The sequence below is a fragment of the Scyliorhinus torazame genome, chromosome 14 (genome assembly GCF_047496885.1).
Source record: "Scyliorhinus torazame isolate Kashiwa2021f chromosome 14, sScyTor2.1, whole genome shotgun sequence".
Classification (NCBI taxonomy): domain Eukaryota; kingdom Metazoa; phylum Chordata; class Chondrichthyes; order Carcharhiniformes; family Scyliorhinidae; genus Scyliorhinus; species Scyliorhinus torazame.
In genome coordinates, this window is record NC_092720.1 from 198,832,638 (window position 1) to 198,976,816 (window position 144,179).

The 144,179-nt window shown below is 49.2% G+C and overlaps 1 protein-coding gene across 3 annotated transcripts; it reads left to right on the forward strand.

The window, feature by feature from the left end:
* The first annotated feature begins 9,839 nt into the window (after nucleotides 1-9,839).
* On the forward strand, nucleotides 9,840-117,909 carry LOC140390332 (uncharacterized). Of its 3 annotated transcripts, none has more exons than XM_072475402.1 (12): nucleotides 9,840-10,068; nucleotides 30,351-30,573; nucleotides 41,941-42,243; nucleotides 69,766-70,029; nucleotides 75,039-75,302; nucleotides 76,200-76,307; nucleotides 76,490-76,573; nucleotides 86,295-86,417; nucleotides 98,671-98,769; nucleotides 101,196-101,297; nucleotides 110,377-110,456; nucleotides 116,910-117,909. In XM_072475402.1, the coding sequence occupies exons 2-12, from the start codon at nucleotides 30,480-30,482 to the stop codon at nucleotides 117,003-117,005; spliced, it is 1,617 nt and encodes a 538-aa protein (XP_072331503.1). In that variant the 5' UTR covers nucleotides 9,840-10,068; nucleotides 30,351-30,479; the 3' UTR covers nucleotides 117,006-117,909. The 3 variants fall into 3 exon arrangements, with proteins under 3 accessions (XP_072331503.1, XP_072331504.1, XP_072331505.1); XM_072475403.1 differs by having other exon boundaries at nucleotides 75,114-75,302; XM_072475404.1 differs by lacking the exon at nucleotides 75,039-75,302 and having other exon boundaries at nucleotides 9,842-10,068.
* Nucleotides 117,910-144,179: the final 26,270 nt, after the last annotated feature.

The following is a 144,179-nucleotide window of genomic DNA, read 5'->3' on the forward strand; positions in this document are numbered from 1 at the left end:
CCAATTAGAATATGAGTTCCGTGATTAGTGGCCCAATCAGGGAACCCCTTTTTCTGTATATAACAGGGAGTTATACAGAGAGATCTTCTACACTCCTGATGTAGACTGCAAGCTGAACGCACCTGTTTTTTTTGTCTGTTGGTTTTATAAATAAAAGGAATTCTGGTGAAGGGACTTCTGCCTCCATGAACTTATTACAGATTCGGAATTTGGGTTTTCCTCCATTTTGAGTTGTTCCACCATTTTGTGTCAGCCAAAACTGTTAATTCAGCTGAATTCTATCTTGGACAACACATGCAAACCAGTCCTAACTGAGACTCGCCCTCCCCTTATCTGTTATGCTCACTCTCAGGAATTAGTCATGTTTCCGGACAGTCACTAACTTCTGCCTCAGCAACATTTGCTCTGTTGGTCAGGGAAAATAACTCAGTGGCTATGGACAGGAAGGCTCCACCAACAATAACAGAGCTTGTAATGAATTGGGCACTCTAAGTTTCTTTCTTTTTTAATAATCTTTATTTTCACAAGTAGGCTTACATAAACACTGCAATGAAGTTACTGTGAAAAGTCCCTAGTTGCCACATTCCAGCACCTGTTCGGGTACACAGAGGGAGAATTCAGAATGTCCAATTCACCTAACAAGCACTTCTTTCGGGACTTGTGGGAAGAAACCGGAGCACCCGGAGGAAACCCACACAGACACGGGGAGAACGTGCAGACTCTGCACAGGCAGTGACCCAAGCCGGGAATCGAACCTGGGACTCGGGCACTGTGAAGCCACAGTGCTAACCACTGTGCTCCCCTGTTGTTTTTATTTTTAAAAAATGCAAGAACAGAGTGTGTGAGGTTTGCAGGATACATGTTATCTCAATGGCCGAGCTGAATTAGGCCTTTGTGAAGATCAGAACACTTCTGAAGTAACTATTGTTTTTGGGCATGAGGCCAGGCTAACAAAGGATCAACAAGTATCACCAAGTGTTAATGCATCAAGTAATAATAATAATCACTTATTATCACAAGTAGGCTCCAATGAAATTTCTGTGAAAAGCCCCTAGTCGCCACATTCCAGCACCTGTTCGGGGAGGCCGGTACGGGAATTGAACCCGCACTGCTGGCATTGTTCTGCATTACAAGCCAGCTGTTTAGCCCACTGTGCTAACCCAGTTTCCACATTTGATACCAGCATGAGGAACAATTAGGGAAACTCTGTGGCACTGGGGAATTGCAACGGAATCACAGGCATCTAAGTAATGGGCTAACTTAGGTTTATTACCTTCAACTCTGAATGAGGCCTTTAACAATACATGGCTGAATTTGCAATAATACTTTTTAGCTTACGAGTATTATTTAGCACTATGTATTAACTGACTATATATATATCTACATACATAAAGACTAGTGTAGAATGTCAATGCAATCAATGCCATACCATGTACTCACCCTGTACAACCTTTACAACTTGTGATTATGGCTCCACACTTATAGTAAGAACTCACTTTGTATAACCTTAAGCATAATTGATATTGTAATATTTCCAGACTAAGCATTATGAAAATATTCTGTGAATCAGAAGGGGGTGACCATATTAGCCTTTATATTAAAAGGTAAATGATTCAGCAGGAAGAAGCTGGTTTGGCCACATGACCAGATAGCTGATAAGGGAAACTAGGGGTGCGATTCACCGGAAACATTTCTGAGTGTGGTAGTGAGCGGGAACTGCCGCGAGCTTCGCAGCGCTCGGCCTGGCGAGGGCGGGAATGCTAGTCAACTTTAATTGGCCCACCTAAAGGGCAGCACAGTGGTTAGCCAATGGCGCTGAGGACCCAGGTTCAATCCCGGCTCTGAGTCACTGTCCGTGTGGAGTTTGCACATTCTCCCCATGTCTCCGTGGGTTTCACCCCCACAACCCAAAGATGTGCAGGTTAGGTGGATTGGCCACACTGAATTGCCCCTTAGTTGGAGAAAATATAATCGGGTATTCTGAATTTATTTTGAAACAAAATTTGGTCCACTTAACGAGGCCCCACGGGCAACAGGCCGCAAATGAAGGACCGTCAGCCGATTTGCCAGGACCACAATCGCCAGTTCCGCAAGAAGGAAAAGTCCAGGATATACGATAGTGACAGGAGTAAAAAGAGTGGTAACAGAACGGTTGTCCGAAAAGGTACATAGGGTGCAATTCTCCCTTCGGGAGACAAAGTCCCGGCGTCGGAGTGAAAACCGGACTGTTTCGCTCCGGTATCGGAGTCCGCTCCCAGCCCCCTATTCTTCCGCCCCAGGGGGGCTAGTTGCAGCGTCGCGTCATTTACACGCGTCGGGCCTTGGCGCCGCGTAAATGCGGTGCCGTGTAAATGACGCAGCCGTCGCCGCGTAAATGGCATTAACCGCGCATGCGCGGTTGCCGTCCTCCCCGAGGCCGCCCCGCAAGAAGATGTCGGATGGATCTTGCGGGGCGGCGGAGGAAAGGAGGTCCTCCTTCAGAGAGGCCGGCCCGCCGATCGGTGGGCACCGAAGGCGGGCCAGACCCCTTTTGAAGCCACCCCCAGTGCAGGAATCCTCCCCCCCCCCCCCCACAGGCCGCCTCCCCCAGCGTTCCCGCGCTGTTCCCGCCGGCAGCGACCAGGTGTGGACGGCGCCAGCAGGAAGCCGTCGTGTTGGGCAGGCCGCTCGGCCCATCACGACGCGGCCAGCCGTGATTCTCGCCGCGCAGGTTTGGGGGGGGGGGGGTTGGTGGGAGAATCATGTGCGGGTGTCGGGGCGGCGTGGCGGGACTCGTGCGGCGCCCCAGCGATTCTCCCACCCGGCGTGGGGGGTGGGACAATTCCGCCCATAATCTGTGCTCTCATGTCTGTAAGGGAGAGGAGTTTGGCTGACTCCTTTTTTATTTTCTTTTTTAAAATAAATTTAGAGTATCCAATTTTTTTCCAATTAAGGGGCAATTTAGCGTGGCCAATCCACCTACCCTGCACATCTTTTGGGTTGTAGGGGCAAAACCCATACAAACACTGGGAGAATGTGCAAACTCCACACAGCCAATGACCCAGAGCCAGGATCGAACCTGGGACCTCGACGCCCTGAGGCAGCAGTGCTAACCACTGCGCCACCATGCTGCCCTCAGGTGACTCCTTAAGTTAAGGATGACTATCTCCCGGCCACCTTTATGTGGATCCTCATTAAAAGCCTGTGTACAGAACCTACCACATTTGATCCTGGTCTACTTTTCTGAATCTAACATGCCACCTAACCTGCACATTTTTGGACACTAAGGGGCGACTTAGCATGGCCAATCCACCTAACATGCTCACCTTTGAACTGTGGTTGGAAACCTGAGCACCCAGAGGAAACGGTGGCACAAGTGGTCAGCACTGCTGCCTCAGCTCCAGGGACCCAGGTTCAATTCCGGCCTCCAGTGACTGTGTGGAGTTTGCACTTTCATAGAATTCCCAGTGCAGAAGGGGGCATTCCGCCCATCGAATCTGCGCCAGCCCTTGGAACGAGCACCACAATTAAGCCCACACCTCCATCCTATCCTCGTAACCCAGTAACACCACCTAACCTTTTTTTGGACACTAAGGGCAATTTATCATGGCCAATCCAGCTAACCTGCACATCTTTGGACTGTGGGAGGAAACCGGAGCACCCGGAGGAAACTCACGCACACACGGGGAGAACGTGCAGACTCCGCACAGACAGTGACTCAAACTGGGAATATAACCTGGGACCCTGGAGCTGTGAAGCCAACGTGCTGCTCAGTGTCTGCGTGGGTTACCTCCGGGTGCTCCGGTTTCCTCCCACAGTCCAAAGATGTGCAGGTTAGTTGGATTGGCCATGCTAAATTGCCCTTAATGTCCAAAAAGTTAGGTGGGGTCACTGAGTTATGGGGATAGGGTGGAGGCATGGGCTTAAGTTGGATGCTCTTTTTAAGGGCCAGTGCAGAATCGATTGGCTGAATGGCCTCCTTCTGCACTGTAGATTCTATGACCTATTCTAAATCCACTCAGGCACGTTCAAATTCCACACAGTCATCCAAGGCTGGAATCGAACCCAGGACCCTGGCGCTGAGGCAGCAGTGCTTACCAATGTGCCACCCTCAGTTTTGCTCAGTGAAAATTGGAGGTGCGCAGATATCTTTGAAGATTCTAAGGACGGAGGAGATTACAGAGACTGGGAGGGGCAAGATCATGAAGGGATTTGACAACAAAGATGTGAATTTTAAAATGGAGGTATTACATTACCAGGAACCAATATATGTCAGTCAGTGCTGAGATTATGGGTGAAGGGGCTTGGCGTGAGTAAGAATACATGGATCCATTAACCATAACGTGAAAGTGCATTTATATCTTGCCTTTAATATAATAAATGAAATGGAAACGGCAGCATGGTGGCACAGTGGTTAGCACTGCTGCCTTGTAGCACCATGGACCTAGGTTCAATTTCGGCCTCGGATGGCTGTGCGCGCGGAGTCTGCACGTTCTCCCTGTGTTTTTGTGGGTTTCTTTCGGGTGCTCCGGTTTCCTCCCACTGTCCAAAGATGTGCAGGTTAGTTGGATTGCCCTTAGTGTCTAAAGGTTAGGTGAGGTTGTAGAGTTCCAGGGATAGGGTGGCGGAGCAGGCCTAGTTAGGGTGCTCTTTCAGAGGGTCGCTGTGGGCTCGATGGGCCGAATGGCCTCTTTCTGCACTGTAGCGATTCTTTGAAAACTCCGTTTCGGACAATGTCAAGTTGGTGAGGGTGGAATGTTGGAGACCAGTCAGGAACGTACCAAAATAGTCATGTCTAGAGGTGACGAAGGTATGGCTGAAGCACCCACATCTAGAGTCATATGTAGTTCTGGTGATGGGAGCTGCCCATTGGGCAGCATGGTAGCATTGTGGGTAGCACAATTGCTTCACAGCTCCAGGGTCCCAGGTTCGATTCCCAGCTTGGGTCACTGTCTGTGCGGAGTCTGCACGTTCTCCCCGTGTCTGCGTGGGTTCCTCCAGGTGCTCCGGTTTCCTCCCACAGTCCAAGGATGTGCAGGTTAGGTGGATTGGCCATGATAAATTGCCCTTTGTGTCCAAAATTGCCCTTAGTGTTGGGTGGGGTTACTGGGTTATGGGGATAGAGTGGGGGTGTGGGCTTGGGTAGGTGCTCTTTCCAAGAGCCGGTGCAGACTCGATGGGCCGAATGGCCTCCTTCTGCACTGTAAATTCTATGAAATGTTATTGAGTTGGTAATAGGCAGTCTCAGTGATGTAAAGGCTGCCCAAGGAATGCAGTAGCAGGTACTTGAACATGTGTGTATGTGACCTTTATAATTGTCCATTCCATCTTTTTGACAAATGTGTCATTGTTAACTATAGAATGGTTATAACGCAAGGCTATTTGGCCGTAGTATCCAGACCATTTCTTAAAAAATAAATTTAAAGTACCCAATTATTTTTTTTCCAACTGGGCAGCACAGTGGTTAGGTTTTCTTTTTAGGTTTTAGAGTACCCAATTATTTTTCCCAATTAAGGGGCAATTTAATGTGGTCAATCCACCTAACCTGCACATCTTTGGGTTGTGGGGGTGAAACCCACGTAGACACGGGGAGAATGTGCAAACTCCACACAGACAGTGACCTGGGCCCGGGATCGAAACTGGGTCTTCAGCGAAGTAGGCAGCAGTCCCTTTTTGAAAATAAATTTTGAGTACCCAATTATTTTTTTCCAATTAAGTGGCAATTTTGGCATGGCCAATCCATCTACCCTGCACATCTTTGGGTTGTGGGGGTGAAACCCATGCAAACACGGGGAGAATGTGCAAACTCCACATGGACAGTGACCCAGATCCGAGATCGAACCTGGGAGTTGGCGACGTGAGGCAGCTGTGCTAACCACTGTGCCATCGTGCTGCCCTGTAATATTGCCTTTTTTGTCTGCCTTTTCTATCTCCTGAATTATTTTCTGACTCACATCCAGACGAGTGCTCGGTGGCCTGTACACAACTCCCATCAGGGTCTTTTTACCTTTATGATTCCTCAACTCTCCCCACAGATTCTATGCCTTCTGATCCTATATCGCTTCTTGCTATCGATTTAACTTCATTCATTATGACCAATGTAACTTTGCCCATCTGCCTGTCCCTTTTTATAGGACACATATCCTTGGATATTTAGATCGCAGCCCTGATCCCTTGCAGCCACATCTCTGTGATGCCCACAACATTGTACCGGCCAATTTCAATGTGCGCAACAAGCTCATTTACCTTGTTCCGTATACTGCGCACATTTAAGTACAACACCCTCAGTCCTGCATTGACCACCTCCCTTCTCACACTTGTCACCGTTTTTGCTCTGCCTTAGGTTAGATTATTGCCAACTTCAATACTCTCTGTTCTATACGTGGTCTGGAAACTTTATTAACCTCTCCTGAGACCTCAGGTACTTTAACTAGTTGAAAGTCCTTATCATTAACATGCACTGTCATAATATACACCAGTATATCATGGTGCAGACACACACACACTGATGGACTCACAGCAAGACCAATCAACACACACAACACCGTTTGCAGCACAGATCTTCACCATGTGCTGAGTGCATAGACTGGTTCGGACAGGCATAGGTCTTTAGTTTAATCTAACATCATGTTAACCCACAGTGAAAGTATGTTCAACAGTTTCCAACTTAATAAAATAGTGTTGCACTATTTTAAGTGTTGATGGCCTGTATGTGTTCCACGGATCCAGAGCACCCAACACAACAAGCACTTCTACCCTTTCCTTTAACTTTGAATTTCTAATTCTCCGTACAACTGAAACCCCACCCGCCATTTAGTTTAAAGCCCTATCAACAGTCCTAGTTTTACGATTCGCCAAGACTCTGGTCCCAGTGTTATTCAGATGAAGTTCTTCCCATTGGAACAGGTCCCCTCTTCCCCAGTACTGGTGCCAGTGTCCCATGAATTCAAGCCCATTCCTCCCACATCAAACTTTGAGCCACTCATTTGCCTCCTTAACCTTATTGACTTTATGCAAATTAGCTTGTGGCTCAGCTAATAATCCAAAGATTATTACCTTTTTGGTTCTGCTTTTTAATTTAGCTCCCAGCTGTTCTTACTCCCTTAGCAGAACCTCTGTTCTTGTTCTATCTATGTTGTTGGTACCTATGTGGACCATGACAACTGGATCTTTTGAAAAAATAAATTTAGAGCAACCAATTCTCTTTCATTTCCAATTAAGCGGCATGTCCAATTCTCCTACTCTGGACATCTTTTTTTTAAATAAATTTAGAGTACCCGATTACTTTTTCTAATTGAGGGGAAATTTAGCGTGGACAATCCACCTACCATGCACATCTTTGGGTTGTGGGGCTGAGACCCACGCAGGCACGGGGAGAACGTGCAAACTCGTCACGGACAGTGACCCAGGGCCGGTATTCGAACCCGGGTCCTCAGCTCCCTCGACAGCAATGCTAACCACTGTGCAACCTTGCTGCCCTCCTGTTACCCTGGACATCTTTGGACTTGTGGGGACCCACGCAGACACGGGGCGAATGTGCAAACTCCACACGGACAGTAACATGGGTCCGGGATTGAACCCGGGTCCTCAGCGCCATGAAGCAGCAGTGCTAACCACTGCTCCACTATGCCGCCCCGACAACTGGATCTGTACCCTCCCACTCCAAGCTCCTCTGCAGCCCAGATGAGATATTCCCAACCCAAGCACCAGGCAGGCAACACAACCTTTGGGATCCTTGGTCCTGGCCACAGAGAACAGTGTCAATGCCCCTAACAATACTAACACCCATTACGACTACATTTCTTTTATTCTCCCCCCCACTTGAATGGCTCCCTGTTACCATGGTGCTATGGTCAGTTTGCTCACCCTCCCTGCAGTCCCATTCCCGTCCACACAAGAGTAAGAATCTCGGACCTGTTGGACAAGTTCAGGACTGAGGCTCCTGCAACCCTACTCCTCGATCCCTCTACCTGCCGCACTTACAGCCACACCCTCTTGTCCCTGACCATTGGCCAAATTTAAGGTATTTAATGGAAGTGGTGTGACTGCCTCCTGGAATACATTGTCCAGGTACCTCTCCCCCTCCCTGATGTGTTGCAGCGTCCGAAGCTCAGAATCCAGCTCATCAACTCTGAGTTCCTCAAGCAACCAACATTTACGACAGACATGCTCACTAGGAACCACATTGGGGTCCACCAGCTCCACATTGCGTAAGAACACCACCTCACCGGACCCTCCATCTCTATTTTATTTAATTTGTTTTTAAGGTAGCACAGTGGTTAGCACTGTTGCTTCACAGCTCCAGGGTCCCAGGTTCGATTCCCGGCTGGGGCACTGTCTGTGCGGAGTCTGCACGTTCTCCCCGTGTCTGCGTGGGTTTCCTCCGGGTGCTCCGGTTTCCTCCCACAGTCCAAAGGTGTGCAGGTTAGGTGGATTGGCCATGCTAAATTGCCCTTAGTATCCAAAAAGGTTAGGTGGGGTTACTGGATTACGGGGATAGGGTGGAGGTGTGCGCATAGGTGGGCATAGGTAGGGTGCCCTTTCCAAGGGCCAGTGCAGACTCGATGAGCCGAATGGCCTCCTTCTGCACTGAAAATTCTGTGATTGTATGTGGCTGCATCACAGCTTATGGCAACTGCTCGGCCCAAGATTCCAAGAAACTGCAGAGTGTGGTGAACTCAGCCCAACGCATCACACAAGCTTGCCACCCTCCCATTGATTCTGTCTACACCTCCCACTGCCTCAGGAAGGTGGACAGCATTGTCAGAGACCCCTCCCACCCAGGCTTTGACCTCTTCCAGACCCTTCCATCAGGCAGAAGGTACAGAAGTCTGAAGACCCGCACATCCAGACATAGGAACAGCTTCTTCCCCACAGCTATTAGACTCCTCAACGACTCCCCCTCAGACTGATCTGTTCTCTATAAGAACACTATTCACGACGTCCTATGCTGCCCTTGCTTATGTATTTGCTTTTTTTGGCCCCTTGATCCGTACTGTAACCAATCACTATTTGTTGATTTCCATTCATCAATGTACTCTGTTGATTATTCTTTTCTCTACTATGTACGTACTGTGTACGTTCCCTCGGCCGCAGAAAAATATTTTCACTGTACTTCGGTACATGTGACAATAAATCAAATCAATCAATCACAGATATGTCCAAAGATGTGCAGATTAGGTGGTTTGGTCATACTAAAGTATCCCATAGGGTTGGGGTTGCAGGAAAATGGCAGGAATTAGACCTAGGCAGGGTGGTTTTTCGAAGGGTGGGGGGCAGACTCAATCACTTCCTTCTGCACTCTCTGTGCAGACAAGGTGAATTGGCCATGCTAAATTGCCCCCTCGTGTCCAGGGATGTGCGGGTTAGGTTTAAGAGGCGAGGGCAGGAAAGTGGACCGTGCAGGCAGAGTGGTGTTGGTGCAAACCCGGTGGCCCACATTGCCTCCTTCTGCATTGTAGGGATTCTATGATTCAAGACTGAATTAAATTCTCCATAAAAAGGAAGAATGTAGGGCAGCATGGTGACGCAGGGGTTAGCACTGCGCCGAGGTCCCAGGTTCCATCCCGGCTCTGGGTCGCTGTCCGTGTGGAGTTTGCACATTCTTCCTGTGTTTGCGTGGGTTTCGCCCCCACAACCCAAAGGTGGACTGGCCACGTTAAATTGCCACTTAATTGGAAAAAATGATTTGGGTTCTCTGAATTTATTTTTAAAAAGGAAGAATGTGCAGGGTTGGGTTGGGTGGGGTGGGAGATAGCACTTTTCATTGGAAGAGCCATCCTAGGCACGGTGGACTGAATGGTCTCAGTCTGTTCTGTAGTTCACATTTGTCAAAATAATAACCAAGCTCACTTCCTGGTTTCTAGGTGCTTTCCGATTGAGTAGCAGGGGGTGTTCTGGGGACGGGAGTTGTCAAACCGAAAGCGAGTTCTCTCGAACATGGAGAGTAAAAGTCGTGTCCCGGTGAGCTCCCTTTGATTTGGCTACAATTCTCGATGAATTATCGATTCACTTGTCCGGTTCTTCTCTTCGCCCTCGCCCTGTTGCAGCCTCTCGGTTTCCGCAGACACAGGACTCTCGGTGAAGCAGGTAAATTAGTGACTGGGGGCCAGTCTTCAAGTGGGGCTGGGGATCGGAGGTCGGGAATGCGAGCCCGCTCGGGGGGGGGGGAGGGGGTCGGGAATGCGAGCCCCCCGCCCCTGTGGGGGGAGATCGGGAATGCGAGCCCCTCCGCTCCTGTGGGGGAGGCCTGGAATCCTGCTCGGAGGAGAGAGGGAGGGGGGAGATGCCAGCTCCCGCGAGTTGGTCAGGTCCCGGGGGGGGGGGGGGGGATGCCAGCTCCCGCGAGTTGGTCAGGTCCCGGGGGGGTGGGGATGCCAGCTCCCGCGAGTTGGTCAGGTCCCTGCAGTGGGACACCAGAGCATTAAACTTTCTGCTGCGATATTACAGCCTCAGAGCTGCTGTTGCTGGGGTTAAGCAGAAGGCTTTAAACATGCATCCGGTCGATAGTCATAACTTTGCAATGTTGTTGCCAGGAGCTATGCTGCAACGTCTTCAGAAAGCACTTTATACACAAACGTGAAATAGGACGCCCAGCTCCGCCTTCGCAGCACTGCTCTCCACTTCATCAAAGGTGATTAGGAATCACCCTTTGATTCATCAATGCCCATTTGGCAGGCTGCTTATGTGGATGCGCAGAAATTACCTCCAGTTAAATACTGGGGAGCCCAATATCATTCTCAGATCCCAGTCACCGACTATCCTTCGCCCTGGCAATAGTCTGAAGCTCTTTGCAATATTGGTGTCATTTGGCTCTGAAGAGAGCACTTCTGATTACATATCAGTGCCATCAAAGACTGCCTCCGCACTTTCACCTGATTCTTGCAGCCTCACCTGCTGCTGAAACACATGGTACATTGTATACATTATACCACCAGGGTTGCCCAAATGTTAGGCCACGGAATCCCTAGTGACCCTCAAGAACATCGGGGAACCTCAAACATTTTCATAATGTTAATGCCCCTTTATTGCCATGAAATAGTGGCACAAATCAAATGTAAACAAGCTCTTTCTAGCTATAACCATGTATATATTAAGAATTAAGAAGTGGCACACAGTCATAAATACATATTAGTCAGCTACATGGTCCCCTCACGTTAACCTCTGTCCAAGCCACCCTCCCATGTCCCTGAACATTAACCCTTGAAAGTCTAGGAGTGGGTAACCTGGTAATTAAAAAAACAAAGATTTTAGAGTAGCCGATTTATTTTTTCCAATTAAGGGGTAATTTAGTGTGGCCAATCCACCTACACGGCACATTTTTTGGGTTGTGGGGGCGAAACCCACGCAAACACAGGGAGAATGTGCAAACTTCACACGAACAGTGACCCAGAGTCGGGATCGAACCTGGGACCTTGGCGCCATGAGGCAGCAGGGCTAACCCACTGCGCCACCGTGCTGCCCTACCAGGTAATAATTTAAAAGTTCCCTCGTTAACAAAATGCTTAATTCATTCCTTTGGGAAGGGAGCGGGGGGGGGGCCTCGCATTCCCGACCTCCCCCCACAGGAGCTGGGGGGGGGGCTCGCATACCCGACCTCCCCCCACAGGAGCGGGGGCTCGCATTCCGGACCTCCCCCCACTGGAGGGGGGGGAGGGGCTGGCATTCCCGATCTCCCCCCACAGGAGCGAGGGGTGGGGGGGCTCGCATTCCTGACCTCCCCCCACAGGAGCGGGGGGCTCGCATTCCCGACCTCCCCCCACAGGAGTGGGGGGGCTCGCATTCCCGACCACCCCCCACAGGGGCAGGGGGGCTCGCATTCCCCCCTCCCCACAGGAGCGGGGGGGGGGCTCGCATTCCCGACCTCCCCCCACAGGAGTGGGGGGGCTCGCATTCCCCCCCTCCCCACAAGAGCGGGGGGGGGCTCGCATTCCCGACCTCCCCCCACAGGAGCAACCTACCTCTGGGATTTCCACCCCACGTTCCTGTTTCTGGCACAGGATAAGGGCATCAATAAGCCTAGACACAACCCACCCATTCTTGCCAGCCTTATTGCAGGGGTTTTCAATTTTTCCATAATTTTGGGCTGGCTTTTGCCAGGACTACTCCGTAGAGTAGTCATGAACCCATGGGAGAAACCCTAGTCTGGAATTGGAAATTAGGCATTCAGCATTCCCTTTGGGAAAATGCCCCTAAGGTCATTTAAACACAGCCAGCCAGTGAAATTCCCATTGAAGATCTTTAATCTTAGGGGTGGCATGGTGGTGCAGTGGTTAGCTGCTGTCTGCAGCACTGAGGATCCTGGCTCGATCCCGGCCCCAGGTCATTCTCCGTGTGGAGTTTGCACATTCTCCCCGTGTCTGCGTGGGTCTCACCCCCACAACCCAAAGATGTGCAGGGTAGGTGGATTGGCCTCGCTAAATTGCTGCTTAATTGGAGAAAAAATAATTGGCTACTCTAAATAAAAAAAAGACCTTTAATCTTGTCCAAGCAAACATGCAAGTCATTGAAAAACCACTTAAAACAAAAAATGACATGATCCCCAAAGGAATAAAACTCTTAAGTTATGCAGAGCTAGCAGTCATCTGTAACTGTGGCAACAGCCTGTCACGGGATTCAATGCATGAATCATTCTTGGATCTCAGCCAATCAGGCCATCAAGTAATGTAATAATAATAATCTATATATCTATATTGTCACAAGTAGGCTAATATTTATTGTCACAAGTAGGCTTACACGGTAACTTCATTGCAGTGTTAATGTATGCCTACTTGTGACAATAAAGATTATTACATTTTTAATAACACTGCAATGAAGTTACTGTGAAAATCTCCTAAGCGCCACATTCCAGTGCCTGTTGCAATTTGTTTAGCCTGTTTCATAATCAAGTTGCTAGGCGACTGTCCGAAGGCTGTCAGCCGCCCAGCGTCGGGAGCGGAGGGTGCACGAGGCTCTCTGCAGTGGAGTGCAATCATTCGTGTCTGACACTGTCGCCCTTCGCCCCCTCCGGGGGACTCCCAGAATCAGGCACATCATGATTAAAGGTTCTTTTGTTATTCTGCCTCCATAGATAGTTCAGCCAGTGCCTTATTGGGCCCCTCCACCAACACCCCCCCCCCCTTCTTTTCGCTTCTGTTGGTACAGAGGCGAGGGAATCTGGTCTCACCAGCTCAAAGTTTAGTGCTTGTACCGTTTGTTTTTTGTACAACTGTGTTGAGAACTGTTTCAATAATCAGAGTGTCCTACCCCCCCTTTGCCCGTACATTGGTACTAAGGGGAGAGTACGCTGTTTCTCCAACGCAAAATTAATATTTGTACCGTTTGGCCCTGTATACATTTTTTACTGTTTTAATAAAAAGATATGGCCTCTGAATGCATGGCTGCATTTTTAAAAAAAAAGAGCAATGGACTTGTCCTGATATGAAATGAAAATCGCTTATTGTCACAAGTAGGCTTCAAATGAAGTTACTGTGAACAGCCCCTAGTCGCCAAATTCCGGCGCCTGTTCGTTGAGGCATGATTTTTTTCAAAGGGATTTGAATGGCTTTTTTTAGCTCCTAGAGTATTTCAAAGATTGTCAGTGTTCGTATAAAGCCATAAGATTCACACATTTTGAACAAACAAGAATAAACTTTAATATACAAGGTCAAAAAGGCAATACAATTTATAATATCAATCTAAATCTCTTACCATTCTGGTTTAGTTTGAGATACATGTGAACACTTCACATTGCACAATAAATGAAAAATGTTCCAGAGATTTCTCAGCAACGCACCCAAATGCCTGTAAACACTGAGTCAACCAATCTCATTAAAATTCTGTCTCTCTCATGAGTGTCTCCAAACCATCATTTTTGAAGATCAAGCCTCTGAATTCCCTCAAAGACGCTGCAACTCAGACTGCCTCAATAACTGCACAACTCCCAGGCTTTCAAACTAGTCTCCTGATACTCCCGTTCCCCTGTCTTCACCCCCCAGCCTCGACTTAACGATGCATTTCAGCTCTTTAACAACACCTAGCTTCACTTTGATGGCACTGCCCCTCGATTTTACCATGTTCCAATCCCCCCAGCTTCACCAAGCCATAAATGGCTGCCAGGGCTACTTCATTTTTAAAACTTTATCGTCACAAGAGGCTTACATTAACACTGCAATGAAGTTACTGTGAAAAGCCCGTAGCCACCACATTCCGGTGCCTGTTCGGGTACACAGAGGGAGAATTCAGAATGTCTAATTCACCTAACAGCACGTCTTTCGGGACTTGTGGAAGGAAACCGGAGCACCCGGAGGAAACCCACGCAGACACAGGGGAGAACGTGCAGACTCCTCACAGAGAGTGACACAAGCCGGGAATCGAAACTGAGACCCTGGCGCTGTGAAGCGACAGTGCTAACCACTGTGCTACCGTGCAGCCCATTGGCCTAACCATTCCCAACACCGAGCCACTGACCTTCTCAGCTTTCAAGGGGATTCTCCTGAGCCCTTCACTGCACAACGGTATCAAATAGCTCCTGGGACTTCTGAGCCCGAACTACACAAAGCCAGCAAACTACAACACTTTTGCTGCCCATAGCTTGCTAACAGCAGTAGGTTTTTGGTATGTCTTTTCACCTGCTGTAGAACACTCACACCAGTAGCAATCACACAGGATAAATGGACCTTAAGCCCCTACCCATTGTGGGCAGCATGGTAGCATTGTGGATAGCGCAATTGCTTCACAGCTCCAGGGTCCCAGGTTCGATTCCGGCTTGGGTCACTGTTTGTGCGGAGTCTGCACATCCTCCCCGTGTGTGCGTGGGTTTCCTCCGGGTGCTCCGGTTTCCTCCAACAGTCCAAAGATGTGTAGGTTAGATGGATTGGCCATGCTAAATTGACCTTAGTGTCCAAAATTGTCCTTAGTGTTGGGTGGGGTTGCTGGGTTATGGGGATAGGGTGGAGGTGTTGACCTTGGGTAGGGGGCTCTTTCCAAGAGCCGGTGCAGACTCGATGGGCCGAATGGTCTCCTTCTGCACTGTAAATTCTATGATAATCCCCATAACAATGTAGCCTTCCAGGGCTCACTGAATTCTTTTAAACTAAACACAGCTCTAACTCCCAAAAGAAAACAACTCTCTGGCCTGCATTTCTTTGCAAGCAATATGGATCACATCCCCAATTCTCCAGCTATGGAAGCCCACCTGCTTCATATCTTTCTCGTTAGCTCCTTGAGTCAACATGGGCCCCAGGCTTTGAGTGCAGTATTCAAAGCGCTTTAGTTGCATTAATCTCATTTTCTGTAGGCAAACATTCATTTTGCAAGGACTAAAATTAACCTTAAAAAAAATTATGACCCAGGGGCGAGATCCTCCACTCCCACGCTGGTTAGGAGAATCGCCTGGGCCGCCAAAATTTCCCGGGACGCCGTTCCGACGCCCTCCCGCGATTCTCCCAAGCGGCGGGAACGGCCCGGTCGAGTTCCGCGGGCCGCAGGCCAGAGAATCGCCGGAGACACCCAAAATGGCGATTCTCCGGCACCCCGGCTATTCTCAGGCCCGGATGGGCCGAGCGGCCAGGCCAAAACGGCGGGTTACCCCCGGCGCCTGGTTGCTGCAGTCGTGGGCGGTGCGTGAACGCTGGGGGGCGAGGGGGGGCGGCCTGCAGGGGCGAGGGGGGATCCTGCACCGGGGGGCACCTAAAATGTGGGGTGACCACGATCGGTGCCCACCGATCGTCGGGCCGTCCTCTCTGTGGGAGGACCTCCTTCCTTCCGTGGCCCCGCAAGATCTGTCCGCCATCTTCTTACGGGGCGGACGTAGAGAGGACGGCAACCACGCATGCGCGGGTGACGTCAGTTATGCGGCGCCGGCCGCGTCATCTATGCGGCGCCACCTTTATGCGGCGACAAGGCCTGGCGCGTGTAGATGACGCGGCCCCGATCCTAGCCCATTGTCGGGGCGTGAATCGTTCGGGATCGGGGCCGTTTCGTGCCGTCGTGAACCTCGACGGCGTTCACGGCGGCGTGGGCATTTCGGCGCGGGAGTGGAGAATCCCGCCCCAGGTGTATGAATTTGAATATGCTACAAATCTGAAATTAAAAATGTCTTAAAACGATGATCATGAAACTATTTTCGATTGTCATAAAAACCTGTCTGGTTTACACATATCCTTTAGGGAGGTTAATCTGCCATCATTACCTGGTGTGACCTACATGTGACTCCAGATCCATAGCAATGTAGTTGACTCTTAAATATCAAATGTGGATGTGGTTTATTTCGACTTTCAGAACACTTTTGACAAGGCCTCACATAACAGATTAATATGTAAAGTTTTTTAAAAATACATTGAGAGTACCCAATTATTTTTTTTCCCAATGAAGGGGCAATTTAGCGTGGCCAATTCAGCCAACCTGCACACCTTTGGGTTGTGGGGGTGAAACCCACGCAGACACAGGGAGAATGTGTAAACTCCACACAGACAGTGACCCAGGGCCGAGATTTGAAATTAATTGAAAATGAAAATCGCTTATTGTCACAAGTAGGCTTCAAATGAAGTTACTGTGAAAAGCCCCTAGTCGCCACATTCCGGCGCCTGTTCGGGGAGGCTGTTACGGGAACCCGGGATTTGAACCCGTGTCTTCTGCGCCATAGGCAGCAGTGCTAACCACTCTGCCACGTGCTGCCCTATTAATATGTAAAGTAAAATCTTATGGGATTAGGGGTAGTGTCCTGAGATGGATAGAAAGCTGGTTAGCATACAGGAAGCAAAAATGTTGGAATAAATGGGTCTTTTTCTGATTAGCAGGCAGTGACTAGTGGGGTACCATAGGGATCTGTGCGAGGACCCCAACTGTTCACATTACATATTAATGATTTGGACGAGGGAAATAAATGTATTACCTCCACATTTGAAGATGAGAAAAATTTGGGTGGGTGGGTGAGCTGTGAGGAGGATGCATAGATGCTTCAGCAGGATTTGGACAGGCTGAGTGAGTGGGCACATGCATGGCAGATGCAGTGTAATGTGGATAAATGTGAGGTTACCCACTTTGGTAGCAAAAATAGGAAGACAGATTATTATTTGAATGGGTGTAATTGGGAGAGGTGGATACTCAACGAGCCAACGAAGGTTCACCAGGCTGATTCCTGGGATGGCGGGGCTGTCATATGAAGAGAGACTAGGGCAGCCTGGTGGCCCAGTGGTTAGCACTGCTCCCTCACGGCGCTGAGGACCTGGGTTCGATCCAGGTCATTGTCCGTGTGGAGTTTGAAAATTCTCCCCTTGTCTGCCTGTGTCTCACCCCCACAACCCAGAAAATGTGCAGGATAGGGGAATTGACCAGGCTAAATTGCCCCTTAGAACATAGAACATAGAACAATACAGCGCAGTACAGGCCCTTCGGCCCACGACGTTGCACCGAAACAAAAGCCATCTAACCTACACTATGCCATTATCATCCATATGTTTATCCAATAAACTTTTAAATGCCCTCAATGTTGGCGAGTTCACTACTGTAGCAGGTAGGGCATTCCACGGCCTCACTACTCTTTGCGTAAAGAACCTACCTCTGACCTCTGTCCTATATCTATTACCCCTCAGTTTAAAGTTATGTCCCCTCGTGCCAGCCATATCCATCCGCGGGAGAAGGCTCTCACTGTCCACCCTATCCAATCCCCTGATCATTTTGTATGCCTCTATTAAGTCTCCTCTTAACCTTCTTCTCTCCAACGAAAACAACCTCAAGTCCATCAGCCTTTCCTCATAAGATTTTCCCTCCATACCAGGCAACATCCTGGTAAATCTCCTCTGCACCCGCTCCAAAGCCTCCACGTCCTTCCTATAATGCGGTGACCAGAACTGTACGCAATACTCCAAATGCGGCCGTACCAGAGTTCTGTACAGCTGCAACATGACCTCCCGACTCCGGAACTCAATCCCTCTACCAATAAAGGCCAACACTCCATAGGCCTTCTTCACAACCCTATCAACCTGGGTGGCAACTTTCAGGGATCTATGTACATGGATACCTAGATCCCTCTGCTCATCCACACTTTCAAGAACTTTACCATTAGCCAAATATTCCGCATTCCTGTTATTCCTTCCAAAGTGAATCACCTCACACTTCTCTACATTAAACTCCATTTGCCACCGCTCAGCCCAGCTCTGCAGCTTATCTATATCCCTCTGTAACCTGCTACATCCTTCCACACTATCGACAACACCACCGACTTTAGTATCGTCTGCAAATTTACTCACCCACCCTTCTGCGCCTTCCTCTAGGTCATTGATAAAAATGACAAACAGCAACGGCCCCAGAACAGATCCTTGTGGTACTCCACTTGTGACTGTACTCCATTCTGAACATTTCCCATCAACCACCACCCTCTGTCTTTCAGCTAGCCAATTTCTGATCCACATCTCTAAATCACCCTCAATCCCCAGCCTCCGTATTTTTTGCAATAGCCTACCGTGGGGAACCTTATCAAACGCTTTGCTGAAATCCATATACACCACATCAACTGCTCTACCCTCGTCTACCTGTTCAGTCACCTTCTCAAAGAACTCAATAAGGTTTGTGAGGCATGACCTACCCTTCACAAAGCCATGCTGACTATCCCTGATCATATTATTCCTATCTAGATGATTATAAATCTTGTCTCTTATAATCCCCTCCAAGACTTTACCCACTACAGACGTGAGGCTCACCGGTCTATAGTTGCCGGGGTTGTCTCTGCTCCCCTTTTTGAACAAAGGGACCACATTTGCTGTCCTCCAGTCCTCTGGCACTATTCCTGTAGCCAATGATGACATAAAAATCAAAGCCAAAGGTCCAGCAATCTCTTCCCTGGCCTCCCATAGAATCCTAGGATAAATCCCATCAGGTCCCGGGGACTTATCTATTTTCAGCCTGTCCAGAATTGCCAACACCTCTTCCCTACGTACCTCAATGCCATCTATTCTATTAGCCTGGGGCTCAGCATTCTCCTCCACAACATTATCTTTTTCCTGAGTGAATACTGACGAAAAATATTCATTTAGTATCTCGCCTATCTCTTCAGACTCCACACACAATTTCCCATCCCTGTCCTTGACTGGTCCTACTCTTTCCCTAGTCATTCGCTTATTCCTGACATACCTATAGAAAGCTTTTGGGTTTTCCTTGATCCTTCCTGCCAAATACTTCTCATGTCCCCTCCTTGCTCGTCTTAGCTCTCTCTTTAGATCCTTCCTCGCTACCTTGTAACTATCCATCGCCCCAACCGAAACTTCACACTTCATCTTCACATAGGCCTCCTTCTTCCTCTTAACAAGAGATTCCACTTCCTTGGTAAACCACGGTTCCCTCGCTCGACGCCTTCCTCCCTGTGTAATTGGAGAAAAAAAAGGAATTGGGTACTCTAAGATTTTTTTTTAAATATGAGGAGAGGCTAAGTCAGTCAGGGTTGTATTCATTGGAGTTTAAAAACGAGAGAGTGGATCTTCAAAACTTACAAAATTCTAACAGGATTAGACCCCCCACCCCCCGGTGAACGAGCGCCCCCCCCCCCCCCCCACAGGCCGCCACCCGACCCTACGCGCAGAGTTCCCGCCGGCAGCGACCAGGTGTGAACAGCGCCGGCGGGACTCTGCCGTTTCCGCGCGGCCACTCGGCCCATCGGCCCATCGCGGCTCGCGATCGGCGCCACGCCTAACGCGTCGGCGCAAATGTCGCCGATTCTCCGCTCCTCGGAGAATCTCCTGCCGGCGTCGGAAACAATGGCGCGAGCGGCATTTCTCCCATACGGCGTGGCATGGGAGAATCCCGCCCCCTGACTCCCAAAAGCCTGTCCACTATCTACAAAGAGTGTGATGGAATATTCTCCACTTACCTGGATGAGAGCAAGTCCAATAACACTTGAGATCAACACCATCCAGGACAAAACAGCGTCTTGTTGGTACCCCGTCCACAATGAAATGAAAATCGCTTATTGTCACAAGTCGGCTTCAAATGAAGTTCCTGTGAAAACCCCCTAGTCGCCACATTCCGGCGCCTGTTCGGGGAGGCTGGTGTGGGAATTGAACCGTGCTGCTGGCCTGCTTTAAAAGCCAGCGATTCAGCCCTGTGCTAAAACAAACATTCACTCCCTCCACCAGCAACGCACAGTGACAGCCTTGTACCCACTACAAGATGCAATGCAGGAACTCACCAAACCTCCTTTGACAGCACCTTGCAAAACCCACGGCCACTGCCATCGAGAAAGACAAGAATAGGAACACCGTCACCTGGAAATTTCCCTTCAAGGCACTTAACATTTTGACTTGGAAACAAAATGGCCGTTCCTTCACCGGGTGAAAATCCTGCAACCCCCTCCGTAACAGCACTGTGGATGTACCTACACCTCGAGGACTGCCGCTGTTCAAGAAGGCGTCTCACTACCACTTTCTTGGGCAATTCGAGATGGGCAATAAATGTTGGCCTAGCCAGTGTCACCCACATCCCAGGAATAAATTAAAAGGAAACATAATGATTGTTCCTTCAACATCAGCACATGTTATGAACCTCAGTGGTGTAATTAATATTTCAGCATAACCTCATACAGACCACGTTTTAGATTCTGCAAAGCTTAACTACTTTGTCTTGTTAACAACTTGCTTAATCGCATCATTTAACAACCACAGTTGATTTAACCACTTCTAACAATCGCCTTTTAACATTTTCCAGAATAGATTATCATTCTTTGCACCTTGGCATAAAAGACAAATAATATAAAAACATCATTTAAAAAAAATCATCGAACAAAGTGTGGATTTCTTTTCTCCCCTCTGGGCACCCTCTCCTCATCAACAACTTGGTTGTTGTCGCACTTTAATGTGGTAAAACCTAAAGCTGCATCTACATGATTACTATGAAACAAAATTTAACATCAGGAGATAATTGAAACAGACTTTCGAGAAAAAAAAATGTTTTCACAGGTACCCAATTCATTTTTTTAATGATTAAGGGGTAATTTAGCATGGCCATGTCCCCATCTCCTCCCTTCAGGTCAGGCAAGGCAGGCAGGGCGGGAGTCGGGAATCTCTGACCCTATGCAGCCACTTTCCTCCCTCGTCTCACTGCCTCCCTACCTTATTTCTGAGAGAGGGATGTGTCATTTCCCCTGTCCTATTCCTGTTTTTAAAAATTTAGAGTACCCAATTCATTTTCTTTTCCAATTATGGGGCAATTTAGTGTGGCCAATCCATCTACCTTGCATATTTTTGGGTTGTGGGGGTGAAACCCACTCAAACACGGGGAGAATGTGCAAACTCCACACGGAGTGACCCAAGCCGGGAATCGAACCTGGGACTCGGGCACTGTGAAGCCACAGTGCTAACCACTGTGCTCCCCTGTTGTTTTTATTTTAAAAAAATGCAAGAACAGAGTGTGTGAGGTTTGCAGGATACATGTTATCTCAATGGCCGAGCTGAATTAGGCCTTTGTGAAGATCAGAACACTTCTGAAGTAACTATTGATTTCGGGCATGAGGCCAGGCTAACAAAGGATCAACAAGTATCACCAAGTGTTAATGCATCAAGTAATAATGATAATCACTTATTGTCACAAGTAGGCTCCAATGAAGTTTCTGTGAAAAGCCCCTAGTCGCCACATTCCAGCACCTGTTCGGGGAGGCCGGTACGGGAATTGAACCCGCACTGCTGGCATTGTTCTGCATTACAAGCCAGCTGTTTAGCCCACTGTGCTAACCCAGTTTCCACATTTGGTACCAGCATGAGGAACAATTAGGGAAACTCTGTGGCACTGGGGAATTGCAACGGAATCACAGGCATCTAAGTAATGGGCTAACTTAGGTTTATTACCTTCAACTCTGAATGAGGCCTTTAACAATACATGGCTGAATTTGCAACAATACTTTTTAGCTTACGAGTATTATTTAGCACTATGTATTAACTGACTATATATATATCTACATACATAAAGACTAGTGTAGAATGTCAATGCAATCAATGCCATACCATGTACTCACCCTGTACAACCTTTACAACTTGTGATTATGGCTCCACACTTATAGTAAGAACTCACTTTGTATAACCTTAAGCATAATTGATATTGTAATATTTCCAGACTAAGCATTATGAAAATATTCTGTGAATCAGAAGGGGGTGACCATATTAGCCTTTATATTAAAAGGTAAATGATTCAGCAGGAAGAAGCTGGTTTGGCCACATGGCCAGATAGCTGATAAGGGAAACTAGGGGTGCGATTCACCGGAAACATTTCTGAGTGTGGTAGTGAGCGGGAACTGCCGCGAGCTTCCCAGCGCTCGGCCTGGCGAGGGCGGGAATGCTAGTCAACTTTAATTGGCCCACCTAAAGGGCAGCACAGTGGTTAGCCAATGGCGCTGAGGACCCAGGTTCAATCCCGGCTCTGAGTCACTGTCCGTGTGGAGTTTGCACATTCTCCCCATGTCTCCGTGGGTTTCACCCCCACAACCCAAAGATGTGCAGGTTAGGTGGATTGGCCACACTGAATTGCCCCTTAGTTGGAGAAAATATAATCGGGTATTCTGAATTTATTTTGAAACAAAATTTGGTCCACTTAACGAGGCCCCACGGGCAACAGGCCGCAAATGAAGGACCGTCAGCCGATTTGCCAGGACCACAATCGCCAGTTCCGCAAGAAGGAAAAGTCCAGGATATACGATAGTGACAGGAGTAAAAAGAGTGGTAACAGAACGGTTGTCCGAAAAGGTACATAGGGTGCAATTCTCCCTTCGGGAGACAAAGTCCCGGCGTCGGAGTGAAAACCGGACTGTTTCGCTCCGGTATCGGAGTCCGCTCCCAGCCCCCTATTCTTCCGCCCCAGGGGGGCTAGTTGCAGCGTCGCGTCATTTACACGCGTCGGGCCTTGGCGCCGCGTAAATGCGGTGCCGTGTAAATGACGCAGCCGTCGCCGCGTAAATGGCATTAACCGCGCATGCGCGGTTGCCGTCCTCCCCGAGGCCGCCCCGCAAGAAGATGTCGGATGGATCTTGCGGGGCGGCGGAGGAAAGGAGGTCCTCCTTCAGAGAGGCCGGCCCGCCGATCGGTGGGCACCGAAGGCGGGCCAGACCCCTTTTGAAGCCACCCCCAGTGCAGGAATCCTCCCCCCCCCCCACAGGCCGCCTCCCCCAGCGTTCCCGCGCTGTTCCCGCCGGCAGCGACCAGGTGTGGACGGCGCCAGCAGGAAGCCGTCGTGTTGGGCAGGCCGCTCGGCCCATCACGACGCGGCCAGCCGTGATTCTCGCCGCGCAGGTTTGGGGGGGGGGGGTTGGTGGGAGAATCATGTGCGGGTGTCGGGGCGGCGTGGCGGGACTCGTGCGGCGCCCCAGCGATTCTCCCACCCGGCGTGGGGGGTGGGACAATTCCGCCCATAATCTGTGCTCTCATGTCTGTAAGGGAGAGGAGTTTGGCTGACTCCTTTTTTATTTTCTTTTTTAAAATAAATTTAGAGTATCCAATTTTTTTCCAATTAAGGGGCAATTTAGCGTGGCCAATCCACCTACCCTGCACATCTTTTGGGTTGTAGGGGCAAAACCCATACAAACACTGGGAGAATGTGCAAACTCCACACAGCCAATGACCCAGAGCCAGGATCGAACCTGGGACCTCGACGCCCTGAGGCAGCAGTGCTAACCACTGCGCCACCATGCTGCCCTCAGGTGACTCCTTAAGTTAAGGATGACTATCTCCCGGCCACCTTTATGTGGATCCTCATTAAAAGCCTGTGTACAGAACCTACCACATTTGATCCTGGTCTACTTTTCTGAATCTAACATGCCACCTAACCTGCACATTTTTGGACACTAAGGGGCGACTTAGCATGGCCAATCCACCTAACATGCTCACCTTTGAACTGTGGTTGGAAACCTGAGCACCCAGAGGAAACGGTGGCACAAGTGGTCAGCACTGCTGCCTCAGCTCCAGGGACCCAGGTTCAATTCCGGCCTCCAGTGACTGTGTGGAGTTTGCACTTTCATAGAATTCCCAGTGCAGAAGGGGGCATTCCGCCCATCGAATCTGCGCCAGCCCTTGGAACGAGCACCACAATTAAGCCCACACCTCCATCCTATCCTCGTAACCCAGTAACACCACCTAACCTTTTTTTGGACACTAAGGGCAATTTATCATGGCCAATCCAGCTAACCTGCACATCTTTGGACTGTGGGAGGAAACCGGAGCACCCGGAGGAAACTCACGCACACACGGGGAGAACGTGCAGACTCCGCACAGACAGTGACTCAAACTGGGAATATAACCTGGGACCCTGGAGCTGTGAAGCCAACGTGCTGCTCAGTGTCTGCGTGGGTTACCTCCGGGTGCTCCGGTTTCCTCCCACAGTCCAAAGATGTGCAGGTTAGTTGGATTGGCCATGCTAAATTGCCCTTAATGTCCAAAAAGTTAGGTGGGGTCACTGAGTTATGGGGATAGGGTGGAGGCATGGGCTTAAGTTGGATGCTCTTTTTAAGGGCCAGTGCAGAATCGATTGGCTGAATGGCCTCCTTCTGCACTGTAGATTCTATGACCTATTCTAAATCCACTCAGGCACGTTCAAATTCCACACAGTCATCCAAGGCTGGAATCGAACCCAGGACCCTGGCGCTGAGGCAGCAGTGCTTACCAATGTGCCACCCTCAGTTTTGCTCAGTGAAAATTGGAGGTGCGCAGATATCTTTGAAGATTCTAAGGACGGAGGAGATTACAGAGACTGGGAGGGGCAAGATCATGAAGGGATTTGACAACAAAGATGTGAATTTTAAAATGGAGGTATTACATTACCAGGAACCAATATATGTCAGTCAGTGCTGAGATTATGGGTGAAGGGGCTTGGCGTGAGTAAGAATACATGGATCCATTAACCATAACGTGAAAGTGCATTTATATCTTGCCTTTAATATAATAAATGAAATGGAAACGGCAGCATGGTGGCACAGTGGTTAGCACTGCTGCCTTGTAGCACCATGGACCTAGGTTCAATTTCGGCCTCGGATGGCTGTGCGCGCGGAGTCTGCACGTTCTCCCTGTGTTTTTGTGGGTTTCTTTCGGGTGCTCCGGTTTCCTCCCACTGTCCAAAGATGTGCAGGTTAGTTGGATTGCCCTTAGTGTCTAAAGGTTAGGTGAGGTTGTAGAGTTCCAGGGATAGGGTGGCGGAGCAGGCCTAGTTAGGGTGCTCTTTCAGAGGGTCGCTGTGGGCTCGATGGGCCGAATGGCCTCTTTCTGCACTGTAGCGATTCTTTGAAAACTCCGTTTCGGACAATGTCAAGTTGGTGAGGGTGGAATGTTGGAGACCAGTCAGGAACGTACCAAAATAGTCATGTCTAGAGGTGACGAAGGTATGGCTGAAGCACCCACATCTAGAGTCATATGTAGTTCTGGTGATGGGAGCTGCCCATTGGGCAGCATGGTAGCATTGTGGGTAGCACAATTGCTTCACAGCTCCAGGGTCCCAGGTTCGATTCCCAGCTTGGGTCACTGTCTGTGCGGAGTCTGCACGTTCTCCCCGTGTCTGCGTGGGTTCCTCCAGGTGCTCCGGTTTCCTCCCACAGTCCAAGGATGTGCAGGTTAGGTGGATTGGCCATGATAAACTGCCCTTTGTGTCCAAAATTGCCCTTAGTGTTGGGTGGGGTTACTGGGTTATGGGGATAGAGTGGGGGTGTGGGCTTGGGTAGGTGCTCTTTCCAAGAGCCGGTGCAGACTCGATGGGCCGAATGGCCTCCTTCTGCACTGTAAATTCTATGAAATGTTATTGAGTTGGTAATAGGCAGTCTCAGTGATGTAAAGGCTGCCCAAGGAATGCAGTAGCAGGTACTTGAACATGTGTGTATGTGACCTTTATAATTGTCCATTCCATCTTTTTGACAAATGTGTCATTGTTAACTATAGAATGGTTATAACGCAAGGCTATTTGGCCGTAGTATCCAGACCATTTCTTAAAAAATAAATTTAAAGTACCCAATTATTTTTTTTCCAACTGGGCAGCACAGTGGTTAGGTTTTCTTTTTAGGTTTTAGAGTACCCAATTATTTTTCCCAATTAAGGGGCAATTTAATGTGGTCAATCCACCTAACCTGCACATCTTTGGGTTGTGGGGGTGAAACCCACGTAGACACGGGGAGAATGTGCAAACTCCACACAGACAGTGACCTGGGCCCGGGATCGAAACTGGGTCTTCAGCGAAGTAGGCAGCAGTCCCTTTTTGAAAATAAATTTTGAGTACCCAATTATTTTTTTCCAATTAAGTGGCAATTTTGGCATGGCCAATCCATCTACCCTGCACATCTTTGGGTTGTGGGGGTGAAACCCATGCAAACACGGGGAGAATGTGCAAACTCCACATGGACAGTGACCCAGATCCGAGATCGAACCTGGGAGTTGGCGACGTGAGGCAGCTGTGCTAACCACTGTGCCATCGTGCTGCCCTGTAATATTGCCTTTTTTGTCTGCCTTTTCTATCTCCTGAATTATTTTCTGACTCACATCCAGACGAGTGCTCGGTGGCCTGTACACAACTCCCATCAGGGTCTTTTTACCTTTATGATTCCTCAACTCTCCCCACAGATTCTATGCCTTCTGATCCTATATCGCTTCTTGCTATCGATTTAACTTCATTCATTATGACCAATGTAACTTTGCCCATCTGCCTGTCCCTTTTTATAGGACACATATCCTTGGATATTTAGATCGCAGCCCTGATCCCTTGCAGCCACATCTCTGTGATGCCCACAACATTGTACCGGCCAATTTCAATGTGCGCAACAAGCTCATTTACCTTGTTCCGTATACTGCGCACATTTAAGTACAACACCCTCAGTCCTGCATTGACCACCTCCCTTCTCACACTTGTCACCGTTTTTGCTCTGCCTTAGGTTAGATTATTGCCAACTTCAATACTCTCTGTTCTATACGTGGTCTGGAAACTTTATTAACCTCTCCTGAGACCTCAGGTACTTTAACTAGTTGAAAGTCCTTATCATTAACATGCACTGTCATAATATACACCAGTATATCATGGTGCAGACACACACACACTGATGGACTCACAGCAAGACCAATCAACACACACAACACCGTTTGCAGCACAGATCTTCACCATGTGCTGAGTGCATAGACTGGTTCGGACAGGCATAGGTCTTTAGTTTAATCTAACATCATGTTAACCCACAGTGAAAGTATGTTCAACAGTTTCCAACTTAATAAAATAGTGTTGCACTATTTTAAGTGTTGATGGCCTGTATGTGTTCCACGGATCCAGAGCACCCAACACAACAAGCACTTCTACCCTTTCCTTTAACTTTGAATTTCTAATTCTCCGTACAACTGAAACCCCACCCGCCATTTAGTTTAAAGCCCTATCAACAGTCCTAGTTTTACGATTCGCCAAGACTCTGGTCCCAGTGTTATTCAGATGAAGTTCTTCCCATTGGAACAGGTCCCCTCTTCCCCAGTACTGGTGCCAGTGTCCCATGAATTCAAGCCCATTCCTCCCACATCAAACTTTGAGCCACTCATTTGCCTCCTTAACCTTATTGACTTTATGCAAATTAGCTTGTGGCTCAGCTAATAATCCAAAGATTATTACCTTTTTGGTTCTGCTTTTTAATTTAGCTCCCAGCTGTTCTTACTCCCTTAGCAGAACCTCTGTTCTTGTTCTATCTATGTTGTTGGTACCTATGTGGACCATGACAACTGGATCTTTTGAAAAAATAAATTTAGAGCAACCAATTCTCTTTCATTTCCAATTAAGCGGCATGTCCAATTCTCCTACTCTGGACATCTTTTTTTTAAATAAATTTAGAGTACCCGATTACTTTTTCTAATTGAGGGGAAATTTAGCGTGGACAATCCACCTACCATGCACATCTTTGGGTTGTGGGGCTGAGACCCACGCAGGCACGGGGAGAACGTGCAAACTCGTCACGGACAGTGACCCAGGGCCGGTATTCGAACCCGGGTCCTCAGCTCCCTCGACAGCAATGCTAACCACTGTGCAACCTTGCTGCCCTCCTGTTACCCTGGACATCTTTGGACTTGTGGGGACCCACGCAGACACGGGGCGAATGTGCAAACTCCACACGGACAGTAACATGGGTCCGGGATTGAACCCGGGTCCTCAGCGCCATGAAGCAGCAGTGCTAACCACTGCTCCACTATGCCGCCCCGACAACTGGATCTGTACCCTCCCACTCCAAGCTCCTCTGCAGCCCAGATGAGATATTCCCAACCCAAGCACCAGGCAGGCAACACAACCTTTGGGATCCTTGGTCCTGGCCACAGAGAACAGTGTCAATGCCCCTAACAATACTAACACCCATTACGACTACATTTCTTTTATTCTCCCCCCCACTTGAATGGCTCCCTGTTACCATGGTGCTATGGTCAGTTTGCTCACCCTCCCTGCAGTCCCATTCCCGTCCACACAAGAGTAAGAATCTCGGACCTGTTGGACAAGTTCAGGACTGAGGCTCCTGCAACCCAACTCCTCGATCCCTCTACCTGCCGCACTTACAGCCACACCCTCTTGTCCCTGACCATTGGCCAAATTTAAGGTATTTAATGGAAGTGGTGTGACTGCCTCCTGGAATACATTGTCCAGGTACCTCTCCCCCTCCCTGATGTGTTGCAGCGTCCGAAGCTCAGAATCCAGCTCATCAACTCTGAGTTCCTCAAGCAACCAACATTTACGACAGACATGCTCACTAGGAACCACATTGGGGTCCACCAGCTCCACATTGCGTAAGAACACCACCTCACCGGACCCTCCATCTCTATTTTATTTAATTTGTTTTTAAGGTAGCACAGTGGTTAGCACTGTTGCTTCACAGCTCCAGGGTCCCAGGTTCGATTCCCGGCTGGGGCACTGTCTGTGCGGAGTCTGCACGTTCTCCCCGTGTCTGCGTGGGTTTCCTCCGGGTGCTCCGGTTTCCTCCCACAGTCCAAAGGTGTGCAGGTTAGGTGGATTGGCCATGCTAAATTGCCCTTAGTATCCAAAAAGGTTAGGTGGGGTTACTGGATTACGGGGATAGGGTGGAGGTGTGCGCATAGGTGGGCATAGGTAGGGTGCCCTTTCCAAGGGCCAGTGCAGACTCGATGAGCCGAATGGCCTCCTTCTGCACTGAAAATTCTGTGATTGTATGTGGCTGCATCACAGCTTATGGCAACTGCTCGGCCCAAGATTCCAAGAAACTGCAGAGTGTGGTGAACTCAGCCCAACGCATCACACAAGCTTGCCACCCTCCCATTGATTCTGTATACACCTCCCGCTGCCTCAGGAAGGTGGACTAGCATTGTCAGAGACCCCTCCCACCCAGGCTTTGACCTCTTCCAGACCCTTCCATCAGGCAGAAGGTACAGAAGTCTGAAGACCCGCACATCCAGACATAGGAACAGCTTCTTCCCCACAGCTATTAGACTCCTCAACGACTCCCCCTCAGACTGATCTGTTCTCTATAAGAACACTATTCACGACGTCCTATGCTGCCCTTGCTTATGTATTTGCTTTTTTTGGCCCCTTGATCCGTACTGTAACCAATCACTATTTGTTGATTTCCATTCATCAATGTACTCTGTTGATTATTCTTTTCTCTACTGTGTACGTACTGTGTACGTTCCCTCGGCCGCAGAAAAATACTTTTCACTGTACTTCGGTACATGTGACAATAAATCAAATCAATCAATCACAGATATGTCCAAAGATGTGCAGATTAGGTGGTTTGGTCACACTAAAGTATCCCATAGGGTTGGGGTTGCAGGAATTAGACCTAGGCAGAGTGGTTTTTCGAAGGGTGGGGGGCAGACTCAATCACTTCCTTCTGCACTCTCTGTGCAGACAAGGTGAATTGGCCATGCTAAATTGCCCCCTCGTGTCCAGGGATGTGCAGGTTAGGTTTAAGAGGCGAGGGCAGGAAAGTGGACCGTGTAGGCAGAGTGGTGTTGGTGCAAACCCGGTGGCCCACATTGCCTCCTTCTGCATTGTAGGGATTCTATGATTCAAGACTGAATTAAATTCTCCATAAAAAGAAAGAATGTAGGGCAGCATGGTGACGCAGGGGTTAGCACTGCGCCGAGGTCCCAGGTTCCATCCCGGCTCTGGGTCGCTGTCCGTGTGGAGTTTGCACATTCTTCCTGTGTTTGCGTGGGTTTCGCCCCCACAACCCAAAGGTGGACTGGCCACGTTAAATTGCCACTTAATTGGAAAAAATGATTTGGGTTCTCTGAATTTATTTTTAAAAAGGAAGAATGTGCAGGGTTGGGTGGGGTGGGGTGGGAGATAGCACTTTTCATTGGAAGAGCCATCCTAGGCACGGTGGACTGAATGGTCTCAGTCTGTTCTGTAGTTCACATTTGTCAAAATAATAACCAAGCTCACTTCCTGGTTTCTAGGTGCTTTCCGATTGAGTAGCAGGGGGTGTTCTGGGGACGGGAGTTGTCAAACCGAAAGCGAGTTCTCTCGAACATGGAGAGTAAAAGTCGTGTCCCGGTGAGCTCCCTTTGATTTGGCTACAATTCTCGATGAATTATCGATTCACTTGTCCGGTTCTTCTCTTCGCCCTCGCCCTGTTGCAGCCTCTCGGTTTCCGCAGACACAGGACTCTCGGTGAAGCAGGTAAATTAGTGACTGGGGGCCGGTCTTCAAGTGGGGCTGGGGATCGGAGGTCGGGAATGCGAGCCCGCTCGGGGGGGGGAGGGGGTCGGGAATGCGAGCCCCCCGCCCCTGTGGGGGGAGATCGGGAATGCGAGCCCCTCCGCTCCTGTGGGGGAGGCCGGGAATCCTGCTCGGAGGAGAGAGGGAGGGGGGAGATGCCAGCTCCCGCGAGTTGGTCAGGTCCCGGGGGGGGGGGGGGGGGAGATGCCAGCTCCCGCGAGTTGGTCAGGTCCCTGCAGTGGGACACCAGAGCATTAAACTTTCTGCTGCGATATTACAGCCTCAGAGCTGCTGTTGCTGCGGTTAAGCAGAAGGCTTTAAACATGCATCCGGTCGATAGTCATAACTTTGCAATGTTGTTGCCAGGAGCTATGCTGCAACGTCTTCAGAAAGCACTTTATACACAAACGTGAAATAGGACGCCCAGCTCCGCCTTCGCAGCACTGCTCTCCACTTCATCAAAGGTGATTAGGAATCACCCTTTGATTCATCAATGCCCATTTGGCAGGCTGCTTATGTGGATGCGCAGAAATTACCTCCAGTTAAATACTGGGGAGCCCAATATCATTCTCAGATCCCAGTCACCGACTATCCTTCGCCCTGGCAATAGTCTGAAGCTCTTTGCAATATTGGTGTCATTTGGCTCTGAAGAGAGCACTTCTGATTACATATCAGTGCCATCAAAGACTGCCTCCGCACTTTCACCTGATTCTTGCAGCCTCACCTGCTGCTGAAACACATGGTACATTGTATACATTATACCACCAGGGTTGCCCAAATGTTAGGCCACGGAATCCCTAGTGACCCTCAAGAACATCGGGGAACCTCAAACATTTTCATAATGTTAATGCCCCTTTATTGCCATGAAATAGTGGCACAAATCAAATGTAAACAAGCTCTTTCTAGCTATATCCATGTATATATTAAAAATTAAGAAGTGGCACACAGTCATAAATACATATTAGTCAGCTACATGGTCCCCTCACGTTAACCTCTGTCCAAGCCACCCTCCCATGTCCCTGAACATTAACCCTTGAAAGTCTAGGAGTGGGTAACCTGGTAATTAAAAAAACAAAGATTTTAGAGTAGCCGATTTATTTTTTCCAATTAAGGGGTAATTTAGCGTGGCCAATCCACCTACACGGCACATTTTTTGGGTTGTGGGGGCAAAACCCACGCAAACACAGGGAGAATGTGCAAACTTCACACGAACAGTGACCCAGAGTCGGGATCGAACCTGGGACCTTGGCGCCATGAGGCAGCAGGGCTAACCCACTGCGCCACCGTGCTGCCCTACCAGGTAATAATTTAAAAGTTCCCTCGTTAACAAAATGCTTAATTCATTCCTTTGGGAAGGGAGCGGGGGGGGGCTCGCATTCCCGACCTCCCCCCACAGGAGCTGGGGGGGGGGCTCGCATACCCGACCTCCCCCCACAGGAGCGGGGGCTCGCATTCCGGACCTCCCCCCACTGGAGGGGGGGGGAGGGGCTGGCATTCCCGATCTCCCCCCACAGGAGCGAGGGGTGGGGGGGCTCGCATTCCTGACCTCCCCCCACAGGAGCGGGGGGCTCGCATTCCCGACCTCCCCCCACAGGAGTGGGGGGGCTCGCATTCCCGACCACCCCCCACAGGGGCAGGGGGGCTCGCATTCCCCCCTTCCCCACAGGAGCGGGGGGGGGCTCGCATTCCCGACCTCCCCCCACAGGAGTGGGGGGGCTCGCATTCCCCCCCTCCCCACAAGAGCGGGGGGGGGGGCTCGCATTCCCGACCTCCCCCCACAGGAGCAACCTAACTCTGGGATTTCCACCCCACGTTCCTGTTTCTGGCACAGGATAAGGGCATCAATAAGCCTAGACACAACCCACCCATTCTTGCCAGCCTTATTGCAGGGGTTTTCAATTTTTCCATAATTTTGGGCTGGCTTTTGCCAGGACTACTCCGTAGAGTAGTCATGAACCCATGGGAGAAACCCTAGTCTGGAATTGGAAATTAGGCATTCAGCATTCCCTTTGGGAAAATGCCCCTAAGGTCATTTAAACACAGCCAGCCAGTGAAATTCCCATTGAAGATCTTTAATCTTAGGGGTGGCATGGTGGTGCAGTGGTTAGCTGCTGTCTGCATCACTGAGGATCCTGGCTCGATCCCGGCCCCAGGTCATTCTCCGTGTGGAGTTTGCACATTCTCCCCGTGTCTGCGTGGGTCTCACCCCCACAACCCAAAGATGTGCAGGGTAGGTGGATTGGCCTCGCTAAATTGCTGCTTAATTGGAGAAAAAATAATTGGCTACTCTAAATAAAAAAAAGACCTTTAATCTTGTCCAAGCAAACATGCAAGTCATTGAAAAACCACTTAAAACAAAAAATGACATGATCCCCAAAGGAATAAAACTCTTAAGTTATGCAGAGCTAGCAGTCATCTGTAACTGTGGCAACAGCCTGTCACGGGATTCAATGCATGAATCATTCTTGGATCTCAGCCAATCAGGCCATCAAGTAATGTAATAATAATAATCTATATATCTATATTGTCACAAGTAGGCTAATATTTATTGTCACAAGTAGGCTTACACGGTAACTTCATTGCAGTGTTAATGTATGCCTACTTGTGACAATAAAGATTATTACATTTTTAATAACACTGCAATGAAGTTACTGTGAAAATCTCCTAAGCGCCACATTCCAGTGCCTGTTGCAATTTGTTTAGCCTGTTTCATAATCAAGTTGCTAGGCGACTGTCCGAAGGCTGTCAGCCGCCCAGCGTCGGGAGCGGAGGGTGCACGAGGCTCTCTGCAGTGGAGTGCAATCATTCGTGTCTGACACTGTCGCCCTTCACCCCCTCCGGGGGACTCCCAGAATCAGGCACATCATGATTAAAGGTTCTTTTGTTATTCTGCCTCCATAGATAGTTCAGCCAGTGCCTTATTGGGCCCCTCCACCAACACCCCCCCCCCCCCTTCTTTTCGCTTCTGTTGGTACAGAGGCGAGGGAATCTGGTCTCACCAGCTCAAAGTTTAGTGCTTGTACCGTTTGTTTTTTGTACAACTGTGTTGAGAACTGTTTCAATAATCAGAGTGTCCTACCCCCCCTTTGCCCGTACATTGGTACTAAGGGGAGAGTACGCTGTTTCTCCAACGCAAAATTAATATTTGTACCGTTTGGCCCTGTATACATTTTTTACTGTTTTAATAAAAAGATATGGCCTCTGAATGCATGGCTGCATTTTAAAAAAAAAAGAGCAATGGACTTGTCCTGATATGAAATGAAAATCGCTTATTGTCACAAGTAGGCTTCAAATGAAGTTACTGTGAACAGCCCCTAGTCGCCAAATTCCGGCGCCTGTTCGTTGAGGCATGATTTTTTTCAAAGGGATTTGAATGGCTTTTTTTAGCTCCTAGAGTATTTCAAAGATTGTCAGTGTTCGTATAAAGCCATAAGATTCACACATTTTGAACAAACAAGAATAAACTTTAATATACAAGGTCAAAAAGGCAATACAATTTATAATATCAATCTAAATCTCTTACCATTCTGGTTTAGTTTGAGATACATGTGAACACTTCACATTGCACAATAAATGAAAAATGTTCCAGAGATTTCTCAGCAACGCACCCAAATGCCTGTAAACACTGAGTCAACCAATCTCATTAAAATTCTGTCTCTCTCATGAGTGTCTCCAAACCATCATTTTTGAAGATCAAGCCTCTGAATTCCCTCAAAGACGCTGCAACTCAGACTGCCTCAATAACTGCACAACTCCCAGGCTTTCAAACTAGTCTCCTGATACTCCCGTTCCCCTGTCTTCACCCCCCAGCCTCGACTTAACGATGCATTTCAGCTCTTTAACAACACCTAGCTTCACTTTGATGGCACTGCCCCTCGATTTTACCATGTTCCAATCCCCCCAGCTTCACCAAGCCATAAATGGCTGCCAGGGCTACTTCATTTTTAAAACTTTATCGTCACAAGAGGCTTACATTAACACTGCAATGAAGTTACTGTGTAAAGCCCGTAGCCGCCACATTCCGGTGCCTGTTCGGGTACATTGAGGGAGAATTCAGAATGTCTAATTCACCTAACAGCACGTCTTTCGGGACTTGTGGGAGGAAACCGGAGCACCCGGAGGAAACCCACGCAGACACAGGGGAGAACGTGCAGACTCCTCACAGAGAGTGACACAAGCCGGGAATCGAAACTGAGACCCTGGCGCTGTGAAGCGACAGTGCTAACCACTGTGCTACCGTGCAGCCCATTGGCCTAACCATTCCCAACACCGAGCCACTGACCTTCTCAGCTTTCAAGGGGATTCTCCTGAGCCCTTCACTGCACAACGGTATCAAATAGCTCCTGGGACTTCTGAGCCCGAACTACACAAAGCCAGCAAACTACAACACTTTTGCTGCCCATAGCTTGCTAACAGCAGTAGGTTTTTGGTATGTCTTTTCACCTGCTGTAGAACACTCACACCAGTAGCAATCACACAGGATAAATGGACCTTAAGCCCCTACCCATTGTGGGCAGCACGGTAGCATTGTGGATAGCGCAATTGTTTCACAGCTCCAGGGTCCCAGGTTCGATTCCGGCTTGGGTCACTGTCTGTGCGGAGTCTGCACATCCTCCCCGTGTGTGCGTGGGTTTCCTCCGGGTGCTCCGGTTTCCTCCAACAGTCCAAAGATGTGTAGGTTAGGTGGATTGGCCAAGATAAATTGACCTTAGTGTCCAAAATTGTCCTTAGTGTTGGGTGGGGTTGCTGGGTTATGGGGATAGGGTGGAGGTGTTGACCTTGGGTAGGGGGCTCTTTCCAAGAGCCGGTGCAGACTCGATGGGCCGAATGGTCTCCTTCTGCACTGTAAATTCTATGATAATCCCCATAACAATGTAGCCTTCCAGGGCTCACTGAATTCTTTTAAACTAAACACAGCTCTAACTCCCAAAAGAAAACAACTCTCTGGCCTGCATTTCTTTGCAAGCAATATGGATCACATCCCCAATTCTCCAGCTATGGAAGCCCACCTGCTTCATATCTTTCTCGTTAGCTCCTTGAGTCAACATGGGCCCCAGGCTTTGAGTGCAGTATTCAAAGCGCTTTAGTTGCATTAATCTCATTTTCTGTAGGCAAACATTCATTTTGCAAGGACTAAAATTAACCTTAAAAAAAACTATGAACCAGGGGCGAGATCCTCCACTCCCACGCCAGTTAGGAGAATCGCCTGGGCCGCCAAAATTTCCCGGGACGCCGTTCCGACGCCCTCCCGTGATTCTCCCAAGCGGCGGGAACGGCCCGGTCGAGTTCCGCGGGCCGCAGGCCAGAGAATCGCCGGAGACACCCAAAATGGCGATTCTCCGGCACCCCGGCTATTCTCAGGCCCGGATGGGCCGAGCGGCCAGGCCAAAACGGCGGGTTCCCCCCGGCGCCTGGTCGCTGCAGTCGTGGGCGGTGCGTGAACGCTGGGGGGGCGGGGGGGGGCGGCCTGCAGGGGCGAGGGGGGATCCTGCACCGGGGGGCACCTAAAATGTGGGGTGACCACGATCGGTGCCCACCGATCGTCGGGCCGTCCTCTCTGTGGGAGGACCTCCTTCCTTCCGTGGCCCCGCAAGATCCGTCCGCCATCTTCTTGCGGGGCGGACGTAGAGAGGACGGCAACCACGCATGCGCGGGTGACGTCAGTTATGCGGCGCCGGCCGCGTCATCTATGCGGCGCCACCTTTATGCGGCGACAAGGCCTGGCGCGTGTAGATGACGCGGCCCCGATCCTAGCCCATTGTCGGGGCGTGAATCGTTCGGGATCGGGGCCGTTTCGTGCCGTCGTGAACCTCGACGGCGTTCACGGCGGCGTGGGCATTTCGGCGCGGGAGTGGAGAATCCCGCCCCAGGTGTATGAATTTGAATATGCTACAAATCTGAAATTAAAAATGTCTTAAAACGATCACCATGAAACTATTTTCGATTGTCATAAAAACCTGTCTGGTTTACACATATCCTTTAGGGAGGTTAATCTGCCATCATTACCTGGTGTGACCTACATGTGACTCCAGATCCATAGCAATGTAGTTGACTCTTAAATATCAAATGTGGATGTGGTTTATTTCGACTTTCAGAACACTTTTGACAAGGCCTCACATAACAGGTTAATATGTAAAGTTTTTTTAAAATACATTTAGAGTACCCAATTATTTTTTTTCCCAATGAAGGGGCAATTTAGCGTGGCCAATTCAGCCAACCTGCACACCTTTGGGCTGTGGGGGTGAAACCCACGCAGACACAGGGAGAATGTGTAAACTCCACACAGACAGTGACCCAGGGCCGAGATTTGAAATTAATTGAAAATGAAAATCGCTTATTGTCACAAGTAGGCTTCAAATGAAGTTACTGTGAAAAGCCCCTAGTCGCCACATTCCGGCGCCTGTTCGGGGAGGCTGTTACGGGAACCCGGGATTTGAACCCGTGTCTTCTGCGCCATAGGCAGCAGTGCTAACCACTCTGCCACGTGCTGCCCTATTAATATGTAAAGTAAAATCTTATGGGATTAGGGGTAGTGTCCTGAGATGGATAGAAAGCTGGTTAGCATACAGGAAGCAAAAATGTTGGAATAAATGGGTCTTTTTCTGATTAGCAGGCAGTGACTAGTGGGGTACCATAGGGATCTGTGCGAGGACCCCAACTGTTCACATTACATATTAATGATTTGGACGAGGGAAATAAATGTATTACCTCCACATTTGAAGATGATAAAAATTTGGGTGGGTGGGTGAGCTGTGAGGAGGATGCATAGATGCTTCAGCAGGATTTGGACAGGCTGAGTGAGTGGGCACATGCATGGCAGATGCAGTGTAATGTGGATAAATGTGAGGTTACCCACTTTGGTAGCAAAAATAGGAAGACAGATTATTATTTGAATGGGTGTAATTGGGAGAGGTGGATACTCAACGAGCCAACGAAGGTTCACCAGGCTGATTCCTGGGATGGCGGGGCTGTCATATGAAGAGAGACTAGGGCAGCCTGGTGGCCCAGTGGTTAGCACTGCTTCCTCACGGCGCTGAGGACCTGGGTTCGATCCAGGTCATTGTCCGTGTGGAGTTTGAAAATTCTCCCCTTGTCTGCCTGTGTCTCACCCCCACAACCCAGAAAATGTGCAGGATAGGGGAATTGACCAGGCTAAATTGCCCCTTAGAACATAGAACATAGAACAATACAGCGCAGTACAGGCCCTTCGGCCCACGATGTTGCACCGAAACAAAAGCCATCTAACCTACACTATGCCATTATCATCCATATGTTTATCCAATAAACTTTTAAATGCCCTCAATGTTGGCGAGTTCACTACTGTAGCAGGTAGGGCATTCCACGGCCTCACTACTCTTTGCGTAAAGAACCTACCTCTGACCTCTGTCCTATATCTATTACCCCTCAGTTTAAAGTTATGTCCCCTCGTGCCAGCCATATCCATCCGCGGGAGAAGGCTCTCACTGTCCACCCTATCCAATCCCCTGATCATTTTGTATGCCTCTATTAAGTCTCCTCTTAACCTTCTTCTCTCCAACGAAAACAACCTCAAGTCCATCAGCCTTTCCTCATAAGATTTTCCCTCCATACCAGGCAACATCCTGGTAAATCTCCTCTGCACCCGCTCCAAAGCCTCCACGTCCTTCCTATAATGCGGTGACCAGAACTGTACGCAATACTCCAAATGCGGCCGTACCAGAGTTCTGTACAGCTGCAACATGACCTCCCGACTCCGGAACTCAATCCCTCTACCAATAAAGGCCAACACTCCATAGGCCTTCTTCACAACCCTATCAACCTGGGTGGCAACTTTCAGGGATCTATGTACATGGACACCTAGATCCCTCTGCTCATCCACACTTTCAAGAACTTTACCATTAGCCAAATATTCCGCATTCCTGTTATTCCTTCCAAAGTGAATCACCTCACACTTCTCTACATTAAACTCCATTTGCCACCGCTCAGCCCAGCTCTGCAGCTTATCTATATCCCTCTGTAACCTGCTACATCCTTCCACACTATCGACAACACCACCGACTTTAGTATCGTCTGCAAATTTACTCACCCACCCTTCTGCGCCTTCCTCTAGGTCATTGATAAAAATGACAAACAGCAACGGCCCCAGAACAGATCCTTGTGGTACTCCACTTGTGACTGTACTCCATTCTGAACATTTCCCATCAACCACCACCCTCTGTCTTCTTTCAGCTAGCCAATTTCTGATCCACATCTCTAAATCACCCTCAATCCCCAGCCTCCGTATTTTTTGCAATAGCCTACCGTGGGGAACCTTATCAAACGCTTTGCTGAAATCCATATACACCACATCAACTGCTCTACCCTCGTCTACCTGTTCAGTCACCTTCTCAAAGAACTCAATAAGGTTTGTGAGGCATGACCTACCCTTCACAAAGCCATGCTGACTATCCCTGATCATATTATTCCTATCTAGATGATTATAAATCTTGTCTCTTATAATCCCCTCCAAGACTTTACCCACTACAGACGTGAGGCTCACCGGTCTATAGTTGCCGGGGTTGTCTCTGCTCCCCTTTTTGAACAAAGGGACCACATTTGCTGTCCTCCAGTCCTCTGGCACTATTCCTGTAGCCAATGATGACATAAAAATCAAAGCCAAAGGTCCAGCAATCTCTTCCCTGGCCTCCCATAGAATCCTAGGATAAATCCCATCAGGTCCCGGGGACTTATCTATTTTCAGCCTGTCCAGAATTGCCAACACCTCTTCCCTACGTACCTCAATGCCATCTATTCTATTAGCCTGGGGCTCAGCATTCTCCTCCACAACATTACCTTTTTCCTGAGTGAATACTGACGAAAAATATTCATTTAGTATCTCGCCTATCTCTTCAGACTCCACACAGAATTTCCCATCCCTGTCCTTGACTGGTCCTACTCTTTCCCTAGTCATTCGCTTATTCCTGACATACCTATAGAAAGCTTTTGGGTTTTCCTTGATCCTTCCTGCCAAATACTTCTCATGTCCCCTCCTTGCTCGTCTTAGCTCTCTCTTTAGATCCTTCCTCGCTACCTTGTAACTATCCATCGCCCCAACCGAAACTTCACACTTCATCTTCACATAGGCCTCCTTCTTCCTCTTAACAAGAGATTCCACTTCCTTGGTAAACCACGGTTCCCTCGCTCGACGCCTTCCTCCCTGTCTAATTGGAGAAAAAAAAGGAATTGGGTACTCTAAGATTTTTTTTTAAATATGAGGAGAGGCTAAGTCAGTCAGGGTTGTATTCATTGGAGTTTAAAAACGAGAGAGCGGATCTTCAAAACTTACAAAATTCTAACAGGATTAGACCCCCCACCCCCCGGTGAACGAGCGCCCCCCCCCCCCCCCCCCCCCCACAGGCCGCCACCCGACCCTACGCGCAGAGTTCCCGCCGGCAGCGACCAGGTGTGAACAGCGCCGGCGGGACTCTGCCGTTTCCGCGCGGCCGCTCGGCCCATCGCGGCTCGCGATCGGCGCCACGCCTAACGCGTCGGCGCAAATGTCGCCGATTCTCCGCTCCTCGGAGAATCTCCTGCCGGCGTCGGAAACAATGGCGCGAGCGGCATTTCTCCCATACGGCGTGGCATGGGAGAATCCCGCCCCCTGACTCCCAAAAGCCTGTCCACTATCTACAAAGAGTGTGATGGAATATTCTCCACTTACCTGGATGAGAGCAAGTCCAATAACACTTGAGATCAACACCATCCAGGACAAAACAGCGTCTTGATTGGTACCCCGTCCACAATGAAATGAAAATCGCTTATTGTCACAAGTCGGCTTCAAATGAAGTTCCTGTGAAAACCCTCTAGTCGCCACATTCCGGCGCCTGTTCGGGGAGGCTGGTGTGGGAATTGAACCGTGCTGCTGGCCTGCTTTAAAAGCCAGCGATTCAGCCCTGTGCTAAAACAAACATTCACTCCCTCCACCAGCAACGCACAGTGACAGCCTTGTACCCACTACAAGATGCAATGCAGGAACTCACCAAACCTCCTTTGACAGCACCTTGCAAAACCCACGGCCACTGCCATCGAGAAAGACAAGAATAGGAACACCGTCACCTGGAAATTTCCCTTCAAGGCACTTAACATTTTGACTTGGAAACAAAATGGCCGTTCCTTCACCGGGTGAAAATCCTGCAACCCCCTCCGTAACAGCACTGTGGATGTACCTACACCTCGAGGACTGCCGCTGTTCAAGAAGGCGTCTCACTGCCACTTTCTTGGGCAATTCGAGATGGGCAATAAATGTTGGCCTAGCCAGTGTCACCCACATCCCAGGAATAAATTAAAAGGAAACATAATGATTGTTCCTTCAACATCAGCACATGTTATGAACCTCAGTGGTGTAATTAATATTTCAGCATAACCTCATGCAGACCACGTTTTAGATTCTGCAAAGCTTAACTACTTTGTCTTGTTAACAACTTGCTTAATCGCATCATTTAACAACCACAGTTGATTTAACCACTTCTAACAATCGCCTCTTAACATTTTCCAGAATAGATTATCATTCTTTGCACCTTGGCATAAGAGACAAATAATATAAAAACATCATTTAAAAAAAATCATCGAACAAAGTGTGGATTTCTTTTCTCCCCTCTGGGCACCCTCTCCTCATCAACAACTTGGTTGTTGTCGCACTTTAATGTGGTAAAACCTAAAGCTGCATCTACACGATTACTATGAAACAAAATTTAACATCAGGAGATAATTGAAACAGACTTTCGAGAGAAAAAAAATGTTTTCACAGGTACCCAATTCATTTTTTTAATGATTAAGGGGTAATTTAGCATGGCCATGTCCCCATCTCCTCCCTTCAGGTCAGGCAAGGCAGGCGGGGCGGGAGTCGGGAATCTCTGACCCTATGCAGCCACTTTCCTCCCTCGTCTCACTGCCTCCCTACCTTATTTCTGAGAGAGGGATGTGTCATTTCCCCTGTCCTATTCCTGTTTTTAAAAATTTAGAGTACCCAATTCATTTTCTTTTCCAATTATGGGGCAATTTAGTGTGGCCAATCCATCTACCTTGCATATTTTTGGGTTGTGGGGGTGAAACCCACTCAAACACGGGGAGAATGTGCAAACTCCACACGGAGTGACCCAGAGCCGGGATCGAACCTGGGACCTCGGCGCCGTGAGGCAGCAGGGCTAAGCCACTTCTCCACTGTGCTGCCGCCTCTGTCCCATTCGTGAGGTGACACATGGGGGAGTGGTGCCTCTTTAGCATTTGCTCTTGCTTTTCTTCATAGTTTTTAAAATTGCAGCTCAGTGTTTTATTGCCATATGTTAAAAGAATACATTTTCTGTTCATCAGATGGAAGGAATGAAGTTTTTGGTGCCATTGGTTCATCAGTTTTACTGGATCCTGAACGTGGAGCTGATCTGAGTGACAATGTTGAATGGGTGTTTACTGGCAGTGATGGAAACCCGTGTACTATTTTGGATCATGCATCAGGTTACCAACGAGAGGAACCAAATGAAAACTTCAAATCACGTTTGCGATATTTTACATCCAATGGGTCTCTGATGTTAAACAATTTAAAACCCAATGACCAAGGGGTTTATACCATCATTGTAAATGGACATAGGGAATGGAGTACAGATTTGAAACTCATTGGTAAGTGTTTTCAATACTTTATCACGTTGGAAATGACAAACGTTTCAGCTTATTAACTGTTCACTCCTTAAGAATACGGAATAGGAACACAAACATTCTATTCCATCCCCTCAAGCCCTGTTATGTTATTCTGTTATATGGTGGTTAATCTGCACCTTCCGTGCATTTACCTGTTTTTCTAATCATCTCCCATGTCTAGTACCCAAGAGAAAAATCTATTGATCTGAATACGGGCAGTCCTCACCTAGACGCCACTCAAGTTACGAGGAAAGTCACTTGTGACATTTATAAATTTCCACCCCGTTTCATCTGTATAGCTCGGTTTCTGACTTTGCGATGCTCTGTGTCTTTTGGCCCAAAGGAGCCCATTCAAGCAGAAAAGCCTCCCACTGATTTTTGTGGTACAAATGTAGCCTTACAGGCCAGAGGTATGGAGACAGACAGATAGGATGATAGACAGACAGGGAGCAGCGGAGTGGGGGAGGCTGTGCTATCTGTCTTGGTTTTGTGTACCTAGTTTATTTACATCGAGAGCATGAGAGCACAATAAATATCCCAGCACTGTGCTGGACTCCTGTCCCAGCATAGCCATGTAGTTTAATCTCCAATAATGACTTGTTGGTTGACAAATAGCTTCAGACAAGTGGTTTACCACAAAGCTTGGGCGTCGTTCTCCGACCCCCCGCCGGGTCGGAGAATCGCCGGGGGCTGCTGTGAATCCCGCCCCCGCCGGTTGCCGAAGTCTCCGGTACCGGATATTCGGCGGGGGCGGGAATCGGGCCGCGCCGGTTGGCGGGCCCCCCCGCTGGATTCTCCGGCCCGGATGGGCCGAAGTCCCGCCGATAAATTGCCTGTCCCGCCGGCGTGGATTAAACCACCTTTTGAACGGCGGGACAAGGCGGCGTGGGCGGTCTCCGGGGTCCTGGGGGGGGGGCGCGGGGCGATCTGGCTCCGGGGGGTGCCCCCACGGTGGCCTGGCCCGCGATCGGGGCCCACCGATCCGCGGGCGGGCCTGTGCCGTGGGGGCACTCTTTCTCTTCCGCCTCCGCCACGGTCTCCACCATGGCGGAGGCGGAAGAGACTCCCTCCACTGCGCATGCGTGGGAAACTGTCAGCGGCTGCTGACGCTCCCGTGCATGCGCCGCCCCGAGATGTCATTTCCGCGCCAGCTGGCGGGGCACCAAAGGCCGTTTCCGCCAGCTGGCGGGGCGGAAATTCCTCCGGCGTCGGCCTAGCCCCTCAATGTTGGGGCTCGGCCCCCAAAGATGCGGAGCATTTCGCACCTTTGGGGCGGCACGATGCCCATCTGATTGGCACCGTTTTGGGCGCCAGTCGGCGGACATCGCGCCGTTTCGGGAGAATTTCGCCCCTTATCTCAATTGTTGTCATTTAAATTATTTTCTGATTGGATCAGATATTCAGTTTAATTTTGAATGAAGTGAAATACTATAGATCTGTCTGTTGGGTGCCAAAAAGCCCGAAGAACTGGATATTAACATGTTCACAAACCAATCACCCATTTTTGACATTGTACCTCTGGGAAAATTGGTTCTAAACTTCCGACGTGGTATTGAGGAGCCAATCGTGTCTCATGTCTGAGGACCCCTGTATTACAAATTCCAATCACCACTTCCAATTGACACAGCAGCCATGGCCTCGGACAGTAGAATTTCATTATTCTCTGTGCAGAAGACTAAAATGTTCACTGATTCCAGCGTAGAATGTTCTCGCTCTAATTTTAAGATATTGGGCGGGATTCTCTGAGCCCGCGCAAGGTCAGAGAATCGCCGGGAGGGGGGGGGCGCGCGAATCCCGCCACGCCGCTCCGACGCCGTGCCGCCTATTCTCTGGCGACCAGAGAATTGGCAGCAACCGCACCGGCGTGGTCGCCCCGGCGCCGGCCCCGCGCCGACTCTCCGCGCTCGACGGGCTGAGTGCCCGCCGAGTTCCGCTGTGTCCCGCCGGTGTCATTCATGTATGGTCCTACCCGGCGGGACCTCAGCGTTCTGGCTGTGGGGGGGGACGGGGACGGGGGGAGCCGACTCGGGGGGGGCTTCCACGGTAGCCAGGCCCGCGATCGGGTCAACCAAACGGCGGGCGGGCTCATTCCAGGGAGCGCCCATGTTCCTCTGCGCCGGGCCACTGTCGGGCTCCACCATGTTGCCCGGGGCACCGGCGTGGAGACGGCCATAGCGTGCTTGCGCGTACCCGCGCCAGCCATGCCGTGTATGCACGGACCTGCGCCGGCCATGTCAGGCTGGCTTTCAGCGCCGGAGCAGCGCAAAGCACTCCGGTGCCATGCTAGCCCCCACGGAAGGGGAGAATGACTGGGCCTGGAGGCCCGTTGATACCGGCGTCGCTCGCGCCGGTTTTGACGCCAGCGTCAACACTTGGCCGGGATTTCGGAGAATCCCGGCCACTCTTCTTGTTCTGGATTAACCCACCAGGCAAATCTGTCGTATTTCTGTTCATTCAAAATTAAACAGAACCGATGATCCAATCAGAAAATAACTGAAATGACAACAATTGAGATAAGCTTTGTGGTTCTGCTTTTTTTAAGTTTTAACGCTAGCTTCTGCTCTTACATTCCATTTGTTGAATCGCACATGTTGAAGATTCTGACATTCATGGGGTCACCAATGACCAGCTGTATCAATACAGTGGCTACAAAGGGCAGCACGGTGGTGCAGTGGGTTAGCACTGCTGCCTCACGGAGCCGAGGTCCCAGGTTCGATCCCGGCTCTGGATCACAGTCCGTGTGGAGTTTGCACATTCTCCCCGTGTTTGCGTGGGTTTCGCCCCCACAACCCAAAGATGTGCAGGCGGATTGGCCGCGCTAAATTGCCCCTTAATTGGAAAAAACGAATTGGGTACTCTAAATTTATTTTAAAAATACAGTGGCTACAAGAGCAGGTCAGAGGCTGGGAATTAGAGTATCCAATTAACTTTTTCCAATTAAGGGGCAATTTAGTGTGGCCAATCCACCTACCCTGCACATCTTTTGGGTTGTGGGGGCGAAACCCATGCAAACACGGGGCAAATGTGCAAACTCCACACGGACATTGACCCAGAGCCGGGATCGAACCTGGGACGCCCGTGCTAACCACTTGCGCCAGTGTGCTGCCCTGACTACTGAAACATGATGGCAGCCGCCTGTACCATCGACCAGATGCACGGGCAGCACCTTCAAAATCCATGATTTCTACTACCCAGATGGATAAGGATAGCCAAGGCAAGGGATCACTACTACCTGTAAGTTTCTCTCCACGTTATTCACCGTCCTGTCTTATCGCTGTACCTTCACCGTCACTGTGTCAATAATGTGACACCTCTTGCCTAACCACACTGGGTATACCTGCACCAGATGGACTGCAGTGTTACCAGAAGTCAACTCACCATCACCTTCGAGGGCAATAAGAGATGGATACAGAATGCTGGCTTTACCATGACAGAATTATAAACTCACCCCTCTATAGGAGCAGCAGCCAGAGGCACGGGGGCAACACAACCTGTATCACCTGTTCAGGAGAGCAAACGTTGAGCAGGCCATTCGACAGCTGCTGTTTCACTGCCTGAACTCGGGCAGCTGGCTCCCTCCAGTAGTCTCCTGCAAGAGTCTTGGTCATTGTGGTGGTCTGCTGTGCACCCTATCAGAAGGCCCTCCAGAGTGGTGTGAATCTAGAGACAGTGAGGCCCTGGAAGAGGTCAGCTTGTTGAAGAGAGGGCAGGAGGTGAAAGAGGAATAGGAGCTGTCGGGGAGGATTCTGAACAGAGAGCTGGCAGAACCAGAAAATCCCACCGCCAGCGAGTGGCCGGAGAATTCTGGTTCCGATCGCCTCCATTACCCCTAGCTTTCCATCTTTCATTCCTTCCCTGTCTTTGCTGTATGCCGCAGTATTTGCGACCCATTCCTTCCCTATTCTGACCCAGGTCTCCAATATCACCAGACATATTCCCACATGACTAGCTGTGCCTGCAGCTCACCAACTTATTTACCACATTCCAGGCATTCACATAGCTGCGTAGGAGAAAGTAAATATATTCCATTCCCTTTCACTCTGTGAAACACCTTCATTATTTCATAGTTTAGTGCTGTCTGTCTTTCCTCATTCTTTGCTCATCTTGCATTTCCTCACTAATGTTACCTCCTGGTGCCCAACCCTGTTAAGTTATTTGAAACCCTCCCCAAGAGAATTGACTGCTAGCCCAGCCATCTTTAAAGGATTAATTTATTTTGATGGCAGCTGAGGAGAAGCTTGACTGCTGCAATCACTTTTGTCAATGGTTTAATGATTATTTACACAAGGTGGAAGGTTGGTAATCACTCAGGTTCTTCAGCCCCACGCTCCTGATCTACGGGCATTCGGTGCCGGGGGTGGGGTGGCGGAGAACCTCCTCATGAACCTGCCCCTGGGCCTGGCCAAACTTGCCATAGAAGGGTGCGTAGCCATCTAAGATGTCCATCGGCAAAGGACCATGGGAATTATGGCCAACCCAGGACTCGGACAGATACACAGCTTATGTGTCTCTGAAACACAGGTAACCAGACCTGATCGAAACCCCCGCTCGTTTGCATTTTAGTGGCCCATTTTCCCAGGACGATAGGACTCCAATCAAGCAACTGGTACAGCCACAGACTGATCGGCGCCACTTCCCTTACTCAGAAAGCCCAGCTGCCAAGGAGAGCCTAAAGTATAAACAAACAACTGGGCCAAATTGCCAGAGAACTGAAGCGGGCCTTCTTAACCAGCCTGTCTCTGTGCTTCTGTGGTCATAGAATCATAGATTTTACAGTGCAGAAGGAGGCCATTCGGCCCATCGAGTCTGCACCGGCTCTTGGAAAGAGCACCCTACCCAAGGCCAACACCACCACCCTATCCCCATAACCCAGTAACCCCACCCAACACTAAGGGCAATTTATCATGGCCAATCCACCTAACCTGCACATCTTTGGACTGTGAACACCTCCAATCTACATCCAGGGGCAGTGTTTTTTTTATATGGAGGATGTGCAAACTCCACAAGGACAGTGACCCAGGTCCAGGATCAAACCTGGGACCTCGGCGTCGTGAGGCAGCTGTGGCAACCACTGTGCCACCGTGCTGCCCCTAGGTTTTTGCATCTAACGGAACGGGAGTATTCGTTTTTCTCCCCGGTGCACAAGGTGTATTCGAGGATTGACTTTTTGTGGTGGGAAATGCACTGTTGGCTGAGGTTAGGAAGTTGGAGTACTCGGCAGTTGTGATTTCGGGTCACGCTCCGCACTGGCTGGATGTGGTTTTGGCGAGAGGGGGCAGCCTAGAGGCCGGGGTGGAGAATGGATGGGGGGTTATTAGCGGACCGGAGCTTCTTTTTTAAATACATTTTGAGTACCGAATGGTTTTCTTTTCCCAATTAAGGGCAATTTAGTGAGGCCAGCATCCTAACCTGTGCATCTTTGGGTTGTGGGGGTGAAACCCACGCAGACACGGGAAGAATGTGCAAACTCCACACGGACAGCGACCCAGGGCCGGGATTCGAACCCGGGTCCTCAGCGCAGTGAGGCAGCAGTGCTAACCACTGTGTCACTGTGCCACCCGAGCAGACCGGAGCTTCTGTGACAAGATTGGGAAGGTGATTGAGGAGTTATGTAGAGTTTAATTACACGGGGGAGGTCTCGCAGTCGGTGGTCTGGGAGGTAGCAAGGCGGGAGGTGATCAACTGACAGAAGAGGTGAAAGGGAGATACAGGGGGGGATCCAGACCCAGGTCTCCTGGCAAAGTTGTAGGCGAGGTTCGACCTATTGTTCACGGGGAAAGAGGTGCGCCAGTTGAGAAGGGTGAGGGGAACTGCCTACGAGTATGGAGAGGAGGCAGGATTTAGGTTGGCCAGACAGCTCCGGAAGGAGGCCGCAGCGAGGGAGATAGTTTGGGAACGGACACACACCAGGGCGGGAAACCGAGGAGCAGAAACATACGTGGCGAAGATTGACCTGCATTCCCAACATCCACTGAGTGTAACTCTAAACACCAGGGACGGGATTCTCCGACCCCTCGCTGTGGTCCTCTGCCATGGCCGACGCGTAGGTGAACCACCCCTGTGCATGCGCGGGGATGATGACAGCAGCCGCTGACGCTCCCGCGCACGCGCGGACCCGCGCAGGCCGGCGGAGTCCCTTCGGCCCCGGCAGGCACGGCGCCAAAAGCCTTCCACGCCAGCCGGCGGGGCGCCAACCACTCCGGGGCGGGCCCAGCCCCTGAAGGTGCGGAGGATTTGTCGTGGTTCCCCAGGACGACAATTCGTTCACACCGATTAAAACAGAGAGTCTGAGCCGCGATCTTCCAAGCATTAGACTTTATTCACCTAGCACAAGAGAATAAAATCGGGATGTCCGGAACAATCCGATGAGCCCTCAGGCTTACAGTCTTTTTATGTACATTTCAGCTCCGTATCTCAAGATTCTTATCTTTCTTATCTTACTTTACAGCCAGACCTTGCTTTGGCCACCATTGTTTTTAGTTGACTTTTATCTGTCTTATTCAAGATTGGTCGCTTCCTTTTTCCTCTCTTTGTCTCTTAAACCATGGTGGTTATAACTCTTGCCCTTATCTACACTTCTCTGCTTGTGCAACAATCGTGGTTTAGCTGACTTAGGCCGAATGTGTAGGAAACACCTGCTCACTTTATTCTCTCTTTTTTATTATGGTCAACTATTAAAGTGAACCACTGAGCAGTATTCATTGTTCCCCCAAGTGACTATTGTTTGCATTCGTTAATTAGTGACTGCTATACTACTTTTCTGGGTCTTCTGCTTTGATCATATCAACTATACTTGATTACATTAGGTCATCTATTCTATGTTTGATTACGTTAGGTCACACGAGGTTACTCTAAATTACATTAGGTTACATAGGTTACATACCCATTTCACTACTCACCTAAATCTGCTTTATCATTTCACTAAAACCTATGATTCTGAATTCCATACCTAACTCATACAATATCCAGTACAAATTCCCAACATGTCCCCCCTTTGAGGCTATTTCCTAGCCTCATCTCAATTACCAAGCTCAAATAACCCCCTCGCTTGATCCCATTCGCATTTTTATTTTAATCACTTTTTTCAGGCAATGTGGAGGAGCCGAATACTTTGGTCAGGGATCAATGCCCCTGTTCTAAATTTATCATAATGTGTTTATCCAGGTTCTGATTCTTGGGTTGCTCCCCCAGATTGCCTGCTCCTGACAGTCATCAGCCAAAAACCTTCCCACCCTTGTCGAGGGAAGGGAAAAAGACTGATTCCTGTGTACAGACTAAGTTCTCTTGGTCCCCCGCGGCTTTCAGCAAGGTGCTTATTGTTGTCACCAGACGATCTTCCACTACCGCAGTTAGTTTACAGAGTGACGAGTTTCAACTTCGACCAAGGTCATGGTAAATTCACTCAGCGGGGGCGGCTCAAAGTTTCCCCATTCCTCTGTTTTTCCTCTTGAACGTGAGTTGCTTATCACCCGAGTCACCATCTGCCGTGCTGCTACCCTGGTAAGGAAGGATCTCAGGACGGGTAGAAGGCAACAAAATATTAATCCCAGAATGATTATTATTGTGATTGCTATAGCTCCAGCCTTGGCAAACCATGCCCCCCATTTTCCAAACATTCTATCCAGCCAACTCCATACCCCCTGTCCAAACCCAGCATTTTCTTTCATTTCTTTCGCAAGATTCTTTAACTTATGCATGGCTTGTGTAAATGACCCCTCTGGACTAGTGTTATTAGGGATAAATGTGCAACACTGATCCCCAAACATAACACACACACCTCCTTTTTCTGCCAGGAGCCAATCCAATGCCTGTCGATTTTGCCACGCCATTTTGCTGGTCGCATCCAACTGCTCTCCTAAGGCCGCCAGGGCAGCATTTGAATAATTAATAAACCTCTGCTGATTATAATAAATGTAATTGATCCACTCAGTATTCTTGTTGGGTGAGATCCAAAAAAAGATGGATGCGGCTATTTCACTCCTAGCTTTGAACTCATTCGGGATGCCTCGGGGCTGTCCAATCGCGTCCAGTTGTACGTTAGGGTCAAGGGTATATGCCCTCTTAACTCTATGTGATTTAATGCCGTTTTCCACCGGTAGTATCACAGTGCTCTGGGCCAGCATAACTCGGGCACATAGTCCATGCCAATCCGGTGGTAACCGAGCCAGCAGCCCTTTTTCCGGGCCACAAAGCCACCAGAGATCGGCCAGTTGATTTACTTGATATTCTAATACATAAGGAGAGGGTGGCGTTCCCCCTGTCAGGCCGGGAACAGCAGGGTTGAGCAAACTACGGATGTCGGATATATCCCAAATCCTTTCACACTGTCCCGTGTAGTTTCCTAAATTACTTCCCGTGCTGTCCTCCCTCCAATAGCAATCTTGGATTTGTAAGTTGGGCTCCACCCTCCATTCCTCCGGGGCCGCGTCCATTGCCGTTTTTGGCCATATTGGACACTCGTGGGCCACATGGTAGGTGTGCTTTTTTGTCCCAGCACGCAGGATACATTCGAATGGACACCTCGGCATTTTCCCCTTACAAAGGTTATCACATGCATTTCCTGAACAGTTTATCGTCTCATACGTGTAAGTCTGATTCTTATGCGTATATGTCCGTGTGTACGTGTTATATGTACGGCACTTTTCCTTTTTCCATTTTTGCAGCATGGTCCAACAGTCTCCTGATCCCCACGGTATATCAGCTACCTGGGTGCGTGGTTTTTCTGCCGCACATATCACACAGTCTTTCCCATCATTGTTTTGCTTACCAGTATACTCAGCCCATTTCCACCAGATGTTTTTCTGTGCTTTCTCCCACATAGTATCTGTGCTCACTGACCGTTTACGTCTTGCTTGTCTTAATACTCCACCTTCCTGAATCTGCACCCTTATGGTCTCTGCATTCCACTTTCCTTTGTCATAGGTCAATGAAGTCCTCAAAGGAAATAGTTTCCAAGTCCCAGGTGGGGAACAAGGCCCCCTCCCTGTTCTCACCTCCCCCGGCACCTTGACTAACAGGCCCAGGCTGGGCATTTGTATCATCAGCCAGCTCATGCACAGAACTACTTTCATCATCCTCTACTCTTTCTGTTCTACTTTGGCTCTGTTCCTCCTCCCCACGATTCTCCCCGTGTAGTTCTATCTCTTCCTCGCTGCTACTTCTATCCGCACTGCCACTGTCTTCAATCTCCCTTCTCTCCCCTACCCCTGTTATCGTTCTGGTACAATGGTTCAAGTGATACCACAGTGTACTGCCTTCTACTTGCAACGCCGTGGGAGACACTTTGGTGACTTCAAACGGTCCTTCTCGTCTCGGTTCGTTCCAACGTCTCCGGAACTTCCTGATGTATACTTGATCTCCAAGTTTGATCTGGTGTTCCGTTGCAGGGCTCTCCTCCTCCTTGGCCTTTTCCTGTTCAAATATAGTTCTATGTATAATAGTTAATTGTCGTACATACTCCCTTGCGTCCTGATCTAAACATTCCAGCGCGGGGCCCCCTGCTCCCCTGATCTTTGGCACCGGCATTACTCTTCCTGTCATCATTTCATGTGGGCTCAAATGTGTGATTCTGTTTTCCTGACTCCTGTATTGCATTAGAGCCAATGGCAGAGCATCCATCCAGTTTTTCCCTGTCTCGCTGCAAATTTTGCTTATTTTAGCCTTCAGGGTCCCGTTTGCTCTCTCCACCATTCCTTGGGATTGAGGATGATACACACATCCAAACTTCTGCTTTATTCGGAGCGCTGAGAGCGTCTCTCTCAGTGCCCTTCCTATAAAAGCAGATCCATTATCTGAACTTAATTGCATGGGTATGCCAAATCTTGGGATAATTTCTTTTGACAGGAAGTTAATCACCGTTCCAGATCCTTGATCTTTGGATGGTGTTGCTTCTATCCATCTGCTGAATCTATCAATAATCACTAGCATGTATCTTTTCCCCCTCACCACCTTTCCCATATCCACATAGTCCATGCATAGATGTTGAAATGGTCCTTCGGGAATGGGTATATGCCCTATTGGGGCAGTAATGCCCTTCCTGATATTATTCTGAGCACACACCTCACACTGACTTAGTATGTAATCAATTGAGTTTTGCAGGTATGGTGACCAGAATCCTTCTTTCTTGATCTTTCTTGCCACCTCTCCTCTGGCACAGTGGTCCACTCCATGTGCTTCGCTGATTAGTATGGTTAGTAATGATGTGGGTGCTATGACCAATCCCTCCCCATTTCTCCATACTTTGTCATGTTGTCCTTGTATTGCTCCTCTATCTTTCCACATTGTCTTTTCAGCTATAGGGGCTTCCTCCTGTAACTGTGCCACATCGTCTAATGTGATTTGAGGTTCGATATTCCCCACACCTGGCCCTGGGTGTGGCCTTGCTATTGCTACTGGGGCTATCGTAGCCTCAATGTATCCTGACGCTTCTTTAGCTGCCTTGTCGGCTTTGGTATTTCCCTGTGTGATGCTATCCGTTCCCTTTTTATGCGCCTGACACTTAATTATGGCTAATTCCCTTGGACCCATCATGGCCCTTATTAAAGCCCTGATTTGACCTTCGTGGTGTATTGGTCCTCCTCCACTTTTCATAAATCCCCTTTGCTTCCATATTGCCCCAAACAGGTGACAGACCCCGTGGGCATAGGCCGAATCAGTATAAATTTCCACCGCTTCCCCGTTTGCTAACTCGCATGCTCTGGTCAGTGCTTCAAGCTCCGCTAACTGGGCTGAGCATGGCTGCTCACATTCTTTCGCCTCTATTACCTCAAATGATTTCCCTTTCTGTTCAACTACTGCATAGCCAGCATGATTTCCCCTATGATCCCTATAACACGAACCATCAACGTACAACGTCCTCTTCTCTTCTGTGCTTAATCTATCTGCCTTCAAGTCTTTCCTCAGTTTCATAAACGCTCTTGTCTCTCTTACACACTCATGCTCCTCTCCCTCATGTGGTAATGGCATATAGTCAGCTGGGTTGGCCCTACTACACTTCACTATCGTAATGTCCGGGAATGTGGTCAGCATTTGAAAATGATGAATTCTAGCCGGCGTCAGAACAAACTTCCCTTTTTCAATCAATTCAGCTACCTTATGGTACACATGTATGTTTGTCGGATATCCCATTGTGACTGTAGCTGCCTTTTCGTACGCCCACCAAGCTGCTGCCAGGCCTTGATAGCACGGAGGATATCCCATTGCTACGTCGTCTAGCCTGGTACTGTAATATGCTACAGCCTGCCTTCGTCTACCCTTGCAATTTTCCTGCGTTAACACTGCTGTAGCAAATCCGGCTTCTCTGTTACTCACAAATAAGTCAAAGGGTTTGTCATAGGTCGGTAAAGCCAATGCTGGTGCCTGTGCCATTTCTTTCTTTATATTCTCAAACGCGTCTGAAGCATCTTTATCCCATCTTAGTTTGGTTCTTAACTCTTCGCACCCTGCCTCCTTCATTACCTTTCGTAGTGCCTGCGTTTTTTCCGCATAGCTTTCTACCCATTCTGAACTGAATCCTGTCATTCCCAAAAAAGTCATCATTTGTCCCACCGTCTGTGGTTTCGGAACTTTTAGTACAGCTTCTATCTGCTGAGAAGCTATCCCCTTCTGCCCTGCTGATATTTCTCTTCCCAAGTACTCTACTTTTTTCTGGCACAGCTGCAGCTTTTTCCTGGATACTTTATGGCCCCCTTCTGCTAGTCTTTCCAATAGTTTTAAACTATCCTTCCTGCATTGTTCTTGTGTTTCTGTGCATAATAATAAATCATCCACATATTGTATCAGTGTTCCTTCCAACTGCACTCCTTTTAAATCTGCTCTCAACACCTGATTGAATACATGTGGGGAGTGTTTAAATCCTTGGGGCATCCTATTGTATGTGTATTGTTTCCCTTCGAACGTAAATGCAAAGAGATACTGACTTTCTTGAGCTAACGGTACACTAAAAAATGCCGAACATAGGTCTATCACAGTAAACCATCTACTTTCAGGTGGTATATTTGTCAACAAGGTGTAAGGGTTTGGAACCTCTACTGGCATATCTTCCACTACCTCATTAATTGCTCTGAGGTCATGCACCAATCTCCATTTTTCTCCGTCCGCCTTCTTTACCGGTAGCAGCGGTGTATTACACCTGCTCCGGGTTTCTTTTAATACCCCTGCTTCCATCAATCCCTTAATTGTTCCTCTAATTCCTTCAATTGCTTCTGTCTTGATTGGGTATTGCGGCCTATAAGGCCCCTGGCGTCCTGTCTTTAATCTGACTTCAACTGGATTAGCGGTTTTGACCCTCCCTACATCCGTGTCCTGTCTGGACCACAACTCCTGCGGGAGGGAGTTCAAATCCTGCTCTAAACTCTCTCTCCATTCCAGTTCCTGTTTCTCATTTTGCACTCCTATTGTTATTTGCTTTGGTTTCCCAAGCATCTTAACATCCAAAATTATTTTCATCATTTGTCCATCGCTGGATGTCCAAATATCTACATTGTCTGTCTGGACAAATTCTAAGTCTTGTGCTCTCAACATCATTGGTCCTAGGTCTTTTGATCTATATCCCGGATTCACTTTCAATGTAACATGTGGCTCCGCTCCAGATACAGAGAACCATTTGTCAACCCATTCATTCTTAACGATTGTGAGAGCCGCTCCCTCTAGTCCGATTAAAATGCTTCCTGACTTTATTTCCTGTTCTCGTCCCGCCTCCCTTTCCCATTTCTCCTGTACCTCAGGTTCCAGTTTTTCATCAAATATCATTGTAATGTGTAATTCTGTTCTTGGCCATTTGGCTTGTGGTATCCAGGCGTCTATAAGTTTTCCCCAAACTTCCCATATCTGTTTTTTAACTTGTTCCTCTATATCTCCCAACCAATATACATTAACCCTTTCTTTTCCTGGTATTTCAAGTGGATACATTCCCATTAAATCAATTCCTTGTTCAGTGCATTCTAATTTCAGTCCTAGACCTAGGATTGCATCCCTTCCCAATAGATTTAAAGGAGTTTTATTACATACTAAAATAGGTACATGGGTAGTCTTATTTCCAATGGTAACAGGCACCGGCGTCGTCATTCGAGCTAATGTTACTTTCCCCGAGAACCCCACAGTTTTTACAAACTGGTTTGACAATGGTAAGTGATCCGCATATTTCGTTTGTATGCACGTACATGTGGCGCCGGTGTCTATCATCATGGGGACCTCGATCCCTCCTACTCTAACGTTAACTATAGGTTCCTGCTCTGCGGTTTCTGTTATTTGTACGTACTGTCCTACCATTTTGGGGTTCTCTGGGCCTCCCTATGGGGAACTCTGATGGTTCACCGGCCCTTGAAACATTGGGATGCTGTTCGGTGACACTTGGATCATTTGCTGGCCTGTCTGCTGCTGGTTTTCTCCCTGCCTGTGGGAATTCCGCGGGCAATTCCTTTTTATGTGCCCTGCCTCCCCGCACCCCCAACACACACCTGGAGGGCCAGGCAATGGTCCCTGTCTCGGAGTCTGATGATTAACCTGTCCCTGTCCTCTCTGATTCTGATAGGGTGGCCTACCACCTCCCTGTCCTTTCCCATTTCTATTCCAGTCAGTCTGACTTTGCAGGGCGTATGGATTTTGATAATTTAGGCCATAGGCTTCCGGGTTCATGGACAGTGGGAAGGCAGAAATGTTATAGGTTATGATGGGCTGGCCTCCATCTCCGCTCCCCCCTAATATTGGTGCAGGTAGAGGTATTTCCTCTGACTTTTGCTCCACCATCATCGGTGCTATTTTTCTGGGTGCGAGATCCTCTTTTGCCTTTATCTTATCCTTGCTTTTGATCTCCTCCAATTGTGCCTGAAGGAGTTTACGCTGTATCTCCTTTAGCTGTTTGTCTGCATTCTTTTCCTCTTTGCGATGCCTTTCTACTGCATGGGCAACATAATCCACAAACTCTCGGTAGCTTTTTGAGTCCAAGCCCACTACTTCCTCCAGTCTTGTCTTAGCTGGGACTGGCAAGCCCTCTAGGATTGCAGCCCGGAACATGGCGTTGGTCAGTGGGTCTATTAGAATGTCCCTTTCCGTGTCCCTTCTCCATCTTTTTAATTGCTTTTCCACATACACAGCTGCATTCTCCTCCTCACCCAATGGCTCTCCCCTTAGGGTTTTTACATCCATTCGGTTGGGGTATATGTCCCGCAGTGCCTGCCAGATGTCTTGGCGATATGGGTCCATGAGTGTCCCATCTACCTCTGGGTCATAAGCTGCGGTCGGGATGCCAGCACGTCTCATTACTTCCGCCATTTGGTCCATCCCTAGCACCTTTGTCAAGAGAGCTTTGATGTCGCCCAGTGCCATTCTTTTCCCCACCATTCCTGCCTCCAACTGTCCAATCCACCTTCCAGCTCCATCCAAAATACTGGGTAATTCATTAATTAAACTAGGCAGATCCTGACCTGACCAAGGGATATACTGCAGTCTGCCACCCTTCAGAATCACCGGGAGCATCTTTTTCCCTCTCCTATCCTCAGCTGGAAACTTCACAGGTTTGTGTTTTTTCCGCGTTGATTTTCTTTGTTCCCCTACCTCTGATTGTCCCCTTTCGTCTTCACTACTTTCTTCTGTCTCTTCTTCCATCTTTCCCTCTATTCTATTTTTCTCTGGGTGCTTCCATATCCATGGTTTCCCCAATCTTTGTCTGTCTGCCCAGTTTTGCACTCCCCAACATATGTCCTCTATGCTCCTTTCTCTGTCTTTTTCCTCTCTGTTCACTCCGACTCTCTTTCCTTCTATTTTTCCCTGTGATGTCTCACTTTCACACTCGGAGGGATTATCTTCTGCTCTCCCCTCATCTTCTTTTCTAACATTCTTTCCCTTCCCTTCTCGTTCCTTATCCACTTTCATTACCTTCCTTGCCCATTTCAAAAGTTCTACCATATTTACTTCTTCCTCCAATTCCTTTCTCCTTTGGCTCAGCCCATCCAAATCCTCTTCTGTTTTCCTAGCCTCTTCTTCTATGCCTTTCTTCTCTCTTTCCCCTCTCGTTCGAATAGTGCTAGTATCTCTAACTCCTTTTCTCGCTTCTCCCTTCTTTTGCTCGACCTATCCTTAATTTTATAGTTCTTTATCATTCCCTTCTGGTCCCCACACCTCTCTACGTCCCATGTGCCTTCCTCCGGCCACTGTGTATTGGTCTTACTTGTTCTTTTGGCCCACTTTTTAGAGACTTGTTCTATATCTCCCCTGAGGGCTGGGAACTTATCCCCTAATATCTCCACTGGTGTTTTAACTTTGTGTTCCATTACTCGTCTTTTCGGACTACTGTCACAATTTTTATCACTTAATCTGTCAGAGTTAGGTATCACAGTGATTATTACTCGCTGTATTATTTTCCCGTGCTCAGTCCCCTGTTTACCTTTCTCTCGGGTTTCCCTTGCCAATATCTGTAACTCTAACCGGGGTCCCGATATCCACTTCCCCGTAGTCCCCTGTCCCGGCACTATCTTCCTCTCCCGGGCTATAGGGTAGTAGGTTTTCACTTGCTCATCTATGTGTACAGAAACCCTGTATCGGTCGGATTCCTTTATTAATTTCTCTAGAGTTTCCAATTTTATTTCGTCTATCCAATTCCTGTCGGCTATTCCTTCCCAGTTTACATACGGCCACTCATTTTTTATCTCCTCTAAATTAGTTATATGTGTAATCTTTTTCCAATCCAGTGTTGCCTCCGTTTTTGTTTTTATCCTTTTTAATCCCCTGACTTTTCTTCCTTCTCAGCCGATTACACCAATCTCGCCACTAGGCAGTTTTGTCAGTGTAATCTTTCCAAGTTGTTAGTTATTACCCTACCTGTGTTCCGATTCTCCCTCTTATTTCTGTCCTCCACGCCGCTACCTCAGACCAGTCTGTTCAAATTGGTCTTTTACTTCCTCTATTCTAGCTGCTAATCCCCTTCTTTGGGTTAGATTCCACTCCTGTGCTTTTGACTACCGTATTAGGTCAGAGAGCGATCTCTCACTGATCTCTCTCCCTCTCGGTTGACGTCCCTTACCCGAGGTCCTGGGTAGGTTTGGACTGGCAGATTTTCCCACACTTACTCTCTTCTGGGCAAGTCGTAACCTGAAAACCCGCTCCAAACCGCTTGACTTAACCTAATTGCATTACTTTAGCGTTCGGCCTTTTTCCCGTCTCACTTTTTACCCATTCACAGACAATACAGTATTCTCAGCGCGCTTTTGCATGCAAAACTCTACTCTTCAGATCAGACTCAGTCTCTCAAAATATTTTACACAATTTAGTTTTACCTTTGCAGGATATCTTTTGGGTTGGGGAGATCCAGGACCAGCAGAGAGCCGGGTGCGCCGAGCCTCGAGATCCCTTTTCCGACAACAAGGATTTACATGCAATACAAATCTGCTCACCTTGCTGTCAGAATGCCGGCTTTGGGATGTCCAGCCCCGGTCGGACCTCCGCCTCCGCCACTCCTTCCAGATGCTTTTCTGGGCGATCTCTCACCAACCCTGCTCCGCAGCGCCAATTTTGTCGTGGTTCCCCAGGACGACAATTCGTTCACACCGATTAAAACAGAGAGTCTGAGCCGCGATCTTCCAAGCATTAGACTTTATTCACCTAGCACAAGAGAATAAAATCGGGATGTCCGGAACAATCCGATGAGCCCTCAGGCTTACAGTCTTTTTATGTACATTTCAGCTCCGTATCTCAAGATTCTTATCTTTCTTATCTTACTTTACAGCCGGACCTTGCTTTGGCCACCATTGTTTTTAGTTGACTTTTATCTGTCTTATTCAAGATTGGTCGCTTCCTTTTTCCTCTCTTTGTCTCTTAAACCATGGTGGTTATAACTCTTGCCCTTATCTACACTTCTCTGCTTGTGCAACAATCGTGGTTTAGCTGACTTAGGCCGAATGTGTAGGAAACACCTGCTCACTTTATTCTCTCTTTTTTATTATGGTCAACTATTAAAGTGAACCACTGAGCAGTATTCATTGTTCCCCCAAGTGACTATTGTTTGCATTCGTTAATTAGTGACTGCTATACTACTTTTCTGGGTCTTCTGCTTTGATCATATCAACTATACTTGATTACATTAGGTCATCTATTCTATGTTTGATTACGTTAGGTCACACGAGGTTACTCTAAATTACATTAGGTTACATAGGTTACATACCCATTTCACTACTCACCTAAATCTGCTTTATCATTTCACTAAAACCTATGATTCTGAATTCCATACCTAACTCATACAATATCCAGTACAAATTCCCAACAGATTCCGCATCTTTGGGGCGTCCCGACGCCGGAGTGGTTCACGCCACTCCGTCCCGCCGGGACCTCCCCGCTCCGCCGGGTACGGGAGAATCCCGCCCCTGGTCTACAAACTTCACCCTCACTGAAGTTAAGGAGGTAGTGGGCAGACGCCTTCTCGTAGCAGACGTGAAATACAAAAACGTCCCTCTCAGACTTATTAACGTGTACGCCCCGGCCGTAAGGCGTGAGCGGCTGGCAGTCCTTCAGCAACTCCCGCTGCTGTTGGCCACTTCCATGTCGGTCATTCTGGGCGGTGGCTTCAACTCCATCATTGATTCGGCTGGACAATCTGGCAGGGCCGACAGCAAACTGGACGCCACCTCCAGGCTCCTGATGGAAACGGTAAAAGACGCCAAGCTGCTCGACGTCTTCAGCAACCCTGCAGACGGTGCGCAGCGTAGATACACATGGTCACGTCCAGACGGGTCAGTCCGCTCCAGGATAGACTTCCCCTTTGTGGCCCGTGCGTTCGCGGACCTCTCTTGACTACTGCCTCCTACTGGCCGACTGTCACCGACAGGGAAACCAGAGGGCGGGAAGGGGACATGGAAGCTGAATATGAAACTGTTGACCCCAGAGAAAAAGGGATTAGAAAGGTTGAAGATCCTTGAAACCCCTCTTTTTAATAAAAATTTGTTTGTGGGATGTGGGTGTGGCTGGCTGGGTCACCATTTATTGCCCCACACCTGAGGGCATTTCAGAATCAACCACATTGCTGTGGGTCTGGAGACACATATAGGCCAGACCAGGTAAGGATGGCAGCTTTCCCCCCCTAAAGGACATTCGTGAACCAGGTGAGTTTTTATGACAATCAACAACGTTTTCATGATCATCTTTAGACTTTTAATTCCAGACATTTTTAATAAATAGTTTTTTTCCCAATTAAGGGGCAATTTAGCGAGGCCAATCCATCTAACCTGCACATATTTGGGTTGTGGGGGCGTAACCCACGCAGACACGGGGAGCATGTGCAAACTCCACACGGACAGTGACTCAAGGCTGGGATTCGAACCCGGGTCCTCAGCACTGCAGTCCCAGTGCTAACCACTGCGCCACGTGCCACCCCTCAGACATTTTTTGATTGAATTTAAATATCCCCATCTGCTGCGGCAGGATTCAAACCCCAGTCCCCAGAGCATGATTCTGGGTCTCTCGATTACTAGTCCAGTGACAATACCACTCCGCCAATGCTTCCCCTAAATCACCCCCGAGTCTCCATCTCTCTGGTGGGAAGCAATCCAGGGGAACATCAAGAGGTTTTTCATCCTCAAATGTGTTCAGAAGGTGAGAGAGAGAGACGGGGGGGACATGTTCCCATTCCAAGAAAGTCTGCAGAAACTGCTCTGGCTGAAGTTGATGGAGTTGATGTTAAGGAGGATCTCCAAGATGTGAAGAGCCAGCAAGCCTCGCTCTTTACCTTGGAAGTCTCCAAGATCATCTCCTGGTCCAGAATCCAGACCCTGGAGCAGGATGAAACCTGCTTGTGTTTCTTTTTCCAAAAGAGACACAGAGAGACTCTGTGATCAGCAGCCCGAAGGAAGAAAATGTCTCTGTAAAGTCATCGCAGTCTGACATCCTGAGGATCAGCAAATCCTTTTTTATGCCGGACTGTATGACCTGAAGCCAACAGACTGCACGGCTTTCCAGTCTTTCCTGTCATCTATCACGGAGGTCTTAGACGCTAGCGAGCGGGAAAGACTGGACAAACCGCTAACTCTGGATGAGCTGACAAAGGCTGTCAAATCCTTTGAGACGAGTAAAACTCCCGGATGAGTTTTATCGGCTGCGTTGCTATCGGCTCTGTGGGTCTGGATGGGCCCAGACCTGCTGGAAGTGGATGATACTTTGCTTCTGGACGGCAGCATGTCAAAATCCATGAGGATAGGGCAGCACGGTGACGCACTGGTTAGCCCTGCTGCCTCTAGGGGCAGCACGGTGGCACGGTGGGTTAGCCCTGCTGCCTCACGGCGCCGAGGTCCCAGGTTCGATCCCGTCTCTGGGTCACTGTCCGTGTGGAGTTTGCACATTCTCCCCGTGTTTGCGTGGGTTTCGCCCCCACAACCCAAAGATATGCAGGCGGATTGGCCACGTTAAATTTACCCTTAACTGAATAAAAAATAATTGGGTACTCTAAATTTAAAAATAAAGCGGCTGCGCCAAAAACTGGGAGGAGCGTCTCGTCACGGTAAGACAGAGACTGGGCATATGGGAGCGTCTCGTCAAGGTAAGACAGAGACTGGGCATATGGCATATGGGAGCAACGCTCCCTCTCCATTGCGGGCAAAAACCTGGTCATCAGGTGTGAGGTACTCTCGGCTGTATGTGGCACAGGTCTGGCTGATTCCCCGGTCATACACCGCAGCAGTCACCCAAGACATCTTCAAGTTCCTCTCGAGATCCAAGGTGGATCATGTCCGAAGGGACACCATGCACAAATCTTTAGAGACGGGAGGGAGAAATGTACCCAACGCTGCCCTCATCCTGATGGCTACCTTTGTGTGTGGTTGAATGGCCTCATTCTGTACTGTTCATACATGCATATATATATTTATGTTGTTGTGGCTGTGAGGTGCAGCAGCGAAAAGATTTCTTTTCAATAAAATTAGAGTATCCAGTTCTTATTTATCCAATTAAGAAGCAATTTAGCGTGCCTATTTCACCTTCCCTGCACATCTTTTTGGATTCATGGGTTCATAAGATATAGGAGCATAATTAGTCCATTCGTCCCATCGAGTCTGCTCCGCCATTCTATCATGGCTGAAATGTTCCTCATCTGCTACCTGCAATGTTACAGATCAAGAGCTGGTTTGCAAAATCAGCCAGAGCATCTCCTCCCTAGAACACATGACCTAGGAGCCGGAGTCGGCAATTTAGCCTCCCGAGCCGATACACACTCAATGTGATTGTGGCTAATCCCATTCTGGCCTCAACTCCACTGTCCTGCCTGTTCTCCATAACCTTTCAACCCATTACCAATTTAAAAATCTGTCTAATGGTGGGGGGGGGGGGGGGGGGGCAGAACGGAGGCACAGTGGTTAGCACTGCTGCCCCACGGTGCCGAGGTCCAAGGTTCGATCCTGGTTCTGGGTCACTGTCCGTGTGGAGTTTGCACATTCTCCCCGTGTTTGCGTGGGTTTCGCCCCCACAACCCAAAGATGTGCAGGCGGATTGGCCATGCTAAATTGCCCCTTAATTGGAAAAAATGAATTGGGTACTCTAAATTTATTTATTTTTAATCTGTCTAACTCCTCCTTAAATATATGGATGATAAGGGAATAGTGTAGATGGGCTTTAGAGTGGTTTCACAGGTCGGCGCAACATCGAGGGCCGAAGGGCCTGTACTGCACTGTAATGTTCTATGTTCTATTCTTGATTTCTCAAGAAATTAAGGGCTATGGAGAGAGAGCGGGTAAATGGCGTTGAAATCAGCCATGATTGAATGGTGGAGTGGACTCGATGGGCCGAATGGCCTTACTTCCGCTCCTATGTGTTATGGTCTTATACGTTGAGTGTCTTTAAGACAGAAGTTGATAAATTCTAAATTTACTCGCTGTCCCTGCATCCACTGCACTCTGGGGGAGCGAATTCCACAGCTTCACAACACTTTTCTCATATGGTTGTGGGGGTGAAACCCACGCAGACATGGGGAGAATGTGCAATCTCCACACAGACAGAGTCGGGATAGAATCCGTGTCTTCAGTGGTGTGAGGCACAGTGTTAACCACTATGCCACCATGCAACCTGAGCAGCAGACGAGTTAATGGAGGGAATTTTGCATAGGTGGCTGAAGGCACGAATGGTGGATTGTAAGAGGTCAGGGAATGGAGGCTTTAGTGGGAGGGACTGGGTGGCAGGGAAGGATTGAAGGACTGGAGGTGATGGAGAAAGTCAAGAAATGATAGGATTTAAACATTAGGCTGAGAATTTGAAATTTCACACATTGAGGGACGGAAACTAATAATGGGCCATGAGGACAGAGGTGAATGCTGACTGGGGCATGGTACTGAATAGGAAACAGGCAGGCTGCATGTGGCACAGTGGTTAGCACTGGGACTGCGGCACTGAGGACCCGGGTTCGAATCCCTGGGTCATTGTCCATGTGGAGTTTGCACATTCTCCCTGTGTCTGCGTGGGTTTCACACCCACAACCCAAAGAGGGCAGTAGAGCAGAGCTGCTGATTGGCTGTTGAGGGGAAAATCTGCATCAGTGCATTGCGGTCACTGCATCCAGAAAGTGTACCTGAGCAATACACCCTAGGTGTTCAAGTGAAGGCAAGCATCCAGCAGGGACAGTACTGCGGAGCTGCTGATTGGCTGTTGCGGGGAATATTTGCATCAGTGCATTGCGGTCACCGTATCTTGAAGGTGGTTTGTGGAGGAGCTGTTGTCAAGTGACAGTGAAACCCAAAACACTTCTTCAGTGTTTCCCTCCCTACCTCCTCCTTTAACCAAAAAAAAAAGACAATCACTGTAAGGATCTCAGCTGAGTAAAGACCAAGAGGGAGACTCAAGGGCAGGTAGAAGTAGAAAGAAGTTGAACCGTGACGTCACAGCCTGCAGGTAAGTGATTGGCTGGTGACTGGTAAGTAGTTTTTCTTTTCCCTGAGGTGTTATCATGCGGGGCGCAGTGGTTGCTGAGTGAGTGCTTGCTGAGAAGGGGAGTAAATTTTTTAAAAACTTACTGTTGGGAGTTTCCAGCTGCATCCGGTCGAAGTGAGGACAGAGTGACTGCTGGGTAAGTAGTAAAGATTTAAATTGGTTGCGCAGGCCCATAACAGCTGATTGCTGTTCTTGTGTGGGGCGCAGTGGTTGCTGGTTAAGTGTTTTATTTTTATCTGTATTTAAGTTGGCAGTTTCTAATCCCTAGACATTACACTTGTAGTGTCCCCCACCCTTCCACCTCCTTTACCCTAAGAGATGGAGTGAATAACAGGGAAGCTCTTTCTTTCTTTTTATTTTTTTATCTAGAGGGGATGGCAGGGAAGGCAGTGCAATGTTCCTCCTGCAGAATGTTTGAGGTGAGGGACGCCGTCAGTGTCCCTGCTGATTACATATGTGGGAAGTGCACCCATCTCCATCTCCTCCGAAACCGCGTTAGGGAATTGGAGCTGGAGCTGGATGAACTTTGGATCATTCGGGAGGCAGAAGTGGTCATAGATAGTAGCTTCAGGGATGCAGTTACTCCGAAGAATCAAGATAGATGGGTGACGGTGAGAGGGGCTGGGAGGAAGTAGTCAGTGCAGGGATCCTCTGTGGTCGTTCCCCTCAGTAACAAGTATACCGTTTTGGATACTGTTGAGGGGGACGACCTACCAGGGATAAGCCACGGTGAACGGATTTCCAGCATTGAGTCCGTCCCTGTGGCTCAGAAGGGAAGGAAGGAGCGCAGGAGAGCAATAGTTATTGGGGACTCGATAGTTAGAGGGACAGATAGACGGTTCTGTGGCAGCAAAAGAGACTCAAGGATGGTATGTTGCCTCCCGGACGCCAGGGTCCGTGACGTCTCGGACCGTGTTTTCAGAATCCTTAAAGGGGAGGGGGAGCAGTCACAAGTCGTGGTACACATCGGTACCAACGACATAGGTAAGAGAAGGGACAGGGATTTAAAACAGGAATTTAGGGAGCTAGGGTGAAACCATGATGTCATCTCTGGTTTGTTGCCGGTGCCACATGCTAGTGAGGTGAGGAACAGGGAGAGAGTGCAGATAAATGTAGGAGGGAGGGTTTCAGGTATGTGGATAATTGGAGCACATTCTGGGGAAGGTGGGACCTGTACAGACAGGACGGTTTGCACCTGAACCAGAGGGGCACCAATACCCTGGGAGGGAAATTTGCTATGGCTCTTCCGGGGGGGGGGGGGTTTAAACTAATTTGTCAGGGGGCTGGGAAAACGAGCTGTCATCCAGAAGCCAGTGTTGAGAGTAGTGAGGTACTGAGGAGGGTATCAAGGTCGCAGGAGTGTACCGGCACACAGAAAGGTGTGTTGAAGTGTGTCTGCTTCATGCAAGGAGCATCCGGAATAAGGCAGGTGGACTTGAGCGTGGATTGGTACTTGGGACTACGATGTTGTGGCCATGATGGAGACATGGTTAGAACAAGGATAGGAATTGTGGTTGGAAGTTCCTGGGTATAGATGTTTCAGTAAGAGTAGGGAAGGTGGTAAAAGAGGTGGAGGAGTAGCATTGTTAATCAAGGATAGTTTAACGGCTGCAGAAAGGCAGTTTGAAGGGGATCTGCCTACTGAGATAATATGGGCTGAAGTTAGAAATAGGAAAAGAGCGGTCACATTGTTAAGAGTTTTCTATAGGCCCCCAAATAGTAATAGAGATGTGGAGGAAGAAATTGCAAAACAGATTATGATAGGTGTGGCGGTCTCAGGGTAGTTGTCATGGGTGACTTTAACTTTCCAAATATTGATTGGAACCTCTATAGGCCGAACAGTTCGGATGGGGCAGTTTTTGTACAGTTTGTGCAGGAGGGTTTCCTGACACAATATGTGGATAGGCCGACAAGAGGGGGGGCCACGTTGGATTTGGTACTGGGTAATGAACCGGGCCAAGTGTTAGATTTGTTTGTGGGAGAGCACTTTGGAGATAGTTTCCACAATTCGGTGTCTTTCACTGTTGCAATGGAGAGGGATAGGGCCATACGGCAGGGCAAGGTTTATAATTGGGGGAGGGGTAATTATGATGTGATTAGGCAAGAATTAGGGAGCATAAGATGGGAACAGAAACTGTCAGGGAAAGGCACAAATGAAATGTGGAGCTTGTTCAAGTAACAAATACTGCGTGTCCTTGATAGGCATGTCCCTGTCAGGCAGGGAGGAAATGGCCATGTGAGGGAACCATGGTTTACAAAAGAGGTTGAATGTCTTGTCAAGAGGAAAAAGGAAGAGTATGTAAGGATGAGAAAACAAGGTTCAGTAGGGTCGCTTGAGGGTTACAAGGTAGCAAGGAATGAGCTGAAAAAAGGGCTTAGGAGAGCTAGGAGGGGGTATGAGAAGTCCTTGGCGGGTCGGATCAAGGAAAACCCCAAGGCTTTTTACTCTTATGTGAGAAATAAAAGAATGACCACGGTGAGGGTAAGGCCGGTCAAGGACAGTAGTGGGAACTTGTGCATGGAGTCAGAAGAAATAGGAGAGGCGTTGAATGAATACTTTTCTTCAGCGTTCACAAAGGAGAGGGGATATGTTTTTGAGGGTGAGAGTGTGATTCAGGCTGGTCGGCTGGAGGAGGTAGATGTTCTGAGGAAGGATGTATTAGAAATTTTGAAAAGCCTGAGGGTCGACAAGTCCCCTGGGCCAGATGGGATATATCCAAGGATTCTTTGGGAGGCAAGGGATGAGATTGCAGAGCCTTTGGCTTTGATCTTTGGGTCCTGGCTGTCCACGGGGATAGTGCCAGAGGACTGGAGAGTGGTGAATGTTGTTCCTCTGTTCAAGAAAGGGAATAGGAATGACCCTGGTAATTATAGGCCAGTTAGTCTTACTTCGGTGGTCGGTAAGATAATGGAAAAGGTCCTGAAGGATAGGATTTATGACCATTTGGAAAGATGCAGCTTAATCCGGAATAGTCAACACGGATTCGTGAAGGGTAGGTCTTGCCTCACAAATTTGATTGAATTCTTTGAGGAGGTAACTAAGTGTGTAGATGAAGGTAGAGCAGTTGATGTCGTATACATGGATTTTAGTAAGGCGTTTGATAAGGTTTCCACATGGTCGGCTCATGAAGAAAGTAAGGAGGTGTGGAATAGAGGGAAATTTGGCCAATTGGAAAAGTAACTGGCTATCACATAGAAGACAGAGGGTGGTGGTTGATGGAAAATTTTCAGACTGGAGACCAGTTACCAGCGGTGTACCACAGGGATCAGTGCTGGGTCCTCTGCTATTTGTGATTTTTATCAATGACTTGGAGGAGGGGGCTGAAGGGTGGGTCAGTAAATTTGCTGATGACACCAAGGTTGGTGGAGTAGTGGATGAGGTGGAGGGTTGTTGTAGGCTGCAAAGAGACATCGATAGGATGCAGAGCCCGGCCGAAAAATGGCAGATGGAGTTAAACCCTGATAAATGTGAGGTGATTCATTTTGGTAGAAAACATTTGAATGCGGATTACAGGGTCAACGGCAGGGTTCTGAAGAATGTGGAGGAACAGAGAGATCTTGGGGTTCATGTTCACAGATCTCTGAAGGTTGCCACTCAAGTGGATAGAGCTGTGAAGAAGGCTTATAGTGTGTTAGCGTTTATTAACAGGGGGCTTGAGTTTAAGAGCTGTGGGGTTATGCTGCAACTATACATGACCCTGGTGAGACCACATTTGGGGTATTGTGTGCAGTTCTGGTCACCTAATTATAGAAAGGATGTGGAAGCATTGGAAAGGGTGCAAAGGAGATTTACCAGGATGCTGCCTGGTTTGCAGGATAGGTCTTACGAGGAAAGGTTGAGGGAGCTAGGGCTTTTCTCTTTGGAGCGGAGGAGGATGAGAGGCCACTTAATAGAGGTTTATAAGATAATGGGGGGGATAGATAGAGTGGACGTTCAGAGACTATTTCCTCAGGTGGATGTGGCTGTTAAAAGGGGGCATAATTAAAAGATTCAGGGTGGGAGACATGGGAGGGATGTCCGAGGTAGGTTCTTTACTCAGAGAGCGGTTAGGGTGTGGAAAGGACTGCCTGCTGTGATAGTGGAGTCGGACACTTTAGGAACTTTCAAGCGGTTATTGGATAGGCACATGGAGCACACCAGAATGACAGGGAGTGGGATAGCTTGATCTTGGTTTCGGACAATGCTCGGCACAACATCGAGGGCTGAAGGACCTGTTCTGTGCTGTACTGTTCTATGTTCTATGTTCTATGTACAGGTTAGGTGGATTGGCCAGGGTAAATTGTCCCTTAATTGGAAAGAAAAAAGAATTGGGTACTCTAAATGTATAAAAGAAAAAGGATAGGAAATGGGCAGCAGCTCATACGGACCACTGAGGACAGGGGTTACGGGTGACTGGTGACTGGACAGTACAGAATGTGAAACAGGCAGCAGAGTTTCAGATGAGTCGAAGGATGGGGGATGGAAGGCAGCACATTGAGCATTGGAATAGTGGAGTCTGGGGGTGAGAAGAATGATGGCTCAGAATTTCAGCAACAACTGGGCTGAAGTAGGGGTAGAGTCGGGTGATGTTGGAGTTAGACAGCCTTTGTGATCGGATGAAGCCTTTGGAAGCTCATCACAGCGGTGATGTTAGATTGATCTACCCGTGAAGGATAGGGTTCTTGTTAGTTTTTTTTAAAATTTAGAGTATCTGACCTGTGAGAGTATCTTTGAGAAATGGGTGTTTATAAATGGGTGTGTATATAAATATCTGTAGTGAGAGTACCTTTAAGAAATGGGTGTTTATTACTGCAGTGATGTCAAAGAGTGGGTGGAGCTGGGCTGTCTGTCAGCTTTTTACTTTCGTTTTAGGTTGTTTGCTGGAGGGTGTGTTTTAGTTTTGTTTTCAGAGATGGGTAGCTGCAGTCACAGCCAGAAGGTGTATGAATCTCTCTCTGTAATCTAAAGACTGTAAATCGATCCTGGTGATTTAAAACTAATAACAGGAGTGACTTTAACCTGATGTGCTTCTGGTAAAAGGTGTTTAAGGATGTTAAAAGGAAAGCTTAAAGGATTACTTAGTGTTGTATTCTTTGGGGGTTGTATTTGAATTGATGGTTACTAAGATGTTCGCTGTATGTTTTTACAAAGGTTAACTTGAGTTCATCGAATAAACATTGTTTTGCTTAAAAGGATACTTTTCCATTTCTGCTGTACCGCACCTGTAGAGTGGGCCGTGTGCTCCCCATACCACAATCTACTAAAAGTTGTGGGTCAGGTGAATTCCATGATACACTTTGGGTTTCTCTAAACCCTGGCCCATAACATATGCAATTTATGCTTTTCCAATTAAGGGGCAATTTTTTCGTGTGGCAATCCACCTAGCCTGCACATCTTTGGGTTGTGGGGGCGAAACCCACGCAAACATGGGGAGAATGTGCAAACTCCACACGGACAGTGACCCAGAGCCGGGATCGAACCTGGGACCTCGGTGCCGTGAGGCAGCATTGCTACCACTGCACCACCGTGCTGCCCCGTAGTTCTTGTTAGGTAAACACACAAACATAATATGAAGCAATGCTATCCTCGAACTCAGAGCTGTTAATCTGACCATTTTCTCTCTCCCACAGAACCACTGTCCGAGCCTTTGATCAATATTACCTATGTGGAGACCACCATCAAACTGACCTGTCAAGTATCTGCGGGGAAAGCGAGTTCCATTGTATGGATGAAGGATGGGAAAATCATCTCGATTACCAAACGTTATCAGTTAGTGCAAAACAACAGTATGTTTATTATTTCTGACCCCATAAAATCAGACTGCGGGACCTACACTTGCATCGTGGAGAACCCGGTTAGCAAGAAGAACATTTCCTATCCTCTTGCAATTTATGGTGAGTTGCCAGTCAGTTAGTTAAAAGCCTTAACAGCACCTAATATATCTTCCTGAAGATGTTGATGTTGGAAGAACATTATATATTTTCCTGACAGGTGAAGGGGGTAAGATTGAAAAATCCTGAGTTGTTAGTGTTCATTTTCCTGATTTACATTGCTTTTTCAAAATGTTTTCCAATTAAGGGACAATTTAGCGTGGCCAATCCACCTACATTGCACATCTTTGGTTTGTGGTGGTGAGACCCACGCAGACACAGGGAGGATCAACATTTTTAAAGAGTTATAGCAACATCAGATTTTTAAGCAGGAGGCCTCTACGATCATCTTCCGTTCCAGATTCCGCTCCGTGGAGCAGGATGAAATGTGCTCACATTTCCTCTTCCAAAAGGTCACAGAGATTAGCAGCCTGGAAGGAGATGGCTCAGTTAAGTCATCGCAGTCTGACATCCTGAAGATCAGCAAATCCTTTCATGCCGGACTGTATGACCTGAAGCCAACAGACAGCACAGCTTCCCAGCCTTTCCTGTCATCTATCACGGAGGTCTTGGAAAACAGCGAGCGTTAAAGACTGGACAAACCGCTAACTCTGGAGGAGCTGACAAAGGCCGTCAACTCCTTTGAGACGAGTAAAACTCCCGGAAGCGACGGCTTACCGGTTGAGTTGTATTCGGCTCTGTGGGACTGGATGGGCCCAGACCTGCTGGAAGTGTACGAGAGTATGCTTCTGGATGGCAGCATGTCAGAATCCACGAGGAAAGGCATCATCACCCTCATCTACAAGCAGATAGAGGAAAGGGAAGAAATAAAAAATTAGACAACCTATTTCACTGTTGAATGTGGATTATAAATTTCTAGCCAAGGTCATCGCCAATCGGGTCAAGTCTGCTCTGGAGTCGGTGATCCACCCTGACCAGACCTATGCTGTACCCAGCAGGAAGATCTCTGATAGCCTCTTGCTACTCAGGGATACGATCGCCTATGTGCAGGACAGGAGGGTGGACACCTGCCTCATCAGCCTTGACCAGGAGAAGGCGTTTGACAGAATATCGCACACCTACATGATGGATGTGCTCTCCAAAATGGGGTTTGGGGAGCAAATTCACAATTGGATCCAACTGCTCTACACAAACATCTATAGCGCAGTCTCAATCAATGGGTGGGAATCAGAAAAGTTCCAGATCAAATCTGTAGTCAGGCAGGGCTGCCCCCTCTCCTCTGTCAAGTCCATCAGGAAGGAGCCAGGCATAAGAGGAGTGACGATCCCAGGCAGTGGAGGCATTCAGATCAAGGCCTCACTGTACATGGACGATGTCTTCTGCTCGGAACCGATGCCAGTGCGCAGGCTCTTGAACACCTGCACCCTGTTAGAACTGGCCTCAGGACCCAAGGTAAACCATGGCAGGCACCAGGCTATGTTCTTTGGGAACTGGGCTGACCGAACCTCTGTCCCCTTCACCATCAGGTCAGATTAGTTTTCGGAGCGGCTGGTGCATGCGCCAAAAACTGGGAGTTGCGTATCGCCAAGGTAAGTCAGAAATTGGGACGTGGGAGCAATGCTCCCTCTCCATTACGAGCAAAAACCTGGTCATCAGGTGTGAAGCACTCTGTGTTGCTGTACCTGGTCAGGTCTGGCCCATAACCCGGTCCTGCACTGCAGCAGTCACCAGGGCCATCTTCAAGTTCATCTGGAGATCTACGATGGATCGTATCTGAAGAGACACCATGTACTCTGGATGAGGGAGGGAGAAACATACCCAAAGCTCCCCCTCATCCTGATGGCCACCTTTGTGCTTGGACCCCCGGTACGCAAACACCAAAGGTGCGATTCTCCCCCAAAATGTCTCAGTTAATTTGTCTCGGGTTTTTCAGGGAGTTTTCCGCCGGCGAGGTTCCCACTGCTATTCAATGATGCTTAATCACTTTTTTGGGCTCGGGGAGTTTCTCACGGTTTAGCTCGTATTTAGGATTATTTTTAGCACTGAGGAGCTGAACTCCGAGATCGGGCTGCCATTTTGAAAGGGTGCCCCAATCTCTTAGTGAGCTCGTGGGTCCCCCCATCCATGGGCAATTTCCCCCCACCACACATATGGGCACAACCCCCCCCGCCCAAGTGAGGTCACCCCACTATTGGGTCCCTGGGGGTCCCCCCGTCTTCAGCCCCCCAAAATCTCCTTATAGCACCCCCTCCTTTCCAGGACCCCTAACGAGGACCCCCACCCATCACCATCCCCAACCTCCCAATCTGCACTGCGCACCCTACTCTTCAAAGCCACCCTCCACCCTCCTTTCATGGGCATGGCCACCCTCGGCCCCTGGCGCTTGGGAGTGCCAATCTGCCACTTGGGCATCCTTGCACTGCCACCCTAGCCCTGGGCAGTGCTCCTGCCAACTTGGTGGTGCCATCCGAGCTTCTTGGCAGTTAAACGGTGGCAGTGCCAATGTGCCAGCTGCGCAGTGCCAAGGTGCCACATTCCAGAGGGAGGGCCACAGGGCCACACTGGGGTCTCCGAAGGCCCGGGAGAACACCCCCCTCCCCCCCCCCCCCCCCCCCCCCATCCCGGATGCCATTCTGTCTGGTCCATGTTTGTGTGGACCAGTGCTGTATGGCGCCCAGCTGCGGCCTCGCTGGGAAGGCTTCTGGATCCCGTGTTGCCGGTGGATACCCTGTAAGTTTGCTTAAGCCGATTTAAAATCGGCTTCGGCATGCGCTGTTTGGTCACGCCCCTTGAGGGTGTGATCCTGACCCAGTTGCCTAGCAGGACTTGTGTGAATCCCGCAGGGCTGAGAGAATTCCGCCCGTAATGTTTTTTCTTTAGAGATTTTATGAATAAAGTATATATTTTTTAAAACTTAGTATTGTTGTTTAAGTGAGGAGGAAGGGATGGCCCAATGAAGGTGTTCAAGAGCCTGCGCACTGGCATCGGTTCCGAGCAGAAGACATCGTCCATGTACAGTGAGGCCTTGACCTGAATGCCTCCACTGCCCAGTGAGCCTAATCTCAAAATGTTAACTGTTTCCCTCTCCGCAGCTGCTGTCTGACCTGCTGAGTTTATCCAGTATTCTCTTGTTTTGATTTCAGGGGCTGGATTCTCCGAATCCCCATGCCGAAATCACCACTTTCGCGATGCTCCGTCCCCCGAAAAGCAGCGTATCCATGGCCTCCGAACGTTGGCTGAGGCCCGTCCTGCGATACTCTGTCCCCGACCGGCCGAGTTTCCGGCCGCGTGGGCCTCTCATGGTCTCGCCCGTTGGGAGCTCAGCGTGCCGACTGCGGACTCTGTCCAGGGAATCGGTGGCTGTTTTGCACCAGTTTTCCTGAACGGAGAATCCAGTCTCCAGAATCCACAGTATTTTGCTCTTATTTTAGCCCAACCTTGGTTGTGGGCAATCTTTGGAAACAATTCTGAAAGAATTTCTAAGAGGCCATCTGTTTTTACTGAAAAAACTCTCCACCTTTGCTCATGATGAAAGCTTGGCTGAGCGATATGGTAAACCACTGTATTGTATTATACCTGCTGTATGTAACATGCCTGGGCTTGCCCCTGCTGGCTCCACCTGTGGCTCCTCCCCTCGGGCTCAGGTATAAAGGTGGCCAACCTCTGGCCCTGCCTTCAGTCTAGGGCCGGTTGCCAGCAGGTATCTTTAAGCTAATTAAAGCCACAATTTCACTTTCAACTCGTCCCCTGTCGTTATTGATGGTACATCAAGCGACAAGACTGAAAATACATTAGCTTAGCAAGGGTCACTCATCTCAGTGGTTTTGGCCATTGAATTGAATTGTTGACATAGCTTGATTTATTATATGTGATTTTAGAAAGTTGTTCTTTCTATGATATACTTTGTCAATGTCTGTAATATCCTGCACGGGTCCTGCGAGGTGAGAATGCGTGTCTTCCCTGCGCTCCTTGTGGCGTAGGAGATCCACCACTAGGGGCAGGGTATCTCAATTACCCAGAGTATAACAGGTCGGACAGTGAGGCAGCCACCAGGGATGTCCCCAGTAGGAGTCTACCGGGGAGTGTAAATACACTCTTTGTAAATAAAACTACCTTCTTACTTTTACTCGGTTTGGACTCCCTCGTCCTTATTAAAGCCTCAATTTTATTGGGAGAAAATTAAGAGGTCCTTCGCTGTCGCTGGGCTAAAATCCTGGAACTCCCTCCCTCACAGCACTGTGGGTGTACCTACGCCACATGGACTGCAGCGATTCAAAAAGGCAGCTCACCACCACCTTCTCAAGCAACGCAGGGATGGCAATAATTGTTGGCCTAGCCAATGATCGCGTGAACGAATAAAAGGATAGAGGCAGAAATCATCATCACGTTTTACAAATAATTAGCGATGCACTATGTACCATACAGACCAAGATCTAGAAGGTGATATTAGATTGGAAGGCTCTTTTTTTAACCGGTATGAAGATGATGATTGAATGGCCTCATTCTGTACTGTGCAGACATGCATATATATATTTATGTTGTTGTGGCAGTGAGGTGGAGCAGCAGAGTGGTTAATGGAGAGAATTTTGCATTGGTGGCGGAAGGCACTCATGGTGGAATGTAAGAGGTCAGAGGGGAGGAATGGAGGCTTTAGTGGGAGGGATTGAGTGGCAGGAAAGGGTTGAAGGACTGGAGGAGATGGAGAGTGAAGAAATGATAGGATTTAAACATTAGGCTGAGAATTTTAAATTTCACACATTGAGGGACAGAAGCTAATAATGGGCCATGAGGACTGTGGTAACAGGTGACTGGGACATGGTACAGGGGAGGAAACAGGCAGCAGTTTCAGATGAGTTGAAGGTTGGAAGGCAGCACCTTGAGCATAGGAATAATGGAGTCTGGAGGTGAGAAGAATGATGGCTCAGAATTTCAGCAACAGCTGGGCTGAAGTAGGGGCAGAGTCGGGTGATGTTGAAGTTAGACAGCCTTTGTGGTCGGATAAAGGCTTTGGATGTTCAAATGCTATCCCCGAGCTCAGACCTATTAATCTGACCATTTTCTCTCTCCCACAGAACCGCTGTCTGAGCTTTTGATCAATATTACCTATGTGGAGACTACCATTAAACTGGCCTGTCAAGTATCTGCAGGGAAAGCGACTTCCATTGTATGGATGAAGGATGGGAAAATCATCTCAATTACTGGACGTTATCAGTTGGTGCAAAACAACAGCACGATGATTATTTCGGACGCCACAAAACCAGACTGCGGGACCTACACTTGCATCGTGGAGAACCCGGTTAGCAAGAAGAACATTTCCAATCCTCTTGCAATTTATGGTGCGTCTTGCCAGTCAGTCTGTCCCATTTATTAGTTTAAAACTTTACAGCACCTAATATATCTTACTGAAGATGTTGATGTTGGAAGAACTTTGTATATTTTCCTGACAGGTGAAGGGGGTAAGGTGGAGAATCACAAGCTGATAGTGTTAGTTTTACCTGATGTACATTCCTGATATTTTCAGGGAATGCCAAAGTGGAAAATCATAATTTAAGTTCAGTCTATTGCAGACAGATTGCACAATGTGGGAACGGGGACACTGGCACAGTAAGATACACTTGTCTGATCTTTGAGTTGAGGTACATGTCATGATATTTACATGGGTATGTGCAGAAGGGGCTGATGGGTAATGGAAAGACTACTAGGGGGCAGCACTGGCGTGTATAAAAGGGGAAGCAAGCAGCCCTCTGGCCTCTTTGGCTGATTAGCCTGAGGAGAACAGAGGCAGAGATTTAGCTCAGGGCTGCTAGTGTGGTCAGGACTAGTTGTAGAGCAGAGAAAAGTTGTAACCTTTCTACTAGTACAGTTCTTAAAGTAAGACCTCACGCAGTTATTTCAGTTATGTTGCTCAATAAACCTGTAAAACTTCTGGATGACTTCGAGCCTTCTTCCAAAGCCTCTACTGCAACTGAGTTGAGTAGCACAGGTTACCTGCCTGATAGGTAACAAAACAGCACATTGTCGGGCAGAATGGAGAGTACTTTACGTTGTGTTAAGTGGTCGGAATCTCACCTTGAAGGGTTGGGGTGGGCTTTGAAAGTCATATCGGAAGCCTACTGGGAGACGTATTTCCAACACTCAAAATCCTTGATAATCAAACTTTTAAGGAATAGAAGATCGCTGTTTGTAAACTGCTTTCAAAATAGCATAAGTTTAAAACACATTTTCTATTTCAGGTCTTCCACAGCTGTATTATTATACAGTGCAATTTTCCATTTTTGCACTAATAACTGCTGTTGCTGCCTTGATCTGTAAAATAATTTCATTCTTCAAAGACTGCACAAGTAAGAGAAATTTGTTATTTTCAGGATTTGGTATTGAAACTTTTAAAATGTTACAACAGACTCTGAAACTTTTAAATGTGACGCCTGTGCCATTTTAAATTTGCTTCTTCATACGAGTGATTAATTTGAATATGCAAATGTTTGTTCAAGTGATTTTAATACAAATTTGCTTATTGTTCCAGGTCTCCAGTTATTAAAAAATCTATTCCAAATTCTGCAGTTTGTGATTTTTATCGCCAACTCGATGTATTGGATATGGATTGAAGGTACTTTATATGCTGCTGGTCTTTGCTCCCAGTTGGTAATTCTATTCCTACAATACACAACATAGAAAATTCCAGTTTAATATTTTACAAACTGAGAATTTGGATGAGCTCTAACCTTAATTTGCCAAACTGAATTTAAAGTCAATCATTTTGCATCAACAAAACATTTTTTTTGTAAAAACCCAATTAGTTCACTGAGTTTGGAAATTTCCTCAGAACTGTTCCCATTGCCTCTCATAACCACATCATAGTCCTGACGCAGTTGGAATTAGCTGTAATGAAACATTTCCACCCCTCCCCAATCTGTGATCACCAATTCACCCGCATTGCCAGGGACCCGGGTTCAATTCCAACCGTCGGTGACCGTGTGGAGTTGCATGTTCTCCTGTGTCTGCGTGGGTTTCCTCCGGGTGCTCCAGTCCGTCTCCGTCCCCCCCCCCCGGCCCACACAGTCCAAAGATGTTGTGTTGAGGTGGATTAGCCATTCTAAATTGTCCCTTAGTGTCCAACGGTTACGTGGGGTTATGGGGATTCAAGGATAGGGTGGGGAAATGGGCCTAGATAGAGTGCTCTTTTTCAGAGGTCGGTGTAGACACGATGGGCCGAATGGCCTCTTTCTGTACTGTAGGGATTTTATGATCAACACACTCTGGCCCACTCCCCCAAGCTTTGTCACACTGGTTCTATGTTCAGCAGCGAAGGACATCTGCACGCACTGCCAATCAGGCCGTGCATGTTTCTGCTCGACCCTCAGTAAATATTTTCAGTACTTCCAATGCTTCTACATTCATATTCAAACATCTTTTCCCTTCAGCATGTACATATGCCGAGCAACCTGGGTCTTGAGGAATTGAACACCCATTAAATATGGGCAGTCCACGGTCACCCCCAAGTGATCGGGTCCTCGTGAACTCCAGGGTTTGCGACCTCAGTCTATGTTAAAGTGTAGAGTTCAGTTATAGAACATACAGTGCAGAAGGAGGCCATTCAGCCCATCGAGTCTGCACCGACCCACTTAAGCCCTCACTTCCGCCCTATCCCCCTAACCCAATGACTCCTTCTAACCGTTTTGGACACTAAGGGCAATTTAATGTGGCCAATCCACCTAACCTGCCCGTCTTTGGACTGTGGGAGGAAACCGGAGCACCCGGAGGAAACCCACGCACACACGGGGAGAACGTGCAGACTCCGCACAGACAGTCACCCAGCAGGGAATCGAACCTGGCACCCTGGCCCTGTGAAGCCATGTTGCTAACCACTATGCTACTGTGCTGCCCATCAGCTGTGTTGATCTCTCGATATCTCGCTGCAACCTGCCCTGTCCTCATTACTGCACCCAGGCTCAAGAGTTCTTGCAGCTGTTCTCCTCATTCCACTTCTGTGGCAACCGACCTCAGTCCCACAGAGAATCAGCACAAACGTCATTGCTCAAAGATATTTTGCCTTTGCCAAGGCCCGAGAAGAAGGGAATGGGAGCATCGTGGTTGTTGCTGGATCAGTAATCCTGAGGACTGGACCAGTTATCTGGTTATACAAGTTCAAATTTCAGCTGGCAAATTAAAATTTAGAAACTGAACAAATCGGGAATAAAAAGCCAGTATAATAATAATCTTTATTAGTGTCACAAAAAAGGGGCGGCATGTGGTGTAGTGGTTAGCACTGGGACTACGACGCTGAGGACCCGCGTTCGAATCCCGGCCTGGGTCACTGTCTGTATGGAGTTTGCACATTTTCCCCGTATTTGTGTGGGTTTCACCCCCACAGCCCAAATATGTGCAGGTTAGGTGGATTGGCCACGCTAAATTGCCCTTATTTGGAAAAAAAAATAAAATTTGTGTCACAAATAAGCTTACATTAACACTGCAATGAAGTTATTGTGGAAAATCCCCTCGTCGTCACAGTCCGGCGCTTGTTCGGGTACACAGAGGGAGAATTCAGAATGTCCAATCTTGTTCATTAAGAAAGGAAATCTTTCAGCCTCACCCAGTCTGGTCTATATGTGACTGAGAAATTCTCAGAAATGTGATTGACTCTTTTTTTTTTTTTTTTTTTTTTTTTTTTTTTATAAATGTTTTATTGAAAATTTTTTCCCAAACAACAATTTTTCCCCTCTTACAAAGCAAACGCAACAATAACAATACAGAAATTTTAAACAATACACAAGTAACAAAACCCCTTTATCTTTGACCTAAACTAAACCCCCCCTCCCCCCCCCCCCCCCTCCCCCTGGGTTGCTGCTGCTGGTCATCTGTCTTCCCTCTAACGTTCCCCTAGGTAGTCGAGAAATGGCTGCCACCGCCTGGTGAACCCTTGAGCCGATCCTCTCAGGGCAAACTTTATCTGCTCCAGTTTAATGAACCCCGCCATATCATTTACCCAGGCCTCCAGTCCGGGGGGTTTCGCCTCCTTCCACATGAGTAGGATCCTGCGCCGGGCTACTAGGGACGCAAAGGCCACAACGTCGGCCTCTTTCGCCTCCTGCACTCCCGACTCTTCCGCAACTCCAAATAGAGCTAACCCCCAGCCTGGTTTGACCCGGGCCTTCACCACCCGCGAAATCACTCCCGTCACTCCCTTCCAATACCCTTCCAGTGCCGGGCATGCCCAAAACATATGTGCGTGGTTTGCCGGGCTCCCGCCACACCTCCCACATTTGTCCTCCACTCCAAAGAACCTGCTCAATCTTGCTCCCGTTATGTGTGCTCTATGTAGCACCTTAAATTGAATCAGGCTAAGCCTGGCGCATGAGGAAGAGGAATTTACCCTGCTTAGGGCATCAGCCCACATACCCTCCTCTATCTCCTCCCCTAGTTCTTCTTCCCACTTTCCTTTTAGTTCGCCCACCGACTCCTCCCCCTCTTCCCTCATCTCTCGGTAAATCTCTGACACCTTGCCCTCTCCGACCCACACCCCTGAAAGCACCCTGTCCTGTATCCCCTGTGTCGGGAGCAATGGAAATTCCCTCACCTGTTGTCTAGTAAATGCCCTCACCTGCATATATCTCAAGAAATTTCCCCGGGGCAACTTATACTTTTCCTCCAATGCTCCCAAGCTCGCAAAAGTCCCATCTATAAATAAATCTCCCACCCTCCTAATTCCCAACTGGAACCAGCTCTGAAATCCTCCATCCATTCTTCCTGGGGCGAACCTATGGTTGTTCCTGATTGGGGACCCCACCAGGGCTCCCCGCACCCCTCTCTGTCGCCTCCACTGTCCCCAGATATTCAATGTTGCCGCCACCACCGGGTTCGTGGTAAACTTTTTAGGTGAGATCGGTAGCGGCGCCGTCACCAGCGCCTCTAAACTCGTCCCTTTACAGGACTTTCTCTCCAGTCTTTCCCACGCCGCTCCCTCACCCTCCATCATCCATTTACGTATCATTGCCACATTGGCGGCCCAATAGTAATCGCCCAAGTTCGGTAGTGCCAATCCTCCTCTGTCCCTACTACGCTGAAGGAACCCCCTCCTTACTCTCGGAACTTTCCCTGCCCACACGAAGCTCGTGATGCTCCTGTCTATTTTATTAAAAAAGGTCTTAGTGATTAGTATAGGGAGACATTGAAATACAAATAAGAACCTCGGGAGGACCATCATCTTAATTGCTTGCACCCTGCCCGCCAGTGATAGAGGCTGCATGTCCCACCTCTTGAAGTCCTCCTCCATTTGTTCTACCAACCGTGTCAGATTAAGTCTGTGCAAGGTTCCCCAGCTCCTAGCGATCTGAATCCCCAGGTATCGGAAGTTTCTTTCCACTTTCCTTAGAGGCAAGCCTTCTATCTCTCTACTCTGGTCCCCTGGATGTATCACAAATAATTCACTCTTCCCCATGTTTAGCCTATACCCCGAGAAATCCCCGAACCCCCTCAAAATTCGCATAACCTCTATCATTCCCCCCGCTGGGTCCGACACGTATAACAATAGGTCATCTGCATATAACGAGACTCGGTGTTCTTCTCCCCCTCTAATCACCCCTCTCCATTTCCTGGAGTCTCTCAACGCCATGGCCAGAGGTTCAATTGCCAACGCGAACAACAATGGAGACAGCGGGCATCCCTGTCTTGTTCCCCTATATAGTCGGAAATACTCCGATCTATGTCGACCTGTAACTACGCTTGCCGTTGGAGCCCCATAAAGAAGTCTAACCCAGCTAATAAACCCGTTCCCAAACCCAAACCTCCTTAACACTTCCCATAAATACTCCCACTCCACCCTATCAAATGCCTTCTCTGCGTCCATTGCCGCCACTATCTCTGCCTCCCCCTCCACTGGGGGCATCATTATCACCCCTAATAGTCGTCGCACGTTAACATTCAGTTGTCTCCCTTTTACGAACCCTGTCTGGTCTTCGTGCACCACCCCCGGGACACAGTCCTCTATCCTCGATGCCAGTACCTTTGCCAACAATTTGGCGTCCACGTTCAACAATGAAATGGGTCTATAGGACCCGCACTGCAACGGATCTTTATCCCTCTTCAAAATTAACGATATCGTCGCCTCCGACATCGTCGGGGGTAGAGTCCCCCCTTTCCTGGCCTCATTGAACGTCCTCACCATCAACGGGGCCAACAAGTCCACATATTTTCTGTAATACTCCACCGGGAACCCGTCTGGTCCTGGGGCCTTCCCTGCTTGCATGCTTCCCAGTCCCTTAATAACCTCGTCCACCCCAATCGGTGCCCCCAGGCCTACCACCCCCCGCTCCTCCACTTTCGGGAACCTCAATTGGTCCAGGAACTGCCGCATCCCCTCCTCTCCCTCTGGGGGTTGAGACCTATACAGTTCCTCATAGAAGGTCTTGAACACCTCATTTATCTTTCCTGCCCTTCGCACCGTGTCTCCCCTTTCGTCTCTAATTCCTCCTATTTCCCTCGCTGCTGCCCTCTTTCGCAATTGATGAGCCAACAGGCGACTCGCCTTTTCCCCATATTCATACCTCCTCCCCTGTGCCTTCCTCCACAGTACCTCCGCCTTTCTGGTGGTCAGAAGGTCAAATTCCGTCTGGAGTCGTCTCCTCTCCCTGTACAATTCCTCCTCCGGGGTCTCTGCAAATTCCCTATCCACCCTTAAAATCTCCCCCAGTAATCTTTCCCTTTCCTTGGCCTCTGTTTTCCTTTTGTGGGCCCCACTGGAGATCAGCTCTCCTCTAACCACCGCTTTTAGTGCTTCCCATACCACTCCCACAGGGACCTCGCCGTCGTCATTGACCTCCAGGTATCTCTCAATACACCCCCGCACTCTTGCACACACTCCCTCATCCGCCATCAGTCCCACATCTAATCGCCAGAGTGTTCTCTGCTCCCTTTCCTCTCCTAATTCCAGGTCCACCCAATGTGGGGCATGATCCGAAACCGCTATGGCTGAGTACTCAGCTTCTTCCACCCTAGAGATCAACGACCTTCCCAAAACAAAAAAATCTATCCGGGAGTACACTTTATGGCCATGGGAGAAGAAGGAATACTCCCTAGCCCTAGGTCTAAGAAATCGCCATGGATCCACTCCCCCCATTTGGTCCATGAACCCCTTAAGTACCTTGGCCGCTGCCGGCCTTCTTCCGGTCCTTGAGCTGGATCTATCTAGCCCCGGGTCCAGCACCGTATTAAAGTCCCCTCCTAAAATCAAGTTTCCTACCTCCAGGTCCGGTATACGCCCCAGCATCCGTCTCATAAATCCTGCATCGTCCCAGTTTGGGGCATACACGTTAACCAACACGACCTCCATTCCCTCCAGCCTGCCACTCACCATTACATATCTACCTCCGCTATCTGCTACGATGTTCTTTGCTTCAAATGCGACCTGTTTCCCCACCAAAATGGCCACCCCTCTATTCTTTGCGTCCAGTCCTGAGTGGAACACCTGTCCCACCCATCCTTTCCTTAGCCTAACTTGGTCCGCCACCTTTAGGTGCGTCTCTTGGAGCATAACCACGTCTGCCCTTAGTCCTTTCAAATGCGCGAGCACTCGGGCCCTTTTTATCGGTCCGTTCAGGCCTCTCACGTTCCACGTGATCAGCCTCACTAGGGGGCTACCTGCCCCCCTCCCGTGTCGACTAGCCATTACCTTCTCTAGGCCAGTCCCATATCCCGCCTCCGCGCTCCCGCTCGCTCCCCCAGCGTCGCACACCATCCCCGCCCACCCACTCTTTAGCCATTTCCTTTTGGATTTCCGCAGCAGCAACCCAGTTGTCCCCCCCCTTCTCCCTCCCTCCTCCCCTCCCCGCTAGATCTCTTTCTAGCTTGATTGCTCCCCCCATATTACTTCCGTAAGTCAGCTGACTTCAACTGACCCCGGCTACTCCTGCTCACTCCTCGACCCCCCCCATGTGGGGAACTCCCATCCGCCTTGCGCCTGTCTTCCCGCCTTATTCTTTCTGGTGCGGGAACATCCCTTTACCTGACCCGCCTCTTATGGCGCAGCTCCCTTTCCCCTCCCCCTCCCCTTCCCCATTCTCCAACTATGTCCCGTCTTTCCCCCCTCACCGGCGCCCACATTTCCCCAATGTCTCCCCCCTTCCCTGTTTACTTCTCAATTAACTTCCACCGTAACATTAACAATAACATTTCCTGCAGCATCAGTCCCTCAGTTCCGATCCAATTTCTCTTCTTTGATGAAGGTCCATGCTTCCTCCGCCGTCTCGAAATAATGGTGTCTCTCCTGATACGTGACCCATAGTCTTGCCGGCTGCAGCATCCCGAACTTCACCTTCCTTTTATGCAACACCTCTTTGGCTCGGTTGAAGCTCGCCCTCCTTCTCGCCACCTCCGCACTCCAATCCTGGTATACCCGTACCACTGCATTCTCCCATCTGCTACTCCGCACCTTTTTAGCCCATCTCAGGACCTCTTCTCTATCCTTAAGGCGGTAAAATCGCACGATTATCGCCCTGGGTGGTTCTCCCGCTTTTGGTCTTCTCGCCGGAATCCGATTTGCCCACTCCACCTCCAAGGGGCCCGTAGGGGCCTCAGCACCCATCAGTGAGCTCAGCATCGTACTTGCGTACGCTCCACAGTCCACTCCTTCCACACCCTCAGGGAGACCCAGTATCCGAAGGTTCTTCCTTCGCGCTCCATTTTCTAGGGCTTCGATCCTTTCAGTACACTTTTTATGAAGTGCCTCGTGCGTCTGTGTCTTAACCGCCAGGCCCAGGATCTCGTCCTCAATATCTGTCACCTTCTGCTCCACCACACGGAGCTCTGTCTCCTGGGTCTTTAATGTCTCCTTGAGCCCCTCAATTGCCTGTAGCAACGGGGTCAGCACCTCCCTCTTCAGCAGCTCCACGCACCGTCTCACAATTTCATGCTCAGGCCCCCATGTCGCCTGCGCTTTCTCCGCCGCCATCTTGTACTTCTCTCTTTCTGACCCTTTGGTCGACGATTCCTCGCGCTGCAGCCGCCGCCGGTTTTTTCCTCCTTCGTTTGGGGGGGACTCCCTTCTCACACGCCCCACACCGGGTTGCGTCGTCGAAAAATTCCCCGTTGAGGCTCTTAAAAGAGCCCGAAGGTCCGTCGGAGCTGGAGCCGCCGAAGCGTGCGGCTAGCTAGGCATCACCGCAACCGGAAGTCCCTTCAGTGGCCTTGATGAGGTCTTTTCACAGTTGTTCCCTCTGCTGCTAGAATTCACCCTTGATACAGGCCCTCAGGTCAGCTTGCAGCTTTAAGCTTGCCCTTCCCCCGCCTGCATGCTGGAAGAGGCCCTGTTTATCCTGTAGTTGCAGCCAAATCTTTCACTGTTTCTGCGTGTGTCTGGCAACCAAGAGACATACCCTTCCTGGGGGACACTGTCGGGGGAATATTGCCGCCTTCTTCCCACACCGGGAAATGTCAAACAAATGCCGTGGGGGCCCTGTAAAAGAGCCCAAAAGTCCGTTCCAAGCAGGAGCTGCCGAATATGCGACCTAGCTCTGCATAGCCGCACCCGGAAGTCAAATGTGATTGACTCTTAACCGTTGTCTGAAATGGCTTGGCAAGCCACACGTTGTACCTGTAATTTATGGCAAAGCCATGGTTCATCACCACTTTCTCAAGGGTAATTGGAATGGTGAGGCAAGCAATTATTGCCCAATCAAGCCTAGATATCCTGAATGTATGAACAAAGTATGTTGGTATTTAACTTGATTGGCTGCAATCTTTGTAATGTTGGTGTTTAGTTGAAATTGGATGATTCCAACCATGGAATTGAAGTGTGGGTGATAAGAGTTTTGTCCTGCTCCTGATTAATGCTACTTGCCAGTTATGCAGCATGAATGTTGCCCATCACTTCTCAACCCAAAGATAATGGCCGGGATTCTCCATAATCCCGGCCAAGTGTTGGCGCTGGCATAAACGCCGGAGTGTTTCATGCCGGCGTCAACGGGCCTCTTGGTCCAGTGATTCAGTGGACCACAGTGGGCCAGCACGGCGCCAGAGTGCTGCACGCTGTTCCGGTACCGATACGCAGCCCTGCACTGCTAGCGCGGGTCCGGGCATGCGTGTCCTGGCCGTTTCCGCTCCGGCGCATGGTGACCGTTTCCGTGATGGCTCTGCGCAAAATGGCGTGGCGACACAGCGGGCCCGCGGGAAGGAGGTGGGCCCCCTCCAGATCGCACGCGCCTGTCGATCGGTAGCCCCCGATCGCGGGCCTGGCCGTCGTGCAGGCCCCCCCCCCCCGGAGTCTGATCCCCCCACCGCCCCCTCCATCAGGTCAATGCAACCGCGGGTCCGAGCTCCCGCCGGGTGGGACCAGGTTGGAACCACGCCGGCGGAACTTGGTGGGAAGACGGCCGTTTTCAACAGCCCCCGACCGCCGCCGCGTCGACGGTGCGCGCGTGACTGGCGCCGATTCTCTGGTCGGAGAACGCTTGCCGACGTCGGAGCGGCCTGGCAGGAATTTCCAGCGTCACCGGCGATTCTCCGACCCGGCGCGGGCTCGGAGAATCCCGTCCAGTGTTATTCATGTCCAAAAATAATGACTCGCATTTTTTAATACACTTTAATTTAAAAAGAAATAAATTTAGGTGTCCAATTAATTTTTTTTTTCCCAGTTAAGGGACAATTTAGCGTGGCCAATCCACCTATCCGGCATATCTTTGGGTTGTGGGGGCGAAACCCACGCAAACACGGGGAGAATGTTCAAACTCCACACGGACAGTGACCCAGAGCCGGGATTGAACCTGGGAACCCGGTGCCGTGAGGCAGCAATGCCAACCACTGCGCCACCCTGCTGCCCTTCCTTTGCACCTTCATGAGTGCCTCTAGCAGATTGATAAATGGAGTGGTGAACTGTACTCAAGTGGGATGTAGTGAAGGTTCAATACAAATTTAACAAATTTAATACAAATTTTAACATAATTTAGTTCTTCAATTTTATTCCTTTATTAATGGATCTCGGTGCACTTTTTAATCGCTTTATTAACATGGATCATGAGTTTGAATTATTTTTGTATCCATACCACTATGTCTTTTCTCCTGCAGCCATTTTGGAATTTATTTTCCAAGCTTCCTATCGATTCTGCTTCTTGTTTCCTAACTCCAAATCCTCCGATCTTAATCATGAGCATGATCAAAGGTCCTATGAAAATCAAAATATTGCATCCACTGTCTACCTCAAATCAATTTATAAAAGCCAACATGTCCAGATAGTTGCATGCTTCACATATTTTGAGAGGCACAGTGGTGAATTAATCTGCAATGGTATTCTCTCATCTATGAAAGTATTTAATTTTATTCACTTTTTTTTCTTTTAATAGGACCTCACAAATATAATGTGCCCTTCCTGGTGTTCTTCTGTCTCTTGGTGATACTATCCGCACCATCGATTTGTGTGGATGTTTGTGAAGCGAACAGGTTAATTAAGAAACTGAAGGCCAAACGTAAGTTTGAAGATGTGTTTATGTTACACATTCACAAAGCTCACCATCAGTGCTGAGGTGAGGGTTGGTGAGATTTGGATTGGTAATGGGGAGGGAACAGAAAGAAATGAAATGAAATGAAAATCGCTTATTGTCACAAGTAGGCTTCAAATGAAGTTACTGTGAAAAGGCCGTGATGTTCGATGTGATGGTTCAAATTTAGACATACTACATTTCTGGTAAATCTTGAGGGGAAATTCAGGAAGGTTTAATGCAAATTGGCAGTCTTCAGCTCTAGTACTTTGCACCCAGGAGACGCATGCTGTCCCTGAGTTTAGTTCAGCGGCCAATTTATTTGAAGAAAATCTTGATGGAGAACAAACGGCATTCCTGCAAAAGATGTGAAAGGTTAAACAGCAGGGAAACTATGGCATGTCCTCTCGCTTTTTCATTTATACATTATAGATTATTCATCAAGGCCCGCCTTGTCAACCTTGCTCCTCGCCTGCGGCGTGGTGATCCTCAGGTTAAATCAGCCAGCTCGCCCCATCAAAGGGGAAAAACAGCCCACGGTCAACTGGGACTATGGCAACTTTACCTTTACCTATTTTATAGAAGTGTCGTGAAACAGGTTCAGGGCCCTTCATTGTACAGCTACCAATGATTGCAGTCAGGTTTCTAGTGAAAGTGGAGTAGACAAATAGAGAAGTGACCGTGACACCACAGGTGGATTGGGTATAGGACAAGGTGCCCAGGAATTGATTTGTATCGCACCCATTTTGTGCCCAAGAAACAGGCGAAGCAAACCAATTTCTACCAGTGTTTCCAAATAACATGTGCTGAGTGTGACCTATGGCCCTAGAGTAAATGGATTTAACATTCCTGCTTCAAGCCATGAGTCAGACTGGACTTTGGTTCTCTCACTCGAGTATCAGACTGTTGTGGTCAAATTTCACTGCTGCGTGGACTGTAATGCGAGTCTGCGATATAATTTCTAAAGTTTAATTTCAAAAGTTTAATTTAAAGGAATAAATCATGGTAGGACAGCTCCAAGGCGTGGTCTGCTCCTCTTGCTCCATGTGGCAGGCTGGAGACAGTTCCAGTCCCCAGGGTCAGCATGTGTGCAGGAAGTGTCTCCAGTTACAGCTCCTGGAAGCTCGGGTTTGAGAGCTGGAGCGGCGGCTGGAGACACTGTGGAGCATCCGCGAGTCGGAGAGCATCGTGGATAGCACGTGTAGAGAGGTGGGCGCACCGCAGGCTCAGACTCCACAGGCAGGAAGGGAATGGGTGACCACCAGACAGAGCAAGAGAGCGAGGCAGGTAGTGCAGGAATCTCCTATGGCCATTCCCCTGCAGAACAGATATACTGCTTTGGATACTGTTGAGGGGAATGGCCTCTCAGGGGAAAACAGCAACAGCCAAACTCGTGGCACCATGGTTGGTTCTGCTGCAGAGGGGGAGGGTGATAAGTGTGACAGTGCAATAGTTATAGGGGATTCAATTGTATGGGGAATAGACAGGCATTTCTGTGGTCGCAAACAAGACTCCAGGATTATCATAGAATTTACAGTGCAGAAGGAGGCCATTCGGCCCATCGAGTCCGCACCAGCTCCTGGAAAGAGCACCCTACCCAAGGTCAACACCTCCACCCTATCCCCATAACCCAGTAACCCCACCCAACACTAAGGGCAATTTTGGACACAAAGGGCAATTTATCATGGCCAATCCACCTAACCTGCACATCTTTGGACTGTGGGAGGAAAACGGAGCACCCGGAGGAAACCCACGCACACACGGGGAGGATGTGCAGACTCCGCACAGACAGTGACCCAAGCCGGAATCGAACCTGGGACCCTGGAGCTGTGAAGCAATTGTGCTATCCACAATGCTACCATGCTGAAGTTTTAATTACCCGTGCCTTTAGATAGTTAAAGGGGACAATTTTCCCCAATTGATTGTGGCAATTAGATAGGATCTTGCTCGGTGCTGCCAATTTCATGGTTTGGAATAAGCGTCCTAATTAAAATGATCATATTGCTTAGATTGTTATATCCGCTGCAAATGCTGCCTATATTGTTGTCAACGAAAGTTGTCAAAATAAATTAATGGAATGATTAGTACATTTATTTGGAACAAAGAGAAACCTCGCTTTAAGTTTGCTAAGTTCCAGTTATCATTTCAGTCACGAAGGTGGCTCAGGGAAGACCTGCTCCCTGATTTTGGGAGTCTGAAGTGGACCCACTGCTCGATGCCAATGAGGAGAGGAGGTATACCCTCCTCCCCAGGGTGGGCCACAGACTCAAGCCCTCCCCCCCCCCCTCTTGAACAGTGCCTGGAGGAGGTGGCAGAGGCAACCAGTGCTGCCAGCCTCATCAGGAGGAGACAACACGTGATACTGAGGGACTAGTGTCACTGGTGAAGCCACGGCTCTGAGAGCGGTAGTGTGCGAGGGAGAGTTCCAAATGGTATGTTGCCTCCATGGTGCTAGGGTCAAGGATGTCTCGGAGCAGGTACAGAACATTCTAGAGGGGGAGGGTGAACAGCCAGTGGTCGTGGTACACATTGGTACAAACGACATGGTAAAAAACGGGATGAGGTCTCAAAAGCAGAATATAGGGAGCTAGGAAGGAAGTTAAGAAATCGGACCTCGAAGGTAGTGATCTACCAGTGCTATGTGCTAGTCAGAGTAGAAATGACAGGATATATAGGATGAATACATGGCTGAAGGGTTTCAGATTCCTGGGGCATTGGGACCGGTTCTGGGGGAGGTGGGACCTGTACAAACTGGACGGGTTACACCTGGGCAGGACTGGAACTGATGTCCTAGAGCAACTATTTGCTAGAGCGGTTGGGGAGTGTTTAAACTAATGTGGCAGAGGGATGGGAACCGATGCAGGAAGTCGGAAGGTAGTAAAACAGGGACAGAAACAAAAGGCAGTAAGGGGGAAAGTGTAAGACAGAGAAGCCAAAGTTAAAAATAAAAAAGGGCGACAGTACAAGGTACAGTGACTGAGGGGAGCTCAGTGAATAGGTCCAGTAATACTAAAAGGAATAAAACGGGAAGTAAAAAGGAATAAAACGTAAAAAAGAGGCTGGCTTAGAACATGGTTAAATCGCTGGCTTTGAAAGCAGACCAAGGCAGGCCAGCAGCACGGTTCAATTCCCGTACCAGCCTCCCCGAACAGGCGCCGGAATGTGGCGACGAGGGGCTTTTCACAGTAACTTAATTTGAAGCCTACTTGTGACAATAAGCGATTTTCATTTAATGGGTAGTTAGTTTAAAAGCACTTACCTTTGCAGGAGCAGCCCTTTGGATTTTGGCGGCAGCGGTGAGCAGGGGCCTTCTTGGAGGTGAGTAGTGAGTTTAAAAACCTTACCTTTACAGGAGCAGCCCTTTGGATTTCGGCGGCAGCGGTGCGCAGGGGCCTTCTGGGAGGTGAGTAGTTAGTTTAAAAGCACTTACCTTTGCAGGAGCAGCCCTTTGGATTTCGGCGGGAACCGGAAGTTCGACCTCTGGCAAGTGCCCCCCCCCAATAAATTCTGGTGGAGAGGAAACCCGAGACACTACACGTGTAGTGTCTCCCACCCGCCCTCCTCCTCTAACCTAATAATAAGACCCATTGGTGTAAGGTAAGTGCCATATTATATTATTATATTATTAGCATTGTGCAGGTCAAGGATTGGAGGTGGAGGAGCAGTCTCTGTCAGCGAGGGAACCTGAGAACATCTCAGAAGGTAAGCAAGTGATTTTTACTTTTATACCTGTTTTTCAAATTGTGTGTGTCGGGGGGAAACTGAAGTGACATCACAGAAAAGCTGTGACCTGAGTGGCTGGTTGGGATTCTAACCTAAATTTTTTTGAGTATTTGGGATCTAATTAAACATAATAACTTAATTATAATTTAGAGGATATCTAAGCCAGAGATCGGAGAATATTATAGTTAGCTATCGCATTTCTATTAGAAATCTAGTGCTAGGAAACAGATAGTTGACAGTAACTTTGAAATTTAAAAAAAGTATTAAAAAAAAAAAGACAAATTTTAATTTTAATTAATTGACGCAATGTCAGTTAGAGGGGTGCTGTGCTCTGACTGTGAGATGTGGCAGGTCCGGGAGGCTTCCAGTGTCCCGGATGGCTTCATCTGCAGAAAGTGCACCCAACTGCAGCTCCTCACAGACCGCATGGTTCGGTTGGAGCAGCAATTGGATGCACTTAGGAGCATGCAGGTGGCGGAAAGCGTCATAGATCGCAGTTATGTAAGTGTGGTCACACCCAAGGTGCAGGCAGAGAAATGGGTGACCACCAGAAAGGGCAGGCAGTCAGTGCAGGAATCCCCTGTGGTTGTCCCCCTCTCGAACAGATATACCCCTTTGGATACTGTCGGGGGGGATAGCCTATCAGGGGAAAACAGCAGCAGCCAGAGCAGTGGCACCACGGCTGGCTCTGATGTTCAGAAGGGAGGGTCAAAGCGCAGAAGAGTAATAGTTATAGGGGACTCTATAGTCAGGGGCACAGATAGGCGCTTCTGTGGACGTGAAAGAGACTCCAGGATGGTATGTTGCCTCCCTGGTGCCAGGGTCCAGGATGTCTCCGAACGGGTAGAGGGAATCCTGAAGGGGGAGGGCAAACAGGCAGAGGTCGTTGTACATATTGGTACTAACGACATAGGCAGGAAGGGGCATGAGGTCCTGCAGCAGGAGTTCAGGGAGCTAGGCAGAAAGTTAAAAGACAGGACCTCGAGGGTTGTAATCTCGGGATTACTCCCTGTGCCACGTGCCAGTGAGGCTAGAAATAGGAAGATAGAGCAGACAAACACGTGGCTAAACAGCTGGTGTAGGAGGGAGGGTTTCTGTTATCTGGACCACTGGGAGCTCTTCCGGGGCAGGTGTGACCTGTATAAGATGGACGGGTTGCATCTAAACCGGAGAGGCATAAATATCCTGGCTGCGAGGTTTGCTAGTGTCACACGGGAGGGTTTAAACTAGTATGGCAGGGGGGTGGGCACGGGAGCAATAGGTCAGAAGGTGAGAGCATTGAGGGAGAACTAGGGAATAGGGACAGTGTGGCTCTGAGGCAGCGCAGACGGGGAGAAGTTGCTGAACACAGCGGGTCTGGTGGCCTGAAGTGCATATGTTTTAATGCAAGGAGCATTACGGGTAAGGCAGATGAACTTAGAGCTTGGATTACTACTTGGAACTATGATGTTGTTGCCATTACAGAGACCTGGTTGAGGGAAGGGCAGGATTGGCAGCTAAACGTTCCAGGATTTAGATGTTTCAGGCGGGATAGAGGGGGATGTAAAAGGGGAGGCGGAGTTGCGCTACTTGTTCAGGAGAGTATCACAGCTATACAGCGAGAGGACACCTCAGAGGGCAGTGAGGCTATATGGGTAGAGATCAGGAATAAGAAGGGTGCAGTCACAATGTTGGGGGTATACTACAGGCCTCCCAACAGCCAGCGGGAGATAGAGGAGCAGATAGGTAGACAGATTTTGGAAAAGAGTAAAAACAACAGGGTTGTGGTGATGGGAGACTTCAACTTCCCCAATATTGACTGGGACTCACTTAGTGCCAGGGGCTTAGACGGGGCAGAGTTTGTAAGGAGCATCCAGGAGGGCTTCTTAAAACAATATGTAAACAGTCCAACTAGGGAAGGGGCGGTACTGGACCTGGTATTGGGGAATGAGCCCGGCCAGGTGGTAGATGTTTCAGTAGGGGAGCATTTCGGTAACAGTGACCACAATTCAGTAAGTTTTAAAGTACTGGTGGACAAGGATAAGAGTGGTCCGAGGATGAATGTGCTAAATTGGGGGAAGGCTAATTATAACAATATTAGGCGGGAACTGAAGAACATAGATTGGGGGCGGATGTTTGAGGGCAAATCAACATCTGACATGTGGGAGGCTTTCAAGTGTCAGTTGAAAGGAATACAGGACAGGCATGTTCCTGTGAGGAAGAAAGATAAATACGGCAATTTTCGGGAACCTTGGATGACGAGTGATATTGTAGGCCTCGTCAAAAAGAAAAAGGAGGCATTTGTCAGGGCTAAAAGGCTGGGAACAGACGAAGCCTGTGTGGCATATAAGGAAAGTAGGAAGGAACTTAAGCAAGGAGTCAGGAGGGCTAGAAGGGGTCATGAAAAGGCATTGGCAAATAGGGTTAAGGAAAATCCCAAGGCTTTTTACACTTACATAAAAAGTAAGAGGGTAGCCAGGGAAAGGGTTGGCCCACTGAAGGATAGGCAAGGGAATCTATGTGTGGAGCCAGAGGAAATGGGCGAGGTACTAAATGAATACTTTGCATCAGTATTCACCAAAGAGAAGGAATTGGTAGATGTTGAGTCTGGAGAAGGGGGTGTAGATAGCCTGGGTCACATTGTGATCCAAAAAGACGAGGTGTTGGGTGTCTTAAAAAATATTAAGGTAGATAAGTCCCCAGGGCCGGATGGGATCTACCCCAGAATACTGAAGGAGGCTGGAGAGGAAATTGCTGAGGCCTTGACAGAAATCTTTGGATCCTCGCTGTCTTCAGGGGATGTCCCGGAGGACTGGAGAATAGCCAATGTTGTTCCTCTGTTTAAGAAGGGTGGCAGGGATAATCCCGGGAACTACAGGCCGGTGAGCCTTACTTCAGTGGTAGGGAAATTACTGGAGAGAATTCTTCGAGACAGGATCTACTCCCATTTGGAAGCAAATGGACGTATTAGTGAGAGGCAGCACGGTTTTGTGAAGGGGAGGTCGTGTCTCACTAACTTGATAGAGTTTTTCGAGGAGGTCACTAAGATGATTGATGCAGGTAGGGCAGTAGATGTTGTCTATATGGACTTCAGTAAGGCCTTTGACAAGGTCCCTCATGGTAGACTGGTACAAAAGGTGAAGTCACACGGGATCAGGGGTGAACTGGCAAGGTGGATACAGAACTGGCTAGGCCATAGAAGGCAGAGGGTAGCAATGGAGGGATGCTTTTCTAATTGGAGGGCTGTGACCAGTGGTGTTCCACAGGGATCAGTGCTGGGACCTTTGCTCTTTGTAGTATATATAAATGATTTGGAGGAAAATGTAACTGGTCTGATTAGTAAGTTTGCAGACGACACAAAGGTTGGTGGAATTGCGGATAGCGATGAGGACTGTCTGAGGATACAGCAGGATTTAGATTGTCTGGAGACTTGGGCGGAGAGATGGCAGATGGAGTTTAACCTGGACAAATGTGAGGTAATGCATTTTGGAAGGGCTAATGCAGGTAGGGAATATACAGTGAATGGTAGAACCCTCAAGAGTATTGAAAGTCAAAGAGATCTAGGAGTACAGGTCCACAGATCACTGAAAGGGGCTACACAGGTGGAGAAGGTAGTCAAGAAGGCATACGGCATGCTTGCCTTCATTGGCCGGGGCATTGAGTATAAGAATTGGCAAGTCATGTTGCAGCTGTATAGAACCTTAGTTAGGCCACACTTGGAGTATAGTGTTCAATTCTGGTCGCCACACTACCAGAAGGATGTGGAGGCTTTAGAGAGGGTGCAGAAGAGATTTACCAGAATGTTGCCTGGTATGGAGGGCATAAGCTATGAGGAGCGATTGAATAAACTCGGTTTGTTCTCACTGGAACGAAGGAGGTTGAGGGGCGACCTGATAGAGGTATACAAAATTATGAGGGGCATAGACAGAGTGGATAGTCAGAGGCTTTTCCCCAGGGTAGAGGGGTCAATTACTAGGGGGCATAGGTTTAAGGTGAGAGGGGCAAAGTTTAGAGTAGATGTACGAGGCAAGTTTTTTACGCAGAGGGTAGTGGGTGCCTGGAACTCACTACCGGAGGAGGTAGTGGAGGCAGGGACGATAGGGACATTTAAGGGGCATCTTGACAAATATATGAATAGGATGGGAATAGAAGGATACGGACCCAGGAAGTGTAGAAGATTGTAGTTTAGTCGGGCAGTATGGTCGGCACGGGCTTGGAGGGCCGAAGGGCCTGTTCCTGTGCTGTACATTTCTTTGTTCTTTGTTCTTTGTTCAAATGGAAAGCGACGCGGCTGGTTTTTACATGAAGATATGAGTTCAACGACAAGGAAAATTAGGAGAAAAGTTAAGAGGAGAAACAACTTAGGAGAGGTTACTGATCAAGGTGTTAAGATTCAAAACAGAGGTATGAGAGCCAACATAAGTTTACTTTACCTGAATGCTCAGAGTTTTCAGAATAAGATAAATGAGTTGATGGCACAAATCATTGTGAATTTCTATGAATTAGTGGCCATTACTGAAACATGGTTAAAGAATGGTCACGACTGGGAGTTAAGTATCCAAGGATATCAAACTATACGGAAGGACAGAGTGGATGGGAAGGGAGGTGGTGTAGCTCTGTTATTTAAGGATGACATCCGGGCAATATTAAGGGATGGCATCGGTGCTATGGAGGATAAGGTTGAATCCATTTGGGTGGAAATCAGGAATAGTAAGGTGAAAAAGTGATAGGAGTAGTCTATAGACCATAAAATAGTAACATTATGGTGGGGCAGGCAATAAACAAAAGAAATAATGGATGCATGTAGAAATGGTACAGCAGTTATCATGGGGATGTAGGAGTACAGGTCCACAGGTCATTGAAAGGGGCAACACAGGTGGAGAAGGTAGTCAAGAAGGCATACGGCATGCTTGCCTTCATTGGCCGGGGCATTGAGTATAAGAATTGGCAAGTCATGTTGCAGCTGTATAGAACCTTAGTTAGGCCACACTTGGAGTATAGTGTTCAATTCTGGTCGCCACACTACCAGAAGGATGTGGAGGCTTTAGAGAGGGTGCAGAAGAGATTTACCAGAATGTTGCCTGGTATGGAGGGCATAAGCTATGAGGAGCGATTGAATAAACTCGGTTTGTTCTCACTGGAACGAAGGAGGTTGAGGGGCGACCTGATAGAGGTATACAAAATTATGAGGGGCATAGACAGAGTGGATAGTCAGAGGCTTTTTCCCAGGGTAGAGGGGTCAATTACTAGGGGGCATAGGTTTAAGGTGAGAGGGGCAAAGTTTAGAGTAGATGTACGAGGCAAGTTTTTTACGCAGAGGGTAGTGGGCGCCTGGAACTCACTACCGGAGGAGGTAGTGGATGCAGGGACGATAGGGACATTCAAGGGGCATCTTGACAAATATATGAATAGGATGGGAATAGAAGGATACGGACCCAGGAAGTGTAGAAGATTGTAGTTTAGTCGGGCAGTATGGTCGGCACGGGCTTGGAGGGCCGAAGGGCCTGTTACTGTGCTGTACATTTCTTTGTTCTTTGTCTTTGTACATGTCGATTGCTTTAACTAGGTCGGTCAAGGCAGCCTTGAGGAGGAGTTTACAGAATGCATCCACGATAGTTTCCTAGAACAGTATGTAATGGAACCTACGAGGGAACAAGCAGTCCTTGATCTGGTCCTGTGTAATGAGACAGGATTGATTACTGATCTCATAGTTAGGGATCCTCTGGGAAGGAGCGACCACAATATGGTGGAATTTAAAATACAGATGGAGGGTGAGAAGGTAAAATCAAACACTAGTGTTTTGTGCTTAAACAAAGGACATTACAATGGGATGAGAGAAGAACTAGCTGAGGTAGACTGGGAGCAAAGACTTTATGGTGAAACAGTTGAGGAACATTGGAGAACCTTCCAAGCGATTTTTTTACAGTGCTCAGCAAAGGTTTATACCAACAAAAAGGAAGGACGGTAGAAAGAAGGAAAATCGACCGTGGATATCTCAGGAAATAAGGGAGAGTATCAAATTGAAGGAAAAAGCATACAAAGTGGCAAAGATTAGTGGGACACTATAGGACTGGGAAATCTTTAGGGGGCAACAGAAAGCTACTAAAAACGCTATAAAGAAGAGTAAGATAGATTATGAAAGTAAACTTGCTCAGAATATAAAAACAGATAGTAAAAGTTTCTACAAATATATAAAACAAAAAAGAGTGGCTAAGGTAAATATTGGTCCTTTAGAGGATGAGAAGGGCGATTTAATAATGGGAGATGAGGAAATGGCTGAGGAACTGAACAGTTTTTTTGGGTCGGTCTTCATAGTGGAAGACACAGATAACATGCCAGTAACTGATGGAAATGAGGCTGTGACAGGTGAGGACCTTGAGATGATTGTTATCACTAAGGAGGTAGTGATGGGCAAGCTAATGGGGCTAAAGGTAGACAAGTCTCTTGGCCCTGATGGAATGCATCCCAGTGTTAAAAGAGATGGCTAGGGAAATTGCAAATGCACTAGTCTTAATTTACCAAAATTGACTGGACTCTGTGGTTGTCCTGGCGGATTGGAAATTAGCAAACGTGACACCACTGTTTAAAAAAGGAGGTAGGCATAAAGCGGGTAATTATAGGCCAGTTAGCTTAACTTCGGTAGTAGGGAAGATGCTGGAATCTATCATCAAAGAAGAAACAGCGAAGCATCTGGATAGAAATTGTCCCATTGGGCAGGCGCAGCATGGGTTCATAAAGGGCAGGTCGTGCCTAACTAATTTAGTGGAATTCTTTGAGGACATTACCAGTGCGGTAGATAACGGGGAGCCAATGGATGTGGTATATCTGGATTTCCAGAAAGCCTTTGACAAGGTGCCACACAAAAGATTGCTGCACAAGATAAAGATACATGGCATTCAGGGTAAAGTAGTAGCATGGATAAAGGATTGGTTAATTAATAGAAAGCAAAGAGTGGGGATTAATGGGTGTTTCTCTGGTTGGCAATCAGTCGTTAGTGGTGTCCCTCAGGGATCAGTGTTGGGACCACAACTGTTCACAATTTACATAGATGATTTGGAGTTGGGGACCAAGTGCAATGTGTCCAAGTTTGCAGACGACACTAAGATGAGTGGTAAAGCAAAAAGTGCAGAGGATACCGGAGGTCTGCAGAGGGATTTGGGTAGGCTAAGTGAATGGGCTAGGGTCTGGAAGATAGAATACAATGTTGACAAATTTGAGGTTATCCATTTTGGTAGGAATAATAGCAAATGGGATTATTATTTCAATGATAAAATATTAAAACATGCTGCTGTGCAGAGAGACCTGGGTGTGCTAATGCATGATTCGCAAAACGTTGGTTTACAGGTGCAGCAGGTGATTAAGAAGGCAAATGGAATTTTGTCCTTCATTGCTAGAGGGATGGAGTTTAAGACTAGGGAGGTTATGCTGCAATTGTATAAGGTGTTACTGAGGCCACACCTGGAGTATTGTGTTCAGTTTTGGTCTCCTTACCTGAGAAAGGACGTACTGGCACTGGAGGGTGTGCAGAGGAGATTCACTAGGTTAATCACAGAGCTGAAGGGGTTGGATTACGAGGAGAGATTGAGTAGACTGGGACTGTACTCGTTGGAATTTAGAAGGATGCGGGGGATCTTATAGAAACATATAAAATTATGAAAGGAATAGATAGGATAGATGCGGGCAGGTTGTTTCCACTGGTGGGTGAAAACAGAACTAGGGGGCGTAGCCTCAAAATAAGGGGAAGTAGATTTAGGACTGAGCTTAGGAGGAACTTCTTCACCTAAAGGGTTGGGAATCTATGGAATTCTTTGCCCAGTGAAGCAGTTGAGGCTCCTTCATTCAATGTTTTTAAGGTAAAGATAGATAGTTTTTTGAAGAATGAAGGGATTGAGGGTTATGGTGTTCGGGCCGGAAAGTGGAGCTGAGTCCACAAAAGATCAGCCATGATCTCATTGAATGGTGGAGCAGGCTCGAGGAGCCAGATGGCCTACTCCTGCTCCTAGTTCTTATGTTCTTATAATAATGTCTGTTCTCCACCACATCCCAGGAATGGAACTTGGGGGTCTGGAAGGGGTACAAAGGAGAATTAGCATTTCTATGCTGTCAGTTCTAAATGATGAGGCCATCACCAGTTGAGATACGATGGTCCAAATGCTAATTGTTGTAAAATAAATACTGATCGAGGGAACAGTCTGACAATGGATTAATGTCAGGGTCACAGCTGGCACCCACACACTTAGATTAGGACCACAAACTCGGTAGAGGAAGATAAAGAGATACGTTTCTGCTCCTGGGAGTATTGGACCACCCAGGCATAACAAATACAGAAAAATTGGGCAGAGAGGTGCAAACATCCATCAGCAAGACTATGATTTTCTATCTGATTTTAAATGGGTAGAATATCTGGCAGACTATTCAGGATGTAGACTTTTCCCGCCTATTTTCCTGCATTTACTGCACCCAGATAATCCAATAACCTCCTGGTATGCGAGGTGTTTGTAATGTGTTCACTCTGTAACTGTGTTTTATTTGTTGCCAGCTTGCTGTCTGAAGCTAATGGGTGCAGTAACTACATCCGGTTCAATCAGTGTGCTGTGTGCATCAATATTCCTGATTGTGAAATTAAAGGATCGAGCCGGTGAGTGTTCAATGGTAAAATTGTAGCCAGCAAATTAATTAGACCATTGAAATCCCTACAGTGCAGAAGGAAGGCCTTTGACCCATCGAGTCCGCACCAATCCTCGGAAAGACCACTCTACCGAGGCCAACTCCCCCGCCCCATTTCCCCCCGCGTTGATCATGGCCAATCCACATAGCACATCTTTGGACTGAAAGTAAGTTTTGAAAGTAACGTCTCATTCGTAACTGTCTGATTAGGAGAGCTAATTTCCATGCAAACTATCAAAGATTAATGTTTCCTGTAAAGAAGGGCCATTGTTTCTGTGCCACTCTGTTGAACGAATCTGAATCTAATCACTCTGCACTGCTGTCTCCTCACAGCCCTGTTGAGTTCTCCGTTTCCAATATTTGTCCAAATTTCCTTTATTAAATTGAATGGTTCCCATTTGAACCGCTCCCTGTGGTAAAGCATTTTATCCTGTGGAAAGAAATTTATCTTAAAATGCCTTTTTACTTGAATGACAATTTTAAAATGAATACCTCGAATTACTTTGAGAATACAGTGCACAAACAGACCATTGGGCTCCAAACAGTCCATTCCAATATCAATTCTCTTCTCACATTTCCCTTCATCCTTTCTTAGTTAACTGTTATGGACATAGACATAGAATTTACAGTGCAGAAGGAGGCCATTCGGCCCATTTAGTCTGCACCGACCCTTGGAAAGAACACCCCACACCTCCACTCGATCCCAGTAACCCCACCTAACCTATTTGGACACTAAGGGTAATTTAACACGGCCAATCCACCTAACCTGCACATGTTTGGACTGTGGGAGGAAACCGGAGCCCCCGGAGGAAACCCACGCAGACACGGGGAGAACGTGCAGACTCCGCACAGACAGTGACCCAAGCCGGGAATCGAACCTGGGACCCTGGAGCTGTGAAGCAACTGTGCTAACCACTGTGCCACCGTGCTGCCCATAATATGTTATGATCTTTCATGACTGGATTCTCCAGTTCCTCAGCCTCGGCAGCGTGCCGTTCGCTGGTGGGAGGACTCTCTATTCCCGCTGCTTGTCAATCGGATTTCCCATTGAAGCCACCCCATGCCGCCGGGAAGCCTGCGGGCCGGGATGCTGGCGGCAACAGAGCATCCCAACGGCCAGAGAATTCCGGCTGATATGTTTAACTTAACATTCCCCTCGATGGACTAATATTATTCGCATCGATGCTGACATGTCCTTGCACGGGGTATCATGTTTTGCATTCTCTCCACAGTATGGCTAGAGGTTTTTTTAATGAATTCCCTATTTGATTTCATGGTGACTATTTTATATAGCTGGCCTCTAGTTTGCTCTTCCCAACAGTTGGAGACACTTGTCCATGAAAACCTGTTCTAATTTTAAAGACCTTTTCAGTCGCTCCCTCAGCCATTTCACGAATAGAGAGACGAGAGTTACTCACTTCCCCAAAGGAAAGTCAGAGGAGACCCAATAATTCCAGTTTCTGCATTTCAGATGATTGGATCGTTTAAGTTTGGCAAATAAAGGAAATTTGAGAGCAGCAATAAAGGACTTTTAAAGTTTAGAGGCTTCATTTTTAGAGCTGGTGTCTAGCAAAAAGGAAAAACGAGGTTCCGAGTGTTGTCTGCAGGCCACTCAGTAGTTTGTTCAGAAAGGAAAATATAGGGGTCGGAACTCAGGTCAGGTTGGAGAGCCGGTGGACACACGATGGGCCAATTGGCCGCCTCTGGCGCCATAACAATTCTGTGATTCTGTGAAGTTGGCATTTCAACCTTCTGAGCCATCTTTGACGCAAGGTGGGAAGGATATTGAGTGTTACAAAAGCTCAGGCGACCTGGGAAGGAGAATCAAAACGGCCGTTTATTTTCAGCCAAAGAAAAAGGCTGCAACGCAGCAGACAGCACATCAGGCCAGCTGTTAATGATTGATTCTCTAAACCCCAGCTGATGGGCCTCTGCCCATTAATGAGGAAGCTCGTATTCCACGAGTTCCTTGGGCAAATCAATTGGATCGTCCCCATGGGTTCCTTCAGCGTTTTTCCAAGTGGAAAAAATACTCCATCCCAAAAGGAACAAACTTGTTTAAGACGCTTGTTACTTTCCGAGGCTAAGATACAATCAGTGGTTTAAGTAAATCTATTCCTGTCAGAATGAACCTAGTTCCTATTTTGGCACCAGACTAACAAATGCATATTCTGATGCTGTGCATTTTGGAACAATCAATCCTCTTCATGTAATAGGGTACAGTTAATTGTATTATATATCAACCTTTCTATTGATTTTTTTGAATGAACTGTGTGTTGTACAAAGGCGTAGAATATATGTTACACCATAATTGTTTTAACTATATTATCATAAGTCTTAAGTGATGTGCTGATTAGAACTGCAATTTTTGTATTTATATAGTGATATCTATTGCAGATAATGAATGTGGGCCAGCAGACAATCTACAAGCAAGTCTAATTCTTGCTGTGGTGGTGTCATTCATTTCACCTTTGATCATGTTTACAGTTTACATTCTATGTAAGTAATGTTGATGTGGTAGCAAGTTGTATCAGAACTGTTGTAATGGATGCAAAGAGCTTTGACTGACTGGATATTTTGACTTCTCTCACTCTCCGCCGCAACAGGAGTGTAAATTATATAGTTCATATCATCCTGTGCAGCTCCGCCATCTCCTGCCGCGGGCTTTATTCTCTTTTATACACAGCCCATAAGTCTTGGGCCTACACCGCACCTTAATCTCAGGACCTCCTCACCCATGTCCACCCCAGAGAGAACTACACCATCACCCCCGGGGTTCAGCCAGCCCCAGATTCTGAGCAGTCTGGAAGGGAAAGAGAGAGATAAGGGGGGGAGAGAGGTGAAGGAGAGGGAAGGGGGAGGGGGTTGGAATAGCATGTTGGCGTGGATGAAAATTGCTCCAGGAGGTGTGGCAGGGGAAGGAAACATCCTATCCGGAGTGGGGGGTTGTGGGGGTCAACAATGTGCTGGGTTATGAAGAACACAAAACTAGCATGACATAACATCTATGCTAAAACAGAGTCTGCCTTTTCTAAAGTTAGCTCAGTGTCAGGCTGTTTGAAGCTATAGAAATTCTGCATATAAATATATAGAAGTCCGTCCCCCGTGTACCATCATCAAATGGGAGTTTCTATTAATCTAACTGATCTGAGCCTGTGATGGTTGCAGAAGGTGCAGAGGAGAGTTACTAGAATGGTTCCTGGCATGGGGAATCCATGATAATATTATGTTGGAAAGACTGCGGTTCTGCTTTGAGGAACGAGATGGAGGGAAGATTTGATAGTTGTGCAAGATTATGACATGTTTCCTAAAGTGCGTTTTGTAAGAGCAATGAAGGGTCCACACCGAGTAGGTCCAAACAAAAACTTACTTTGGGCTGGATTTTTCGGCCGCGCCAGTTGCAAAATTGCCACGGACGGGACGGGACGGGACGGGGACCATGTGAATGTCTGTAGACCTCGGGCGAGAATTTCCGGTCTCCGGGTGGGCGGTGCTGAAAAGTCCCACCCTTTATTTTACAACAGCTATTAAAGACAGCTCCAGTAGTTCCCCACTGGGTCTCCTCCAGTTGGTGCCTTCCTGGCCGACTATTTATACAAAGCCAAGTATTGTTCAGGATCCCCCGCCCCCTTATCGGGGGAGCTCATATTCTGCAAGATCCACGGGGTACTTAATCAACCCAACCCCATAATACCCTTGTGGGTTATAACAGTGTGGATGCAGTATGGGGGTTTATCCATAGCTTCATCTAGGTTCAGTGCCTCCCTATAGGAAACCCATGGTGATGCCATATGCCTTGCTAGTCACCTGCTCAATATATCCTGCCACATTCAAAGATCATTGCATGTAAGGTCCCTCTGCTCCTGCACACTCCTTCGAATTGTGCCATTAAATCAGCATTTCCCCCACCTTTCCCTTCTGCCAAAATAGTTTAAATGTTTACACTGTATTCCAAGATATAAGTCACTAAAATATAACAAAGAAACAGTGCACCTAGCACTGGGGAACCCCACTGTCTACCACCCTCCAGTCAGAGAACAACTAGCTGCCAAGACTTTGTGTGTTCTGTCCAAAAGCCAATATTTAAAATCCAATTGCACATTGGATTGGATTTGTTTATTGTCACGTGTACCGAGGTACAGTGAAAAGTATTTTTCTGCGAGCAGCTCAACACATCATTAAGTACATGAGAAGAAAAGGGAATAAAAGAAAATACATAATAGGGCACCACAACATATACAATGTAACTACAAAAGCACTGGCATCGGATGAAGCATACAGGGTGTAGTGTTAATGAAATCAGCCCATAAGAGGGTCATTTAGGAGTCTGGTGACAGTGGGGAAGAAGCTGTTTTTGAGTCTGTTCGTGCGTGTTCTCAGACTTCTGTATCTCCTGCCCGATGGAAGAAGTTGGAAGAGTGAGTAAGCCGGGTGGGAGGGATCTTTGATTATTCACTGGATCATGCACTGATCCTGCTATTCTTTTTTTTAAAAAATATTTTTATTGAAAGTTTTTGGCCAACCATCACTGGTGTATCCTTTACACAGTAATATAACAATATAAATAACAATGACCAGTTTTATAAACAAGAAATAAATAATATATAAACAAAAACAAAACAAAAACTAAATGGCAACTGCCTTGTCCCAGATAAATATTCTCAAAATATGTTTTAACAGTCCAATATACAATTATCTATAACAACAACCTATACATATTATACTTATATATTAACATCCCTGAGAATCCCTCTGGTTCCTCCCCCCCCCCCCCCCCCCCGCCCCCCCCCCCCCCCCCCCCCCCGCCCCCCGGGCTGCTGCTGCTGTCTTCTTCTTTTCCATTCCCTCTATCTTTCTGTGAGGTATTCGACGAACGGTTGCCACCGCCTGGTGAACCCTTGAGCCGATCCCCTTAGGACGAACTTAATCCGTTCCAACTTTATGAACCCTGCCATATCGTTTATCCAGGTCTCCACCCCTTGGGGTTTGGCTTCCTTCCACATTAACAATATCCTGCGCCGGGCTACAAGGGACGCAAAGGCCAACACGTCAGCCTCTCTAGCCTCCTGCACTCCCGGCTCTTCTGCAACCCCAAATATAGCCAACCCCCAGCTTGGTTCGACCCGGACCCCCACCACTTTCGAAAGCACCTTTGCCACCCCCACCCAGAACCCCTGTAGTGCCGAGCATGACCAGAACATGTGGGTGTGATTCGCTGGGCCTCTCGAGCATCTCGCACATCTATCCTCTACCCCCAAAAATGTACTAAGCCGTGCTCCAGTCATATGCGCCCTGTGTAGCACCTTAAATTGTATCAGGCTTAGCCTGGCATACGAGGACGATGAGTTTACCCTACTTAGGGCATCAGCCCACAGCCCCTCCTCAATCTCCTCCCCCAGCTCTTCTTCCCATTTCCCTTTCAGCTCGTCTACCATAATCTCCCCCTCGGCTTTCATCTCCCTATGTATGTCTGACACCTTACTGTCCCCCACCCATGTCTTTGAGATCACTCTGTCCTGCACCTCCTGCGTCGGGAGCTGCGGGAATTCCCTCACCTGTTGCCTCGCAAAAGCCCCCAGTTGCATATACCGGAATGCATTCCCTTGGGGCAACCCTTATTTTTCGGTCAGCGCTCCCAGACTTGCAAATGTCCCATCTACAAACAGATCTCTCAATTGTGTTACTCCTGCTCTTTGCCATGTTCCAAATCCCCCATCCATTCTCCCCGGAGCAAACCTATGATTATTTCTTATCGGGGACCACACCGAGGCTCCCGTCTTTCCCCCATGCCGTCTCCATTGCCGCAAAATTTTCAGAGTAGCCACCACCACCGGGCTTGTGGTGTATTTCTTCGGTGAGAACGGCAACAGCGCCGTCACCATGGCTTGTAGGCAAGTCCCCCTACAGGACGCCTTCTCCAATCTCTTCCACGCCGCTCCCTACTCTTCTCCCATCCACTTACATACCATTGAGATGTTGGCGGCCCAGTAGTACTCACTCAGGTTCGGTAGCGCCAGCCCCCCCCTATCCCTACTACGCTGCAAAAATCCCTTCCTCACTCTCGGGGTCTTCCCGGCCCACACAAAACTCATGATACTCTTCTCAATCCTTTTGAAAAAAGCCTTCGTGATCCCCACCGGGAGGCACTGAAACACAAAGAGGAATCTCGGGAGGACCACCATTTTAACCGCTTGTACCCTCCCTGCCAGTGACAGTGATACCATGTCCCATCTCTTGAAGTCCTCCTCCATCTGTTCCACCAACCGCGTTAAGTTTAACCTATGCAATGTACCCCAATTCTTGGCTATCTGGATCCCCAAGTAGCGAAAGTCCCTTGTTACCTTCCTCAGCGGTAAGTCCTCTATTTCTCTGCTCTGCTCCCCTGGATGCACCACAAACAGCTCACTTTTCCCCATGTTCAGCTTATATCCTGAAAATTCTCCAAACTCCCCAAGTATCCGCATTATCTCTGGCATCCCCTCCGCCGGGTCTGCCACATACACCAATAAATAGTCCGCGTAAAGAGATACCCGGTGTTCCTCTCCTCCCCTGAGTACTCCCCTCCACTTCCTGGAACCCCTCAATGCTATTGCCAGGGGCTCAATCGCCAGTGCAAACAATAATGGGGACAGAGGACATCCCTGCCTCGTCCCTCTATGGAGCCGAAAATACGCAGACCCCCGTCCATTCGTGACCACGCTCGCCATCGGGGCCCTATATAGCAGCTGTACCCATCTAATATACTCATCTCCAAAGCCAAATCTCCTCAACACCTCCCACAAATAATCCCACTCCACTCTATCAAATGCTTTCTCGGCATCCATCACCACCACTATCTCCGCTTCCCCCTCTGGTGGGGGCATCATCATTACCCCTAGCAGCCTCCGTATATTCGTATTCAGCTGTCTCCCCTTCACAAACCCAGTTTGGTCCTCATGGACTACCCCCGGGACACAATCCTCTATCCTCATTGCCATTACCTTGGCCAGAATTTTAGCGTCTACATTTAGGAGGGAAATAGGTCTATAGAACCCGCATTGCAGCGGGTCTTTTTCCTTCTTTAGGAGAAGCGATATCGTTGCCTCTGACATAGTCGGGGGCAGCTGTCCCCTTTCCTTCGCCTCATTAAAGGTTCTCATCAGTATCGTGGCAAGCAAGTCCACATATTTCCTATAAAATTCGACTGGAAATCCATCCGGTCCCGGAGCCTTCCCCGCCTGCATACTCCTAATTACTTTCACAACTTCCTCTATCTCGATCTGTGCTCCCAGTCTCGCCCTCTCCTGCTCCTCCACCTTAGGAAATTCCAGCCGGTCCAGGAAGAACATCATTCTCTCCTTCCCATCCGGGGGCTGAGCTTCATATAATCTTTTATAGAATGCCTTGAACACTCCATTCACTCTCTCCGCTCCCCGCTCTATCTCTCCTTCCTCATCCCTCACTCCCCCTATTTCCCTCGCTGCTCCCCTTTTCCTCAATTGATGGGCCAGCAACCTGCTCGCCTTCTCCCCATACTCATACTGTACACCCTGTGCCTTCCTCCATTGTGCTTCTGCAGTACCCGTTGTCAGCAAGTCAAATTCTACGTGTAACCTTTGCCTTTCCCTGTACAGTCCCTCCTCCGGTGCCTCCGCATATTGCCTGTCCACCCTCAGAAGTTCTTGCAGCAACCGCTCCCGTTCCCTACTCTCCTGCTTTCCTTTATGTGCCCTTATTGATATCAGCTCCCCTCTAACCACTGCCTTCAGCGCCTCCCAGACCGCTCCCACCTGGACCTCCCCATCATCATTGAGTCCCAAGTACTTTTCAATGCACCCCCTCTCCCTTAGACACACCCCTTAGTTCCATGTCCATTCTCCAGGGTGGACGCCCTTCTGTTTCCTCCCCTATCTCCAAGTCTACCAATGTGGAGCGTGATCCGAAATGGCTATAGCCGTATACTCCATCCCCCTTACCTTCGGGATCAACGCCCTTCCCAAGACAAAAAAGTCTATTCGCGAATAAACTTTGTGGACATAGGAGAAAAACGAAAACTCCTTACTCCTAGGTCTACTAAATCTCCACGGGTCTACTCCTCCCATCTGCTCCATAAAATCTTTAAGCACCTTGGCTGCAGCCGGCCTCCTTCCAGTCCTGGATCTCGACCTGTCCAGCCCTGGCTCCAGCACCGTATTAAAATCTCCCCCCATTACCAACTTTCCCACCTCTAGGTCCGGGATGCGTCCTCGCATGCGCCTCATAAAATTGGCATCATCCCAGTTCGGGGCATATACGTTTACCAAGACCACCGCTTCCCCCTGTAATTTGCCACTCACCATCACGTATCTGCCCCCGCTATCCGCCACTATGGTCTTTGCCTCAAACATAACCCGCTTCCCCACTAGTATAGCCACCCCCCTGTTTTTCGCATCTAGCCCCGAATGAAACACCTGCCCCACCCATCCTTTGCGTAGTCTAACCTGGTCTATAAGTTTCAAGTGCGTCTCTTGTAACATAACCACGTCTGCCTTAAGTTTCTTAAGGTGTGCGAGTACTCGTGCCCTCTTTATCGGCCCGTTCAGCCCTCTCACATGCCACGTGATCAACCGGGTTGGGGGGCTTTTTACCCCCCCCCCTTGTCGATTAGCCATCCCCTTTTTCCAGCTCCTCACCCGGTTCCCACGCAGCTGTGTCCCCCCCAGGCGGTGCTCCCCCCTCTCCCCAGCAGCAGCAACCCAGTAACCCCCCCCCCCCCCCGCTAGATCCCCCACTAGCGTAGTTACACCCCCCATGTTGCTCCCAGAAGTCAGCAAACTCTGGCCGACCTCGGCTTCCCCCCGTGACCTCGCCTCGCACCGTGCGACGCCCCCTCCTTCCTGCTTCCCTATTCCCGCCATGATTATCATAGCGCGGGAACAAAGCCCGCGCTTCCCTTTTGGCCCCGCCCCCCATGGCCAACGCCCCATCTCCTCCACCTCCCTTCCTCCCTCCACCACCACCTGTGGAAGAGAGAAAAGTTACCGCATCGCAGGATTAATAACATAAAACTCAACTTTCCCCCACTTTTTCCCCCCTCTTCGCCCCCCATACTCGCCCCACCACTTTGTTTCAAACGTTCTTTTTTAATAACCCGCTTATTCCAGTTTTTCTTCCACAATAAACGTCCACGCTTCATCCGCCGTCTCAAAGTAGTGGTGCTTCCCTTGATATGTGACCCACAGTCTTGCCGGTTGCAGCATTCCAAATGTTATCTTCTTTTTGTGAAGCACCGCCTTGGCCCGATTAAAGCTCGCCCTCCTTCTCGCCACCTCCGCACTCCAGTCTTGATATACGCGGATCACCGCGTTCTCCCATTTACTGCTCCGAGTTTTCTTTGCCCATCTAAGGACCATCTCTTTGTCCTTAAAACGGAGGAATCTCACCACTATGGCTCTAGGAATTTCTCCTGCTCTCGGCCATCACTCGATATGCTCCCTCCACCTCCAGTGGACCCGCCGGGGCCTCCGCTCCCATTAACGAGTGCAGCATCGTGCTCACATATGCCCCAACGTCTGCTCCTTCTGCACCTTCAGGAAGACCAAGAATCCTTAAATTATTCCTCCTCGCGTTATTCTCCAGCACCTCCAGTCTTTCCACACATCGTTTATGGTGTGCCTCGTGCATCTCCGTCTTCACCACCAGGCCCTGTATATCGTCCTCGTTCTCGGCAGCCTTTGCCTTCACGACCCGAAGCTCCCGCTCCTGGGTCTTTTGCTCATCCTTTAGCCCTTCGATCGCCTGTAATATCGGGGCCAACAGCTCCTTCTTCATTTCCTTTTTAAGTTCTTCCACGCAACATTTCAAAAACTCTTGTTGTTCAGGGCCCCATGTTAAACTGCCACCTTCTGTTGCCATCTTGGTTCTTGCTTGCCTTCCTTGCCGCTGCTCCAAAGGATCCACTGCAATCTGGCCACTTCCCTCTCCTTTTTCCATCCGTTTCCAGGGGGGATTCCCTTCTGGATTACCGCATAGTGCTTCTAGCCGTTAAAATTGCCGTTGGGGCTCTTATTAAGAGCCCAAAAGTCCGTTCCACCGGGAGCTGCCGAAACGTGCGACTTAGCTGGTCATCGCCGCACCCGGAAGCCCTGATCCTGCTATTCAATGAGTGTCAACATTGTTAAGCAAACTTTTATGTGATACCTTGTCAAACTCATTCTTAAAATCAATGCAGACAATATCCACCACATTTATTTCATCAAACCTTCTCTGTGGTAGCACAATGGTTAACACTGTTGCTTCACAGCGGCAGGGACCCAAGTTCGATTCCCGGCTTGGGTCACTGTCTGTGAGGAGTCTGCACGTTCTCCCCGTCTCTGCACGGGTTTCCTCCGGGTGCTCCAGTTTCCTCCCACAAGTCCCGATAGACATGGGGCGGGATTCTTCGGAAACCGGCAGGCGGGCAACTCCGGCGGGAAGGAGTGGCGTGAACCACTCCGGCATCGGGCCGCCCCATAGGTGCGGAATCCCCCACACCTTCAGGGGCTAGGCCGGCGCTGGAGTGGTTTGCGCCGTGCCGACCGGCGCAGAAGGGGCTTGGCGCCACGCCAACCGGCGGGGGGGTGGGGGGGTCGGATAATCCCGTCTGTGCTTGTTAGGTACATTGACATTCTGAATTCTCCCACTGTGTACCTGAACAGGTGCCAGAGTGTGGCGACTGGGGGATTTTCACAGTAACTTCATTGGCGTGTTAATGTAAGCGTACTTGTGACACTAATAAAGATTATTATAAAATATTCAGTCAGATTAGTCAAGCATGATTGACCTTTTAGAAATCATTGCTGATTCTCCTAATTAACTCAACTTCTTCAAGTGCCTGTTGATTTTTTTTCTCCTGATTTATAGATTCCGAAATCTTACTCACCACTGATATTAGACTAACTGGCCTGTAGTTTTTTTATTATAAATTTAGTGTACTCAATTCATTTTTTCCAATTAAGGGGCAATTTAGTGTGGCCAATCCACCTACTCTACCTGTACCAGCCTCCCCGAACAGGCGCTGGGATGTGGCGACTAGGGGCTTTTCACAGTAACTTCATTTGAAGCCTACTTGTGACAATAAGCGATTTTCATTTCATTTCATTTCTTTGGGGGTGAAAGCCACGCAAACACAGGCAGAATGTGCAAACTCCACACGGACAGTGACCCAGAGCCGGGATCGAACCCGGGACCTCAGCACCGTGAGGCAGCAATGCTAACCACTGCGCCACCGTGCTGACCTGGCCTGTCGTTTTTAGGACTATTCTGATACACTTCTTGTCACTCTTGAATCCTCTGACATTTATCTCTTATTTGGGAAAGATAAAAAAATCAAGAGAAGTTCTTCCACTACCAGGTATCCCCACTTCCTTCAGGAAGCTGTGATGCAAATCACCCAGATTAGGTGACTTACCTACCTGAAGCATAGCCAGCCTTTCCAGTACCTCGTCTTTCAATTTTCACACACTCTATTACCATAAAGGATATATGGGCTGGTGTGTAATACTCTCTTCATTGAAACCCTCTGCTCTATTCATTTTGTCATTGTTACAACTCATTGTATCTGTATGTTCACCACAAACAGGTAGAAAACACAGTAAAGGGAGAACGAGAGCTCGACCTCCAAGCCCCAATGTAAAAGGTTCTCATCAGCCTGAATGTATTGTGAGTATTGGTTTCAAATACAGGTGGCAAGTTCGAAATACAGCTGGTGCTCTGAAACGTTAGTAAATGGACATGCCTGTAGCTTTCGCATAGTATTATAGTCAGACATGAAATTACTCTTTCATTTTGCTGTTCAAGTGTAATTTTTATGGAAATATGAATGTGTGCCAGTGTTGAGCAAAATGCGTGCTTACAGTATTGGCTGCAAACAGAAGTAGGGGGTGGCATGGTGGCACAGTGGTTAGCACTGCTGCCTCACAGGGACCCGGGTTCAATTCCAGCCTTGGGTGACTGCGTGGAGTTTGCACATTCTCCCCGTGTCTGCGTGGGTTTCCTCCGGGTGCTCCAGTTTCTTCCCACATTCCAAAGATGTGCAGGTTAGGTGATTGGCCGTGCTAAATTGCTTCTTCCTGTCTAAAGATGTGCAGGTTCGGTGGGGTGACGGGGATAGGGCGGGGGAGTGGGCCGAGGTAGGATGGTAAAACATGTTTATGTCTAAAAGGGAGCTAGAAATCGATCAAAAACATCTTTTAAAGAGACAAATCAAATGGATATTGTCGAGAGTGATTAACAGGGCAGCACGGTGGCGCAAGTGGTTAGCACGGATGCCTCACGGCGCCGAGGTCCCAAGTTCAATCCCGGCTCTGGGTCACTGTCCGTTTGGAGTTTGCACATTCTCCCCGTGTCTGCGTGGGTTTCGCCCCCACAACCCAAAAGATGTGCAGGGCAGGTGGATCGGCCACGCTCAAATTGCTCCTTAATTGGAAAAAATGAATTGGGTACTCTAAATTTATTTTTTAAAAAGAGTGATTCACAGCCGTTTTTGGCAATTTCTACTTGAGTTGAGCTTTACTTTGCAAAAGCAAAATACTGCAGTGCTGGAAGCCTGAAATAAAAATAGGAAATGTTAGGAATATTCAGCAGGTCAGGAAGGAGTGAAACAATAACGGGTCCGATTCCAACAAGGAATTTCAAAGTGCCATTTGGGGCGAATGTGGCGTGTTTCCCACCAGCTTTTTGGGTGAGGTCCACACCGCTGTTCAACCATGGGTCTTGGGGAGCTTCTCCCTGGTCAAGCCCACACTTAGAAATGTTTTCAACACTGGGGAGCTGAACTCGCTGTCCAAACTGGCTCCTCAGAAAGGGTGCTCTGATCTTTAACTGAGCTTGAGGGGGGGGGGGGGTGTGACATTGCCCACACCCCTCACTCATGGGCAATGTCACTCCCCCCCCCCAACACACATATGGGCATACCCACCCCCCCCCCCCCCCCCCCCCCAACACCCATCAGTGAGGACACCCGCTCTGTGGTCACTGGGGGCCCCCCTCCCTTTTCAGGCCTCCCCACCTCTCCTTTTTGCCCGCCCCCCCTCTTTCGGGACCCCCACCCTTCAGGCCCCCCCCTTTGCCTCTCTCCCACCCTTCATACACCCCTCATTCTTCCTTTCATGGGCATGACCCTCCTCAGTCCCAGACCCTGGCACATGGGCATCCTGGCACTGACACCTAGACACCATGGCAGTGCCCCAGCCAGCCTGGAAGTGTCACTTGGGCATCTTGGCAGTGCCAAGGTGCCAGAGAGAGAGAGACAAGGGGCCACCCTTCCCTGTCCCGAACCACCCAGGGGTCTCAAAAGGCTTGCAAGACCCTCCAGGTGCTGTTAGGTCTCCACGTTTGTGTGGACCAGAACTAAACATCACCTGGTCCAGGCCTCACTGGTGAGGCCGTTGGTTCCTGGGCCCCAGGAGAATATGATACAAACATATCTAAATGCGCTGTACTGCTCAGTTGAATATGCTGATCTGGCTCACACCCAGCCAGGGCGAGATTCAGATCACGATGTCTGGCGAGGTTCGGATGAGCTTTATTGGAACAGTGCCGCAAGTAAAGGACAGAGAGATCAGAATGGGAGCAAGGTGGATAACGGAAATGTCAAACAACAGGAAATTCTGGGTCACCCTTGTCAACTGAACAGAGGAGTTTCACAAACTGCTCACCATGTCTATGTTTGGTCTCCAAAGGGGATCACATTGCGAGCAGCAAACATAACAGGACTAAATTAAAATATAAGTAAGTTACTGTTTCTTGTGAAAGGGATATTTGGGGCCTGGGTGATGAGAAGGCAGGAGGTAAAAGGCCAGATGTTACACATCCTGCGCTTGCATGAAAAGTGCTACAGGGAAAGGAGTGAATATTGAAGGTAACTGAGGAGTGGACCCATGGTGTCTTGGAGGGAACAGTTCCTTCAGAATGCTGAAGAGGGAGGGCAAAGGGAGGTCTGTTTAGTGGTGCATCATGGTCGCAGGTCACAGAAATGGAGGAGGCTGGTGGGGTTGAATCTGAGGGTAAGGAGGGAGGAGGGGAAGGAGACAATCCTGGGAGCGAGGAGAAAGGGCGAGAGCAGAAGTGCACAAAATAGATCAGACACATGAAGGGCCCTGTCAATCATGCTTAAAGGGAGTCCTTGGTTAAGAACAAGGAAGACATATCAGAAACCCTGGTTTGGAAGCTTGCATTAGATCTCAACAGAAGTGACAGGAGAATGGAATAGAATCCTTACAGGAAGCTGAGTGTGAGTATGAGTAGTCAAAGTAGCTGGGGGAATCCATGGGTTTGTCGTGAATTAGTTAATAGTCTACCTCCACAAATCGATGCAGAGACGTCCAGGAAAGAAAGGGTTGGATTACTGATAGGCAACGTGAAGGTGAGAGAAAGGTATCAATTGTGGGGGGGAAGGAGAGAAAGCCAATGAACTCGTCCAGTTCAGAATGAGAGCAGCAAGGGACATTGGTACATTAATCAATGTACCAGAGGGGGCGGCACGTTGCACAATGGTTAGCCCTGCTGCCTTCAGCGCTGAGGGCCCGGGTTCGAATCCCGGCCCTGGGCCACTGTCCGTGTGGGGTTTGCACATTCTCCCCGTGTCTGTGTGGGTTTCACCCCCACAACCCAAAGATGTGCAGGTTAGGTGGATTGGCCGCGCTAAATTGCCCCTTAATTGGAAAAAGAAAATAATTGGGTACTCTAAATGTTTTTAAAAATCAATGTACCAGAGAAAGAGGTGAGGAAGGGGGCCTGGGAAGGGCTGCAACGAGGAATGTTCCACAGTTGTAGAGATCTACCATGCGGATCTAGTGGCACTTGCGAACACTAAAACGCAGTAGAAATTTGAGTTATCACTTCTCGGATGCAAATAAGAATCGTTTTATTTGTCTCTATCGATTACAATTGAGAATCATTTAAATCTTATTCTCTAATAAGTCTGGCTAGCAAAAGGACTCAAAGAGAAGCAAGTTTGTAGACAATTCAACTTTCAATTCAATTAAAATAATACAGAAATGATTTTCTTGCTTACGGCAAAACAGCTTGCAATAACTTCAAGAGTCAGAGTTGGAAAGTGAAAGTATGAAAGATAGAGAGACGAGTAAGTTAGATCAAAGTATAGGTGATTCATGAATGAAATATGGCTGTACGAACTAGCACGGTTATACTAAATCATATCTGTCTTTAGCCATCCATCTACACCCCTATGTAATCCTAATTGGTTTGGGTTAGAATCAAATGAGTTTGATTTGATGGTTGGCTGTCTGTCTTTAATGTACAACATTAACCTTAAATATTTCATAAATTAATTCTTATATGTGCTATGGAATGCGATTCTGTGCCGTTATCGCAAGCTGCTTGAACTGGATTCTTGCTGAGGACAATAGCGCCTTTAGGTTACTGTGCCGTTGCCATGGAGCCTGCCCAGTCCTTGGTCACTGTCTTGGAAAATGTATTCATTAGTTCAGTCAAAGTGTTTGTTATAATCTCTACTGCTTTTGCGCGTATCAGGTTCTTGTTGTGTTTCTGTTGAATTATGTGTTTTTATGTTGAACTGTCTTGCTAGAATAATGGAGCTTAGTAAAGTGAATTATGCTGTGTCATGCTGAATATGTGTTTTGAAATGACCTGAGGCTATGAGTGAGTTTTAAAATGGTATTTAATAGACTAGGGGCTTAATGCTAAAGAGCTATCTTATACCTATCACTTTTACCTATTTTACCTATCAGGGGCAAAATTCTCCATAATCGGTGCGATGTCCACCGACCGGCGCCAAAAACGGCGCAAATCAGTCCGGCATTGCGCCGCCCCAAAGGTGCGGAATCGTCCGCATCTTGACCGGCCGAGCCCTAACCTTGAGGGGCTAGGCCCGCGCCGGACTGATTTCCGCCGCGCCAGCTGGCGGGAAAGGCCTTTGGTGCCCCGCCAGCTGGCGCGGAAATGACATCGTCGGGCGGCGCACGCGCGGGAGCGTCAGCGGCCGCTCACGGCATCCCCGTGCATGCACAGTGGAGGGAGTCTCTTCCGCCTCCGCCATGGTGGAGACCGGGGCGAAGGGGGAAGGAAAAGAGTGCCCCCACGGCACAGGCCCACCCGCAGATCGGTGGGCCCTGATCGCGGGCCAGGCCACCGTGGGGGCATCCCCCGGGGCCAGATCGCGCCCCCCCCCCCAGGACCCCGGAGCCCGCCCGCGCCGCCTTGTCCCGCCGGTAAGAGAGGTGGTTTAATCCCTGCCGGCAGGACAGACATTCTAGCAGCGGGACTTCGGTCCATCCGGGCCGGAGAATCGCTGGGGGGGGCCCGCCAACCGGCGCAGTGCGATTCCCGCCCCCACCGAATCTCCAGTGCCGGAGAATTCGGCAACCGGCGGGGGCGGGATTCACGCCAGCCCCCGGCGATTCTCCGACCCGGCGGGGGGTCGTAGAATCTCGCCCCAGGTGTATTAGAAAATAGCTGGCTTCTACACCCACAATGGGCAGACACAGTTAAGACCCATGCAGGTATCCATAGTAACACTTATTTGGAGGGAGTGAGTGGAGTTGAAGGAGAAGTAACCAATGTGAGAATAAACTGAACCAGGTGGAAGAGGGTGATGGTGGGTGGAGACTGGTATGGTCCATTCATAGGAAAAAGTAGACCTTTCAGGCCACCGTGATGGGCAGTGGAGGATTAGCAGGATTGGACGTCAACAGTGAAATAGGGTATCAGGATTGGACGTCAAAAGGAGACAGTAAGAATCGGGATTTTTTAAAAATTCATTCATGGGATGAATAAATGTGCCAGCGTTTATTGCCCATCTCTAATTGCCCTTGAGGGGCAATTAGAAGTCAACCAGGCGCTGGGCGGGAAAGGTCAGCGTGGTGGAGATAGGGATGGGGCCCGGGGTCGAGGGGAGGCAGCGGCGTGGGGCTAGGGGACCGGGGACAGCGTAGCTGGGGGCCCGTGGGAGGCGGCGCCCATTGCTGTGGGTCTGGAGTCATATGTAGGCCAGACCAGGTAAGGATGGCAGATTTCCTTCCTAAAGGACATTAGTGAACCAGATGCGTTTTTACAACAATTGACAATGGTTTCATGGTCGTCACCAGATATTTATTTAATTCAAATTTCGCCATCTGCAGTAGTGGGATTTGAACCTGGGACTCCAGAGCAGTACTCTGGGTCTCTGGATTACTAGTCCAATGACAAATCCACCATACCACCGTCTCCACAGTAATGCAAATTATTGAAGTGAAATAGGGGGCGGGATTCTCCGACCCCCCCGCCGGGTCGGAGAATTGGCGGGGGCTGGCGTGAATCCCGCCCCCGCCGTGTCCCGAATTCTCCGCCACCAGAGATTCGGCGGGGGCGGGAGTTGCGCCGGTCGGCGGGCCTACCCCTGGCGATTCTCCGGCCCGCGATGGGCCGAAGTCCCGCCGCTGTCAACCCTCTCCTGCTGGCGTGGATTAAACCACCTACCTTCCCAGCGGGAGCAGATGGCGCGGGCGGGCTCCGGGGTCCTGGGGGTGCGGGGCGCGGGGCAATCTGGCCCCGGGGGGTGCCCCCATGGTGGCCTGGCCCGCGATCGGGGCCCACCGATCCGCGGGCGGGCCTGTGCCGTGGGGGCACTCTTTTTCTTCCGCCTTCGCCATGGTCTTCACCATGGTGGAGGTGGATGAGACCCCCTCTCCTGCGCATGCGCGGTGATGACGTCAGCAGCCGCTGACGCTCCCGCGCATGCGTGGACTTGCGCAGGCCGGCGAAGTCCTTTCGGCCCTGCCTGGCGTGACGCCAAAGGCCTTCCACGCCAGCCGGTAGAGCGGAAACCACTCCCGCGCGGGCCTAGCCCCTCAAGGTGCGGGCTTGGCCCCTAAAAGGTGCGGAGACTTCCGCACCTTTGGGGCGGCCCGACACCGGAGTGGTTCCCGCCACTCCATCACGCAGGGAGCCCCCGCCCCGCTAGGTAGGGGAGAATCCCGCCCAGGCTATAAGACAAATCACTGATATAGGTTGAAAGAGACTGGATAAGGTGAGAAAAGATAGAATCCGGATAGGAAGAAATAAGTTGACCATGCTAGAAGCCTGCTGAAGCAATGGGTTTTCTGGGGTTGTCCTATTTACTGCCTCTGATGCTTTTTTTCTTTTGTTCCGTAGGAGCTGGTGGACCATCATTTAAATTCAGCAGCATTGGACGGAGAGCAGAGCTGCCATGAATCTGAGACCAATATTCCCAGTGAAGAACTGGTTTAAACTGAGGAAAACAGTTCTGTGCTGAATATCCTGAAATCAGGATTTCCCACACATTTCCAGCCACGGTCATGTGATATGAGTGCGGGAGCGGCTGCATTTTCATGATCTTCGGCTCTGTTCGTCTGTTAATCCTTTATTTTATCATTGTATACATTTCATATTTGTCTTTTCTAGGGATATATGCTTGGTAATATGTACATGGATGATCCTAATTGGGGTTTTGCGATGAGGAACTGAATGAAATTGTAAAAAATCTTCATTGCTGATTAGGGGGTTGTAGGGGCGAGATCCACGCAGACACGGGGAGAACGATCCACACAGACTGTGACCTGGGGCCGGGACCGAACCCGGGTCCTTGTGCCGCGAGACAGCAGCGGTAACCACCGCGCCACCGTGCTGCCCCTTCGTGGTGTCGGATCGCGTTCCGCATTGGATGGCCCTGCTGGTGTACAGGGGAGGGGGCCAGTGCCCGCAATGGAGGCTAGATGTGGGGCTTTTGCCGGACGAGGAGGCTTGTGAGCGGCTGAGGGAGGCCATTCGGGGGTTTGTGGAGCGAAACGACACAGGGGAGGTCTCGGCAGCCACGCTGCGGGAAGCATTGAAGGCAGCGGTGAGAGGGGAGTTCATCTCGATACGGGCACACAGGGAGAAGGTGAGGCAGGTGGAGATGAATAGGCTAGTGGAGGAGATCCTGCAGGTGGACAGGAGGTATTTGGATGCCCCGGAGACGGGGTTGTTGAAAGAGCGGCAGATGCTGCAGATGGAGTTTGGGTTGTTATCCACAGGGAAGGCTGTTGGGCAGCTGTGGAGGGCGAGGTGGGCGGTTTATGAATATGGGGAAAAGGCGAACAGGATGTTGCCGCATCAATTGAGGAAGCAGGAGGCAGCAAGGGAGATTGGGAAAGGGAAGGCGGGAGGGGGGGAGGGGGGGGGGGTTTGGACCCAGTGGGGGTGAATGGGGTTTCATATAATTTTTTTTTTACAGAGCAGAAGGAGGCCATTCAGCCCATCGAGTCTGCACCGGCTCTTGGAAAGAGCACCCTATCCAAGGTCAACACCGCCACCCTATCCCCATAACCCAGTAACCCCACCCAACACTAAGGGCAATTTTGGACACTAAGGGCAATTTATCATGGCCAATCCACCTAACCCGCGCATCTTTGGACTGTGGGAGGAAACCGGAGCACCCGGAGGAAACCCACGCACACACGGGGAGGATGTGCAGACTCCGCACAGACAGTGACCCAAGCCGGAATCGAACCTGGGACCCTGGAGCTGTGAAGCAATTGTGCTATCCACAAGGCTACCGTGCTGCCCACGGTGTTTAGGGATTTTTACAGCAGAGTGTATGAGTCGGAACCCCCCGGCCGGGGTGGAGGGGATGAGGTGGGTTTTGGAGGGGTTGGAGTTCCTGAGGGTAGAAGAGGATTGGTGGAGGGCTGGGTGCCCCATTGGGCTGGTAGAAGTGGTGGCGGGGCTGGCGGCGATGCAGTTGGGCAAGGCCCCTGGCCCAGATGGATACCCAGTGGAGTTCTATAAAAGGTTTTTGGGAGTCCTGGGGCCCTTGTTGGTGACGGCGTTTAATGAGGTGAGGGTGTGGGGAATGCTCCCCCCCCCGACGCTATCGCAGGCCTCGATCCCCTTGATTTTGAAGCGGGATAAGGATCCGGAGCAGTGTGGGTCTATAGGCTGATCTCTCTGTTGAATGTGGATGCCACGTTTTTCGAGAGTTGAGGACTGTGTGCCAAGGGTGATAGGGGAGGACCAGACGGGTTCGTGAAGGGGAGGCACCTGGCAGCTAATATCAGGAGGTTATTAAATATGATAATGATACGCGCAACAACAACGGAGTGAAAACCATCCGGGAGAAGCAAGTAACAACATCAACACCAGGTCCATTCGCGTATTGTCCTCTCTGTATTGGACATAACCAATGTAATTGTTTCTCCGGCACCCAAATGTACATGTAGCTCCCCAGGTCCCCTCTCCCACCACACACACACATGCCTATTTATTTGTTAAACGTAATATTGCTAACTGTACAGAGTTGCTGCTTTTGAGCTGGTGTACAGAATCCTATCAGTTTCTTTTTTTAGATTTCATCCTGTGAACATAACTGTAAATATACTATGTTCAAAAACCCAAGAAAAAACACTTAAAAAAAAAATATATATATGATAATGATGCCCCCCGAGAGACGGGATGGTGGGGGTCGCCATGGATGCGGAAAAGGCCTTTGATCGGATGGTGGAGTGGGACTATCTATGAGATTTTGGGGAGGATTGGGTTTGGGCAGGGTTTTGTGCATTGGGTTCGGTTGCTGTACCAGCCACTGGTGGCGAGTGTGCAGGCGAACTATGTGAGCTCGGACTATTTAAGACTGCACCGGGGGGCGAAGCAGGAATGTCCACTCTCCCCACTGCTCTTTGCCCTGGATATTGAGCCGTTGGCAATGGCGCTCAGAGCGTCAAGGGACTGGCAGGGGATAGTATGGGAGAGGGTGCAGCACAGGGTCTCGCATTACGCGGACGATTTATTACTGTACATTTCATACCCGTTGGGTGGTACTGTGGGGAACTTGGAGGAATTTGACCGGTTTTCAGGGTATAAATGGGGAAGAGTGAGGGGCTGGGTTCTCCAAAAATGGGGCTATGTGCCCACGGCGACATAAAAACAACCTGATTCACTTACCTTCAGGGGGCCAGCAGGGACCCGGGGAGCTTCACGCAGCTTTGGCTGCGGATACGGGTCCCGCACTTCCAGTTCCGAGTCCGCGCAGGGCAGCGGCCTCCAGCCATGGCAAACTCGGACCGCGGATCAACACTAACAAACTCGGACCGCGGATCAACACTAACAAACTCGGACCGCGGATCAACACTAACAAACTAGGCCCCCCCCACGATCGGCCGCAGGCCCGGGGATTTATCCGGCCTGATCGCTGCCCAGGCCACCCATCAGGCCACCCATAAGGTGCTCGATTCCCCTGCCCTCCCTCCCCCACGAGGCCACGGACTGAGCATCCCGACCGGCCATAATAATATATTTGTTCCACGAACTCGGCCGGTGGGGAGCTGAGTATCGTTGGGCGGGCCTCTGGCAATAGCCTCCCAGCCGCGTGACGCCATTTGCGGATGCGCGGTTATTCGGGGCCCGGAGAATCGCCGGAGCGGTGCTGGGCCCGATTCCGTTGGAATTCTGCGCCCCTGCGACAAACGCAATTTCGGAGCGGGGCTGCGGCGAATCGAGCCCGAGGCCTTTGCGATCCAGGCGAGTGGGCAGGAGAAGAGATTGGGGGGAGGCAGGGGAAGTTGGGCATGTGGGGGACAGTTTGCTGGGGAACCGTTGCTGGGGTGTTATTTATGTTTATGTCAGCCACATTGGCGAGTTTTTTTTTCTTGGTATGTGGTTGCTCATTGTGTTAAAATGTATAATATAAGTGCCTCAATAAAATATTGTTTTTTAAAAGAAGAAATCCTGAGAAGTGGTCGATGATCCTTTCATGGCCTTTTCTTTTTTTTTTATAAATATTTTATTGAAAATTTTTGGTCAACCAACACAGTACATTGTGCATCCTTTACACAATATTATAACAACACAAATAACAATGACCTATTTTATAAACAAAAAATGAATAAATAATAAATAACAAAAATGAAAACTAACCCTAATTGGCAACTGCCTTGTCACAAGTAACACTCTCCAAAAATATAATTTAACAGTCCAATATATAATTATCTGTCGCAACGACCTATACATATTATACAGTATATATTAACAACCCTGAGAGTTCTGGTTCCTCCTCCTCCACCCCCCCCCCCCCCCCCCGATCCTGGGCTGCTGCTGCTGCATTCTTTTTTCCATTCCATCTATCTTTCTGCGAGGTATTCGACGAATGGTTGCCACCGCCTGGTGAACCCTTGAGCCGACCCCCTTAGAACGAACTTAATCCGCTCTAGCTTTATAAACCCTGCCATGTCATTTATCCAGGTCTCCACTCCCGGGGGCTTGGCTTCTTTCCACATTAACAATATCCTGCGCCGGGCTACTAGGGACGCAAAGGCCAAAACATCGGCCTCTCTCGCCTCCTGCACTCCCGGCTCTTGTGCAACCCCAAATATAGCCAACACCCAGCTTGGTTCGACCCGGACCCCCACTACTTTTGAAAGCACCTTTGTCACCCCCATCCAAAACCCCTGTAGTGCCGGGCATGACCAAAACATGTGGGTATGATTCGCTGGGCTTCTCAAGCACCTCGCACACTTATCCTCCACCCCAAAAAATTTACTGAGCCGTGCTCCAGTCATATGCGCCCTGTGTAATACCTGAAACTGAATCAGGCTTAGCCTGGCACACGAGGACGACGAGTTTACCCTGCTTAGGGCATCTGCCCACAGCCCCTCCTCGATCTCCTCCCCCAGCTCTTCTTCCCATTTCCCTTTTAGTTCATCTACCATAGTCTCCCCTTCATCCCTCATTTCCCTATATATATCTGACACCTTACCATCCCCCACCCATGTCTTTGAGATCACTCTGTCCTGCACCTCTTGTGTCGGGAGCTGCGGGAATTCCCTCACCTGTTGCCTCGCAAAAGCCCTCAGTTGCATATACCTGAATGCATTCCCTTGGGGCAACCCATATTTCTCGGTCAGCGCTCCCAGACTCGCGAACTTCCCATCCACAAACAGATCTTTCAGTTGCGTTATTCCTGCTCTTTGCCACATTCCATATCCCCCATCCATTCCCCCCGGGGCAAACCTATGGTTGTTTCTTATCGGGGACCCCCCCAAGGCTCCAGTCTTTCCCCTATGCCGTCTCCACTGTCCCCAAATCTTCAGTGTAGCCACCACCACCGGGCTTGTGGTGTAGTTCCTCGGTGAGAACGGCAATGGGGCTGTCACCATAGCCTGTAGGCTAGTCCCCCTACAGGACGCCCTCTCTAATCTCTTCCACGCCGCTCCCTCCTCCTCTCCCATCCACTTACTCACCATTGAAATATTAGCGGCCCAATAATACTCACTTAGGCTCGGTAGTGCCAGCCCCCCCCTATCCCTGCTACGCTGTAAGAATCCCTTCCTCACTCTCGGGGTCTTCCCGGCCCACACAAAACCCATGATGCTCTTTTCAATCCTTTTTAAAAAAGCCTTCGTGATCACCACCGGGAGGCACTGAAACACAAAGTGGAATCTCGGGAGGACCACCATCTTAACCGCCTGCACCCTCCCTGCCAGTGACAGGGATACCATATCCCATCTCTTAAAATCCTCCTCCATTTGTTCCACCAACCGCGTTAAATTTAACCTATGCAATGTGCCCCAATTCTTGGCTATCTGGATCCCCAGGTAACGAAAGTCCCCTGTTACCTTCCTCAACGGTAGGTCCTCTATTTCTCTACTCTGCTCCCCTGGATGCACCACAAACAACTCACTTTTCCCCATGTTCAATTTATACCCTGAAAACTCCCCAAACTCCCCAAGTATCCGCATTATTTCTGGCATCCCCTCCGCCGGGTCTGTCACGTATAGTAGCAAATCGTCCGCATACAAAGATACCCGGTGTTCTTCTCCTCCTCTAAGTACTCCCCTCCACTTCTTGGAACCCCTCAACGCTATCGCCAGGGGCTCAATCGCCAGTGCAAACAATAATGGGGACAGAGGGCATCCCTGCCTTGTCCCTCGATGGAGCTGAAAATATGCAGATCCCCGTCCATTCGTGACCACGCTCGCCATCGGGGCCCTATACAACAGCTGCACCCATCTAACATACCCTCTCCAAAACCAAATCTCCTCAACACCTCCCACAAATAATCCCACTCCACTCTATCAAATGCTTTCTCGGCATCCATCGCCACTACTATCTCCGTTTCCCCCTCTGGTGGGGCCATCATCATTACCCCTAACAGCCTCCGTATATTCGTGTTCAGCTGTCTCCCCTTCACAAACCCAGTTTGGTCCTCGTGGACCACCCCCGGGACACATTCCTCTATTCTCATTGCCATTACCTTGGCCAGGATCTTAGCATCTACATTTAGGAGGGAAATAGGTCTATAGGACCCGCATTGTAGCGGGTCCTTTTCCTTCTTTAAGAGAAGCGATATCGTTGCTTCAGACATAGTCGGGGGCAGTTGTCCCCTTTCCTTTGCCTCATTAAAGGTCCTCGTCAATACCGGGGCGAGCATGTCCACATATTTTCTATAGAATTCGACTGGGAATCCATCCGGTCCCGGGGCCTTTATCGCCTGCATGCTCCTAATTCCTTTCACCACTTCTACCTCGATCTGTGCTCCTAGTCCCACCCTTTCCTGCTCTTCCACCTTGGGAAATTTCAGCCGATCCAAGAAGCCCATCATTCTCTCCCTCCCATCCGGGGGTTGAGCTTCATATAATTTTTTATAAAATGTCTTGAACACTCCATTCACTCTCTCCGCTCCCCGCTCCATCTCTCCTTCCTCATCCCTCACTCCCCCTATTTCCCTCGCTGCTCCCCTTTTCCTCAATTGGTGTGCCAGCAACCTGCTCGCCTTCTCCCCATATTCGTACTGTACACCCTGTGCCTTCCTCCATTGTGCCTCTGCAGTGCCCGTAGTCAGCAAGTCAAATTCTACATGTAGCCTTTGCCTTTCCCTGTACAGTCCCTCCTCCGGTGCTTCCGCATATTGTCTGTCCACCCTCAAAAGTTCTTTCAGCAACCGCTCCCGTTCCTTACTCTCCTGCTTCCCTTTATGTGCCCTTATTTATATCAGCTCCCCTCTAACCACCGCCTTCAATGCCTCCCAGACCACTCCCACCTGGACCTCCCCATTATCATTGAGTTCCAAGTACTTTTCAATGCACCCCCTCACCCTTAGACACACCCCCTCATCTGCCATTAGTCCCATGTCCATTCTCCAGGGTGGGCGCCCTCCTGCTTCCTCCCCTATCCCCAAGTCCACCCAGTGTGGAGCGTGATCCGAAATGGCTATAGCCATATACTCCGTTCCCCTCACCCTCGGGATCAACGCCCTTCCCAGCACAAAAAAGTCTATTCGCGAGTAGACTTTATGGACATAGGAGAAAAACGAGAACTCCCCACTCCCAGGTCTGCCAAATCTCCACGGGTCTACACCTCCCACCCGCCCCACAAAATCTTTAAGTACCTTGGCTGCTGCCGGCCTCCTTCCAGTCCTGGACTTCAACCTATCCAGCCCTGGTTCCAACACCGTATTAAAATCTCCCCCCATTATCAACTTTCTCATCTCTAGGTCCGGAATGCATCCTAGCATCCGCCTCATAAAATTGGCATCATCCCAGTTCGGGGCATATACGTTTACCAAAACCACCGTCTCCCCCTGTAGTTTGCCACTCACCATCACGTATCTGCCCCCGTTATCCGCCACTATAGTCTTTGCCTCGAACATTACCTGCTTCCCCACTAATATAGCCACCCCCCTGTTTTTCACATCTAGCCCCGAATGGAACACCTGCCCCACCCATCCTTTGCGTAGCCTAACCTGGTCTATCAGTTTCAGGTGCGTTTCCTGTAACATAACCACATCTGCCTTAAGTTTCTTAAGGTGTGCGAGTACCCGTGCCCTCTTTATCGGCCCGTTCAGCCCTCTCACGTTCCACGTGATCAGCCGGGTTGGGGGGCTTCCTACCCCCCCCCCCCCCTTGTCGATTAGCCATCACCTTTTTCCAGCTCCTCACCCGGTTCCCACGCAGCTGTATCTCCCCCAGGCGGTGCCCCCCGCCCATCCCCTCCCATACCAGCTCCCCCCTCTCCCCAGCAGCAGCAACCCAGTAATTCCCCCCTCCCACCCCCCCCCCCCGCTAAATCCCCCGCTAGCGTAATTACTCCCCCCATGTTGCTCCCAGAAGTCAGCAAACTCTGGCCGACCTCGGCTTCCCCCCGTGACCTTGGCTCGCACCGTGCGACGCCCCCTCCTTCCTGCTTCTCTATTCCCGCCATGATTATCATAGCGCGGGAACCAAGCCCGCGCTTCTCCCTTGGCCCCGCCCCCAATGGCCAACGCCCCATCTCCTCCACCTCCCCTCCTCCCCCCATCACCACCTGTGGAAGAGAGAAAAGTTACCACATCGCAGGATTAGTACATAAAACTCCTCTTTCCCCCCTTTTTAACCCCCCTCTTTGCCCCCCACATTCGCCCCACCACTTTGTTCAAACGTTCTTTTTAATAACCCGCTCATTCCAGTTTCTCTTCCACAATAAAAGTCCACGCTTCATCCGCCGTCTCAAAGTCGTGGTGCCTCCCTCGATATGTGACCCACAGTCTTGCCGGTTGCAGCATTCCAAATTTTATCTTCTTTTTATGAAGCACCGCCTTGGCCCGATTAAAGCTCGCCCTCCTTCTCGCCACCTCCGCACTCCAGTCTTGATAAACGCGGATCACCGCATTCTCCCATTTACTGCTCCGAGTTTTCTTTGCCCATCTCAGGACCATTTCTCTATCCTTAAAACGGAGGAATCTCACCACTATGGCTCTGGGAATTTCTCCTGCTCTCGGCCCTCGCGCCATCACTCGGTATGCTCCCTCCACCTCCAACGGACCCGCCGGGGCCTCCGCTCCCATTAACGAGTGCAGCATCGTGCTCACATATGCCCCGACGTCCGCTCCCTCCACACCTTCAGGAAGACCAAGAATCCTCAGGTTGTTCCTCCTTGCGTTGTTCTCCAGTGCCTCCAACCTTTCCACACATCGTTTCTGATGTGCCTCATGCGTCTCCGTCTTCACCACCAGGCCCTGTATGTCGTCCTCATTCTCGGCTGCCTTTGCCTTCACGACCCGAAGCTCCCGCTCCTGGGTCTTTTGTTCCTCCTTTAGCCCTTCGATCGCCTGTAGTATCGGGGCCAACAGCTCTTTCTTCATTTCCTTTTTGAGCTCTTCCACACAGCGCCGCAGGAACTCTTGTTGGTCCGGGCCCCATAACAAACGGCCACCTTCCGACGCCATCTTGCTTTGAGCTTCCCTTCCTTGCTGCTGCTCCAGAGGATCCTCCGCAATCCGGCCGCTATCCTCTCCCTTTTCCATGCGTGTCCGGGGGGATTCCCTTCTGGTTTACCGCACAGTGTTTTTAGCCGTCAAAATTGCCGTTGGGGCTCCTATCAAGAGCCAAAAGTCCGTTTCACCGGGAGCTGCCGAAACGTGCGGCTCAGCTGGTCATCGCCGCACCCGGAAGTCGGCTTTGGCCTTTTCAAGCAACTGAGAAGATGTTATTGTCCTGCAGTTCTTCAATAATCCTGCACGTTACTCAATTATGATTATGCTGTTGGTTATTGGTTGTTGTCTTCTTTCTTGGAAGGGCATGTGAGATGTGAGGACGAGGGCCAAAGTCCCCTGTTATCCCGTTCCAACAAAAACTATATGTGATCTGGGCACAGTTTTACTCCTGTGTTTTTACGTACAATTGTCTGTGTAATAATGGGAGGGGAGTGCATTTTGGACACCCCCCTGTCTCATTGATAGTGAAGATGATTGGAGCCTCAGCAGGGTGATGTGTGAATGATTGGTATGGAGTTGGGTGGTAGGGTTGGTTCAGTCCTCACTGAGTTTGAAGATGGTCCCCCCCCCCCCCCCCCCCCCCCCCCAGTTAGAGCTAATCGTATTGGGTTTTAGCTTTTAGTTATTTTGAATTTAAGAATCTGTGTCTTTCCTCGGCAAATTACGTGTCCTGGGGAGTATTCAGTTCCTTCTGACTTTTCCGTGAGGTCGTTCTTGAGAAATGAGTGGTGATGGAAGCTGAGCTGTAACCCTTGATTAATTGTTGATTATTCCTAGGCCAACTCAACTGTTTTTCCCTTTGAGGTTTTGTTTTCTTCTTCTTCGTCTGGGTGAACAGTGTGTTGTTCAGCAGGGTGCACTGCCCTGGGCGTGGTTGAGGAGATGCAGGGCTGGGGTATAGGTTTTGGGGTGTGCTGGGCTCCTGTGGCAGCTGATTTTTGCGTGTTGGCGTGTGCTGGGCTGCGCCAGGTCCGGAGCTGTGGTTGGTATCCTGTTGCCCCCTGGAGTTTGGTATTGTCCCTTCTCGAAGGCCTTTATTAGGGACAACTTGAGAGGACTCTGTTGTGCACTAGGGCCTGGGGTTGAGCCGTTCTCTACTTTAGTTGATATCCTGTTGCCACCCTTGTGGTCGGGACGTTTTTTATTTGATTGAGCAGCTTAGCCTTTTTCTCATCAACGATGGTGGGCATCCGCCAGGGAATACAGACCCATGGTTGGGTCCAGATTCTTTGTAATCCTGTGATCCTCTCCTGGTAGTATTTTGTTGAGAGGCATTGTCGGCACTGATTATAATCCGAATATATAACTGCTGGTCCTCTCTGTATGGTTGCATAATCTTACAATCTTTATTAGTGTCACAAGTCGGCTTCCATTAACACTGCAATGAAGTTACTGTGAAAAGCCCCGAGTCGCCACATTCCGGCGCCTGTTCGGGGACACTGAGGGAGAATTTAGAATGTCCAAATCACCTAACAGCATGTCTTTCGGGACTTGTGGGAGGAAATCGGAGCACCCGGAGGAAACCCGCGCAGACACGGGGAAAACGTGCAGACTCCGGACGCACAGACAGTGACCCAAGCGGGAATCAAACCCGGGACCCTGGCGCAACAGTGAAGCAACAGTGCTAACCACTTTGCTACCATGCCGCTTGGAAGGGGTTACGTTGCGTTGTGTGGTTTATATGTAACATCCTTTTGGAACGGGAATTCTTGTGCATTTTCTTTGTTTCATTTACACCCGGATATAATGAATCCTTAATTGGGTCTTGCAGGGGTACGGACGATCTGGTACCCGGGGAGGGAGGTGGCAGTGGATCATTGTTGCCTCTGCTGCTGTTTGAGTTGAGGGAGATGTATATTGGTGCACGCACAAACTTGGCGTGAAAAAGATATCCTGAATCCTCGTGGTAAGTGCGAGCAGTCGAACTAGGGAAGGTGTGCACCATTTGACCATGTTTTCATGGCTTTATCCTGTTTCTCCCTTTTAGAGTTATCAAGTTATATCTAATGATTGTATTAACCCAGTTGTACTGCTGTTCTCCCATTCCCCTCTGTATTTGTGTATGTTGAGCCTTTGATTTCCCATGGTGGTGCTGTGCCATTCCTGTGGGTTTGGGGTGATGTTATTGCGGTCGAGGGGGTGTGATGACAGATGACACCACGTCCGATGTGAAATGGGCGAGGATGAGGGCCTCCCTGGCCCTCCTGGCATGCCCGGACCCTCACTGCTGCTGCTTGTCCTCCATCCTCTGTCTTGTCCTGCAGCTCCTCCCCCGGGCTCGTTCCCCAACTCCTCTTGTTCCGGCTCCTCCTCAGAGGTGGCTACACGTTTCTCCCCCTCCACCTCCAGCACTTCGCCCCGCTGCTGTGCCAGGTTGTGGAAGGCCCAGCAGACTACCACAAAGTGGGCGACCTTCAGGGGGGGTGTACTGCAGTGCACCACAAGAGCGGTCAAGGCATTGGAACTGCATTTTGAGGGGTCCAACGCACCGCTCAATGACAGCCCGATTGGCCCCATTGTATTGGATCTCCGCATCAGTCACCGTCTTCGTATTTGCGCCAGTAGCCAGACCCTCAGCGGGTACCCAAGAGCTAACCGACCATCCTGGGGTGGCTCTCGAGGAGGCCAGGGATGTCCGAAAGCCCCAGGATTTGGCTGTCATGCACACTCCCTGGGAAGCGTGCACACACACGTGCATGATCTTCATGTGGTGGTTGCACATGAGCTGGATGTTCAGGGAGTGGAACCCCTTCCTGTCAATGTGGGGCACTCCCTGATGCCTGGTGCATGCAAGGCGACATGCGTGCCATGGACCCCTTGGACCTGGGACACCCCGGTGATGGTGGTGAATCCTGCTGCCCGGGCATCCTGTTGGGCCTGGTCCATGTCAAAGTTTATATAGTTCACTGCCCGGGCAAACAGGGCATCTGTGACCTCACGGATGCTCTTGTGGGCTGTAGGTTCAGAGATGCTACATAAATGTGCCCGCTCGAACCCTGGAATAACCCTGAGGCTAAAGGTTCAGGCCTGCGGTGACCTTGATGACCACCGGGAGCGGTTATCCTCCTCCTCCACGTGGTGTCAAGTCCACGAGGACATTGCACAGATCCCGCACTATCTCCTTGCTGAGGCGGATCCTCGTGCAGCACACGCTGGCAGTCATCTGTTTGAAAGACTAGGGTTGTCAGTACACCTTGGGCCATCACCAGCCTCCTCCTCTGGATCCCTCCCTGGCCTGATGTAGAGATCTACCATGCGGATCTAGTGACACTTTGCGATCACTAAAACTCAGTAGAAATTTGAGTTAACACTTCTCAGGTGCAAATAAGAATCGTTTTATTTGTCTCTATTGATTACAATTGAGAATCATTTAAAGTCTTATTTTCTAATAAGTCCAGCTAGCAAAAGGACTCAACGAGAAGCAATTTTGTAGACGATTCAACTTTCAAATAATACAGAAATAATTTTCTTGCTTACGGCAAACAGCTTGCAATAACTTCAAAAGTCAGAGTTAGAAAGTGAAATCTGAAAGACAGAGAGACAGCAAATAGTTAAGGAAAAGTATAGATTGATTCCAGAATGGAATATGGCCTTACGAACTATCACGGTTATACTAAATCATATCAGTCTTTAGATCATAGAATTTACAGTGCAGAAGGAGGCCATTTGGCCCATCGAGTCTGCACCGGCTCTTGGAAAGAGCACCCTAGCCAAGGTCAACACCTCCACCCTATTCCCATAACCCAGTAACCCCACCCAACACTAAGGGCAATTTTGGACACTAAGGGCAATTTATCATGACCAATCCACCTAACCTGCACATCTTTGGACTGTGGGAGGAAACCGGAGCACCCGGAGGAAACCCACGCACACACGGGGAGGATGTGCAGACTCTGCACAGACAGTGACCCAAGCCGGAATTGAACATGGGACCCTGGAGCTGTGAAGCAATTGTGCTATCCACAATGCTACCGTGCTGCCCTTAACCCTTTAGCCATCTAGCTATACCCCTATGTAATCCTAATTGGCGTGGGTTAGAATCAAATAAGTTTGATTCAACGTTTAGCTGTCTGTCTGTAATGTGCAACATTAACTTATAAGAATTCATGAATTAAACATTTCATGTGCTATGGAATGCGATTCAGTGCCGTTATCGCAAGTAGCTGAACTGGATTATTGCTGACTTGACTGTTAAGACAATGTTAAATCGAGCCCTCAGTGTGGGCTAGTCCTGATAGAAACTCTCCAAGAAACGAAGTATCGGACATACTCCTGTCAGCATCAATGGTGCCGAGGTGGAGATGGTTGACAGCTTCAGATTCCTAGGTGTGCACATCACCAACAATCTGTCCTGGTCCACCCACGTCAACGCTGCGACCAAGAAAGCACAACAACGCTTATACTTCCTCAGGAAACAGGACATTCATCATGTCGACACTGACTCTTATTAACCTTTACAGATGCACCATAGAAAGCATCCTATCTGTCTGCATCACAGTCTGGTATAGCAACTGCTCGGCCCAAGACTATAAGAAACTACAAAGTTGCGAACACAACCCCCACAGCAAACCCGCCTCCCATCCACTGTCTCTGTCTACGCCTCCTGTTGCCTTGGGAAAGTGGGCAGTACTTTCAAAGACCCCTCCCACCTGGGTTATTCTCTCTTCCAATCTCATCTATCAGGCAGGAGATACAAAAGTTTGAGAACACGCACTAACCGGTTCAAAATAAGTTTCTTCCCCACTTTACCAGACATCTGGCTGACCCTCTTATGAACTGAACTGACCTCTTCACACATCTTCTCTACTGTATGCTCACCTGATGTCTGTGTCTATGTATTTACATTGTCTATGTAGGGTGGCACGGTAGCACAGTGGTTAGCACTGCTGCTTCACAGCTCCAACGTCCGAGGTTCGGTTCCCCGCTGGGTCACTGTCTGTGCAAAGCCTGCACGTCCTCCCCGTGTCTGCGTGAGTTTCCTCCGGGTGCTCCGGTTTCCTCCCACAGTCCAAAGATGTGCAGGTTAGGTGGATTGGCCATGCTAAATTGCTCTTGGTGTCCAAAACAAAGGTTGGGTGGGGTTACGGGGATAGGGTGGTGTGGGCTTGGGTAGGGTGCTCTTTCCAAGGGCCGGTGCAGACTCAATGGACCGAATGGCCTCCTACTGCACTGTAAATTCGATGATTCTATGTATGTCCTATGTTTCCATGTATGGGACGATATGTCTGGACTGTACGGACGGCAGAACAATACTTTTCACTGTACCTCGGTACACGGGACAATACATCCAAATCCAAGGGCCCGAAAAGTAGCTACATGTGGTTAGATAGCCGATGGAGCCGGGGAGAAACCTCCAGCCAAACCCGCCTGAAATGTGTTACGAATGCCTGGTCAGATCCCAACAGTGCCTAAGATACTGGATCAGGATTGCAACGTTTAAAGAAAAATGATATGACTGCGGAAAGTTTTGATTCGCTCCAGGAGTAATTGTACAAGAAATAAGGCTTGATTATTTTGACAAACTTTTTTAAAATGAAAGAAAAACAATCTCTAAACCTAACAAGAACAGGTTACATGTGACTTTTAATCCTAACACACATTTCCCATCAAAGAACATGTAAAATGAACATCCAGCTCTCAACTCCACTTATGCCAGCAGGCAAAAATTATACTTGCATTTACAGAACATATTCCTGCTGTTAGTAAACTATGGTCAAGTCACCATTGTCCCAGATAAATAGGCTGCTTTCCCCTTTGAGGGTACAGCTGACTGGTGGTTCACACCTCCGGCGAGGACCAAGGTTGAGAAGGTGAGCCTTCATGAATAACCTCAGCAGAAATGGGAATATGAACCCGCAGTGCCGGCCTTGCTCTGCATCACAAACAAGCTAAGTAGCCGTGTGGGCTAAACTGGCCCCCACTTTACCTGCTGTTAGTACAGCTCCTTCAGACACCTTTCCGAAAGCCTGTGTCTGTGGCAGCTTTTCAAGACCTCTCCCGGTGGCTTTCCAAATCCTCCTGCCCCCACCTGCCCGACAAGGATTCATTTTCTCCCTTGAGCTCTGCCCAGCCCCTTAAACAATGGTTCTGTCCTGGGGTGAACTCATCATCGCCATCTGGATTTTTCATTGCCCACTCCCCTTTTAACAAAGGAACAGGGCAATGCTATGAAAATGCAATTAGCTTCCAATTTACGGACAAAAGAGACCATCAGACTCTGTAATGGGCTAATGACTGGTCAGATTCTCATATTGGACACTCACACTCACTCTTATCTCTAAGCGCACTCGCACCCCCCACTACCCCAACCTCGCAGCCCCCTCTCGCAACCCTCATTCTCACCCAACCTCACAACCCTCGCTCCCCCAACCTCGCAGCCCCCCCCACCTCACATCCCTTCCTTCCTCGCAGCTCCCCCACCTTGCATCCCTTCCCTCCTCGCAGCTCGCCCACCTCGCATCCCCAACCTTGCAACCCCCCCACCTCGCATCCCCCCCTCCCCACCTCGCATCCCTTCCCTCCTCGCAGCTCGGACACCTCGCATCCCTTCCCTCCTCACAGCTCGCCCACCTCGCATCCCCAACCTTGCACCACCCCCACCTCACATCCCTTCCCTCCTCGCAGCTAGCCCACGTCACATCCCTTCCCTCCTCGTAGCTCCCCCACCTTGCACCTCTCCACCTCGCATCCCCTTCCCTCTTTGAAATCCCTTCCCTCATTGCAGCCCCTTCCCACCTTCTATCCCCCTCAGTTCACACCCCCCTCACCTCGCAGCCCCCTCACCACGCAGCCCCCTCACCTCGCAGCCCCTCACATCCCTCACTTTGAGCCCCGCTCCAACTCGTAGCCCTCCTACCTCAGAGCCCCCACACCTTGTTTTTTCTTTATTTGTTTTTTATGGGATGTGGCTGTCACTGAATGGGCCAGCTTGTGTTGCCTATCCCTGAGGGCATGTAAGAGTCAACCACATTTCTGTGGGACTGGAGGCACTTGTAGGTCAGACCAGGTAAGGATGACTGATTTCCTTCCCTGAAGGGCGTTCGTGAACCAAACAGGTTTTTACAACAATCGACAATGGCTTCTCAGGAATGAGTTTTTGTGGTTAATGTGAGCAATGCAGCATTTAATGTCTATCACTGGTGAAACACTAAGATCATGAACAATCTACTGATCTTTTTGCTATTGCTCATTCCCAGGATTTGGGTGTGGCTGACAAAATCCGGCATTTATTCAGGATTCCTAGTTGCCCTTGAGAATGTTGTGGTGAAACGAGCTTGTGGTTCGATCCCGGCTCTGGGTCACTGTCCGTGTGGAGTTTGCACATTCTCCCCGTGTTTGCGTGGGTTTCGCCCCCGCAACCCAAAGATGTACAGGGTAGGTGGATTGACCACGTTAAATTGCCGCTTAATTGAAAAAGAAATGAATTGGATACTCTAAATGTATTTTAAAATAATGAGTTTGTGAATTATTGCAATCAGCTCTGGTAAATGCTACTCCCCAAAATAGTGCAAACACGTCTAAGTTCATATTGGTAGGCCCTGCCAAATAAAACATTTCAAAACGTTTTATTAATTTGTTTTGAATTCAAATTTGACCATCTGCCATGGTTCAACTGAAACAAAGGCAGACCTGTCATTCAAGGATAGAACAGCAATTATATGTGGCAAGAGGGTTATCAGTGAGAAAATATGCATTGTTAGTCCAACTAATAAGGGACTAGTTAAGTATGAGCTAAAGTTCTTGATTAAGAGACAAGTCAATTCACTTTTTCTCTGAGGTTATATTTTCACTTGTACAATATGTATTATGACACCAGGGCATTAAGAGAACATGTTGGCCCTGTAATCTGGGAGGCAGTGGTGTAGTGATATTGTCACTAGGCTAGTAATCCAGAGACACAGGGTAATACTCTGGGGTCCCGGGTTCGAATCCTGCCATAGCGGATGGTCAAATTTGAATTCAATTCAAATCTGAAATTAAAACTATAATGATGACTATGAAACCATTGCTGATTGTCGTAAAAATCCATCTAGTTCACTAATGTCCTTCAGGGTAGGAAATCTGCTGTTTCTAAGTGGTCTGGCCTACAAGTGACTCCAGACCCACACAGTGAGAGATTGACTCTTAACTGTCCTCCTCTGAAATGGTGTAGCAAGCCACTCAGTTCAAGGGCAATTAGGGCCCAGCCAGCAATGCCCACACCCCAAGAACGGATTTTTAAAAAATCTCCCGATTTCCATGGTCACCACATGCTACATGACTGCTCTTATTGGCAACCTCATAAATAAACCATTTGCTCATTGTGTAAGGTTAATGCTGAAATAGGACGTGTTAAATCCAACCTGCATAGAATCATAGAACCCTACAGTATAGAAGCAGGTCATTCGGCCCATCGAGTCTGCACCTAGGCCTAATCTCCGCCCTATTCCTGAAACTCCACCCTAAGGGGCAAATTATTAATTTATTTTTAAAATAAATTTAGACTATCCAATTCATTTTTTCCAATTAAGGGGCAATTTTAGCCTGGCCAATCCACCTACCCGGCACATCTTTGGGTTGTGGGGGCGAAACCCACGCAAACACGGGGAGAATGTGCAAACTCCACACGGACAGTGACCCAGAGCCGGGATCAAACCTGGGACCTGGCGCCGTGAGGCAACCATGCTAACCACTGTGCCACCATGCTGCCCTCCTAATGGACAATTTACCATAGCCAATACACCTAACCTGTACATCATTGGACTGTGGGAGGAAACTGGAGCACTCGGAGGAAACCCACACAGCAACGGGGAGGAAGTGCAAACTGCACACAGACAGTTACCGAGGTTGGAGTCGAACCCAGGTCCCTGGCGCTGTGAGACAGCAGTGCTAACCATTGTGCCACTGTGCCGCCATGCATGCTACCCTAATCAAATTATGCTCATGAATGGGCCTAAGGCTACCACTTCCAATTGTGGAACGACTCCATGAAACCATTGTCATAAAAACCCCTCCGGTTCTGGGGCGGCACGGTGGCGCAGCGGTTAGCACTGCTGCCTCACGGGGCCGAGGACCCGGGTTCGATCCCGGTCACTGCCTGTGTGGAGTTGGCCCATTCTCCCCTGTGACTATGTGGGTCTCACCCCCACAACCCAAAGATGTGCTGGGTCGGTGAATTGGCCACGCTAAATTGCCCCTGAATTGGAAAAAAAAAAAATTAGGTCCTCTAAATTTATTTTAAAGAAACACACCTGGTTCACTAATATCCTTTAGGGATGAAAATTTGACATCCTTACCTGGTGTGGCCCACATGTGACTCCAGTCCCAGATCGAGGTTGACTCTGAAATGGCCGAGCAAACCACTCCGTTCAAGGACAATCGGGTGCACAACAAATACTGGCCTTGCCAGAGATGCTCACATCCCATAAATAATTGTTTTCAAATGTCAATGGCTTACTTGAGCGGTGCATGTCAAATGAGCACGTGAGCTATTGATGTGCAAGCGTCATATGGTCTTTCCAAAGGTGAAGGAATCCTGAATTTTCAGAATGGTGAGCACTCGGCAACCATCATCCTGGGAGTCGGCGGGAAATGCATCCCCACCCAACTACAACAGTTGCCATTCAATTCCCAACTGAGCGTTGATTGGCTCCAGGCGGAACCCTTCCAGCTAAGGGTGACTCCAGGCACAGTGTTGCAGTGGCCGGAAGAGACACCCTGAGTTCTCTTTAAAAATGAAGTTGCTGACTTCCGGGTGCGGCGATGACCAGCTGAGTCGCACGTTTTGGCAGCTCCCTGTGAAACGGACTTTTGGGCTCTTGATAGGAGCCCCAACGGCAATTTTGACGGCTAAAAACACTGTGCGGTAAACCAGAAGGGAATCTCCCCTGGATATGGGTGGAAAAAGGAGGAGAGAGTTGCCAGATTGCAGTGGATCCTTTAGAACAGCGGCAAGGAAGGCAAGCAAAAAACAAGATGGCGTCGGAAGGTGGCAGTTTAACATGGGGCCCTGAACAACAAGAGTTCTTGAAATGCTGTGTGGAAGAGATCAAAAAGGAAATGAAGAAAGAGCTGTTGGCCCCAATACTACAGGCGATCGAAGGGCTAAAGGAGGAACAAAAGACCCAGGAGCGGGAGCTTCGGCTCGTGAAGGCAAAGGCAGCCGAGAATGAGGACGATATACAGGGCCTGGTGGTGAAGACGGAGACGCAGGAGGCACATCAGAAACGATGTGTGGAAAGGTTGGAGGCACTGGAAAACAACGCAAGGAGGAACAACCTGAGGATTCTTGGTCTTCCTGAAGGTGTGGAGGGAGTGGACGTCGGGCATATGTGAGCACGATGCTGCACTCGTTAATGGGAGCGGAGGCCCCGGCGGGTCCGTTGGAGGTGGAGGGAGCATACCGAGTGATGGCGCGAGGACCGAGAGCAGGAGAAATTCCCAGAGCCATAGTGGTGAGATTCCTCCGTTTTAAGGACAGAGAGATGGTCCTTAGATGGGCGAAGAAAACTCGGAGCAGTAAATGGGAGAACGCGGTGATCCGCGTTTATCAAGACTGGAGTGCGGAGGTGGCGAGAAGGAGGGCGAGCTTTAATCGGGCCAAGGCGGTGCTTCATAAAAAGAAGATAAAATTTGGAATGCTGCAACCGGCAAGACTGTGGGTCACATATCGAGGGAGGCATCACTACTTTGAGACGGCGGATGAAGCATGGACTTTTATTGTGGAAGAAAAACTGGAATGAGCGGGTTATTAAAAAGAACGTTCGAACAAAGTGGTGGGGCGAATGTGGAGGGCAAAGAGGGGTTTTATGTACTAATCCTGCGATGTGGTAACTTTTCTCTCTCCCACAGGTGGTGATGGGGGGAGGAGGGGAGGTGGAGGAGATGGGGCGTTGGCCATTGGGGGCGGGGCCAAGGGAGAAGCGCAGGCTTGGTTCCCGCGCTATGATAATCATGGCGGGAATAGAGAAGCAGGAAGGAGGGGGCGTCGCACGGTGCGAGCCGAGGTCACGGGGGAAGCCGAGGTCAGCCAGAGTTTGCTGACTTCTGGGAGCAACATGGGGGGAGTAATTACGCTAGCGGGGGATCTAGCGGGGGGGTGGGAGGGGGGAATTACTGGGTTGCGGCTGCTGGGGAGAGGGGGGAGCTGGTATGGGAGAGGATGGGCGGGGGGGCACCGCCTGGGGGAGATACAGCTGCGTGGGAACCGGGTGAGGAGCTGGAAAAAGGTGATGGCTAATCGACAAGGGGGGGGGGGGGGTGGGAAGCCCCCCAACTCAGCTGATCACGTGGAACGTGAGAGGGCTGAACGGGCCGATAAAGAGGGCACGGGTACTCGCACACCTTAAGAAACTTAAGGCAGATGTGGTTATGTTACAGGAAACGCACCTGAAACTGATAGACCAGGTTAGGCTACGCAAAGGATGGGTGGGGCAGGTGTTCCATTCGGGGTTAGATGCGAAAAACAGGGGGGTGGCTATATTAGTGGGGAAGCGGGTAATGTTCGAGGCAAAGACTATAGTGGCGGATAACGGGGGCAGATACGTGATGGTGAGTGGCAAACTACAGGGGGAGACGGTGGTTTTGGTAAACGTATATGCCCCGAACTGGGATCATGCCAATTTTATGAGGCGGATGCTAGGACGCATTCCGGACCTAGAGATGGGAAAGCTGATAATGGGGGGAGATTTTAATACGGTGTTGGAACCAGGGCTGGATAGGTCGAAGTCCAGGACTGGAAGGAGGCCGGCAGCAGCCAAGGTACTTAAAGATTTTATGGAGCAGATGGGAGGTGTAGACCCGTGGAGATTTAGCAGGCCTAGGAGTAAGGAGTTCTCGTTTTTCTCCTATGTCCATAAAGTCTACTCGCGAATAGACTTTTTTGTGCTGGGTAGGGCATTGATCCCGAAGGTGAGGGGAACGGAGTATACGGCTATAGCCATTTCAGATCACGCTCCACACTGGGTGGACTTGGAGATAGGGGAGGAAACAGGAGGGCGCCCACCCTGGAGAATGGACATGGGACTAATGGCAGATGAGGGGGTGTGTCTAAGGGTGAGGGGGTGCATTGAAAAGTACTTGGAACTCAATGATAATGGGGAGGTCCAGGTGGGAGTGGTCTGGGAGGCGTTGAAGGCGGTGGTTAGAGGGGAGCTGATATCAATAAGGGCACATAAAGGGAAGCAGGAGAGTAAGGAACGGGAGCGGTTGCTGCAAGAACTTTTGAGGGTGGACAGACAATATGCGGAAGCACCGGAGGAGGGACTGTACAGGGAAAGGCAAAGGCTACATGTAGAATTTGACTTGCTGACTACAGGCACTGCAGAGGCACAATGGAGGAAGGCACAGGGTGTACAGTACGAATATGGGGAGAAGGCGAGCAGGTTGCTGGCACACCAATTGAGGAAAAGGGGAGCAGCGAGGGAAATAGGGGGAGTGAGGGATGAGGAAGGAGCGATGGAGCGGGGAGCGGAGAGAGTGAATGGAGTGTTCAAGACATTTTATAAAAAATTATATGAAGCTCAACCCCCGGATGGGAGGGAGAGAATGATGGGCTTCTTGGATCGGCTGGAATTTCCCAAGGTGGAAGAGCAGGAAAGGGTGGGACTGGGAGCACAGATCGAGGTAGAAGAAGTGGTGAAAGGAATTAGGAGCATGCAGGCGGGAAAGGCCCCGGGACCGGATGGATTCCCAGTCGAATTCTATAGAAAATATGTGGACTTGCTCGCCCCGGTATTGACGAGGACCTTTAATGAGGCAAAAGAAAGGGGACAACTGCCCCCGACTATGTCTGAAGCAACGATATCGCTTCTCTTAAAGAAGGAAAAGGACCCGCTACAATGCGGGTCCTATAGACCTATTTCCCTCCTAAATGTAGATGCCAAGGTCCTGGCCAAGGTAATGGCAATGAGAATAGAGGAATGTGTCCCGGGGGTGGTCCACGAGGACCAAACTGGGTTTGTGAAGGGGAGACAGCTGAACACGAATATACGGAGGTTGTTAGGGGTAATGATGATGGCCCCACCAGAGGGAGAAACGGAGATAGTAGTGGCGATGGATGCCGAGAAAGCATTTGATAGAGTGGAGTGGGATTATTTGTGGGAGGTGTTGAGGAGATTTGGTTTTGGAGAGGGGTATGTTAGATGGGTGCAGCTGTTGTATAGTGCCCCAGTGGCGAGCGTGGTCACGAATGGACGGGGATCTGCATATTTTCGGCTCCATAGAGGGACAAGGCAGGGATGCCCTCTGTCCCCATTATTGTTTGCACTGGCGATTGAGCCCCTGGCGATAGCGTTGAGGGGTTCCAAGAAGTGGAGGGGAGTACTTAGGGGAGGAGAAGAGCACCGGGTATCTTTGTATGCGGACGATTTGCTACTATACGTGGCGGACCCGGCGGAGGGGATGCCAGAAATAATGCGGATACTTGGGGAGTTTGGGGATTTTTCAGGGTATAAATTGAACATGGGGAAAAGTGAGTTGTTTGTGGTGCATCCAGGGGAGCAGAGTAGAGAAATAGAGGACCTACCGTTGAGGAAGGTAACAAGGGACTTTCGTTACCTGGGGATCCAGATAGCTAAGAATTGGGGCACATTGCATAGGTTAAATTTAACGCGGTTGGTGGAACAGATGGAGGAGGATTTCAAGAGATGGGATATGGTATCCCTGTCAATGGCAGGGAGGGTGCAGGCGGTTAAGATGGTGGTCCTCCCGAGATTCCTCTTTGTGTTTCAGTGCCTCCCGGTGGTGATCACGAAGGCTTTTTTTAAAGGATTGAAAAGAGCATCATGGGTTTTGTGTGGGCCGGGAAGACCCCGAGAGTGAGGAAGGGATTCTTACAGCGTAGCAGGGATAGGGGGGGGCTGGCACTACCGAGCCTGTGAGTATTATTGGGCCGCTAATATTTCAATGGTGAGTAAGTGGATGGGAGAGGAGGAGGGAGCGGCGTGGAAGAGATTAGAGAGGGCGTCCTGTAGGGGGACTAGCCTACAGGCTATGGTGACAGCCCCATTGCCGTTCTCACCGAGGAACTACACCACAAGCCCGGTGGTGGTGGCTACACTGAAGATTTGGGGACAGTGGAGACGGCATAGGGGAAAGACTGGAGCCTTGGGGGGGTCCCCGATAAGAAACAACCATAGGTTTGCCCCGGGGGGAATGGATGGGGGATATGGAATGTGGCAAAGAGCAGGAATAACGCAACTGAAAGATCTGTTTGTGGATGGGAAGTTCGCGAGTCTGGGAGCGCTGACCGAGAAATATGGGTTGCCCCAAGGGAATGCATTCAGGTATATGCAACTGAGGGCTTTAGTGAGGCAACAGGTGAGGGAATTCCCGCAGCTCCCGACACAAGAGGTGCAGGACAGAGTGATCTCAAAGACATGGGTGGGGGATGGTAAGGTGTCAGATATATCTAGGGAAATGAGGGACGAAGGGGAGACTGTGGTAGATGAACTAAAAGGGAAATGGGAAGAAGAGCTGGGGGAGGAGATCGAGGAGGGGCTGTGGGCAGATGCCCTAAGCAGGGTAAACTCGTCGTCCTCGTGTGCCAGGCTAAGCCTGATTCAGTTTAAGGTATTACACAGGGCACATATGACTGGAGCACGGCTCAGTAAATTTTTTGGGGTGGAGGATAGGTGTGCGAGGTGCTCGAGAAGCCCAGCGAATCATACCCATATGTTTTGGTCATGCCCGGCACTACAGAGGTTTTGGATGGGGGTGACAAAGGTGCTTTCAAAAGTAGTAGGAGTCCGGGTCGAACCAAGCTGGGGGTTGGCTATATTTGGGGTTGCACAAGAGCCGGGAGTGCAGGAGGCGAGAGAGGCCGATGTTTTGGCCTTTGCGCCCCTAGTAGCCCGGCGCAGGATATTGCTAATGTGGAAAGAAGCCAAGCCCCCGGGGGTGGAGACCTGGATAAATGACATGGCGGGGTTTATAAAGCTAGAGCGGATTAAGTTCGTCCTAAGGGGGTCGGCTCAAGGGTTCACCAGGCGGTGGCAACCGTTCGTCGAATACCTTGCAGAAAGATAGACGGAATGGGAAAAAGAAGGCAGCAGCAGCAGCCCAGGATCGGGGGGGGGGGAGGAACCAGAAGGACTCTCAGGGTTGTTAATATATACTGTATAGTATGTATAGGTCGTTGCTACAGATAATTATATATTGGACTGTTAAATTATATTTTTGGAGAGTGTTACTTGTGACAAGGCAGTTGCCAATTAGGGCTAGTTTTCATTTTTGTTATTTATTATTTATTCATTTTTTGTTTATAAAATAGGTCATTGTTATTTGTGTTGTTATAATATTGTGTAAAGGATGCACAATGTACTGTGTTGGTTGACCAAAAATTTTCAATAAAATATTTAATAAAAAAAAAAAATGAAGTTGCTGGCTGGGTGGGCTCAATCAGGATCATGGGACCCCCCCCCCCCCCCCCCCCACCCGCGTTACAATTATTTTTTCCGCGTTAGAGCAATATGACCCCAAAGGCACGTTTCCTGCCTGCTGTGAAACTCTGTAAGAAAAAAGGAAGAATTCCCCCCCCAGGTCTGACCGACATGTGGCTGCAGACCCAAAGCAATGTGGTCGACTCTTAACTGCTCTCTGAAGTGAACAGGCAAGGCACGAAGTACCGGAAACTAAAACACACTATTGTTGTACCCAGACCACAAGGACTGCTGCAGTTCAAGGCGGCACTCGCTGCTATCTTCTCAAGGACAATTATGATGAACCATAAGTGCTGACTGACCCTGCCAGTGATACTCACGCCTCAAGAATGAGTTAAAACAAAGTTCTGTGAACCATTAATTGGTACTTTGTTCTGATAAGTGGAATGCATTTAATACTGGGCCTGTGCTTCAAATATATAATGTAAGTTTTTAATTAATTTTTTATCTTTATAAGACCATAAGACATAGGAGCAGAATTAGGCCACTCGGCCCGTCGAGTCTGCTCCGCCATTCATTCATGGCTGATATTTTTCTCATCCCCATTCTCCTGCCTTCTCACCATAACTCCGATCCCCTTATTAATCAGGGCGTAGAAGGATGGGTGAGTAAATTTGCAGATGACACTAAAGTCAGTGGAGTTGTGGACAGTGCGGACGGATGTTACAGAGGGACATAGATAAGCTGCAGCGCTGGGCTGAGAGGCGGCAAATGGAGTTCAATGCAGAAAAGTGTGAGGTGATTCATTTAGGAAGGAATAACAGGAAGACAGAGTACTGGGCTAATGGTAAGATTCTTGGCAGTGTGGATGAGAAGAGAGATCTCGGTGTCCATGTACATCGATCCCTGAAAGTTGCCAGCCAGGTTGAGAGGGTTGTTAAGAAGGCGTACGGTGTGTTAGCTTTTATTGGTAGAGTGATTGAGTTTCGGAGCCATGAGGTCATGTTGCAGCTGTACAAAACTCTGGTGCGGCCGCATTCGGAGTATTGCGTGCAATTCTGGTCGCCGCATTATAGGAAGGATGTGGAAGCATTGGAAAGGTTGCAGAGGAGATTTACCAGAATGTTGCCTGGTATGGAGGGAAGATCTTATGAGGAAAGGCTGAGGGACTTGAGGCTGTTTTCGTTAGAGAGAAGAAGGTTAAGAGGTGACTTAATTGAGGCACACAAGATGATCAGAGGATTGGATAGGGTGGACAGTGAGAGCCTTCTTCCTCGGATGGTGATGTCTAGCACGAGGGGACATAGCTTTAAATTGAGGGGAGATAGATATAAGACAGATGTCAGAGGTAGGTTCTTTACTCAGAGAGCAGTAAGGGCGTGGAATGCCCTGCCTGCAACAGTAGTGGACTCGCCAATACTAAGGGCATTCAAATGGTCATTGGATAGACATATGGACGATAAGGGAATAGTGTAGATGGGCTTTAGAGTGGTTTCACAGGTTGGCGCAACATCGAGGGCCGAAGGGCCTGTACTGCGCTGTAATGTTCTATGTTCCATGTTCTCTACCTTAAAGACACTCAGTCATTTGGCCTCCACAGCCTTCTGCAGCCAAGAGTTCCACAGATTCACCACCCTCTGGCTGAAGAAATTCCTCCTCATCTCTGTTTTAAAGGATCGTCCCTTTAGTCTGAGATTGTGTCCTCCGGTTCTAGTTTTTCCTACAAGTGGAAACATCCTCTCCACGTCCACTCTATCCAGGCCTTGCAGTATTCTATAAGTGGCGCAGTGGTTAGCACTGCTGCCTACAGCGCTGAGGAGGATTCAATCCCGTCCCTGGGCCACTTTCCGTGTGGAGTTTGCACATTCTCTCCGTGTCTATGTGGGTTTCACCCCCACAACCCAAAGATGTGCAGGGTTGGTTGATTGGCAATGCTAAATTGCCCCTTAATTGGAAAAAAATAATTGGGTGCTCTAAATTTAAAAAAAATGATTTGCAAGAGAATCAAACTCATTTAAGAACTGTGTTAATAGAACTCATTACAAAGTCTGGACCTCCCTTTGTCAAAGTATACATCAAGGAAGCAGCTTATGCTACACAAAGAAGCATAACACAACATGTTCATTGTGCATTCCCTTGCTTTGCTATTCCTCCAATAAGTCATCGCCTCTCACTTTTCAGTGTTTAGTTCCATTTGTCACTTTTCTGCCCAACTGACCAACTCATATCATCCTGTAATCGAAGGCTTTCCTCCTCTCTGTTTGCCACACCAACAATTTTTGGGTCATCTGCAAACATACTGATCGTACCCATCATTATCACGTCTAGATCATTAATGTACATAACAAATAGCAAGGGACCCAGTACTAATAATCCCTGTGGCACACCACTGGATTCAGGCTTCCAGTCACAAAAACAACCTTCGACCATCACCCTCTGGCCCTGCCGACAAGCCAAGTTTGGATCCATTTTGCCGAATTGCCCTGGATCCCATGGGCTCTTACCTTCTTGATCAGTCTCCCATGCCGGACGTTGTCAAAAGCACGGTAGCATTGTGGATATCACAATTGCTTCACAGCTCCAGGGTCCCAGGTTCGATTCCGGCTTGGATCACTGTCTGTGCGGAGTCTGCACATCCTACCCGTGTGTGCGTGGGTTTCCTCCGGGTGCTCCGGTTTCCTCCCACAGTCCAAAGAGGTGCAGGTTAGGTGGATTGGCCATGATAGATTGCCCTTAGTGTCCAAAATTGCCCTTAGTGTTGGGTGGGGTTGCTGGGTTATGGGGATAGGGTGGAGGTGTTGACCTTGGGTGGGGTGCTCT

Excerpts from the sequence above, each read along its gene's own strand:
- LOC140390332 (XM_072475402.1), top strand. The coding sequence starts at position 30,480 with ATGAATTATCGATTCACTTGTCCGGTTCTTCTCTTCGCCCTCGCCCTG. Across the intron at positions 98,770-101,195 it reads GAAATTAAAGGATCGAGCCG|ATAATGAATGTGGGCCAGCA; the intron begins GTGAGTGTTCAA and ends TATCTATTGCAG. Across the intron at positions 101,298-110,376 it reads GTTTACAGTTTACATTCTAT|GTAGAAAACACAGTAAAGGG; the intron begins GTAAGTAATGTT and ends CACCACAAACAG.